The sequence below is a fragment of the Thunnus thynnus genome, chromosome 16, assembly GCF_963924715.1.
Source record: "Thunnus thynnus chromosome 16, fThuThy2.1, whole genome shotgun sequence".
In the NCBI taxonomy this organism is placed as follows: Eukaryota; Metazoa; Chordata; class Actinopteri; order Scombriformes; family Scombridae; genus Thunnus; species Thunnus thynnus.
In genome coordinates this window covers 6,556,824-6,676,776 of record NC_089532.1, presented here as the reverse complement: position 1 = coordinate 6,676,776, position 119,953 = coordinate 6,556,824, and the positions used below count along the sequence as shown (strand labels likewise).

Below are 119,953 nucleotides of genomic sequence, written 5' to 3'. Positions count from 1 at the left end.
CTAACCCTAACCAGTCTCACTCCTCGTGCCTATACCTCACCAACCCAACCAACGAAGGCAATGAGTACTAACCAGTCACAGGCAGAGGAGGACGGGTTATGACTTTGCCATTGTAGGAGCCGGTCTGCTGCTAACATTTGCTCAGCTTGTTTCTCTGACAACTTAAGATCCAGACATCCGATGACTAAAATCCTTCATCCGGTGAAGAGATATAGTTAAAAACAACCAAGATCTAAAAAATATATTGTAAAAATGTGGCTTAAAACTAGATAAAAAGTCAACTCATGACAGTTTATGGTGGACAACCACAACGCTGATACATGCACAAAGGGGATATGACGCCATTGACATGCAACCAAATGAAACGGTCCATTACCTTGATTAAAATCACAGATTTCTCTGGGTTTGAAACTTGTTGGAAACATTTGGGATAATGTAAGTACACAACTCAACAACATATATAACATAGGTCCAGTCATTTTTAGACATTTTAATGCAGAAAAGTTACATATTGATCCTTTAAAAAATTAATTAATAAAATATATATATATTTCATATTATGTCAACTGAGAAAAAATATGTATTTGAAAAACATATGATACAAATGCAGAAATATAAAGAAATATATATATATATATATATACATATATACATATACACACATATATACATATATACATATATATATACACACATATATACATATATACATATATATATATATATATATATATATATATATATATAAAGGATACTGCATTAGGAAGTTAGTCCTGCAGTCAAAACTTTAGTTAAGTAGATATTAATAAGTATTATCAGCAAAAATGTAAATTTACTGTTAAACTTTACTTTTTAAGTCACTGTTGGAGTAAAAAGACCAATATCTGCCTGTGAAATGTAGTGGTGGAGGAGTAGAAATAAACAGAAACATTAAATGATTACTGATTACTTTAGAGTTGGACTACAGTTCAGAGCTGCAACAATCCATCAATTAATCAATTAGTCAATCAACAGAAAACTAATCTGCAACTTTCTTGATAATTGATTAATTGTTTGAGTCAAAATGATAAACAGTCTCTGGTTCCAGCTTCTTCAATGTGAGAATTTGCTGTTTTTCTTTGATATATTTGTATAAAAGACAGTTAAATAACTTTCAGTTCTGGATAAAACAAGCAAATTAAAGGCATCACTGTAGGCTCTAACTAACAAACAAATAAAAAAATGACTCTTTTAATTATTAATTAACATTTCATAGACCAAATGATTAACCAATTAATCAAGAAGACAATCAGCAGATTATTTGATAATGAAAATAATCGTACAGAAGTCATGAATTTGACCATTTTATTCTTCAAATACAATTTAGCTGTACAATAATTTGCAGGACAAACATCAATGCTGCTCACGTTAAAAAGGGAGCGTAGTAGAGCATCAGTCTGCAGACAAACGACCTCATAATTACAGTGCAATTAGAGAGTAAAAAAAAAAAAAAGCACATCGTAGTTTTTTGTAGTTGTAAATTTGCTGGTGAAATTTGTCAATTTGTTGAAATTACAGTGCCCATTCCCGCTATTTCATCACAGTTTCTCTTCTGTATGTTGAAGCTCTGTTACACCGTCACACCTCATTACTCTCTAACGACACCATCATTAGAAGAAAAGCCCACATGTTTGTGAGAGCAGCAGTTACAAAAGGACTAGTAGTATCATGAATGCCAGTCTCATCCAGGAACATTTACACACGCAGAAGAAAAGACATTCAAACCTGTATTTAATAATTGTGCCCGTAAAAATTTGGATTTAGAAGACGTTGAAGAGCCTCTGAGTTGGTGGAGTGATAGTTGAGGAGGGTGCAGCATCCAATATGTTGTCATGGTAACGGGACTAATGAAAACCCAGGTAAAGATTTGGGTCTTTTATGTGAACTCAGGGGTGTAAACTCTCAATCAGCTACAACTTCATCCCAAAGGACACATAAGTGAATAAAGTTTTATCATGAAAATGTGAGATAACAAGACTTTTCTGAATTTAAGACTAAATGAGGTTGAATTTGAAACTTACAAGTGTGATGAAACCACACTGAAGGGTTTGTTTTTCTGCCCAGACAGAAAAAAAACTGTTGATTTCCTACAAATTTCAATTTAATGTGTCTGTTTCTCAAAGTCAAGTACAGGGAAAAAAGCAGCACTGCAGTGGTACAAAGCAAAAAAAAAAACACTTCATGTCTTCATCATTTTGGTGAATTTTTATTTTCAATCACAGCAATATTGTCAGTCCACTAGTTGAAAATAAAAATTCACCAAGATAATCTAAACATGAAGCGTTTTTTTGTTTTTTTTTACAAGTGGAGTCGGTGCTGCCTTGGTTTTTGGGGAAACAAACACATTGCAGTTTGGCTTTTTTTTAGAGCAGGAGAGGTACACCTGTTTATTCTCATAAATTCAGTTTCAGTGAGTGTGTTTACATGTGCACTAGTATCCTGGTTCTGATCGGGTTTTTGGAGAACCTGGCTATGTGTCATGGTCTTGTCACAGTCTGGTCTGTGTTCCTTAGTCTCCTCGGTTCCACCAGAGACTCTCAGCCTTTTCTCCTTTTGTTATGATGAGTCTGGACTCAGTAGGAGGACAGATAGTTTGAATATTAAGATGAACTAACTATAATCCTGCGTTGTGATCTTACATCGTGTTTATTGATCTGTTCTCTATCGATATTCATGGATAGATTGAAGGGGGATCTGTAGGAGGACAGAAGGTGGATGTTTCGTAAATATCCAACATGCTAAAATGATTCGACAGTATCAGTCTGTAAGATTTTGTTGTTCCTTATGCTGGTTTCACTTGTAGGTTTCCCTCCTCACCTGCCCTGCATCAGTCTCGTTAGCCCTGCCCTGCTGCATTTGTCTTCAACCGCCAATCAGCTCCTTTCCTGTTCTCCTGTCGCACCTGCACCTCAATCCCTCGACAGTTTAGTTTCTATTTAAGTCCCAGTTTTCAGTTTACTCTTGTTGGAGCCTTTGTTCTGCTCTATATGGGCTGCTTTGGGTCCACCTGTTCTGCTACTCTTAACATGGTTTTTGGAGTATCCTGGTTACATTTTGCACCTGTAAACACCTTACCCTGGTTTCAGAAACCTGGATAAGGCTTTATAACCTGGATATACTCCAATAGAAACCAGGATACTATTGCATGTAAACACCTTATCCAGGTTTCTGAACATACTTTACTGGTACAAATTACAGAATGTAGTGGCTGAGACGATGAGAAATCAACATACAACTGCAGAGATGATTAGAAACCTGGATAGTGTGAGAATCATGTATACAGAGACACGAATAACCAGGTTTCTTATGTTCCATGTAAACGTCATATCCCGAATATGATCAAAACCAGGATAAGGCTCAAAACCGGGATACGAATGCGCATTTAAACACATTCAGGAGTGAGACTAACATGGATCAAAATTCTGAATAAAAATGTCTTTGCTCGTAACACTTCTCTGGTGCTGAAGAACAGGGATGTAAAAGCATGTTTTACCTTTAAAATGTTTCCACACCTTCACTGAGCTGTGGCTGAGTAAATAAACCACGTATGAAGCAGATGGGATGAAGTAACGTCTTATTATTAGCTGACTGAAAACTTACCGACCAAATATTGACATCCATCTTTTATCTACTCTGCAAATAATTCACACAGTTACTTAGAACTTAGTAGAGACTTTACACACAAACTGATGGATTTACAAACAGCAAACCAGTTCAGGTAGCTAGTAAAGTGGCTGGACGTGACCAAGGTTTTATTAGAGCTATCTGGTACAGAGTGACATGCAAAGAACCAGCAAAATCTCCGTTATGGCAGTGTGCAGTGAGACGCCTTCAGATGGGAGGATGCTGATAGAGGTCATATGTTTAATTTAAGGCCCCTTTACTTAACAGGAATAGATACAGAAACCTCTTTTTCATTATGGTAAGAATATACTGTATGCAACCCTCCACATTACCACTCCACACAACAGGGTCCACAGCCAGGGAGGAGAAAGTACAATCTGATAAAAAAAAATGTTAAAGTAAAAAACAAAAGGATGGACTGCGACACTTTTACCTTCACTGCTTTAACAGGAAACACACTAAAACTTTTGTCTGTGCTTCAATAAATCCACAAACTTACATTCATAATCATCACTCAACAATAGTTTACAAACTGGTTATAAGTCGAAGTTTCAGGGCAGATTTTAAGTTTTTCCTTCTTTCTCTACATGAGCCTCTAGATCTCTAACAGCTGTGATGAACGGGGCAACATGTTGGTCAACTTTGACCTAGAATTGGGCAACAGAGTCCGTGATGATGCATAAATATTGCTGCTTTACTCACACAGAAATATTTTGTTGCCAGTGAGTAATTACAGTATATACAGACGATTACACACCAAGAGGACTTTTAACATCGTCACAAGAAATATTTAAAAAATAAAGACAACTTTAAACAGCAGTTAAATTCCAACATATCAACATATAAATGTTGGTAATTTGACTTGGCTGAAAAACATGTTTTTCTTGTGAATATGAAAGCCCCAAATTGCATCAAAAAAGTACAATTTTATCAAAAAAAGGCACTTTTACTTTGTTGCTAAAGTTGCTGCGTTGCCCAAAATGTTGCCCTGATCATCAAAAACATTAGACATTATTAAGTTATGTGCCTCATTACTCTGTGGAGCTTCTACAGTAAGACAATAAAGACAAAAAAAAAAGAAGCATGAAGCAGGTTGACAAGCAGACTGATCAACAGTCAACAAAAAGCTTCAACACACTCGACTCTGATTTAGTGTGAACAGAGCAGCGATAAAGACAAAAGCAAGAATTTCATTCTAAAATGAGACATTTTTAAAAGAAATTTTGACTAAATCATTAAAGTTGTCAAATCTACTCAGCTTTTATAATTAACATTTTAGGGATGAAGTCATATGTGTTTTTATTTTAAATATGACAACAGCTAACATTCTTTAAAAGAAGAAAAAAGGGACATATAATGTTTTGGAATACATGTCTTCATATTAATGCTCTACGTAGATCCAGACGTCGATTTTAATTTCATTAAATTTACAAATCAGCATCATAAGATGTAAGCGTTTTTCCAAAGAAGTGTAAAGTCAAACACAAGCTTATTGCACACCCCTGCCAAAAAGCATAATGTAATGTCTGCAAGAAACCTAACTTTCCAAAAGAACGCAGAAAATGCAACCAAATCTGATCTGATTATATGAGTAAAAAAACCATCATCACTTCAATCCCTACAGTAAGACGGGAAATGTCTTCCAGTCAGTCTGTTATTTCCAGAGTAAAGTCGTCATGACTGGTTGTTTATTATGAAAGAATTCTCCGAAAACTACACTGACACATTTACAACAAGATTTGGGTTTATCAAAGAATCCAGACATGAGATTATTTTATTTTACATAAAGACACTCTACAGATGTTTTTGGGAAACTCTGAAACTATTTCAAGATGGACAAGGGTAAAACCTGATTAAGGCTGGGTACCAAACCTCAATATTTTTTATTAGTACTGACCGAAATGTGTCAGTAGCTGAATATAAAAAAAACTATAAAGCACCAGAAGCTGGCAAACATCGAATCAGTGATCTTGTTTATTTCTAACTAACTGCTTGTCTGAAGTTCAAACAGTTTAAATGTTTGTCACTTTCAGAAAACCAACAATCTGACAACGGTAGCTATTTCACGCTGCGGCTGGTGTAAAAGTAAGCAAAGTTTTAAAGGACCAGTTTGAAGGATTTAGTGGCATCTAGTGGTGAGGCTGCAGATTGCACCAACCCCCCCCCCCAAAGTATGTAGGAGAACCTACGGTGGTCATGAACATGCGAAAGGTCCTCTCTAGAGCCAGCGTTGCGTTTGTCCTTTCTGGGCTACTGTAGAAACACAGGGCAACATGGCGGCCTCCATGGAAGAGGACCTGCTCCCTCTGTAAATATAAAGGGCTCATTCTGAGGTAACAAAACACAATAATTCCTTTTTTCAGCTGATTACACACTAATTAAGACATACTTATGAATATTATCTTCCATTTCTACCAAGTCCGTTCCGCTAGATGTCACTAAATTCTACACACTGCACCTTTAAAGAAGCTGTTTATTCATTCTTGACACGACTATTTCTGCACTTTAGTCACAACTGTCCAGAGACTGTCCAAAAGTGTTCACCAGTATCTTCAATTTAATGATTCATTGTGTCTCGCCGCTCTATGATGGCAGGTTTTAGTGCAGCCGTTCAAAACAGCAGCAACATGCTGTAACACTTTTGCCTGCCGTGTTTAGAAAAACCGTTGTTCATTTCAAGTATATCCCAGCCTTTAATATTTGATCAGATAGTTTGTGATTTAATTAAAAATATTTAGACTGTTTTAATTTCTCATACTGCTGCTTGTGTTTAGATTCAACTTTTGCTTTTTGATTTAAGAAAAGTAAAAAGATTTTGTAGAAAATGTATATTTTTGTCTCTACGTTAGATATCTTAAACAGCACTGCTCTGGTATCGGTACCGAAACTCAGGTATCATATCGAGTATCAAAAATTTCCAAATGATACCCAGCCTTAAAACTATCTGATAATTTTCATTTCAAACATACAAAACTACCGACAACAACCCCCCCCCCCCCGAGCCAACATTAACACAGCTCAGCACTTCATCCTAAATGTGTGTTAATGGGGCTTTACGTTAAGATTTTTTTTCTCATGTTGTTACAATTCAAGTTCGTCACACATTATCTCGTCCCCCTTTAAGAAAATAGCATGTATGCATAGAGAACTTCATTTAATATAAGGTTAATAAAAGGGCAGTAAAACTAGAAATATTAATAAAAGATCAAATCTTGAAATGACAGTCAGTCATTATAAAACTTTGGTAGGCCTTTTTTTTTTGTTTTTACATAAAGAAGGCTTTTGTATGTAATAAAAGTTTATGATTAATCCTTCAGTATTTAGGCCAAAATTATAGCCAAAATTTGTGTGATACATAATCAACTCTGTTTTCATTCAAAATTCTTTATTATTATTAGTTCAGTGAATGAATTCCAGTTTTAAATAACACTTCAAAGTGAATCGCTGGTATACAGTGTTATATATTTGTTAAAATATATCTAACTAGCTATAGGAGGACTATTCCTTCTTATTTTGGTAATAGCAAATATATATTACAAGCATTTTAACTTCTAAAAATAAAAAAAATGCTCCGTAATAATTCTTGCATGATAATCATTTCATTAAATAATTTATAATTTGTACTTTTTGGTTGGATTTGTTCAAAATAATAGCTATCGACTTTACTCACATGGTAAAGTGTTGTCGTGAATAAACACTAAAACACCTGGAAGTAAACAACGTTGTAACATTTCTCCTGCCATTATTGAAAATGGTACGAACGAGCAAAATCGTGGAGTGATTATAAACTTGTCAGTGTGTGAAACTACAGCCTCGATCCTGAGAATGAGCCGCTCGGCCTTTCATGTGCCAATAAACGCAATCATCTCGCCTTTTTTTTTTTCATTTGTAGCAGCGAACTGGTCAACCTCAGCGCTGCCATTCTCAAGGCTTATTACCGAAAGGTATCAAAAGAAACACTTCAGAGCAGCGCAAGGAGAGAAACAAACAAAACATCATTTACAAAAACCCCAAATGTAAACATAGAACTTCATACAAAGCTAAATCTTCAATCAACACAGGACGGAACATTTTAGGAAGACGATTTGTAGTCCTAAAACCAAGAAGTATTTGAAAGGTGGGTTCCCTCAGCAGGTTTCCAAGGCTTTCGTCTCGCAGGATTTTAATAAATGCAGGAAATAACACATCAAATTGGTTTAAAGTTCAGCTTAATCTGCTTCAAAGCCTTTTTTTTAAAAAAAAGATCAGTTAAAAGCCCAGTGCAGAACCTCCACTGGAAATCTGCAGAGGGAAGGTTGAGCTAAGCTAAGCTAAGCTAAGCTAACGTCCGGGTCGGCCTACAAAAAGACGTCATTGCTGGACAAGTTCTCAGCAGAGGGGCCGGTTTTAGTTGTTAACGCATCTTTCAGAGGCAGAACTGTTCTCATTGGTTGAGTTTAACTTGAGATGCAAATGCGAGTTGCATTTGATTCATTTATGATCGTGTTATTGATGATCTTGGATGCTCTGCAACTGATCAGACTGAAACTGCAACTTTGGAAAGTAAATTTGTCAACTTCTCTTGACAAAATGAATTTTTCCTCATGATGGTCTACAGTAAGGACTGAAATCTTGTCAATAAAATGAGCACAAGTGACTGAATGTGTGGGATTTCTAGTTTCTTCCCAGTCATATTGGAAAATTTCACAAGAATTTCACCAGAGCTATCACAGCTAGTCTTGTTCCAGACCTCGAAAATACAGATTAATGCATCTGATTTGTTCTGTAATTAAAGTAGATCTGGTGTTGTATGTACTAATTTTTATTTAGTATTTGTGTTTTTAGCAATTTTGAACAGTTGTGAGTCAAGCGGCCACAGCTAGTTCAGACATGGCTGAACAACAACAGGTTTTATACACTAACAATTGAATCATTATTTAACTTTGTGAAGTTCACAAAGGTTCCAACTTCTAATTGCAAGTAGTGTAATAGATATAATAGATACACATTTATCTTTATATACTCGACTCCATAAACACGTTTTACTTTTTCAGAACGTTACAGAAGCTAACGGGTTAGCAGTTAGCGGTGAAGTGACGTTAGGACTTTCCTATGCAGTCTGATTATCATGTTAATCTGTAACCACTTTTAGATTTACTCATTTAGTTGTGAGTCAGTTTACTACTTATGAAATACATTTTACATACATTTTTCTTCTATGTTGCATTGCAGCAAACTCTGAAACATTATAATATGTAGTTTTTGGAGTTCAAGTAAAATTCAGAGACGGTTGGACACTTAATTAAATATACTGTTTGTGATTTGTTTAATGTAGAGTTCCTTTTTTAATTACTGTGCTAAAAAGCTGAGCTCTATTTTTATCATTCAAGACTGTCACAGTGAACTTGAGCTCTGTATTTCTTTGGATTCATCCACTACAGTTAAACTCGACCAATGAGACTCATTTTTGTCTCTATGTCAGAAATGTTTGTGAAACTAAAACTCCGCTCTGCATCTGCCTTCATTCAAGCGACAGCGTAGCATTAAATATTAAAAAGTCTTCGAGGGTAATTACTCACATGGGCACTCAACCACAGCACACGCTAACATACAGTACACGCACACACACGTAGACAGAAAAGATTTACACACTTAAACCAAAAACACACAGCAGGCCACTGTATGTTTATATTCTTCCTGTTCCACGATATGTATTGATACAAAAAAAAACCCCACCACAAATCCCCATCTAAGAGCACAAACCTTCAAAAGTGCAATGAAAGATTAAAACCTGTACAGTGGTGTGATGCTGAAGTATAATGTCGGACACATGAAGTTTTTCACAAACAGCTATTTACAGCGAGGAGAGTGTGAAGTTCTGACGGACGATGATGGAAAAGCCTTCGTCCTTCACCTCTTCCGGGGGTCGAAAAAAACCTTCAACGCGCCAAGTCGGTGTGGCTGGCACTCAGGTCGCGACTTTTGCTCAGACGATTATTTCGTTCCTGGAGGAAATGTAGTGAAAGGAAATGAAATTAGAAGCTGACAGATGGACTCATTTCAAAAAAAGTAAACCCCCAAACTTTTTAAAAACTGAAAATGATTGTTTTTAACTTGTCCAATATGATTTTTAGAACTTGCTGGGTTATAAACAAGTTTTCTGAGATCAAGGCTGGTAGAAGTTTTTCAAATAGACAGAAAATACCTGCACAATGATGTCATCTTGCTAATTGATTGTTAGCTAAACCCCTCCGTCAAACAGTGATTGTAGCTTGGTAGCCATAACGCCTCACAACAGGCCTGTCGAACTGTAGATCTTATTTTCTTCACGTTGAAGAATTTAATCTTTCTTTTAGCCTTTCCAAAATTATTAGCATGTCCGAACGTTACTTCCAAGGCCAAGGAACACATCAGTAAGTGTGTGAGCTTATAGCTTACATTATAAAAGTCAAGTTCAACCAAAGTTTAGGCTAATGTTAGCAGCTCTTTCCTGCTCTTTATCGAATTTGTGGAAGTGTTTAACACCAGAGAAACCACACACATCAGTTAGTCCTCATCCTGAAAGCTTTTACTGTTGTTATATTAAAAGTGGGAACATGCTGTTTGAAACATAAAGTCTGTAAGTTAAGCAGCCAAACACAGTTACATTAGAACAACATAAACTGATCATACATTTTTTTTAAATCATACTTAGGAGGCTACGGCTAATTAGCAATACAAACAGTGTTTCTGTGTCTTCTACATGGATCATTTTACTGCAGATTCAGTCTCAGATTGTCATTTACACGGCTATTTAAGACCCTTTTACAAGGTTCTCACTTTTAAAACAAGTAAGTTGTAATAACTAAGAGCTCAGCTGTTTTCAACCGACTGTTGGAGCTTCAGTCAGTTGAGAAGCTGCTTTTTCAACTTCCGTTTGATATCAAGAACTTATATTTGTTTCAAAAATCAATAAGACTCTTGAAAGGAAAATCTGCCTCCGTTATTGTAAACTATATGCTGTTGAGAACGGATAGGGGTTGCAGGTATTTTTTCCTTTTATTGAGCAAATATAACAAAGATATATGAGATATAACAGATATAGCAAAGACTTGTGTGTGCATCTCATTGACTGTATATAAATATAATATATAGTATTTATATACAATCAGTAATGCATCTCCTGATGATTGACACATTTTCTAAATTTATACAGAAACCTTTATTAAAACTTGAAAAATCTAAAAAATCACTAGAAATTTGATTGTCAGAAGAGATCAAAACATCCAGAAGTTACATAAACAATATAGACAAAATTATAATTTAACTATAACTCACACAAGTTGTCAGTATGTGTTGATTATTTAGTCATTACCATCAATAAAGCTGCTTGCATGGCTAAAAACATTCTCTCTGTTAATATAGTCCGTGTTGATTAGTGACGATAACGATGACGTGAAGTTAGTCTGTGAGTCACGCTGATGCTGTTACTCATCATCTGTCTTTAGTGACGAATGTGACGCATCTGCCCGCAGAGACAAATACAGTTCTCTGGTTCGGCCACAAATTCAATTAACAGCCTCTGTTGGAGATGATACAGCTGATAAAGTCATGAGAGAGACGAGAATGAAAGAAAAGTTGGTGTCAGTCAGACCAGGTCAAAAAGTATCTGCAAAAAGCTCTTTAATGGTTTGATTTAAGTGTCCTGTTCAAAGAAAATTTTATATTTTACATTACATATTACATCTGTGAACTCAAGAGCATTTATTTTAAGATTTGTTTTTTGTTGTTTACACCTTTGCTTCCTCATCTACTGTTACCTCAGTCTGATTTCCTAAGTTTTGAACAATGTACAACAACACAACAACACTCAGACGTGTGTGTTGACTTTCAGACTTAATTGCACTTTTCGTTTCACTATTTGAATCACTGAAGAAATCGCAGACGAGTTCGGTGATTCAAGGTCTGAAACCAGGATAATGGATTTGTCTACAGGAGGTTTTGTGGGTATATATATATATATATTAATTTCTCTGCTTCCTCTGTTTCCTGCAGACTTACTCCATTTTAGATGATAATTACGTCAGATATACCTAAAAATTCAATTTACCTCACCAGTGGCTGTTTCTCTCAAGCATTAATGAAGGAGCTCAGATTTATCTATTTCTGGTATTAATGTATTACACCCAAAAATGTAGTTGGTCCGAATTGCAGATGAAGCAGCTGTAAAACATTGTTTTCTTTTTTAGCATCTCTTCTTTGGACAACATGGACACTGAGAAGGAAGAAGGACAGATTTCTGGTCTGTAGAAAGTACTGAAACTACAAAGCTTATACTGTAAACTGAACATGTATTTAGAGATAACATAATGCAGTTTTTCAGTAATCGACTGATTATTTAGTCTACAAAATTTCTGTAAAACCGCCTGTAAATTGTCAGAGTCCAAACTGACGTCTTCAAATGTTCTGTTTTGTGCAACTTCAGCTCCTTAAGATGGAGGAAGTCTGGATTCCCAGCTCGCCACTTTAAGCTTGAGAAGGTTAAATGAGGAATTAGACTTTTAAAGACATTTTTAGTTTGAGTTTATTGGATCAAATTTGTTCTCAAATAAAAAAAAAACATGTTTTTGGGAACATTTGGAAACTTTGTTCATAGATGGATATAATGTGTGCCACATGCAGATGGTTGGGGTTATTCAAACATGGTGTAAATACACTGAAAAGACTGAATAGTGAAACAATAGTTTTATTTGCCTTTTTTTACTCATTGCTGGCTTGAGATGAAAGTAAACATTCTAGGGACTATTGTGAAAAGATGATTGGATTTACAGTCAATAATATTTCACTTATAATGTTTGTGTCGATTAAGATAAATGATATTTTGTATGTAGTAATTTTGAAAAGGGGGTTGATGTTGTCCATAATGTTTTTGTGGTATCAATCAATAACTGTATATACAGGAAACAGAGGCAAGCCTCAGACATCACTCTGATGAAGGTGAGATAGCTGAAAATGTTGGTGGATAAAACACGTTGTACTGGAGAGCAGTTGTGTGACGTGTCTTGTATTAAAACTCGCACTGTTCTGCACTTCGCTGTGTGAATTTCTCAAAGCGGAAACTGTTTTATGTGACCGACAGTCTAAAATCCAAAGGAATCACATTAACTGTTATAAATCCAAGAAAATCAGCAAATCCTCACATTTGAGATGCTGAAATGAGAGAAAACATTGTACTTTTGCATGGATGTCAACTAATTTTCTGCAGATTGATTAATCGATTAACTAAATGAGCAAAAACTTACATCCTGCACTGGTTTTTCAAATTAATAGTCATTCAGTATAGGAGCTCCTAACCCCTCTAACAAAGTTTCTTCTTCCCTTCAGCTGTTAATGCTAAATAAAGTATTGTCTCTGTTAATTAAAATGCAAAAAAAAAAAAAAAAAAAGTGGGATTGCCAACCATCTAACATAAACTGCAACCCAAAATGAACTCCATAATAAAGTTCAATAAAATGATCCCTGACAAAATATTGATTGTTATTGAAATCTTGCATATTTTAAGGTGGATTTGTCCTTAATTAGAAGCACACTGGGAGTTTGTTTTTTTTTCAGGATTGAACTTTGACCTTTTCCTTACAGGACGTTTCTTCAGACAAACTAACAGACTCTCTGCAGATACTTTTGGACTCTCGGTCCCTGACACTCAGGCTCCTTACTTGGTAGTGGTCACTCGCAGCCTTGTCCGCCACGTTAAGAACCCCCAGTGAGCTGGCTCGCTTCATGCTGCACCCAGAGCAGTGACATGCAGGCGGGGAGGCGTCAGTGAGGGGCGAGGGAGGGGTGAGGGGTCAGAGGTCAGGGGTGAAGGGAGTGGAGAGTCAGGTGTGAGGAGTTTAGCTCGGTGGAGATGGAACATGTGTGTGTGTGTGTGTGTGTTGGTTAATCACATACATGATATTTTCACACAAAGGTTAGTTTCACTGTCAGTAGAAAAATACAATATTAAATTCACGTTTTTATCACTTTGTATATGAAATTTAGAACTTTTACAATAAAAAAAAAAGTTTAATTGCATCAAATCTACAATCATAATTTAATCTGCCGGTTATAAGTGGTGTAGCCTGATATTTACAATATAAATTCATGCACACACTTACATCAAACCTGAGTTCAGTAAGGTCACGCTGCAGATCATGTCCATTATAACAAGAAATGTGATCTTTACCTCAATCTTAAAGGAAAAGCTCCACATATTGAGAAGCTTATTTGACTTCTTTCCTCATGTCTGTGTTTTAAGTACAAAGCTGGAGTTAACAGTGTTTAGCTTTAGCTTAGCATAAAGACTGAGAGCAGTGGAAATAGATACACTGGCACCGTCTAAACTATGAAAAAAAATGTTTACCAGCAACTGTAAAGCTCTGTAATTAACATAATGTGTTTGTTTAATCTTATGCTTTTTCTGTCATGTCTCTGCCTCTGGAAGTGAAAAAGTAATTACACGCTGGAAACAATTCTTACTGAACTACAGTTTATCCGTCCGCCCGACACTTCTGTGTAGCATCTCTGCACTCGACTGTTGTTCACCAAGAAATACAGCAAGTAACCAAATACCTTTGAGGCCATAAATGATCATATTTTACATTTCTTTTTAAGTACAAATTAAAAGAAGATAAAAGTGTTAATTAGTGAGCTTTAGAGATGTTGGTAGTAGCAATTTTTAATTACATTTTCAAGGAATTTAACGTCCTGGGGGGCCTACGTTGCATGTCCATCCATATTTTCTGTTTATTTCTACTGTGAATCAAAAAAAAAAATCTTACAAAAAGGAAAAACTCTTTAAAAGTTGGACGTTTAAGTGACTTCCAGTAAAACCTGATCTCTTTCCTGACTGTTTTATGTGTCATGTGTAACTTGTAAACATATAAATACTTGTTAAAATGGACATTCTGCAGTGCTTTAACTTTACTGCTACCTGATAAGTTATGATGATGATGACGACGATGATGGCAGTGACATCATCACGTCATTCATCTTAAGGAGCCACAGAGAAGAGCAGCACGGAAAGGAAAATGGAAACCAGTGAGCACACAGATGAGGCATGCAGGGAGACATTCAAAATGAGAATATTTATTCATAAATAAAAATATTCAACACAGCATAAAACTCTAAACAACAGCAGCCATGCAGACAGGTGTTCCTTTCAAAGTAAAATTCACAAAGAAACAGAAAAGTCATAAAATTCCAAAGCAGAGTCAAACTGAACTATATTTCAAAACAAATTGAAATAAATAGCCCAAAGCCACAAAATGCAATAAATAGATGAAACTATTAGTGGTTAAAACCAAAAAAAAAAAAGGTAAATGAGTTCCACAGGCATAACAAGCATAAAGGCATTTCAAAAGCAGACATTAGTAGTTTGTGTCTTGTTGCAGATGCTTTTACACACATCGCCGTCACAGCATGTGAGTCAAGTAGTTGCTTTATTTTCCCGTTGCAGCGATTCTGTTCTGAACCTGCACTGCTCGTTGAACAGTCACTCATCACTTTGGCTTTCTGTCTTAGTTAATGTTCAGTGTTGCTCACCAAAACTCTGTGGCCTTAATACTCCATAATAATCGGAGATTTTCAAAATAAAGTTGACTTTGTTGACTGAAAATTTAATAACATGAGAAAAAGTCATACTATTTTTTCAAAATAAAGTTGCAATATTGTGAGATTTTAATACTCTGTCGTAGTAAACAGGTGAGAACAGTCAATGACCTGAAGTTACACATGTGGGTTTCACCAGTAATCAACTTATTATCTGAGATATTTTGGGATACTAGATGAAATAAAACCAGTTGATTATGTAAGTCAAACCAACCATCGAGTGGTCACTGAAGCCTCTTCTCTTGTTGAAAAAACAAGACTGAAACTTCTACTGATGAAGCATAATTCTCCTTTTGTGTGTCTTGTTGATCCAAATATTAATGTCCTCACTTCCATTAAAGTGCAGCGTACTGAGCTTTTTAACAGGAAGCATCCTGGACTGTGGGAGACGGTCCTGAACAGGATGTGATCTAATCAACCTAATCTAAAAATAACATATAACATTTTATTCTCAACTTTTCTGTTAAAATGTGATGTGTCTTTACAAATATTTTTCAACATTTTTTTTTACTGTTTTTTCTACTTCATGACACTTTTTTCTCAAAATGCTGTGCAATTTTTTTTCAAAATAATTGTTTTTTCTCTAAATAGTAAAGTTTTTTTCCCCAAAACATTAAAACATTTTTTTCTTTTTCTGTAAATATTACAACTTTTCTTCAAAATATTACATATTTTTTCTCAAAATATTACAACTTTTTTTCCTCAAAATATTACAACTTTTTTCTCTAACTATGACAACTTTTTCTCATAAAATTACAGCTTTATTTTGAAAACATTATGACTTTACAGTGTTCTGAAAATAGTATAACCTTTTCTCGTAATATTAAAGGTTTTTTTCAAAATACTTTTTCTCAAAAAATCTAATTTTTTTGAGTTGTTTGAGTGGGTCTAATACTCTGTTAAAGGTCACGGAGCAGTGAACAGAAAGCAGCATGTTTGGATGTTTCTGTTACTGAAGACAAACGTTCAAATAAACACTGTACAGAGGCAGTGAGAGTAAAGAGAAGTTTCTTACAGGAAAAAAGGGCCAATAAAAGCTCCCACAGTCGTTTCATGTGCAAACACAGCTTTAGAGTTACACCACTTCACCACCAGCAAAGTAGAGCGAATCCCTTCTTTTGTTTTTGGTTAGTACGCCAACCGCCGAGCTGCGGGCTGGAGGCCGGCTCGTTCCTCCAGTGCATTAAGTGAGAGTCACCTTCATTAACTCAGTCAGGTGTTTGATGGGGGGAGGGAGAATGGGGGGGTGGGGGTGTTGGAGGGGGGATAGTTACCCAGGGTTTTTGGGCTCACTGTCTCGTGACGAGCCGCCGCCTTTCAGCTTGCGGACGAGTTTCTCGCTGCTGCGGCGGATCGACGCTCGCAGTTTACTGAAGGAGCCGCTCCTCTTCAGAGTGCCGGAGCCGTCCTGATGGGAGACGTCACACAGTTAGACTCACACTCATACACACACTACTGTAATAACTAAACACACATACACACTGACACAAGTGTATATACTGTATGTACATCAGCATTAGACCAATAAAAACCCATGTTGATGCAGATTCTGGCTTCAATCATCAGACTCAAGACTGTTTCTCAGCTGTAAAATCTGCAATGAACCTTTGAATCGTTTTAACTGTTTGTTTTTTTTTACTATGAATTGAGACATTTAGTATCACATTGCCAAATATATTTTATATTTTATTATAATATTCTACAATTAAATAATATTCAGAAGCTTTTCAGTCCTGTAAAGAGGCTGGGGTTGCTCTATATTTTTCTTTTTGTCAAAAATTCCCATGAAAAGACCAAAACCAACAGTGTGTTAGTCCATTAGTCTCATTACTTCCTGGCGTCTCTTCTCTCCCTGTTGCTTTCAGCTTCAGGCCCACTAGTTCCTATTACAGATGTAATTTTTTAAAAACAGTTCAGAAATATATGGTTTCACTTTTTAAATGGGTTCAGTAATTATTTTAAACAGCAGGCTGCTGTATTTTTTAGCAAACAAACAGGAGGAAATTGTACATCTGTCTGGGACTATTTTCAGCAGTAGGTGAATCCACATTTGGTGCTCTAGTGAGTATTTCTGGCAGCAGGACGGTGTGTGTGTGTGTGTGTGTGTGTGTGTGTGTGTGACTGAGTCAAAATAAACTACAGTGTGTGTGTTCATGGTGATGAAGGAAAATGTCACCCAGTGGAGCTGTGGCATCAGACTTTAGATACAAACATAATAGTTGTTAGTAGATCGATAGATCGATGGATTGGTGTTGGTCTTTTTATGGGACGTGTTGATGATATATATAAATATATAATATTACTAGCCTTGTCCTTTAAGGTCAAAATACAGTAATGCAGTAATGTAATTCATCACCCACACTGGTCACTAATACACAGACACACAAACTCAAAAGTGCAATGTAAACAAAAATAAACAATCTGTCAAAGTCTCATGTTTCCTGTGCAGCGATGCAGACGGACGCTCATTTATAAACCAGTAAACTCACTCAGAAATCTGTTAACTGTACTATATGATGCTTTAAATTCTGTCTCTATTGTGCTGTATTTAATTATAACTTCTATCTTAACTAGCTCTCAAACAAAGTTTGTCCCTGATGAATTTAACATAATCTGTAGTGGAAACAGGCGGCTCAGCCTCATGTGATCAGAGAAAACATACAAACCCTGAGAGAGAAACGTTCACAACATGAAAGACTCACAGACTCAGCTGCAAAAACATTTCTGTAGTTTTGTTTTATGTCAAATGTGGTTACAGTTTGAGCTGTAACACCTCTCTGTCTGTCTGGACACCGAACAAAATGGAGGTGATGACGACATCGTCTCTGACAGTCAGAACTGGGTTATGAGTCTCTGTGCAGCAGATAGATGCAGCAGATTCTTCATTATCTATCTATCTATCAAAATACGTTATGTGGTTTTAGTTATTTAAACATAACCTCAGAGATAATATAAGATTTGTTGATTTAAGCTAGTTTTTATGGCTGAGTAAAGTCAGACTGAAGTCCAGTGAAAGAGTCAAAGAATGAAAGTTCAGGGTTACTTTACTTTGACAGTAAAAACTGTGGTCATATTACGGCAGACAGCTGACCTGGCTGATCTTTTGAGTTCAAATTAAATATATCAGCCTGGAGCTCTCTAGTTAATCCAACTAGTCTGCTGAACTCCCATCATGACTGCCTGGGTCACAATCATCTGTATTTTTATGAGAATTTGGACTATAACCTGACTTTTATGGGATTTTAAGCCCCATACTCTTATTGATATTTGAGTGACCCATTGTTAAACCAATTTTATTCTTCAATTTACACATTTTTTTTGCCTATTCAAGAATTGTGACCAAGTTTATATTTCTCTCTGGTAGACAACACTGTTTACTGCAACTGCAACTCGGATATTTACACAGATAATTATACTGATCTATGTAAGATAAGCTAATATTGACTGATAATACCAAACACTAGGCTGGCAGTTGATTATGTGTCTTGCAACAACTGTGAGTCATTTGGTTCTGCTAAACAGGAGAGTCTCTTTACTTGACTTTTGGAACATGATATCTTTTAATTATCTAATTTCCTCTAAGTGATCAATAAAGCTTGTCAGGGCTGCAACTAAAGATTTTTTATGATTGATTAATATGTCTATAATTTTCTTCATTAATCATTTTGTCTATAAAACATCAGAAAACACTGAAAAATGCTGATCACATTGGGTAAGGTGACATCTTCAAATCCAAAACCCCCAAATATTAAATTCACTTTTCACTAAGACAAGAAGCTGCAGATCCAGTTTGGACAAATTGGGACAATTTTCTGCAAAACTAATTTCTACTTAGTTTGGTAGGTAAAAATTATTTTGAGTGGTTTTGTCATGATTTGGGCTAATTTTTGGGTATTTTCCAAAGTTGGAAAATTCATCTATATTCCAATTAATCAGCCCTTCCTCTCACACACTGAGTTCAGTAGGCTCATGCTGCATTCATGTCCTATCAGTGTTTCTGTAATTATGAGTTTCCAACTTGAAAACATAGTTCACGTCAACACCCAGGTCAGAATTTCTACTGGGAAAACCTATTTTTCTGCAATTTAAATGAAAACTGGGCTACTTTTATGATGATTAGATGGTTTCTAGGCTTTGATTTGGCAACTTTTTATTTGGACATTTTTATGTGAAAATTGACTCACTTGATTATCAGAAGAGTTGGCTATTGGTTTTCTGATGATTGACACATAATTAACTAATTGTTTCATCTCTTAAGTTAATGTTGGCTTTGAAGATAATGACATCAATCCACTCTGCAAGCCATTCATGGTGGTAATGACATGATTTTCATATGAACACATTTATTGTAAATCAAACCAAAACTCCCTTAAATAACTGACAGATTTCCTGACTGCTTTGATTCCAGTCGATCCATTGGAACCTACAGTGCTGCTGCTGAGAGGTATTAAAGTTTAGAGCTCACTCAGTTATGAAAGCGCACACAGAAAAAAAAAAAAAGAGAGGGAACACACACAAAGAGGCGACAGGCACAGGTTCAGGTGAGCAAAGAGTTTAGGTTTTATTAGAAGTTAAGAAAGACAAACTGTAAGATGCACAAACAGGACAGGACACGCAGAAGATTAGTAGTAGGAGCCGAGAAACAGAGACGAGAAGACTATTTTCAATTCCCAGATTTCCAACAGATGCGACATCACTTGTTTAACCCTCTGACCTCCTCCCACCTCCTCCCCTCCCCCACCCTGACATCTATATACACAGATATACAGAAGGTCGACAGGCTGGATGCACGATGCTGAGGCTTCATATCGGCCCGAAAGCGTTACTTAAGATTCGACTGGAAACTTTCTGAACAAACACTCCTCCAGAATTATTCCTGTTAAGATGGTTGAAAAATTTGAATCCATCGTGCATGGAGCCTGTCACCTTTTAATGCGTCCTCTCGGTGACATCACAACATAGTTTAGTCCGATATCGATGCTGACAGATGACACACAGAGCACAGAAGTGACACGCTAAACGACTAAAACTCTATCGGGAGCAGAAGCCACAGATCAGCCGTGCTCCGTGTGAGCGTCACGATCATGCTGACGGGTGTTACGTCGATGTTATTTACAGCGTGTTCAATCACTATGAGCCGAAGATGTTTTAGTCACCACCACTAATGATTTTAGATGTGAATGCTGGAATGAAACTGCATGAACCATAGAGGAAGAGGAGAGAGAGAGGAGGAATGAAGAGGCAGAGTTCAAAACTTTAACTCATTCATAGCTGTATCTAGAGGGTCGTGTTGGAAGTGTATTTATTGTTTGATCACATGACTATAAGCTGTAATCAACATGGTGTCCACATACAGTATATATCTTGTTCTTTGTTGTGTTTGCTGTTTACCTGATGAAATGTTTTTTTTTAGTCCACTAAAGTTTTTGGAGTGCGGATACTTTCCGGTTTTACTTCATTTAACCTCCAACCTCCATTTAAACATGCTTTACAGTTAATAGTTTTCCTATTTAGACACTTTCTGTGCTGTTTTTTTTTTTTTTAAATTTTATACCAGTTTTTCAATTTTAACCAAAATCTTATAAAATGCTCTAATGTTCGTCTGATCTGCTCCTTAAATTTACCCAACAAGAACATCCCAAAACATATGAGTAGCCTATTGTTATGATTCTATATTGTGAATTGATACTCGGGCTACAACTGATGATTATTTTCATTATCGACTAATCTGCTTATTATTTTCTTGTTGACCAATTTATTGTTTTATCTGTAAAGTGCCAGACTACAATGACAAAGGGCTTTATAATAATAATTATTATTATTATAAGAGCCTGAGATGACATCTTCAAATTGCTTCTTTTATCTGATCTGCACTCCAAAACCCAAAGATTTACTATCATATATGACATAGAAAAGCATCAAATCTTCACATCTGAGAAGCTGGAAGCAGAAAATGTTTGGCATTGGCATTCATTTTCTCTTCATCAACTAATCATTTCAGCTCTATATGATACTTCTGTAATTTTGCACATTTCACAAGCACCTGAACTAACCAGGATAGCTTTAAAAAAAACTGCTGGAAATTCGGACTTTGTAGTTTCTTCACATATTTCAACTTGTGTGTTTCTTGCAAAGCAAACTGTTCAAATGTTTTGGTGCTTTGGAGATTTATTAATGTGTGTTTTGGCCATTTGAGAATTTTTTTTTAGAGTTCAGCTCAGAGAAAACAACTTTAAAATGAAGCATCTGGGATTATTATAGTCAGAATTGTTATGATTGAGAGTTCAGAGACCAGGTCAATGTGGAAAGAGTTCTGCTTTAAATAGACAGCTGAAGGAAGGAAGCAGAAAATTGATCGTACAGTCCCGTCTCCACACAATTCCTCCGACAACCTATTAAATGATTCTACAGCCGATATGAAAGTACAGTTTAAAGACACTGGCAAGTGACAGAAAGGGAGAGAAGTAGAGAAGCAGAGGCTAGCGTTAAAGGACAGCAGAAATAACAACTTTAAATGATAAACATCACCCCGGTCCTCTCCCTCCCACAGCAGATAAACACAGTCGAGCAGAGTGCTTCGAGACAAATAGGAAGCTGAAGTTTGGATTGAGACACACAGGCTGTCTCTTTGTTTTCCTCCCAAACTACTTTTTCCACACGCTCTTTGTTCCCAAACACAGAGAAGAGGGTGTAAAAGCAACATTATCGTTCTGGTTCGACCCGGCATGAAGAATCCCAGCAGAACCCAGAGGCGGTGGAGGAGAAAGAGAAGGAGGAGGAGGAGGGGGAGAGAGTCAGAGCTGAAGAAAACTGCAAAGCTGAAGGGGTTGAGGCGAGGTGAGGTGAGGCGAGGCGTCCGTCATGCAGAAGACAAGTTTTTTTTAGAACCATTACAAGGCATCTGGAGTTATGCCTGCCGGTCAGACGAGAGCAGGAAGAGAGAGAGAGATACAAAAAGTGAAAGAGAGGAAAAAGATGTGGACAGACAAGTTGAAAGAGGCAATTAAGGAGCGAGAGAGAAAAGAAATGTGAATTGTCCGATGGAGGGAGAGAAGAAAAAGAGAGAGAGAAAGGGTGAATGATATAAACTGAGACAGACGTTATCAACACGTTATACAGATCAGACACAGTATTTCTCAAACAACTTGTGCGTCGTTTAGCCGCCGGCTGATTTTTGTGTTGTGCTCAAAAAATATGGACGTTTAGGTTAATTAGGGTTGGAAATCAGCCCCTCTGTGACAGATGAAGGTTGTTTCTACTAATGTGGAAGTTATTAAATCTCACTAATGTGAAATTAAAATAAATAAATCAATAAAAAATTGTTGTTTAGCCTCAGGCAGATAACCTGCTACTGATTAAACAGAACCTGCAACTCATAATTTCTTGGCTAAAATGCATCATTTAACAAAAAAATGACACAAAATTGTACAAAAGCGACATTTTCGTCATTAGAGTCTTTAGTGATAAACCGGTTGGTCCTGTGATGGTATGTCGCTCTGGATATAAACATGAGGATGTAATGGAGGTGAGTTAAAGTGACGGCACGGCGCAGTCAGTGTTGTTATGGTGATTTAAAGATGAAAAGACGTCTAGCCATCTACTAAAACTGGACTTACCCTAACCCTAACCCTAACCCCAACCCCCAACCCCTAACCCTAACCCTACTTTATATTATAACCTTTATTATAATGGCATTTTATGACTGTATATTAAACACGTAGGTTCTATAGGATTTCCTGGATTTCTAAAAAAACTAAAAAGTTTAAAAGTGAGATGCGACTGAAGGAATGGGGGCTTGTTTATTTCCACCTTCAACCCAGATTTGTCTAGAAAATATGGAGGCTTTGGCAAAAAGTAAAAAGCATCAACTAACATAACAAATCCACAGACTGAAAACGTTTAAAAAGGAAATAAAAACAAACAAAAACTCCTTAAAACATAAATTATATATGTATATATACATATAAATTATATCTCATCTATAGTGGTCACGTCAGAGTGGATCAAAGGTAGTCTATAGCTGTACATCAGTGGTCTCGCACACTAAGATAATCACTCATAACTTGTTTTTGTGGACCAAAACAGAAGAATTATTCTGTGTCTGTTCTAACCTACTTTAATTTCTGGTTAAAAAAATAGCCAGACTGACGTGTGTGAGGCCCTCAGCTATTTTCCACAGTCCGGTCCAGATGGCCTTGGGTCTTGCCCAACGACTTGTTAAAAGCTCCAAAACCCAGAAAACCAAAACAAACCAAAGAGGAGCTGAGTGCTTTTACAGAATTGAGGACGAGCTGTTATCAGTCCGGTCCAGACACACGTTGGCCTTTTCACACCTCCTGCTTCCTGCTTCACGTGTGACAGTGGAAATAAAAAGCCTCCGCTGACTGAATGAACATCACCATTAACGTCAGAGAGGGACAGTAACACGAGCCACCAGCCGACATGTCTGTAAATGTTCTGTAGTTATTAAGCTGGTTTAAATGTTGAGCCACTTGGACATGAAACTAACTGCTATTCTCACATCTAATTTCAGTCTAGATGTTCATTTTGATGCTAAGATGTAACAGCCTCAATAATCTGTTTAATAGTAAAAGATAATTAACAATATTAAAGTGTTCGGCTACTTATTTACATACAGATGAAAACAGGTTTCAAACACAATAAAGCAGATCAGATGTTGATCCCGTCTATATTTCTTTTCTTCTGTTTTGTTGTTAACATGAAACATTCTTAACAATTTATGGAAATCACGTAGTCCAAATATATCCAACCAGGGTTACTAGTACAGTTCTTCTTCTGCACTTACTGGGGGCGTTGCATGGAAAAAATAGATATGATTGAATTATAAATCAATGTTTGTGTTCAGGAGGCGACAGCACAGAGTATCTTAGTGATCTGAGCCAGCGGTGACATCATGTGCTGCTATTTAGAGGTCGCAAAAACTGGTTATCGAGCGTCACAGATAAACGTCCAACTTCCGCCTCTCCGAGCGAGAGAGAGAGAGAGATTTTGAACTTTTGAACGTCAACGACTCCACGGTCATTGTGATTTGTATTGATTTTCCACAGATGCACCACGTCCACTGTGAAAAACTATCAAAACATTTCTGGAAGCTGACACATCTATTAGAGATGATAAAGGTTTACATCTGACAAAAAAAGGTTGGGAACCACTGATGTAGTGTTTATACTAATGTAATTCACAGACTTTGCCACCGGGTGGCGCTTCTGGGCAGTTTGTTGGAGAGATACTGTGTCTTGAACATTGTTAACACACTTGAGTTTTACAAGATTATTAAACTTTGTTAGACCACAGAAAAATCAACACAGGGGGATGCAGGTAGGAGACACATGAGAGTAGCCAGACAGCAGCATACAGACTTAAATTTTGGGTTATTTTGGGACTGAAACTCATTCTACTATTGCATTCTTCTGGATATATCTAGAAAAGAGAATCAACTCAAAGCCTAAAATATGGGTGTAACGTAAACAGCAAATTAGTGGCTTTAATCCATCATTTGCATTATACATTTAGGCTTTCAAGCAGATGCTCCTTCACATTCTTACTAGAGATCACAGCACTTTGGAGCCTGGTTTACAGGCATTTAACTGAAGCTGACTGTAAAATAATCAGTATTTATTGCGCTCTTTCGGTTTTATGTGTTGACTTTTGTTTCCCTTTTAGCTCGCAGGCTATCCAGATATACGGATTTTTTCCTTCCTGTCTGGCTGCTCACATGCTGACAAGGCAAGCAAAAGTAAAAGCAATAAAAGATCAGAAAAGTTGCACGTTACATTCTCAGGCGGCAGCCCGTAACACACACATGGAAAAGGAGAAGCAAGTACAGTATATATATATACATACAAGATCACAAACGTCAACAAAGAAGAAGAAGAAGGAGTACAGTACAGAGCCCTTGTTGAGTCAAGATGAACACACTGATGAGTCTGTCAGAGGACGTATTTATACTGGAGAGAGGAAATCGGTTTTCACACCTGCCTGTGGAGAGTGTTGAACTGGAAGTGATGGTTTCTTTGACAGGATGAAAAGAAAAATGTAGGTGGACAACTGAAGGAAAAAAAACCCTGTAGGGTAAACATACCTAGAATCTACTGAAACTGTATTTTTGGCCATCAAATGTTAAGTAGTTTAACCCTTTCATACTGTTGATATTCTGACCCTTCACAGTATCTCCTCATAATTAATCTCTATGCAAAACTTCTTAAACAAAAATCAACGTTCTACTCATAAATACTTCATCAGTCATTAATAAATGGGTGATTAATCCTCAATTTAGCTTTCAGAGAGCAGAAATAGTGTATTGTTTAGGTTTTACATTATTTGTTTATGGAGAAAAAACATTCACAATCACAGTATATTATGGTCTCATGTTAACTAAAACAGGAGAACATAACAGACATCATGATTTCAGTGATTTTTGAAAGGTGCTTTTTGAATTTTTTGAATAAATATGGATCAAATTTAAACACCCTCTGTGTACAAAAATGTGTCAGATGCACAAAAAAAAAAAAAAAAAGTTGAAATATTTTCATTTAAGTCATAGATTTAAAAGCCATAAGGAGGTGTTTTGTGTTTTCACTGCTCTCAAATGTAAAAATGATAAAATTTGACCTGAAAAGTATTTAAGGGTTAAGTTAATAATAGTCTGTAATATAACTGTAACTTAAGTATTCTCATTGACTTTATGGAGACATTTCATCCATCACTTTTATTTACTGTTACATCAATGAGAATTGGAGGTCAAAACAAAAAAACCGTAATATTAAAATTTACTTCCAGCCACAGCTCTTTCCAGGAGACAGACTCCTTTCCTCCTTTCCGGTTATAAATATGTCCAGAGATCAGCTGCTGATGTGGGATTCTCGGAGGGAAGCTGTATCTTAATAACTGGCTGACAGGACGAGGTGTACTGACGTCGCTGTGTCTCACACCAAAAACCTCCCAGAGCCACCAGCCGAGGTGTAGCAGGCAGGGGACTCACGGGAGAGATGCTGATTGGTTGTTCAGGGAGCTATGACTACTGTTGCTATGTGAGCGGGCCAGCTTTGGCCGGCGGCAGCAGCCTTTTAGAATATAAGATGGTGAGCCGCCTACAGCGATCCTACATCTACATATTCTGCCACTGCAGTCACTAGAGGCTGAGGAAATACTGCAGATACTCTGAAATGTAGCGGCTCTGTTAGACATGTGGCTCTGCTGCAGAGGGAGTTAGGTGGGTGTTATAAAAATGTGGAACCAGCAGGCTTTATTGCTGTGAAAGCAGTTTTTTTAAGAGTTAGTTAGAATTGCTCTACAGAGAGAGAGTTAGTGGAAAAACAGTGTTTATTACGACAAAAGCGCTACGTAAATGTGAAACACTACGACTGAAGCACAGAGATATGAGATGACTGGTTTCAGATTCAGCCAAGTGAGCGCTTCACTTTTCACTTGCTCTTATTAATCAAACAGTGCAGCAAAAGCAACAGCGACTATACTTCACTACACTACTGATAGCTGCTGTAGGAGAGCAGGTTGACTCTGACAATCAACATTATCAGCACAGTACAAAATGAAATGATCCTTTTACTATCATTTAGCAGGTCTGACAGGATTTACACAAACTGTCTCCATGTTCCTGATTAGAGTAAATTAACGATGGGTGAGGGAACAACCTCAGTGTCTTTCTGAACAGAAGCCAATGATCAACCCTGATATTATATAATTCTAATAGAATATAACAGCTGTTTTTAGGGAAAAAGCTCTAAAAACTGGACTGTACGCTACCTGCTCCGCACCAAACTGTAAACAGACACAGTTAGCTGTAGACTAGCTGGTGAACATAGTGGAGCATTTAGCAGCTAAAGAGCCATGTGTTCCCCTCAGGAGTTGGTAGAGAGCAGAAACAGAGCTAAAAGAGAGTGAATATTGGACTTAAATTCACCAGGTGGAGAGAAACACGACTCCGAATGAATGATAATGTTGCTCCGTAACTGCTGGATGTGTAAATAAGCAACTGTTTACTAACAAGTTCAATATATCAACTTAAAAGGTGTTGATATGTCAGTGTTGTGCTCACTACTTGTTTCTGCTGCCCCCAAGTGGCCAAAAAAAAATCAGTTAATACAGATTTCAGTCAGTCAATGAGTTCTTCTAATTTTACACAAACCCTGATACTGATACTGCATTCCCAGGTGTCTTGCTGTTATTTGGTGCTGCCCAAATTTCAAAAGCTACAGCAAATGAAGCAGTTACTGCACCAGAGTTCAAATAATCTGCTCCAACCAGCTCGGCGTGAGCAACCAGTTAATATCAGTACTTGTAGTGCTGGTTTCTTCTGTGCTTATATCTGTTACAACAAGATTCATGTTGTAAAACCAGATTACTGTTGTAAGTGGCTTCTGTCCAGAAAGATACAGACTTGTGTGGTATAAACATGTCTGTCTCCCTGTTTTTGAGACTCTTGGTAACGTGTTGAGGGCTGTGTACTGTACTTACCCCGTTCCACTCCACGCTCATACTCACTTCCTCGCCACCGTCTGGCCCGCTCTCGTACTTCACCGTGTCAGAGGTCAAACTCTCGCGGCTTCGCTGCTTCTCACGGGCCTCTGGTTCGCTCAGGACCTCAGCCACACGCTGCTTATGCACATTGTCCAGACCCTGATGAACACACACACACACACACACACACACACACACACACACACGTACACAAGACAACAATAAATGCCAATTCAACTAATCCAATTACAGCAGAAGCTGAGCACCTCTGCCACCTGCAGCTTGTCACATACACAGACACATACTTAAAGCTGACAGTAGTAAGAACCAATTCAACCAATCCAATTAATATTAAAGCTATAAACTTCAACCACCTGCTGCACTGAACCCAGGCCCTGGCAGACAATCACATCTTACGTTACACAGCAGGAAGTTACGAAGGTAAAACGGGCAACAGTTTATTTTAATGAAATCATTATGGAAAATAAACCACGCCTGTAAACTCTGTTGCTTCCTTCTGCTGATGTAGATTCCTCAGTGCCACCCTCCTACCTTTTCTAGGGAAGAATTTCATGCATCTAACAGCCAACAGTAAACGAGGGGAGACAGAAATGCAATAAAGGACCCCAGATGGACGCAAAACTGGGACGTTCCAGTTCACAGTCGGCGCCCCATGAAAGGAAAGGAATATTATGATGCACGCACTGTGACCCTACCTGACGAAATAATGTAAGCAAGAAAGGAAAAAATACAGACCAACAAAACAACAGTGATGGTGTGATGAGTGATGATGTCATTTAAAAGGCAAATCTAATTTTCATGGAGGGCATTAGTTGTTTCAAATACAAAAACCTCCTTGTGACATCAGACCTCTTCCTCATACTTAAGTGCAGATATTGCTGCTTATATTTCTACACGATGACCATATATCTCAATTTGCATTTCTGCTTACTATGTATAATATGAGAATTATGTGCAAAAATGACAAAGCTCAACTGCAATTCGTGGCAGTAAAACCTGTTAATATTTTGTGTTTCATATTTCTCAGTAGCAGTAAATCACATGATTCAATACAGATTTAATACAGGTATCAGTACAAGTGTTCAGTTAGATTAATTATGAGACCATCGTTAGTAACTACAGCTGTAAATAAAGTTGCACCACAGGACTCCAGTTTAAATTCTTAGTGCAGTATCATGTGCGTGTTACTGTTACTGAGATACTTGACATTAAAGCTTGGAAGGATTCCTAATTTAGGATAAAAGCTGCAGGGCTTCAACATTTCCACCCACTTCTTCTGTCCACAGGAGACCCCATTAAGTCTCATAACTAACACGCGATCAGAGGCGGTTTTAAAGCTGCACTCCAGGCTCCACAGCATCTTGAGCATAGCATCTCATCCCTGATTTTACTCCAGACTGCAAATTTCTTCCTTTTAATCTGCAGTGAATGCTGAGATCAGCCATTTCATCGGAGGTTTGGGAACCAGCGACAGTCATCTCTTTCTATCCCTGCTGCTTTAACACCAACACTTGACATCTAAAACCCCCAGCTAGGAATCATCACCCAGAGACCACACCTGCTTTCTGGAACGCATGGCAGCTTCCTCCAGAGTCTCAGCTGCCTCAAACTTGCCCTGCCGCCTGTAGAGGGCGCCCAGGTTCTTCAGGGTGGTGGTCACTGTGGGGCTGCAGAAACAAGGAGGAAGAACATCTCATCACAGAGAATCATTTCAGTGAAGGAAAAGTATTTTAACTAATGAGAAGAAACTCATTTGAATGGGCTTGTTTTGTTCTTCAAAGGAGAAACTTTAGAAAAACATGATAAGATCGTGTTCTTCTGGTCCTATTAACCCCATTTTTTTTCTATGTTGATTTGTAAAAGATTCTTGATAACTGAATCTTTTTATCTATTATGAGTGAAGATCAGACCAGCTGAATAAAAGTGGTTTAAACACATGGAGCCTTAAACATGTCAGACACAAATTATTCTAAACTTTAAACAATACTAAGAGTTTACAGCCTTGCTAGCGGCTCTGTGAAGCTGTATTTAGGCTGGTGTACAGCGGTGCGTTGACCTAAATGCAAACATCAAGATGCTAACATGCTGATGTCTAACAGGTATAACGGTTAGCTTACTAAAATTTGATAATTAGCACAAAGTACAGTTGAAGATGATTGGAAGAATTAGTTTTGCAGGTATTTGGTCATAAACCAAAGTATTGGACAAATTAAAACTTTGACCTGATGATGACTCTAGATAAAAAAATAGGAGATCACTGATGTTTCTATAATTTATCCTCTTGTTACCATGGATATCTATCTCAAATTTCATGGCAATGCATCCAATAGTTGTTGAGATACTGTATGTCACTAAAAATCACAAATGTTAACCTCGTAGTGACGCTACAGGAAAAGTCAGAGGATCACTGAAGTCAGTAGGGTTTCTCCTCTGCGGACAATGAATGTTCATGGTAATCCATCCAATAGCAGTTGAGATATTTCAGTCTAGATCAAAGTGGTGGAGCAACCTACTAACATTGCCATCCTTTTTTTAGCCACTAGATATTTAGCTAAAAAAAATAGTTTTAGACACATTTTTTGGAAACTCAGATTAGAAATAGTCCGCTCTGAGTGGCCTCTGCAATTTTCCTTCATTGCTGTAATGAAATATTTGAATAGAGTCGGTTTGTTTTCGAATGTTGGGAGCATGAACACACCGAGTCCAAACAACCAAACTCACCTGTCGACTTTGCAGGCTTTGTACCAGCCTCCATATTCTCCAAATGGTGAACCGTCCTTCTGCTTCCCCTACAAGACAAAACTCAAGTTTCATTAGTTTGCAAAAAAAAAAAAAAAAAAAAAAAAAAACTCTCCAAGGAATCAACAAACAGTCACATGATGCACTTTCCCCTTAAGTCTGGACAAGAAGCATAGATACATGCATGAAAAATGTGAAAAGATGGAAATTAACCCATTTAGAAACTGGAGTCTTTTTAATACCATCAAAGACAACATGAAGGGATATTAGATGGTGGGATTATAGTCGGGTCAGGATTCCTTCTCCTGAACAACTAAACCCTTTAAACTGTGACCAAATACATGTCGTACTCCTAGTTGGGGAAAGTTGGGTACTTAATCACCGCTGGCTGGTTATTACTGAGACTTAATCTGCTAATCCAACTCTTTGTAAAGTCAATCCTTCATATTCATAACACTCTAAGAGAAGTTAAATGCTGCTGTCAGTGTTACTTAATTTAGGAACTATTACATTATCTGGAATTTTGACCTACTTTATGCTACTAGATGTAAAATTTAAACGTCGCTGTTGCAGACACTTGCCTTGCTTTGTTCCTCTCTCTCCTCAGCGTGCATCCATATTGGTTTGTTCTCATCTGCAGAGAAACGCAGAGTCATCAGACACAGAGAGAAGGGAATCAGTGCAGACAAACAGTCACTCAGATAAACTGCAGGGGAGCGGAGGGAGGAGGTTTTTAGGAAGTCACTCTGGTTCTGAAGAAGTTTTTGTTTTTCAGCTGAAAGGTCATTTTTGTTTACAGCTGTGTCTTCGACCAAAATCATAACAGCAGCGTGATAATATTAACCTTTAAGAGAAAGAAGTCTGAATTTGTTGGTGCGTGTTGTTTTTGTTTCAAGTCAGTTTGGATAAGAGGAAACTGGCTGCAATGACCTAAATATGTGTGCGTGTGTGTTTACTTGTGCACATCCTACCATCGACAGAGCCGAACTCCCTCTCGTGAGCGCGGGTGAGGATTTCTTTGTAAAGAGTCTCAGCCTGCTTGAACTTTCCCTGCTTCAAGTAACAGGATGCCTGGAAGAGCACACAAAACAGAAAGTTAATAGTCAGCAAAACGAAAATGAAAATGACAGCAAAGTCCAAGATTGCCCCACAACTATCAGCAGGGTTTCAGCAGGCTTCACCAAGTTAAATTTAAAATGTTTTAAGACATTTTAATGCCACATAGAATACAATTTAATACCTGTTTCAATGCAAGAGTTTGAAAGATATCATTAAAAAACATGATGATAAGGGCAGAATTATTTACTAGGTCCAATATGAAATAGATGTCAATTTATTTTGTCATTACCTTCTGGCAGTTTATAACAATCATTACCAATAATATAAATAATTACTCATTAATCATGACCTGGACGTGCATAGCAGCAGAAAAACACAATGATAGATTAATCTTGACAAATAACTACTTAATTTGAGGTCAGAGGTCTGGAACAATAGAATTGGGGATTTTCCAGTGAGGTTTTGAGGTTTTAAATACCTTAAGGACTTTTTTTTGAGGAAACCTAAATCAATGCTTCAAGACCTGCAGACACCCTGCATCAGGGAATCTACCACCAAAACCACAAATGTACTTTTTATAATATACAGTTTATTATGTATTTCTTTTTGACGCCTAACAACTGAACCATAAAAGGTGTTGATCAATGCATGACTTGTAATAAATCTCTGGGTCGATATATGATGGACATTTTAGCCAGCATATTAATCGATAATAAACTGACAGTTCCTCCCTTCTTGAAATACCGACCCCACCCCGCCTCCGTCCTTCTCACCAGGTTGTTCTTTGTCTTGGCCACGTTGGGGTCATCGGGGCCCAGTTTGGTCTGGTAGATCTCCAGCGCTCTCATGTAGTAGTACTCCACCTCCTCGTACTTGCCCTGGTTCTGGCACAGCAGGGCCAGGTTGTTCAGCTGCTTGGCCACATCTGGGTGGTCCTTCCCCAGCACCTGGGACAGAAGGGGGGGTTAAAACAACACTCATCAAGCTACATCAAACAAAACGAGTGATAGATGACAGTGTGTCTGGCATGTGCCATTTGGTTGGACAGTTCTTAGAGACTTTACTACCAGCCAGTAGCCAGGTGCTGGTAAATCTGCTCCTGTAGCTTCTAGGGTTTCTAAAAAATGTGGTAAAATTGTGCAAGTGGCTGTGCAGCTGGAATTAATTAGCAATGATTCACTATTTCATTTACAGCACTCTGAATTTTTTTCAGTGTCACAGAGTTCAAATGTGTAACCCTGTTTTACAGTTTTGCCTACTTTTGTAATTTTGGTTTTTCCAGGCTAATGGGAATCGATATAAACTAACATGGTTCTTCCAGGAACTGAGGAATGTTTGTCTCATCTTTTGCCAGGTTGCTCTGACCCTTGCTCTGCTTGCTGTAATTTATAATGTTGCTTATCTTAAGGCAGGAGTCTAATATAAATAAACAGAAATTTCTCTCGATAGCAGTGTAGACATAACCTGCATTGCCACTTAAGAAGTATAAAATTGTGCTGCGATATCGGGAATTAAATCTGTAACAGGTGTTAGTGCTCCAATCTGACCTGAACTACATACTGTATGTGTCTCATAAAGGATTTTGACCGGTGCCAGACTGATGGACTATTGATCTGCTTGATTAAATAGAGGACGAGGACAGTAGACAAACATATCTGTGCGCTAAACAGTGTTTATCATAGAAAACTAGATCTTTCACATTAGACACGGCCAAATAGAAAGCTGAAAAGCCATGAAAAAATCTGTGGATGTGTTCGCATTAATCTGGATATGAGAGCGCAGTAAGCTTTCCCTGTGTGCTGAGAAGGCTTAAAGCCATTAGAGTCGAGTGTAGCAGGCGTGAAAGACATGCTGAAGGATCATTAGAGACTTGGTGGCTAGACCTAGAAAACCGCAGCAGCGAGGTTTTATCTGAGTGACTGAGTCTAACCGAGCAGCAAAGAAAGGGAGCTCAGAGAGGGACCGAGTGAATGAAAGCGCCAAATAGAGAGGAAACAGGCTGAGACTTCGGGAAAAGGAAGCACCAGGAAGAAAAAAAAAAAAAAGAGGTTGAGAAGGATGAAGGTAAAAAGACTAAAAAGAGAAAAGGGGATACAGAGAGAGAAAGCCAAAACTCCCTGCAGGCTGATTCAGTGCTTATTCCTTTGAGAGAGATCTAAACATTTCAACTAAGAAGTCAGTGTAAAGAGACAGAGAGCAGCCGGCCGGGATTCAGTGTCTTACCTAAGAATACTTGAGCAGAAAAGAAAACTTTGGCTGTTGTTGTAGTTGTAAGACAGTTTCTTCTCAGGTACAAGACTCTATTAAACCTGCTGTGTGGAACTTTTACATATAAATGAGCGTCCGTTACATGAGTTACATTTGCTAAATGAGTTCACACGATGCTGATTAAGCCTTTTACCGCCAGATAAATCTCTCTGTATCTGACAGTTTACAGAGTTTTTTAAGATTCATGTTGCTGTTTGGCTGTTAAGTGTGATGTAACAACTTTACAGTTTGTTAGAGAGACATCGCAGTGGATCTGTGGGTTTTCATAATTTAGTTTCATTTTAACAATCAGGCTGGAGATATTATGTACTTTTGCTATGGTCTACAAATCTAATGAAAAAAAACGAGCATTAATCCGTCTTTCAGTATTTAATGAGAGTATCTGTGGCACTCAGTCCATTAGTTTCTACTGAAGACATAAATCTTTAAAACAGGTCACAAATATAGGATATCAGTAATTTCCTAAAACAGCTGGGCACTCTCCTTTTTAGCGAGCGTTACTTAATCTCTTAAACTCCCCAAGGACGCTGGCGTCCTCGGCCAACATTACTTTCTTTCAGAGGCTGTAGGGGGCTCAGTTTTCATGTTACAGTGATGATTCTGGTATCATACAATACCGACCATGTCATGCTAGCTTGTCGGGAAAGGGGCTAAATAGCAGTCCAAAGTTAGGCTAAATTTTGGCCTGGCCATTTCCAAAGGGGTCCCTTGACCTCTCAGCTCAAGATATCTGAATGAAAATGTGTTCTATGGTTACCCACAAGTCTCTCCTTTACAGACATGCTCACTTTATGTTAATCCCATGCAGATCTGGATGGGAAAAAACCCTGCAGTTTGGTGCATGCAGTATAAATGTGTTATTTTTGCCTATTCTAAAAATGGTGTATTTGAATATTTTTGCATACCGATGTCCCTTAACAGTCTTGGAATTGCATACATTTGGTATGACTTGAAAAAGCTGAGACTCTTGTGGATTCAATGAGCCCAAGTGTATTCATGTGTGATGATGTTCGTCCCCACAGTAGTCATTTCATTGTAGTGAGACCGTTTTTCGAAACTTGACCTCACATTGTAAAATGACCTATTGTGACCTCTAGGAATCACAGCCTCATGAAACTTTAAAACCACAAACTAGAGACCTAGAGCATTCAGAGGATGTATGGCCTTCCTACGTATATTGACAAAAAAGGGGTTTCTGAGAAAGGTCTTGGGTGTCTTGTCTTGGTGTCTTAACGTGGTGTTTTAGAGGGATTATTGACCATTTTTATCAATTCTTGAGTGGTCAAAAATGGTTAAATTTTGCACCAAATCTGTGTAACAAATGGTCTCAACCCAAAAATTGCTGCAACAACTTGTGAGAGATAACTGAGCCTGGGAATAACCATCATGTACTTCCATCATAATGTTCTAAGCCCTTATACACTCTAGACTTTCAAAATTTGAATAGGCGCCTAACCCGAAACACAGTGTTTATTACAGATTTATGATGCTGAGCTGCATCTCAAATTAATCTTCAGGCTCCCATCCTTTCAGATGATGTAGTCCACTTCCTCGTTGACATTTACTGTTGACCTGCTATCTCCCTCTAAAGATCCCCTGCCCCCGCCCTAAAAAAGACAAAAATGGGTCTATGGTAAAAGGGGAGGGAGTGGAAGACATTAAACAGGAAGGAATAAATAGTGCGTTTGTTGGGGGCTATTTTGAGCAGCGGATTAATCCACATTTGGTGCTCTAGTGAGTATATCTGGCAGCAGGACTGTGTATGTGGGATTCTTTTAAAATAAACTGCAGTGTGTGTTCAGTGTGTGTGTGTGTGTGTGTGTGTGTGTGTGTGTGTGTGTGTGTTGGTAATGAAGGAACATGTCACCCAGTGCAGCAGTGCGGCTCACTGATGTGTTTTTAATAGTTTGCGTAATACAATTTAGCTCTATGGCACAGAGGAATAAGATATATCAGGCTTTGGATAACAGAATCAGTTCATTCATTGTTGGTTTTGTTTTTTTTCCATCAGATTTGTTGACAGTAAATAAAATATCAAATATCACTGGAGTTATAGCTTAATTGAGCTTTTAGTGTACTGTATGTAAACATTAATTTGATTTCCTAAGAGATGAAATTGCACTTATTCAATGCAGACATTTGGAGTTCAGACGTTAATTACAGAAAACATCCGGTCAGTATTCATATCGGCAGATACATAATTTAATCACTTAGTTGGGTATCAGAGAAGGCAGATCTGGACTTTCCTATCAAGAAACAAAGCACAGACTATTTACTATTTATTCAACGTAAAGATGTTTTGATTTGCTCGTTTTTTTGGTTTTAATTTAAAAACATACAAACTGTACAATGAAAAGCCTCAATACTAATTTATCTCCAGTGTCCCTGATTCCCAGCAAACCCAGTTAGAAGCTGAGCTTTTCTGAGCTTCTATAAAAAAGGCAAAACTGCAGGAAAAACAAATCCTTCTGATTCAGCAACTCTGCCACCTTGCACCGCCCCGTTTGTGCAAGAGCATTATCATCTGAGTTTGAGTCGCATAAAAAAAAATTGAAATAGCTCAGCTTAACCAAAGCTGATGTCTCATTCTCGGAGGAGGAAGACGGAGAGCGAGCCAGAGTTTGGTCAAAGAGAAGAACCGAGGACGGAGACAGAATAGTGAAGAAAAAGTGTCGTCTGTACTCTGAGGACTGCTGAACAGTTGCTCCCTGGTTAGAAGGTCGTCCCATGATGCATCTTCTTTTAACAATACATAGAGGGAGAATGAGCAGGAATGACTGAAAGGAGACGATACTAAGGTGAACAAGACTACTAATATATGGCTGGACTGTGTATGGATGTGCAAAATTGTGGCCAGTTTGTTACAGGGATAGTCAGTGGTAGTGTCTATGATGTGGATTCCTAGATATTAAATATTCATCTGGAGGCTGCGGAGGAAATTATAAAAGAAAGTCCTGACAGCATTGGGTGCAGGAGGCTCATCTCCACCCAGTTACTGCAGTTACAGCAAGAACACCTACACTAAGCTGATATAACAGCCTACGTGAGCGCGACTCGTATTTTTATGCTGTTGTTTGCGATGTGAAGATGTCGAAAGAAATAAAAAAAAGTTTGTATCCTGGTATCTAGTTCAGTTATAAAATCCACCACAGAGCGTCTCTCCCGCCGGCTGCTGACAGCGCTGTCGGCCCGGAGAGTCGATCGCACTGGATGTTAGAGGAGGAGACGGCGGAGACGCTGGTACGTGTCCATGTTTAAACAGGAGTTTAGTCGACTTCTCTGCATTTAACACCGGAGCTGAGAGCATCAGAGCTCGGAGCAGGAATCAGTCGCTCTGTTTCCATCACAGTTATGTATTCAGGTCATTTAGAGACAAGACTGTAAAAGTTTGCGGCCTGTCATGTTGTCACGCATATCCAGGGGGATGATGTCGGTAAATTCAAGTAAAATACAGACTTTGCTTATCCCATGTGAATGCACCACACAAGACCACACTTGATGTTTAACTTAAAAACTGAGTTAAGGCTGAAATATGATGCTATAGGCTGCAGAGGGTGTACTGCAGAGACCAACAGTACTGTGCAAAGGTTTTAAGCACTTTAGATGTTTAGATTCTTATCCGTTATGCAACACCATCAGGGAGGCGTCTGATCGCTCCCAAATTTATTCTGCAGCGTGACAACAAACCCAAACATCCAGCCAGAGTCATAAAGAACCGGCAATAAGAAGAATAAGGAGTCCTGCGGCAGATGGTTTGGCCCCCGCAGAGCCCTGATGTCGACATCGTGGAGTCAGTCTGAGATTAAATGAAGCAGCTTCTCCAGGATGCAGGAACAACCAACATTATAAGTCGGAAAAGTTGGGACACACTTTCTCATTCAAACGAGTTTCGGTCTTCCAAATAATTTAAAATACATATTAATCATGAACATTTCACCTCATCTTTTTCTTAGTGGGAGGAAGTGTTTGTCCTTTATTCTCCTGCCTTTAAAACTGACATATGGGAAACATGTTTTGATGCAGTTGTCAATCTTTAGTTCAGTGTTTAGTGTTTGAGTGCTTTGTACCGAAGTAGGACACAGAGTTTGTGTTTGACAGAGAAAGTTTTTAGTCTGGTGAAGAAATAAAAAAAACTGTTGTTTTATTGGATAAACAGCTGCTTGTTAGTATTACTGGGTCTTTTTTTTTTCATGGCGTTTGATGACCTTTGACCCACCTTTTCTCTGATCTCCAGTGCTCTCTTGCACAGCGGCTCTGCTTCCTTGTACTTCCCTCTCTTCCCGTACAGGACAGCCAGGTTGTTGAGGGTGGCGGCGACCTGACAGGGACACAAACACACATTTCAAAATACTTATCGAGCCTCATTCGTCTTCACCCATGTGCGCAGTGTGTGTGAAACTGCCGAGACTCCATCACAGCAGCGTAGTGCCATTGATCTGGTGAGTGAGTAATTGACAAAAAGGAAAAAAGACGTGCGGAAACAGGAAATGATTATGGAGTGTGTGTGTGTGGTAATTTGATCCCAATCAGCTGTGTGATGAAACTCCAACCCCTGCGGTCATGAGGAGGGAGACTACAGAGGCGCCTGGAGGTCCCCCTCTGATCTCTGATTCAGACCAGGCTCTGGTGGCCATGTGGATAGAGTGGGAGGAAAGGAAGGAGGAAGGGCAGAGTGACTGGAGGAGGGGGAACTCATTCAGGAAAATGAGAGGCGGAGAGCAGTGAAAGAAGGAAATATGAGTAAGAGAAAGAGAAAGAGAAAGAGAGGAGGGAAATGAAATCTCGCTTTTCCAGAACTTCATTCCTTGATTTCGATCTAGTTTTTGAATCAAATTGCTCCACAATCTATAAGAAATGACTCCAACAGTTGAATATAGATGATGGTGATGATATTGTTGCGTTCTCAAAGTTACAACCACTACAAAGTAAGTGAGAGCTTTGAACTGAGGTGTATCAGGTGAACTCAGGAGCTACTCTGTGTTTGAACATGGTGTCGTCATGTGACTACTATACAACACTCGGTTTCAGAGAAGACGTTCCAGTCACCCCCACATCTGATTTTCTCTGTCAAACCGCAGCTCATCCAGTAAGTCCCCAGGCAGCGCCCTCAGGACCCCTCTAAGGGAGTGCTGTGCTTTTCGATGAGCTGGCACAAACAACCCTCAGAGCCTTACTGCCTCTGATATGCAGACGCAACCTTTTCATTCTCCAGAGGAAGTTCCAACTCAGCGGTGCTCAGCTGGCGGCTTTTTGTGATTTTCTGTCATTTATACCCTGTTATGATGTTAGATGTCAATGTTGGTCAAAGCTTCAAAAACCTGATGAATGTATGTAAACATGCTCCCTGCACGACAAATGTCTACGTTTCAGCTGCTCTGAACATTTGCATTGTTTGTTCTACTGTCCTGACAATGTCAATAAATGGCCGTCCGTTCCGTAACCTTTGTTGCTAACGTTGTCCAATGGGTTGTTCACGTTGTCAACTCTCATATTTTGGATCTGATTCAGGTTAAAAAATGTACAGATGTGTTTGAGAAGTTGCCATTTCCAGTAAAGAACAAGAAAAAAAAGAAGTGAAAACCTACTACGTTATGTTTAAGTAGCCTCTGCAGCTGGTACAAGTTTGCCAGGAGGCAACTTCCATACTAGCTTCCACTGGTTCCCCACCAGAGAGGCGACATTCCACTTTTCACGTTCTCAAGAGCCAGTTTTCATAGCCAGGAGTCACCGTGTCACAGCCGACACCTTCGCCAACCTCCAAAGTGGCAACGTGCCAGACATGTAAAAGACAATACGTGTGTGTTTCTACATACGAATCCAGTGTTGTAGATGGAAACCTGATTCAGGAACTGATAAACACACTGAAGAGAAAGTTTCTGAATAGCTGCTCTCATAAATTTGGAACAGGTTCCAATTTAAACTGGTTCTCAATACTGAACATTCACAATAAGAGAGAAAGAGAGAAGAAAAAGAACGGTGAGTAGCTGGAATTGAGAGCTGAAAAATGAGAAAGAGACCAAAAGATTTAAAATGAGTAACTGGTGAAAAAAAATGGAAAAATCAGGAGACAGTGGATCATTGTTAAATAACTGGCTATATCGTGGTCAAAACTATGATTTCTTCTGAATGACAAATCACTGACTAATCACTTCCTTGTGGAAAAGAAGGATCAGGGCCCGGTGGCAGGATGAGAGGGTGGAGGTGGGAGTGGGGAGGAGAGTGGAGGGAGGAGGGGGGAGGGGAGGGGAGGGCTGGGCTAACCTCAGTTTCACAAAGTGGAGAGTGATGGAGGTCCAGACAGTGGAGACACAGGCCTGCTGGGGTTAACACAATTAGTCCACCTGCTGTATGTTTACAGTCACACTGACAAACAGAGGTTAATGGATCTGAGGACAGGCCTGCATCAATTATTTATAAAATCCACTGTGTTCGCTCTGATAGTCCTGCACTGCAGACACAGCCTTCCACAAATACATTAGAGGTGTTTGGAGGAGGTGTAATTGAGTTTGGGGGAGGTGTGATTTAAAATGTATAAAGTAGGAAGCCTGAACACAGACACTTGAGTCTTTAGGTTGTCATGCAAACACTTAAACTTTATATCTGCAGCCATGGTTTAGTTCTTGACTGACAAGATCTTAAACTATATCTTAAAATGGCAAAATGCTCCTTAATTTTTCATCCAAGAAGTACCTGAAAATTCAAATTATTATATGGTTGATTCAATATGATGTGAGATGATGGCTATTAGTTATTCAACTCTAGTACCTCACATCTAGAGGTACCGATAAACAACAACAACTCAGAAACTCGCTTAATGGGATTTTTAATAAAGATAAATGCCACAAGACTGTAATTCAAACAGTACTTTTGGCTGCACTTTTATTATGTCTGTCTGTGTTGTTATGTGTGTGCCTGAAGGGAGCTGGGTAAAATATTTTTCAATTAGTTTTATTGATCCCCAAAGGGGGGAACCGGGACACTGCAGCAGCCAAAAATAGACACACACAGTCTAGAGCAAAGAGTAAAAGGTAATGACAGTGTGAGAAAATACATAATAAAATTGATGGTGGATGGCTCAGTCTAACAAGGTAAAGAAGTCTTATTTTCTTTGTCTATTTACTGGCCCAGGTTAAAGCGTTTATTATGGGATAGCCAGGAATCCATCGGTCGGACGACATTTTGGTAAACAGGCTTATTTGCATTCTTGCTGAGAGGTAGATGAGAAGATCCATATCACTCTCACGTCTGGTAAATATGAAGCTAAAGCCACTAGCCTGTTAGCTTAGCTTAAAAGACTGAAAACAGGGGGGAAACAGCTAGCTTAGCACTGTTCAAAATCTGCCTCCCTGCAACTACCAAACTACTACTTGTCATTTTTACATTTTATTTACATTACATTTTAGTTCGAATTAAACAAACAAGATATAAGGTGTTAATTATTGATATTTAGAGGTGTAGGTAGGCAGAGTGTGTTTGTAGGCTGAGTTTCCAGTCTTTATGCTAAGCTAAGCTAATCAGGTGATGGTGCTAGCTTCCATCAATCTTCTCATCTGTCTCTTAGCAAGTTAATGCAGTTGTACAGATGGATTAAGTTATTAAAAAATGATCTGCACATCTTGTGTTAGGTTTAAATTTATTTTTTTTAGCATTAATGTAAGTCTTCCTACATATTTTTCTGCCCCTGACTTAGCATCGTCTTTAGCATCGTCAAGTACAACTGGAGGGATGAATAACTTTGTGTGTAATTTAGAGAAAGATGAACTCACAGCTGGATGGTCCCTGCCGAGAGTTTTCTCCCTGATGGCCAGAGCATCATTCAGTAGGTTGGCTGCCTCCTTATATTTGTTCTGATCCCTGATAGACAGAAGTAAACGGAGTCAAACAGATGCACAAACACTCTGATGGATGGCATAACTGACAGTCACACAAAACATAAAATATGCTAATCATTTCCACCAGCGGCTCATTATTTTCAGGTGACCTGGTCAAAATAGCTTTGCTGGAGTTCCCACACTCAACGCTGCAGTCCTTTGACAACAAGTTGACCCGCCCTTCATTCCCTCAGGGTAACCAAACCAAAAACCTGAGCAGACTATTCATGAGCTAAGATTTGTGGAAGTAAAAAACACAGGACCGACACTGTTAAATACTTTTCCGGCTCTTGTGTGTCATTCTTTTGTTCTGGTGTACTTGGACTGGGAAATTAACACCAGCCAATTCTATTACTGTACTGTAAATCTTTGCTTGTGTCTGCTATGTTTGCTATGCACTGCTGACGTAGAAAGGCATCCAACGATCATTTGGAGGTCCTATAGAGGCCAATGACACAGTGCTTTGTGGGTGGTTACCAAAGGTTTCAAAGTACATGCCACCACGTTGTAAGGGGACATGCTTTACTATTTATCTCTGGTAAAAAGTCAAGTTTTTGTAGGATCTGTAGGATCTGAAGGTATTCAAATTGTAATACAGAAGCAACATGTTAAAAACATTCCTTTCATAGTTATCTATCTCCCAGTATTCATTAACAAGTCTCTAATCCATTCTCAAATGCTGGGAAAGCTTGTAAAATAATCACAGTGGCCGGAGACTTTAAAGATTTACAAGCCTGTGAAGACTTTTGTCTCCCTGCTGCTACTGGTGTGATGTAAGAAACAAAAGAGGTTCCAACAGATAGAATATTAATCTTAACACTGGCTGCAGTTGTAAATGTTCCATATTGTTGTAACTAGAAAAAAAAAAACAATCTCTTATATGTACTTACCTCCATATTGTACTAAATAAATCCCTTGATTCTCAAAAATACATTAGAGCTTGTTTTTGGCAACATATTGTATTTTATCTAATCTTTTCCAAACAGATATACATTAAAACAGCATATTAAACCCCATTTAGTCAATCAGTGTGTGAGAGTCATTTGTTTACATCATTTTACTACACTATTATACTCTAAATTAAAAGGGGAAGGTCAAACCTCTTAAAATGTATTAGGGCTGCAACTAACAATTATGTTCATTATTGATTAATCTACCGTCCATTAATTTACGAGAGCCCAACATTCCAAAACCCAAAGATATTCAGTTTATAATGATTTATAATATAAAAAATCCTCATATTAAAAAGCTGGACCCAGGGGAATTTTGGTATTTCTTGTTGAAAAAGATCACTGACATGATTAATCAATCATTAAAATCGTTGTTTATTTTGCAATGTCTCATTTTGCTGGGAACTCTAGAAGAACAGGATCCTGTCTGAGAGCAGAGCATTCGACAGGACTAACCTGTAAACGAGGGCTAGGATATTGAGCATGGTGGCCACATCCGGGTGGTCGTGTCCAGAGGTCTTCTCCAGGTCCTCCAGGGCCTGTTTGCAGAGGGGCACAGCCACCTCGTACCTGCCCTGGGAGGCGTACTGGATCACCAGGTTGTGGAGGGTCCTCAGTCGGGCCGGGATCTCATAGCCTCCCTGCTGGGCGGCCGCTGCCGCAGCGCTGCCGTGAGCCGGCTGAACTGGAAATGAAAGGAGGAAAATGGAAGAAATAAGGATATACCCATCTTTTGACCATTTCGTTGGAAGTATATTGCACTGAGAACGTTCAATGAAAGGATAAGAAATCACAAGTAGAGTCATCCTCAGTGTAACGACTTTTAATTAGTGTTTTTTTTAAATACCAACAGTTTTTGTTTTGGTTCTATTTATGAACATTGGTCTACATTACTACACTGTAATGTAGGGCTGCAACAACAATTATTTTCTAAATCAATTAATCTGCAGATACTTTTCTTTTTTTATTCTATTAATCCATTTTGCTCTATAAAATGTTAAAAAAAAATACTGTCACACAATTTCCTAAAAGCCCAAAATGATGATTTTAATACACTTATTTTGTCCAAAAAATGGTCCAAAGATATTTAATTTACTATCACAAAGAAAAGCTCATGACTGAACGGTTGGAACTAGATAATGTTGGCATTTTGTGCTTGGAAATGACCTAATTAAAATGTTGTCAATTATTTTTCTGTGAAGTGACTGTTATAATGGATATTTTTACTCTTCTGTTTTATTGTCTTAAGATTATGTCCATTGTCTTCTATTAGGCCTATAATGTCTTATGGCTGAGTGCAGAGTGGGAGAGACTTTGTGAGCATTTTCAACTGCTGGTTCCCAGAACGTTAACGAAGGCGAAGCTGTGATTCCTTCAACCTTAAAACTCAGCAGATAAAGACACAGGTGCAGAAACCCCCGTAGATAGAGATATGAATGGACAAAGGACAACAACATATTGTGTTATGACACATTTAACTTCATGTACAAATAATTACTGAATATTCATTCAGGCATTTCTTCAGCCTTGCAAACTGGGGGATCCACATTTGTAAATGTGAACTGTTTATTGCAATAAAACTCTAAACTTGCTCTCTGTCAATTCATCTTTAAATTTCTATGACACTGTTCAATAAGTTGACTAATAACTCTATTGCAAATTTTTAATTTTGAGTCCTTGTTGGCTTTGCTTAATTTTTCAATTAAATTCTGTTGTAAAAGAAAATGACACTGCAGCAATTTGTCAGATGCTAAAAGGTGTAACAGATCTGTCCGTACTGGTTAAAGATATGCAGGTGACATACTGACTTATTGTAGCGTTTGAATGAATCGACCCAACTGTATTTCAAATACCACAACTTCTCTTCCGCTAGACTCATGTTCTTTCCTATAAATGAGTCTCAACTACAACCACAACAAACAAACACTGTCTATCTGTTAACATATGCCCTACAAACAAGATTATTCACACGTAAACAATGTCCTCATTCTGCTACGACGCACAGCGCAGCAGCAAAATGCGCCGACTTCTCTCTCTGTGTTACGTTTAACGGGGTCAGAGGGACATGTCTGGAATGTCTCTCATGACATGCTGTATGTCTGTCTCTATGTCGGTGTGTGTGTGTGTGTCAGAATGTATGAATGCGTGTGCGAGAGGTCAGGAAACCACATGATTGAGTTTCTTATTAAAAGGCAGGCAGTTCTATATTTACTCTGAAGGAGAGCTGGTGGGGTTTGGAGTGGCAGCGGTAATAACATCGACCGCAGTGAGGAGTCCGCGCAACAAGTGATACCAGGTGTTCAGCGGCCGGTCTCTACTTATGCTCGTGGCACGGGAGCGTGTTGACAGCACAACAGAAACGGATAAAAAAATAGCAGATCCTGAATGAGCGCAGGAGTCCGACAGCGTCTTTGCAACGAGGGAATTCACAGATCCTCAGAAGAAAGTAAATCTATCACCGAGAGCCGACTAGAAATAGCACCTCGTGGTTGTTTGCTTTCGCCGTCCTCATACCCTCATGTGTGTCCAGACTCATAATATTCGTAGTGAAGACTTTGAAGGTATTTAATAAAATGGTGTAAGTGTAAGTTATCACTATATTGACATGTACGATTCCAGTGAGAAACATGTTGTCTTCTATTAGTATAGAGACTATTTTTACAGTAGTCAGGAGTATAGAGGACTGATAGAGCTCTTCGTCACATGATGCAACAGTAATCATCTGAAGGTCAATATCAGTAAAACCAAAGAGCTTGTTGGTAGACTACCACAGGAACAGGAGGCCTCCTGTCCTGGTTGTCATCCAGGAAGAGGAAGTGAAGACTCATACGAGTACCGTGGGAAAGCAAAAAATGCAAAGAAGCTGCAAATTCTGCAAATGGATGCTTCACATACGTCTTCAAACCCGGCAGGAAAGAAGATCTAAACAATCGCTGCGGTTTCAAGGTGTCACCAGTTCAGTATCTGACCAGATGTGAGATATGGTCACAATCTCTCCCTCTGTTCCTGAGTTATGGCGTCACAGTGAAGTTGACCTTTGACCTTTTGGATATAAAACTACATCACTTCATCATTTTACCCTATTAGACATTTGTGTGAAACTTTGTCATAATTAGTGAATCAATTCTTGACTTATGGCTAAAAACATGTTTTGTGAGATCACATTAACATTTTCATTATTGATTAATCTGACAATTATTTTCTCAATTGATTAATGATCTGGTCTGTAAAATGTCTGAAAATAGTGGAAAATGATCATCACAATTTCTTGAAGCCCAGTGTGACATCTTTAAATAGTTTGTTTTGACCTGCAAATCATCCAAAACCCAAAAACATCCAGTTTACTATCATATAAGAGATGAAAAAGCTGCAAATCCTCACAATGGAAACTCTGGAGCCAGTGAATGTTTGGAGAATGACCGAAACAATAAATCAATAATCAAAACAGCTGCCAATTAATTTTCTGTCTATCAACTGATTGATTAAACAGCTGATCATTTAAGCTTTGGATGAAAGATTTCTTGAATTTATGAAAACATAAACAAATCAGACTGAACAAATATTTTCAGCAAATTTTCCTTTTAGGCATCAAAGCTGAGGTCTGAATCAAAATCTTACCATATTTGATACCATTGAAGATTGATTTATAATGAAAATTATCATTATTTGCAGCCCCAATTGGATGATTAATTAATTTAATACGTAAAATTAAAATCCTAAGTTTGATCTGATTGACAAGGGGCAGGTGTTCTTCGTGTTTACATTGCAGGTAAACAGTCTCATGTTGTATTATGTTGCATTATGGAAAGTGTAGGAGCTTCACCTGCCTCTGCTTTTCACCATTTCTATTTTAAAACAGTCTCCTGTGAACTTTTAATAAATACTGCAGGTTCAACTGAAACAGCGGGAGATTTGTCCGATTCATTAACGGAAACACTGGGACGTTTAATCTATACGAGCTCATTCAGTAGCTCGCTGTGGATAACAGAGCTAGCTAAATGACTGAAATGTAAATATTTGTACAGAGAAAAATCACTGTACGTAAGCCTCAGGCCAATTTGAAAAAAAAAAAGGCAGAGATGTCCTCACTATTATCTTCCCCCTTCCACCATTATCTTCTTCCTGCTGACAGCAATTTACCAAAACCCCAAAAGCTTTTCAGGCAGTCTGAATAAGCTTGAGGAGGAAAGACATCTAATCTACTCCACCGTTCACCCAGTCAGTATCCTTCTCACGCACACACACACACAGTTTCAGGCAGCTCTGTTTCACACTGAGAGGATTAATGCCAGAGGAAGTTGCATTCAATGATGAGTTCCTTCTCTGTGCACCGAAGCACATCACATCTCTTTCTGCATACAGTTTTCTCCCAATACTCTCTCTTCCCATCCTCGTTATTCATTCAAAACACACAATAATTAAAGCTTTATAAAATGTCAGAAAAGAGGGGAAACTGTTCTCCTTTCCCAGTAGCAGTGGTAGAACGTTACCAAGTACATTTACTCAAGGACTATAAGTACAATTTACATTTGATGCTACTTCATACTTTCACTCCTCTACATTTATTTGGCAGCTTTAGTTCAATAAATGTTCAAAAGTAATTAGAAACATAAAACCAATGAACAATGAATGAACAATGAATGAGTGAGTCTCTGACTTCCAGGCGACCACACATCTGGTTCTGTTTCAGTTGTTCATGTTTTGTATATACCACCTTCAAATGTAGCCACTTGTATTTACTGTAAGCAGTGATGTGGGTGTGAGTAGGAGTGTGTGTGTGTGTGTGTGTGTGTGTGTGTGTGTGTAACAATAATTTTATGTGTGAATGGCTGCGGGTGTAGAGTCAATGTATTACTGTTTGCACTCTGTCCTATTTCCTTTGACAACGACATGAATTTTTAAAATTGTGTTAATCCCAAACTTCACTTATAATCACCAGCAGTTTGTTTCCAAACTGAATTGTTAACAAGACTCCGATTCATGTTTTAATCTTGGAAACAGCTGATCTGACCTACTTCAGCAGCCAAACGCTGACGATAACTACTGTTATTTTTTAATAATGTTGAAAAGGATATTGAGACGTGTGTTTATTAGAAGCAGATGTTCATTACCAAATATAATGACTGTATCCTTTGGTGTAAACTGCCACTAAACAGATGCAACTAGAGGTGAAATGAAAAGTAGATTCATCGATCGACTGAAAAAGAATCATCAAAAACAAATCAATCATTTAAGGAAAATTGCAAAACTGCGTCTGGTTCCATCTTGTCAAAAGATGATTTGCTGCTTTTCTCTGTTCTATATTATTCTAAATTGACAATCTTTGGGGTTTGGACTGTTAGTTGAACAAAAGTAATCCAAAGACTATTTGAAGACGCCACTCTGGGCTTTTGAGTTTTGAAAATAATCATTTGTTGCAGCCCCAAACACAACAGAAAAAAATCTTTGTAAATAACTTTCTGATGTCATGTCATTTTATCTTCTTAATCATTGTCCTTTTATTGAGATTTATGCTGTTGAAAGTCAATCTTCTGCCTCTCACAGCTGCAGTATATGCTCTTAAACTCCCGTCTCTCCTGTCTGGTCATAATTCATTCATGTGATGCCTCTACTAGTACTGCTGGGGAAAAATGCTGAAACAGAATATTGAAGCCAGTTTTCCATTTTAAAAACATGAAAAAATGTATTCCTATAATGCGGCAGATTTTCTTTTGGGACAGAGTATCCCAGAAAACAACCTGCTCTACTTCCTCTGTACCACAACCTGCACTGCAATGAGGCCAAAACATGGAGACGTCTGGTTTCAAACTTAAAATTACACCCACGACGCTGTGTAAGAGAGGCGAATTACAACCGGCCACGTTCAGGGACAAAAACAGTGGAAAAGTCGGTTTCCTTAAGAGCAGAAACACATAGAAGATGAGCTGTTCAATGACAGAGAAATGTGTGATTTAGTTTCTTCAGTTAGTGGAAGAGCGTCAGGCTTGAACTCCAACTGTGAAGCCTCTTAGGTGCTTATATTGTGTGTCATAATTGAGCAAATTAAATTGCACTGAACGGCTTTTACTACCCACTATACCAAGTTATATAAAGACCTATATAAAGATATTGTTGACTTCATTTAATATTAAGTTTAAACATTTATTACTTTCATCAAACATGTTCTGCAAGCTTCATTTCCATTTTGACCGAACATCCTGCTGGTGGGTGAAATGAAACGGTTTGACAAAGAAGAAACAAAGAGGACGAGAGAGTCCGGAGCTGCAGTCTGGATCAGACAGTCATCTGCAGCGATTACAGCCTCAAACTGTTTGTTGTCTGTTATGTCGGCGATCCAAACTGGCTGACAAACTGGTGCCAGGAGCCAAATAAGAATCACCTTGATGCAAAGGTTTAAAAACATATCCATGCCAAGTTTGGTGGCTTTTGTGGAAAAACGCAAAGCTAGCAAACTTTTCTAGTGAGACACTGGACTTCAGTTAAATTTAGGGCTGCGACTCGATTATTTTCTCAACTAATCATTTTGTAAAATGTCAGAAAATGGTGTGAAAATGCCTGTTATAATAATGTCTTGTTTTATCAACAGTCCAACATCTACAGATATTCAGTTTACTATCATGTCTGACACAGAAAAGCTTCAAACCCTCACATCTGAGAAGTTGATATCAGCAAATATTTAGCGTTTTAGCGGCTAAAACGATTATTTGATTATATACAGCTGCTGATTAATTTTCTGTCGATCAATTAATTGTTGCAGCTCTACTTACATTTCAATCCTGTTTTGGAAATTGAGGCTTTTGTAGCTGTTTTAACAGAAGCAAACAGGTTGTAGCTTAAAAGATTTATGTGCTTTCCTTTTCTTTTTGCCACAGTACCCATTTTTTTTGGTGTGTGTGTGTCAAAGTCAAAAAATTCATCCACGATGAAAGAACACACTGTGAAAATCCTGGAACTGTATAACACCGATCTAGTGGGAAACTTCTCCCTGCGTTTGGCCTCCCTCCAGGCTGAACTAGGTCCTGACTAATGGCTCCCTACAGCCAACACATCTTTACTGTCTGAGCTACTGAGCTATTGAAAGCCCGTGTCATCAAACACTCAGGGGACGGGGCTGGACATGAAGAGAAAAATCGGGGCGTGCGTGTGCGGGAGAGTACAAAGAGATGAAGAAACGAGATTTATAAGGCTGAAGAACAATGTGGAAAGGCGATAAACGACAGGAAAAAAAACTCACCGCTATAAGTTACATGATATACTCTGACTCTGGAGACAAACGCTGACTAGACTTTGGTACATTACACGAGTGTCATCGCTGCAGAGATTAAAGTTTTGTTCCCGAAGGAGGTATCAATTTTACAGCTGTGACATTTTCCAAATTACCTCTAACATCAGATAAAATAAACACATTTTGGAAAAAACAAACATGCACATCATTAGCCGCAGCCTTCAACTGCCTGATACTAAAAACGCAGGGTGTGAGGAGTAAATTGTAAAAGAAAGAGTGACTGTTTGATTAAAGATCCCCTCCAATCACATATAAAGACATTTAAAAATACTCTGCTTGGAACTATAATGTGAGTTTGATATGGTTTTACCTCAAAAAAATATAATTATCATGTTAAAAAAAAACATGGAAATTGAATCTACCTGAAAGGGAACGATCTCTGTGCCCAAATGAAATGTGGAATTGTGGTAAAAGAGGTATTAAACCTCTTTGTTTTTGTAGATGCAAAAACATTTACGGACTCGATCTGGACCTGCTTCAGGTTTGCACCTACATTACAAGAGCAGCCCCTTCTATAAAACCTACATCTCACAGTCTAGAAACTACACTTCACATTTAGGTTCAGGGCTGAATAAATCTTCCGAAAAAAAAAAGTTGAAGGTGGAACACTTACTGCCTGGGGCTTGGTCGTCCTGGTCATCTGGGAAGAGATCATCCAGAGTCTCTTTACTGGAGTCAGAGTCCTTCTCCTCCTGTCAGAGAGAGGGGGAGGGTAGAAGAGGAGGAGGGAGAGAGAGAGAGACAAAGATAGAGGACAAAACCAAAAGGAGAGGAGGAGGGGAGGAGGGGGAGGTTAGGAATGAGATGATTGAATGTTTTTGTAACTCATTCTATATATGTGCTGATGCAGTCCTTCTGAAGCTAAGAATATTTCAAAGTACTTAAACTACATGAGATTGTTTCTGTTGATAACTTTCGGTCGTCTCTGCTGCTGATAAGAACGTTCGTTATTTAAAAGCCAAACAAGCAGAAATGAGCGGCGGGGAAGACAAGGCAGGAAATAAAACTCTTTCACTGGTATGAAGGCTCTTCCTCAGGCAGCAATGGCAGCTACATATTAAAACAATGCTGAGAATCCTGGAGAATAAAAAAAAAAGCAGAGCACCTAGCGACTAGAGCATTTAGAGCTCACGCAGACACAAATAAACTGAAAAAAAATGAATGTTCATCAATGTCTGATGAAGCCTAGCTAGAGTCCGTTAACCACAGACACATTTTTTTTCCATTTTTTGACTTATGGGTGGTTCGGATCCAGGATTTTTTCAAAGGATTTTTAACGTTACAAATCAGGTCAAGACTGTTGCCAATTTCTGAAGAACTGCCGCACTTCTTGAATAAAAACAAAACAAACCTTTTGACATAAAGTATTCTATTATCAACTTTATTATCGTGTAGCCTTTGTACAGGTGTGTACTCTCCAAATACTTTCTTGTTTGCAAATGTGACGGGAGAGTGAGCAGATTACTACTCCAAACAAAAGCTTCACCAGCTGATTTTAATGCTTATCAGTAGACTCCACCGAGTGTTGGAATAATAACATACTTTCACCAGTGACACGTGGCCATTGCTGCAGACAGTAATGCTATTCTAACAAGTTGAATGGATACATCATTCTCGCAAAGAATCATGGGATTCCCATTCATTCGTGCAGATTACACATCAAATACTCTACTTTCTGAATGTCACGAAGGGTTTTTCATTTGTCTCCTGTTCCTGGAGTTTCTTTTCTTTTGAATCTCACTTCATAAGATGTTTGAGATAACAGATTCTAAAGAAGACCTGAGGACTCACAGAGGGGGACAGGTCTTCATCGTACTTCTTCAGCTGGTTCATGAACTCCAGGTGCTTCTTCTCCTCCTCCAGCTGGGCCACGCTTTGTTCGCTCTTCTGCAGTTTCTGCTGTGTCCCGGCCAGCTCGTCCCTCAGCCACTGGTTCTCCTGGCACAGCCGGCGTACCTGAGCCCGCAGCTTCTGCTTCTCCGACTCCACCGAGCTCAGGTGGCTCGACAGCGCCATCATCACCTGGACGAGGAACAAGTTTGAAAATACAAATCAGATCGCAGTCATTGGAGTGAATGTTTAGGATAAATTCAGGCATCTCGAACTACTACTCTTGATCCGTAATGTGAACACAAATCAGGATAGATAGCAATCATACTCCTTTGTATCTACAGTTCAGTCTAATTCCTGGACATTTTATCTGTTTCAACAACCTTGAGCTAAGTGGAAGACTGACTGGGCTCTTCTGAAAATACATTTATAACAAAACATTTCAATTCCTGTGATATTCAAGAGTATCTGAATATTTTTAAATAGCATAATAGCAGAATGTATGATACATGACGGACTGTATTGTTACAAATTTCTCCAGCATTTTAATACTAATGGATATAGTCACAGATTCAGCGGCAGCATCATTTGTAGAATAGTGTACTAAAGTACTCCAACAATGTGCACACTAATGATGCTCTGAGGCACTTTGGGTAAAAGCATGAAAGGCTGGGAGGGTGTAATTGAACAAAAAGTTGAAGGCACAGAGACATTAGTGATGTCGGAGGAGGGAAATCATGCAGAAAAATATGAATCACACTGTACTTTACCACAACTGCAAACTATCCAAAAAGCTGGAGGTGGATATTAGAGTCTGAATGGTGTACGTGAAGTGTATTTTAATTTGTTAGACAAAGTCTGCTGCAAGGAGACGAGGATGAAGATGAGGAGCTTACGCACCAACGATGACTCATCGGTGACTCACAGGCTGATGTTTGCCTTAACTGAACAATGACACAATCAATTTTAGTTTTGGGACTTTCTCTGCAAATCTGCATTTTTTAAAAAAGTTTTGTTTCTGAGCTTCTTTCTTAGTTTTTGTTCTCTTTGTTTGGGAGAAAGTATTCGGAGCATATAGATTTCAGAAGACTGTATGTGTTGAAGGTGAAAATTATGAATTGAGAAAGAGACAAGAAAGGCAACACGGTGTATAAACTTACAAAGATAATAATCTTCTCCACTTTGTAATTTGTCTTTATGCTTTGTTGTTCTGTTAATATGTTGATAACAATGAGAAAAATGGCCGTCAAGTAAAGCGCAATCTACACCAGCAGCATTTTTTGAAGTCTGTCACTCGTCGGTCTCACAGAACAGATTCTGCTTTTGCTTTCACATATGAATCCAAACCTGTGACCCTCCTCATGGAGCCCACTTGGCAACTATCTCTGTCTATTGAACGTCTGATATGAGTCAGCCGAGTGAAAGCTGTTGGTCTGCCAGCTGACGTATCTCATCTGCTGTGAATGTGGGTTAATAGTCTGTGATAAAACGGTGAGCTGTACCAGGATATACGACAGATACAACCTGTTTTCTGGCCATGTAGAAAAGTAAAGTTTTCCTCCACATCATTTTTACTGGATGAGTCACAAATGCTTAAAACTAAACATCTCTCTAACATCCTGGGATTGTCAGCGGTGAAAATCAAAATAAATGCATGCAGGAAAATACACATCTTTAGACAAGGAAAAGTGGTTCAATTCTGTGCTGAAACTCTTCCTAACAACTTCCTGCTCTCATAATATATGAGAACATTCAGGCTGCATCACCGACACAAACGCCAGATATTTCTGTTGGTAATGATTCACCATCGGTCGACAGACGTACCTGCGCTTCGCTGAGCCCGAGCTCCAGCATCTCCAGGGACTTGCGGATCATGTGGGACTTCTCCTCCACCAGGACGCCCTCCTCGTCCTGCTTCAGGCAGCGCAGCGTGCCCAGCAGGCCCTCCAGGATGGAGTGGTGCTCCTGCTTCAGGGCCTCCAGCCCCTGGATCACCTGTTTGGTCCGGGAGATGATCTCATCCTGGGACAGCTTCTCCCCGGGATCCTCCTCCTCCTTCACGCACACCATGGTGGACATGTCCTCACGCATCCTGCGGGTTTTAAGACCGTGGGAGGGAAAAGTTAAACATCATGAAGACGCATTAATCATTTTAACAGCGGCTTCGGTTGTTTTATGCAGCATGTCCCCTGATGTCCTGGAGATCAGACAAATCAAACTGAGAAAATTAAATGTCAAAACATTGTATGAATTTATATAACGCAGTAGAGAGGCTGGATGAAATCAATCTGACTTGGACGTCCTCATAAAACATTAAACTCTGATTAAAGCAGGACAGAAAATAATAACTTTCTAAATCGTTATAACAACAAGGAAACTAAAAGCAGCTTGTTTTCTGACTGAACTGAGTCCTGTAACTTCTAGACTTTTCATCATAACAGAACGATCGATAACATTAAATCCAAAAAGGTTGTGAAATTAACACTTTCTACTGTAAAACTACAAAAGTTCAGAGCCAGGAGACTGAGGTTCACCAGAAACATGCGACGTATTGATCGATGATCATTACCGGGGCGACCACATAACCTTCAGATGCTTCATTGGAAGTTGAATCATTCTGACCTTTTCTGGTCTCGCGGCAGCTACAGAGCTTTTTACAGCCCTGCCAGGGTTTCATCTCCCTTTACAATCAATACTCAGCTCAGAGGGAGAAACAACATTGGCTTAAACAAAAGGTTAGACAGTCGGTGTGTGTGACTGGTTCAGGTGTTTGGGGGGGGGGGGGGTTCAGGTTGGGAGAGAATTAATAAGAAATGTTCGTGCCTCCTCTCCCCCGACTACACTCGAGGTGCCTTTGAGCGAGTTGAACGAAGCACCTGCTCTTCTGGGAAAAACTCAGCACCAAGAAAAAGCTGCATAAACAAAGGCTATAAGCGTATCGTACCGTTTCTGTTTGAAGTGTGCTAAAAAAAAAAAACTGAGGAGTCATCTTTTAAGATGTTTAGAAAAAAAAAAAAAGCTGTGAAGAAAAGTTAAACCGCGGACGTTAAACCTGCCGCCTGCTGACAGTTCAAATCCAGATTTGAGGTTTGTGGGCCGCGTGTGGTTTACAGATAACGACGAGAGGAAAACTGTGAAAGGAGAAGCTACAAAGTAAACACACACACACATTTTAGATTACATGATGAGTGGCTGACACTATTCTGCCTTAATATGATCTTTATAAGCAAAATATCATTGTGTTGCATCTTTCATATGAATTTAAAAGTCAGGATTGAACAGCTTTACCTGTATTTAGTCGGTGTTACACAACAAATATTACCTATTAAGGACATTTTTTAAAAGTCTGGTATAAACTAGAGCATTGGTGTAATGCTAGCAGTACAATTTTAGCATTTATGCAAATTTATCAATTCACCACTGCAGTTATTGAATACAGTCAAGTAATAATGCCCCTTACAGCGTCTCCCATAATAATCAGCTTCTTAGTGCTGCCATAATGCAGTCGTAGCACATAATCACATCCTGAATCAGCTTTGTTAAGAAAGTCTCCTGTTAGCTGCAGCAGGTAAAACAGATGCCATTATCACATATTAGCACGACTCTGTGAGTTACCATCTGTACTTATGACATTGGCCCTCGACACGCTCCCCACGCGCTCCTCTCTGCTCTGTCCCCACTTTCTTTGCTTTGTATTCCTCACACACACACACACACACACACACACACACACACACACGCTCACACTTAAGAGGATTATGATTGAGCGCTTCGGCAGCACTTGTAGCGAGCTGCCTAATAAATCTCTGCAAGCACACCGAGCTGAACCTGCAAACGCTGTCGACTGAGCAGAAGACACTGAGGTTACTGTATGTTTTACTGCATGTTTCTGTGATAAATACAGAAATCAAACCACTCTTAGATGTGGCTGATCTGACATTAATCTTATCATTGATGTTTTAATGATACAACCTCGAATCAGTTTGCCTACTTTAGTGTAAAAGCTGCTGTGGTATCAGCTGAACTGCCTCAGATTTCACATTTCAGTTCAAGTGTAAAAGAGAAAAAAAAAAAACAATAGCTGAAGATGGCCTTGAGCAGGCGAGGCAGACGGAGGAAGGGCTATAGCCCTGATCGCTCCATGTGACTCAGCAACCGGCCTGCAGCCTATCAGCTGACAGCAGAGCAGGAAGCTGACGCTGCTGCGTGCAGGAGATGGAAAACAGCAGCTCCAGGTGAGCTGAGCTGAGCAGCCAAGAGGAATTTAGAATGACATGAACTTTGACTGATCTGCAAACTGCATTTTCTCAAAAGGATTTCAAAATGTATTTTAGGCAAACTGATAAAGCAAAAATGATTCATTTTTCTTCTAAAAATGTTTTGATTTTTTTCATTATAAATTACCCGGCTGATTATGTTCTCACTTTAACTGATTAATCTTTTGGTCTACAAAACAGAAAATAGTGAAAAATGCCCACCGCAATGTCCTGAAGCCCAAGATGCAGTCTTTATATTGCTGCTGGTAAAGTAAAGATGTTCAGTTTGTTATTAAATAAGACAAAGAAAAGCAGCAAATCCTCCCAACTGAGAATCTGGAACTACAATACATACCTTTATACATCTATTGATCAACTGACTAATCATTTAAGGTCTAAAAAGAACACTTATTTAGACAATACATATTATTAAGTAGCTAACAGTAATACTACAAGAGTTAACAACAAATCATGTCATCTGAAAATTTCAACAGGCATCACTTAAATACCTTTAAATGTCACATTTAGCAGGTGATCATCAATGAGAGCTTTTAATTATGTCGTAGAGAAAAGATGAGTTGCATCAGTAGTAAAAGAGGCTGTGGCCAGTTATCGGTCAGTCAAGGAAAATGCACATCAGGTGAGTTTACACCTGTGTTTCCTTTACAATCCATTCATCCACCAGTCAATACGTGACAGCTCGATCAGGTGAACGACTTTTCCTTCAAGCTTGAAATAAAAGCCGTTCTTACACCGCGGAACCTGAAACGGATCCTTGAAGGACCCGAGTATCAATCTAAAAAATCCCCATTTCATACCGCAACAAAGCAGAACAAGGTCAAACATCAGCGAACTGCAGAGAACAAGACAACAACTATCACTGCGGGCTGTGTGATACTGAAGTGAAAGTAATAGCACGAGACTTTTTTCCTGTGCTGATCTAACGGTCTTTTATTTCTGGCATCAGATGAGTCTCAGAGCACTAAGCACCACGGGGAGAAGCAGTGAAAACTATTTCTGATGTTAACTTTTTGAAATGTAAATAGTTGGCTTGAAGCTGAGCGTCTGGGGACACTGCAGCTCTTTATATAAGCGGGTCATGGTTGTCGTATAAGGCCATGGGGAGACTGGAGACAAACGTGGTGGTGTTGGGTATATGGGTGGGGGTGAGGCGGAGGGGATTTTTTGGGGGTGGTTGGGACAAGTGAGGAAGAGGAGGAGGAACAGTAAGTACTTGCTCTGGGCTTCATGCGTGAGGATGAAGCCGGCAGCAGGAAGAGCAGCGCTGCGAAGAACAATCTTAGTGATGTGTGGGCTGATAGTGTAGTCGCTGGTGATAAGAACTATGATTCATATTTAAAGAGAAAGAGACAAGTGGCGCAATACTACGAGTTTAATCTGCTGGACAGATTTTAATCTTAAATCATTTGTTTGGTTTGTTCTGTCATGAAACAATGAAACAAACCTCTGCTAACAAGAAAGTGAAGCTAGTTTTTCTGGCATGAATAGATCATGAACTGAGTAGGATAGTTCAAGGTGATTTTCTATATATTTTTCTTATTGTCAACAATTCTCATGTGCAGAGCCAAACTAAGCACTGTTACTAACAACCAGGGTGGGAAATTAGCACCAGCCACCAGCCAAATGCTCGTAAAATATGAAAAATAATGATTTACTACTGAGTGTCTGCTGAATTTGAACATTTATGTGTCAGTAGCTGATGTTCACATTTTAAAAAGTTCATCCTAAGCCTGATCTATCTTATTCCTCTGTGTTGTAGAGCTCCACTGTTGTCCAAGAACTATTAAAAACACATCAATGAGCCACACTGCTGCACTGGGTGACATGTTTTTCCATCCCTGAAGACAGTGGTTACCGTAGTTTGTTTACCAGGAATAAAGATAAAAACGTGTTTACTTTAAAAAAGTTTAACACTGTGAAATGATGAGAGAAGTGTATTGTTGATTGATAATGTTGATTTTAAATGCTGCCGGTCCCTGACTGTGTGATTCCCACAAAACAGTCAGTCTTACTCAACCATCAAGCCGTTACTTATGTGTCATCATGTGATGACATCAGCTGTTAGCTTCAGAGACCAAGACAAAGGTTAATACATCAAGCAGTCATGAGCCATCACATTATACGGCTGAAACACAGGAAGTGACGAGTATGATTGGTATTACTATTGAACAGATTTGGTTCTGTGTATCTGGTTGACAGCGGGACCTACAGACAGCTGAACACTGAAAACATCTTAAATGAACCCAGGAAACCAGCACAGCTGTGGAACTTTGTGTTAATTCATTTGCTGCATCCTGCCGTGTTAAACGACGTGTCATCTCATGAAATGAGTCGCAGGCTCACTTCTGTTAAGACCTCACATGACAAGGGCACCAATGATCTTTTATTTCCATGAGCGGGCCTTGGGCGAGAGATTAAATTTATCATTTGAATCGCTGAAGTAGTTTAAGATCCACACAGACAGCAGCGGTGGCTCTGCTCCTGACTGCAGCATCCCCAAGGCTGAAAGATACCAAAGTTATTTCTTATACAGACACTGACTTTGATACAGAACTTAGTAAAGGCTTTAAGACTACGTTACCAAACTTAGAGATGGCAGACTGTACGACAGGGGTCAGTATATTCATCATTGTTCAATGGGGGGGGGCACTGTTTCACTGTTTTATTTCTAGTAATTAATTTATAACTGATAGATGAAACTGTTTCTTTTAGGACTGTATCCAACAGCAAATTTCACTTTTTTCCTTTAGTAAGTGAGGATGACTCGTATGTGAAACTGTTTCCTCTGTGTTGCTCTAACAGACTACAGATGTGATAGTAGTATCTACTCATAGTTTAATTGTGAAAAATAACAAAAGTTTTCATGTAAACTATGAAAGTGAAAAGTCCAGCTTTTCTTCAGGGGCCAAATGTTTTTGCTGGAGGGCTAGATTTGACCCACAGACCGTTGTTTGCCCACCACTGCTGTATGAGATCCTACTGACTTTCACATTAGGCTGCTTAGTATTTCTTTGCCTCTCTATCAGACAGTCCTCATAACTGTCTAGATAGATATAGATAAATCAATAGGTTGAACAACAGAGAATTAATTGGCAACTATTTTGGTGATCAATTAGATATTACAGTCACTTTTCACGCAAGAAAGCCAAACATTCTCTGATTTTAACCTCTCGAATGTTAGGATTTGCTGCTTTTCTGTCTGGTAAACTGAATTTTGCTTCTGGAGTAACGGTCTGATAAAACAAGGATGCCACCTTGGGATTAATCAAGAAATTAATCAGCAGTGGCAGCTCCAGCATCATTTCACACTGTTCAGCATAACCCAGAACCGGTGATTAAATATGTGTCATCACCGCCGTCTCAACCATGAGTCACGATGAACATAAATTCAGAAAATATGTTTAAAAAAATGTGCCAATTTTCACAAACTGGAGCAAGAATAGTAACCTACAGGCGACGGTGCTCCGATGTGTTGCTTATTTTACTAACACCCCCCCAAAAAACCCCAGATAATTGGACAGCAGCTCGGCAACAGTCACTTAGGATTGAAAGTGAAAAAATTGCACGTCAATGCCATCTTCTAGTCTAAATTTCTCATATTCAGAGCGGCATGCAGATCTTGTGCAGTTACAGTTCATGAATATATAATAGAGTCCACCGTTTATAGCATGTTTTGCACTAAATGTAAAGCTCTTATCCCTACATCAGCGTTTATATTCTGATGCTACAACTCTTATAAATTATTGAGAATGTGCACTCAGTTGCCAGGTATTTAAGTCTAATACAATTAAATACAATATCCATGTAATAACACCTATAATCAAGAGGGTTATAATGTTTGTATAATGTTGTACAGGCCTTTTGGCAACAGTTTGCTACTCATGTTTTCAGCTTCAATGAGGAGCAAGAACAGTTCCTTTCATTGTAAGTTTTTATGTTTTACATCCACAAATGCAAATGTTCTGAATCCCTGCCTAGTTTGCTGCCTTTCCTTGCAGAAATTAAAAGCCTCTTATAGTCTTTAAGCCATATGAAGAACCACAAAAGTGCCTCATTACTGTCTCAACACTCACTTATGTAAACATGTAATCTTTATTTGCTTATTGTCTTCATTTCTCTTGTTGTTGTTTTTATTCCTGTGCCTTTTACGTTGTTCTATGTCCTTTATATGGATTTGTTCGACTGTTTGTTTTGTGTGATGGGTTTCCTGTATTCATGTGTTATTTGCATGTGTTGTGTTTTGTTTATTATAATGTTAGCATGCATCGTGGTTTACTTGCATGCTGGTTTTAAATGCCTCACCTGCAAAAGCATATCTTGGTGCTTCTAAATCTTTAACCTGCAGCATTATACAATAAAAATCTGCTGCTACAGCATAACACCATACTAAGCATTTCCCACTAGCAGAAAGAGCTCTATCAGGTTGACACACAAACCCTCCGGGATGTCAGAGCCAACAACAGGCTGTCCCAGGGGGAGCAGAGGGGTGTTAGCCTGGAGGAGGAGCCCTGCAGGTTGTCATGAGCACTCCTTAGGGTGGATTAAATATTAAAAGACTGCAGGGCAGGGCAAACAAAACTCCCAGGAATACTTGTGTGTGTGCATTCTTGAGATTTCTGTCAAGCAGTGCAGACGCAGGGATTTGAGTATTTGCATGTCTCATAAATCTCATATGTTCATACTTAAAACACCTCTCGGTCCTTTTTTGGGGGGGGGTGGTGGTGGGGGGGTTCAAATCCCAGCTGTGAGTCCCCACACTGGGATCCACTGTCCCTCTGAAGCTGTCTGCTTAACACAGGCAGCTTTCACAGCCTTCTCACCCCGCTTTGAATATTAATGAAAAGGACACACAACACAACTAACCATCACATGACAAATTTCAAGATCAGGGCTTCATCGTGCTGCAGTGGCCAGACAAGTGCATCTTTCCACCGGTTCACGAACATGTTTTCAGTCCCTTATAGTTCCTGGTGCTTTGTCCAAGCTATCTCGCTTTACAAACGGATTAACCTGAAGAACCGGTTAGCCAGTACTTTCCTGTCACACGAACTAACCGTTGCGCTAACTCCGAGCTAGCAGACAGTGACAGTTAATGTGCTTATTACGGCGTCTAATTCCTGCTATCAACGTAAACACCAACCACACAAGGCGGTAATTGTTTGTTTTTTTTAAAAAACATGGGTGTACAAATAATTCAACATTAATGATTCAAAGATTTTCAATTTGATAAAATGACATTTGAGTATGACATGATACAACGTGATAATGTCTAAAAAAAGTGGTTAACAAGCTAATGAGACCATTCCAAGAAATACACGGAGCCGCTCTTACCGTTCTCTAGGACATCCGTTGCCGATGTATCGCTCGGTTTTCTCGCCTCTTTACTCTCTAAATCACGTTTTTATGAGATGGATGTGTTCCTCCTTTAAGCGACAACGTGTGCCGATAACCGTAAAAATGCAGCAGTTACGTGGGCGCTGATAAAAAAAAAAAAATAAAATTTCCAAACTGTCCCCCCCGGGTAGTTAGTTAGATAGTTAGGACGCTGGGCTTCACCGCATCAACCGCCGTTAATGATGACCAGCTAGCTCCATAGCTTAACTGTCAAAACACTGGCTTTAGTCGGAGCCGTTTAGGAAAAGCCTGCTCTCCTTCGCTTCCATGGCGGGAGCAGCGTCCGTGAAACTAACTCGAAAGCGGCTTCATGAGGCTGGAGAGAAAATAAGTTGACTAGTAGCCCATGAAGATGACAGCTCCCCCCGGTCCGCTGGCTCGCTGGCTGGCTGGCTGGCTGGCTGACTGGCCGACTGCGCGGTGCGTGAAAATGGCGTTACCCGGCGCCCTCCACCTCTCCCCCGGTAATGATGTCATCCCTGCCCGGATTAAAGGGGAAGCTGCGGGGCGAGCTGAGCACTGAGCAGCCTGATTTATTTAATGCAACGCTGCTTGAAGACAGAAAACAAGAAGTACTGGCAATGCTTGTGTACATTTCTGATTAAAGGATTGCTTCACAATTTTTCAAGTCTGTCTATAAATAACAGTCAGGAGCCCAAATGAACATTAAAATAGGTTTTCTTGCCATAATAATTCCTCCAGTTGACCATTAGAGGATCCCTTCATTATGTACTTACAATGTAAGTGATGGGGGACAAAATCCACAGTGTATAAATCTGTGTAAAAATGTATTTAAAAGTTTATCTGAAGCTAATATGAAGCTTCAGCGTCCAAATGAGTCAAATCAAGTAGATATCTTTCAACTTTACAGTATTTTTAGTGCCCAAGTGCCTCTTTTTGTTACTATACTTCCACTGCAGCTCAACAGGGAAACACAAAGAGGGAATTTGATGCTATAAAGACTGTAAATGATATGACTAACTGAGACAACTGAAGCCTCATATAAGCTTCACATCAACAATTAAATGTATTTTTGCACTAAATGACTGTGTGGACACACTGTGGATTTTGGCCTCTATCACTTACATTGATAGGTTAACAGTTTTCAAGTCTGTCTTTAAAAGTTTATATGAAGCTTATATGAGGCTTCAGCAGTCTGAGTTGATCATATCAAGTGTATATCTGCCACATTTACAGTCCTTTTTAGTACCTTTGCGTCTTTTGTGCTTCCCTGTTGAGCTGAAAGAAGTGTTCAGATTCTTTACTAAAGTAAAAGTACCAACACAGCAATGTTAAAGTCCTGCATGAAAAATGCTACAGTATAAGTACATAAGTATTATGAGCTTGATGTAGTTAAAGTATTGCAGTAAAAGTAGTGGTTTGGTCCCTCTGACTGATATATTATTATATATGACATGATTAATGGGAGAGGAAAGAAGAAAAAACAAAGTTCTGATACACAAATCTGTTTTCAGTTTGTGGACTTTTTCCTCTCATCTGAAACCATGTGAGAAGTTTAGAGGGAAAAATCACTATTTGGTGGAGCTGTTAACAACTCATAGACATGTGAAATGTGACCCCGACTACACATTGCTTTTTGTAAGACGTCAAAAGCCAAAAAGGTTGGAAACCACTGGTTTAATCTTTAACAATGTGTTGTATTTTAAAAGCTTGTTATATTATCCATTGTGTCAAATCTTCATCTGAAAAGTAACTAAAGCTGTTAAATAAATGTAGTGGAGTAGAAAGTATAATATTTCCCTCTGAAATGTAATGGAGTGGAAGTATAAAGTAGCATCAAATAGAAATACTCAAGTAAAGTACAAGTACCTCAAAATTGTATTTAAGTACAGTACTTAAGTACATGCATTTAGTTACTTTCCACCACTGAACAAATCTCAATGAACTGATCTGCTAACAAGTATTGTGTGTGTGTATCAAAGTCTTGACTTTATAACTACATGGTACATTGTAAATAGCCCCAGAGCAGTTGCCTGTTTTGCCTGGTTAGTAATACTTCAATATAAAAGAGCTGAAAAGCAATTTGGGTGCCGCTTTCTAATAAAGCACCCTTCACAAAGGCTTTATAAGTTGTGACTAATGGCTTTAATGATGGTTAATAAATCAAAACCAGAGACAGGTTTATTGCCAAGTAGGTTTGCACCAACAAGAAATCAGCCTCAGTGTTGCATCACAGTCAAAAAATAGAAAGTAAGAGAAACTTCAACAGACAGTTGATCATAAATAAAACAAATACAATTTTACAATAAACATATTTAGTAAAACATATATTTTAAGTGAGTGAAAATAGCTGTTAGAGTTTAAAAACATACTGTACAAGATATTGGCTGAGAATTTGCTAATGTATTAACAGTATAAACAGTAGATGTAATGTATAAATGTAATGATACAAAGAATTACATTAGTGTAATGCAACATGTTGGATGTGATGGTTCACAGATGTGCACATGATGACATTCTTACGTTACTATAACATGTGGTGTGTCTGGGTGTCAGTGGGGGTCCTGAGCCTTGTTGAGCTGCAGCTGGGGAAATCATCAACTTCATGCTTTATTGATTAATTATAAGCCAAACCTAAGAACAACTTTTGGTTAGACTGACAACCCAACATTTGTTCTTATTAATGGGTTATTATAATGAATCTACACTATATTAGTAAATGATTTATAAACCAGAAATAAAGCCAGTACTTACAGCCTATTAGTTCTTCATAAAGGGTATTATTAGACAGTAGTACCACATTTTATTTGTGGTGCTCAAAGCAAACACAAGTACATTACAAAACTGAACAGCAATGTCAGTGTTGCTGTTTCTGATTAACCACAGAACTCACTGAGAGCAGATTTCACTAAGAACTAAAGTATCCTCTGAAAAATTATGAATCTGAACTGGACTAAGTTCAAATTTATTTATTGGTGACTTAACTGACTTAACTTTTCAACAGTGAAGAAAGTATTTTGGTGTTTTTTCTCTTTTGTGTTGCATAGCAACTGAGCAACACTCGCGTTGGGAGAGATTTGTCACCAATGTGGCAGACATGTTGGTTTCTCCATCGTTAATTGCCTCAACAGGCGAGAATGAAATGCAGAACCAAGACGTTTTTTGAGAAGTTATACTTCTGCAAAGTTTTGGTGGTTGTTGTAGCTGAAGGGGTTTTGTCATCCCCAGCTGCCTTGCTTTTATAAGGGACCCTAGAGTCCTCACATCCCCTTCACCCAATGTGTCACAGTGCATGAATTTGCAGAGAATCACACAAGAAAACATTTGTTCAAAAACATCCAAAATATTAACTGAATCAGTTTTCCAGTCCATCAAGCAAATGTGGATAACTCAGTAGAAGAAAAAGTCATCCAGAAAGATGTGATGAAGCAGTCACAGCTAGAAAAAATAACATTTTCACTGAGAGGGAATATTTATAGATTCTATTAGATTTGACAACCTTTCATAGACTATTTTAATAAGACAAACTCACTATTATTATCTGATAACACAGGAGGGTTTTCAGTGATATCTGCAACATCCTTTTTTTGTCTTTTGTTCTGTTTGTTTTTTCTCCTGTTTTCTTTTGCACAAGTAAATATACCAACATATACTTATATATGTAATTGTATTTACATATTTACCACAATCCCTACTAAACAGAAGTTACACAACAAATGACATCTTCCTCTGGGCGTCTTCACAACTCATTCTTAAAAATGTAGTAACATGTCCGCCTGAGCAATATTGGGTTTTATAGTAAAGTGCAGGCAGGTGTGAACAGATTTAATAAATCAATTTATCTAATAGATGCTTCTATTGAAAACTGTGCTGATGGGAAACTCCTTAAGATTTCCGAATATTTTTCTCCATAATTACAAGAAAGCAGAGACCAAATAATTCAAAACAACAGCTCATTAAGGAGAGATAAAGCAGACAAATCTTCATCAGATACGAGTCATAGTTTTCCAATTCCTGCAATTAAATGCTTCTAAATAATGGATCAAAAATAGAGCCAAACACTTGATGGGAGGTTAGGAAGGTAGGGTTTATTTATCATTAGGTTGTAGGAGTGCTGTTTTTCTTGCTGTTGTGTTTATGAGAAACAGTCCTCCAGATGTTGTGAAGGGCGACTCGGGCCATGAGAAAAGTGATGGTGAAGTTACGTCGATACCATTCCCTGTGAATAAAAAGAAGAGAATAAAGAAGAATGAATCCACTGACATGACTTAACAGCTTTAACAAGTATGCTGACCTGTAATACACAACAATATATTCTATTATAGAAAAAAAATACATCTTTACAAAAGAAGTTAAACGGTTGTACTTCATAAAAGTTTCTCTGGATAAACCGTCAGCTCAATATCTTAAATATTAACAGGAAATACTGGACGGGAAAAAGAACAGTGACACCTTAAAATGAGGGCAGTTAACTTGTGTTGTTAGTGAATACATAAATGATAACTTAGATACTTCAATTTAAGATATAAAAGTTACATATGTACTGTATTTACATTACATGGAGCCGAGGTTTGAACGTCTCTCTCTAGCGCTCCTTTTTTCACTGATGACACTATTGTTTATGTCACGTTTCATGTGAACAGCTGAGCGTAACACTATGACTTCACTATGCCTTCCAGAAGAACCGTTATCCCCGTACTGAAATGATATCGCGTCTCCCCATCGCCTTCCCCTTCTGTGACAGCCAGCTTTAAATCGGCCTTTGAGTGAAACCGTTCAGAACAAATATAAACACATTTGATTTCAGACGTGGTCCCACACACATTGCAAGAACCAGTTCTGAGAGACCATAAATCAAACTTTAGGACTATGTTTCTCAAGCTTAGATGATAGTAATCAGGGTGCAAAATTGACTTTTTTGTCCACCGGCCAATTGGCTGGTGAATATTCTAATTTTACCAGCCCCTCAACAGATTACCACTGTATTTTAGGCTGGTGAGTGAAGTAAATCTACCGGCCACTTGCATATTTTACCAGCATTTGATTGGTGGCTGCTGCTAATTTTGTGCCCTGGTAAGAATTATTTGCCCTTTAATGTCATCCCATCTAAACTACTTTACCTCCTTTTCACCTGTCTTAGCAAAAAAACCTCTGCATTGTTTACAAGTGGCCTGAAATGTTGCTGCAAAGCTTTTGAACAAGTCCTTGATACGGTCAAATGCGACAGAGATCTTAATCTCTTTACACTCGGCTCCCCTTCAAATTCAGAGAACAATTCATAGAGAATTTAAAAAGCAACCTGTTCAGATTATTTTATGTCTTTCTTTTATCCTTTGAAGTCGGCCGCCTTCAGATCGATATCATACAAGACTGTACTTACATCATACAGTGAGCTTTTCACATGTACAATAACATTCTTAGAGATTTTTCTATACTAGATGATGATTATCTTTCCGTTTATCTTTCAAAAATGCATGTAACAATACTGAAAACATGTAAACTTAGAGAAAGCAATAATACTTTGGGGAACAAAGGGGCGGTGACAGCTGTTATTTTTTGATTTACCACAACCTGAAACAATAAGAATATCAAGGAGACAGTCATGTAATCAAACTCAGATTATTTTATAACCCACATGCAGAGAAAAACTAAAAGCAGTTGCAGAGGTGACATGTGTGGGCAGAAAACTTCTCTTCTTTTCCAGAAGATTCACTTACAGAAAAATACCACTTTGCAATGCTAATTCATGTTTGTTGTTCTCTACACACAAGCTACAGTATGCAACATTCTGGGAGGGAGACGTACCCAAACACCCACCCACCCACCCACCCACCGGCATCATGGGAGAGACGCTCTGCTGCGAAACAACTCACTTGTTGTAATTTGCATGTCGTGTTCTGTTTTTGTCCAGGAAGTTTTTGTAAAACACGGCCATTTCTTCGCTGTTCAGGGACTGACGTCGTCCTGAGGGGGAGAAAAAGCACAACGGACAACGTTATACTCTCATTAAGATTCAGTTCCTTATTTTTAAATCAGCAGCTGTTACATAAAGAGATTCATATTCACTGTCTGTCAAAGCTTCTACTGAGCAAACTCATCTAAAAGCAGAGCGTACAAGAGAATCTTGTTTTTGTCATATTAACCTGTAAGCAGTGTGTTTGTTGTGCTAATGTGTGTGAACCTGTGAGTAAGACACCAACAGTGTGTAGAAGAGCTGCATCTCCTCACCTTGCTCATCACGCATAGGCAAGCCTTTGGCCTTCAGTTGTGAGATGATGAAAGCATCTTTTTGCTGCAGAAAGCAAATTGAAAAAAAAAGAGAGACGGTGAAGATCTGTGTTAAACAGCTGAAACCTCCAGAAAAAAATAATACAGTAAGTGGACCTTGAGTTGGGATTGTTTTGTCAAACTACTATTTGCATTGTGATGAGCTGAACTTTGATGCTTTATGCAAATAAGAAGTCCAAAAAGTGGTATGGATGAAAATATAACAGCTACAGAGCTCAGATCCATCTCCATGACAACTGAGCGAACTGTGTGTTGAAAGCTCCAGAAAAAGCTAGTAAGTGGATCTTGAGTTGGGATTGTTTTGTCAGATGTATCTTTGTTGTTAAATTCTAGAATTAAGTGAATAAGAAAGAGAATCGATAAACTTCACTCCTCCTGAGAGCAGAAAGCTGTTGTTGTGCGATGCTGCTCTCTGCTGGTGAACATAAGGACTTACACACAGAAGAGCTCAACATGCAGAGGACAGGAACATCTGCTGACATTACAGACCTGATAAATAATGATGACAATGATTGATCATGTAGGAAAGCTCAGAGGTCAACTGCAGGCCGGTAGCTCCGGAGCTACAGTCACAAATCAGCCTGTTTGCTGACGCAGGATCGGCTCCAGTTCATCTGCTTAATGTGATTTCTCGTCGCTTTGCCTCCAGACTCCACTAACCCCGATATTAACACAGGAAACCTGGTACTTCTTGACGTATAATGTAGGTAGTTCCATTAATTTTCTGTTTAATTTCAGTGATACAATACTTTTCTTGTATGTATGTAGTGTAAGGTAACAGGTTGATACCTTAAACTTAAAACCTGCCTCTTAAGCCTGAGAATGATTTATAGACATTAATTCATTTTATTTTTATTCACTTTATTGTATTCATGTTGTAAAACTGTATTTTATCTTTTATTTTATTATTAATATTTATTTTAATCTTTTTTTTAAATCTATTTTATCTATTTTTTAAATCAAAGTTTTATTTAACTCATTATTATTATTATTATTATAATCATAGCTTTTAAATCCATACATGAATCACTTTGATTGCACTAACCTGTATGAAAGGTGCTATACAAATAAAGTTTGATTGATTGATTGATTGATTGATTGATTGGGATTTGTACTACCTGGCAAGCACTACAGCACGAGCGCTGTTCTTCACTTATCAATTTTTTTTAAAATCAAAGTATTTCCATTAAACAATTGATCAGTATATATACACTGTATACACACACACACCCTGTAAAGCAAATTATTTTCCTGTTTTTGAATTTTTTTGACGCCTTTTTGCTCTTATTCAGGACAGTATACAATGTTTTTGAATGTGTTATGAAGGCTTAATTAACCAGGTGCTACACCGGACTACATCAGTCTTCTACTATTGATCACCATGCAGCACTAGTGAACAGTCATCCTCACATGCTGCCTTCTTTTCACACCACCAACACCTTCAGAGGTTGAATTAACTGCTCTCTACGCTGCTGAGTCAGATTTCTTTTCTACTGGAGGAAATATTTGACTCGTACCTTTCTGAAGGTGATGTTCTGCTTAGTCCAGAACTCGTGGTTCCAGTCCTCCGTCTCCTGCCTCAGGTGTCTCAGACGTTTCTCCAGCTCTGATTCGTTCTCAGGGATGTGATAAACGATGGGCCGCAGGTTTGACAGCGGGTTCGGCGGACCGATCCAGTCATGTGTGGAGCTGGCTGGTGGTCTGGAGGTAGATCTCTACAGAACAAGATAAATAAGACATGTTGGATAAGGTAAGATGCTGCTGATAAGTTCAGGATCCGTCTTGAAGAGAAAACATTTCTTCGATAGAGGAGATCAAAGGAAAGTCTTGCACCAGCCGCTCTGATCAGCAGGAGCAGAAACTCCACTGTACTGAGACTTTCTTCTGTACATGGTCCTTTATAGTGATCAATTATTTACAGTGCTGCTTTATATCAGAAAAAAGCAGCAGTTGTGGTTATTAGGGACGAACTTAGATTCATATTTTGAAAAGTGTACAGTAAAAACAGCACATCTCTTGTTGTTATCCCACATTTTCTCCCTCCCAGCTGTGAAATCCCCACATGACCTATATCTTCCTACGGTGGCCCTGAGAGCTCAAAACACTGCAAGAAAATAAAACACATGCAAATCCAACCCGATACAGAAAACATGTTTCTCAGTTTGCCCATGTTTTTATTTCTTCTTTCTTCATTTGCTTGTGTTTTACATGTTTTCACAAGCTGCAGCGTGTTGAGCTCTCAGGGCCACCGTACCTTTCCCCTTCATATACGCATCAAAGAAATGATGTCACCTCTGTGTAACAATCTGTGTGTAAAAACAATGTCGACAACGTGACATAACGAGAGTTTGAGTTCACACGTTCAACAGCTGTCAGGAGCTGGAGTTTCATCTACTGATAGAATAAATAATACGACTGAATGAAGATGACATGAATATTTAAACAGATCACAGAGGACCAGAAAACACATTACACCTATTATAAAGTCCTTACACTGGTTTCCAGTCAGTTTCCGTGTCGATTTTAAGATTCTTTTACTGGTTTTTAAAGCATTTCATGGTCTTGCAGCAGCGTATTTATCTGATGTGCAGCAGTTCGACCCTTCAGGCCTTTCTGAGTCTTTTAGTTGTTAAAACTCCTCACACTGGCTCTTGATTGTTTATTTTATTTAATCATTTATTTTATTGTATTCATGTTTTTAAATATTTTATTCCATCTTCTATTTTTTGTATTGTTTCTATCAAATTCTTAACTAATTTTAGATCTGTTTTACTTGTTTTTAGAAAACGTTAGAAAACTGAGTTGTTGCACAGAATTTATTAAAACACTGTAAATATTAAAGTGACGATCTAAAGACAAAAGGGAGGTTGCCGCTCGGCAGGGAAAGACCAATTTAATTTAAATAGCTGCGTCGGTACAACTTTGTACCCAAACTGATGTCACGTGGGGTTTGATAAGGAGCTGACACACCGGAGCCTCCTTATCATTTCTGACCAGACCGCACGATGGGAAAAGCAGCGAAGAAGAGCAGAGCTGGTTCCAGGACCGGAGCGTCGGGCAGAAGGTAGATTCAACGGTAAACACGCTCATTCAGAGTCACTGAACTCCCGTTAATATTAAACACAGCATGTTCAGAGTTATTAGTCTAGAATGTAGGTCATATTTGTGGGAAAACTAATGATGATGATGATGATGATGTTAGTACACAGTACAACTTTGAAGTATTTAGCGCACATTTTATGCTACTTTGTTCTTTGTACTTTATTACAATTTCAGAGACCAATATTTTACTTTTTACTCCACTATTTGACAAGTTAGTAATTAGTTTACTAATTAATATTCTACATACTTACAAATTAAACTACCCAACTGTACATAAAGTAGTTAAAAAGAGTTAAATCGATTAGTTGACTGACAGAAAATGAATCAACTGTTTTGATAATTGATTCATAATATGCTCTGCAAATCCAACTCCATACAGAAAACATGTTGCTCAAAACGATTAAGGGAAAATGTTGTTGATCGATACTTTTAAGCAACATTCAGATTGAAGGAGTTTTTACTCAATATTTCTGCCTCTTCTGCATGTAGGGCTGCAACTTACAACGATTTTCATTATTGGATTAATCTGTCGATTATTTTCTCTATCCATCGATTGTTGTTTAGTCTGTTAAATGTCAGAAAATGGTGAAAAATGTCGATCGCTGTTTCCCAAAAGCCCAAGATCACGTCCTGAAATGTCTTGTTTTGCCCACAACTCAAAAATATTCAGTTTACAGGAAAATATTCACATTTGAGAAGCTGGAATCAGAGAATTTGGACTCAAAACGATTCAATTGATTATCTAAATAGTTAGCGATCAATTTAATAGATGGCAACTAATCGATTAATCGAGCTAGCTGCATGTTTACCCCCAAAGGTAAACGGTAAATGAAGTATGAAATGAGAAGAAGACTTGAAGCAGAAGAGTCCCTCTAATCACACACATATATTTATTACTATTTCTCTTCTATTTAAACTATTTTAATGCACAAATTGAAGGAACATGTGACAAACTTGATTGATTGATTGTAAAACGAAGAGATGGCAACACACACATGCTGGTGAAAGAGGAGCTGGCGTTACTTAACGCTGCTTCTGAAAGTCAAATCTTCAACCTGGAAATGTCATGTTGCTGATAATATTCATGTTATGAAGGATTATCGTTCAACTGTCCGAACCTGCGGTGTTTTGTCCCGCTGTGCCGCCTGACTGGAGCTGCACTGCCGGCTGCTGCTCGCTGCTCGGAGGCCGAAAGGACTGAAAAGCCTCCGAGTTAAACATCCCGCCGCTGCTTTACACGCCATTTATATCAACTGACACTAACCGTCGTTTTTAACGGCGGTTTGTAATCGTTATAACCGAGACATTAACGTGTCAGTCAACATTGCAGCTAATGTCGGTGCCCTTCTGTGTTCCTTACGAGCCGTCCGGTCACGTGAGTCCAACCATGAAAGGGTACGCTCCAAAAAGTCACCGACACAGCCCTGTTTGAGCCGACCGGGAGCGATTTCCGCTATTTTTTATTCTATTCAGCAGTGTTGGAAGAAATATTCAGATTTTTTACTGAAAGGACCAGTGTTTAAGATTTGAGGGGATCTGTTGGCACAAATAGTGGCAGAAATGGAGTATATATATGTAGTTTAATTGGTGTATAATCACCTGGACAAGCCCTGATCTAGGACTTCCTGGTTTCACTCAGGTGGGTCATCTGACGCAGGTTGTACCGTTTATTGTTGCCTTGCTGGGAAATTCTGAAAGGGGTGGGATTTTCTTTTTTTTTTTTTTGCTTAAAGCCTATGAAGAGAGATTGATCAAAGCTCCAAACAAAACAAGCCCTGATCTACAACATAGGAGGTAGCAGCTGGTTGGTAAGTGTTTTTGAAAGTTTGTTGTTGATTCGTATTTAAGCTGTTGTCAGGTTTTGTTGGGGCAGAGTAGCTCTTGGTTTCACTCTCTGAATTTCGACAGGTGAGTCTGCTGATGCGCCCTTTACTTGAGTATTTTCATTTGATGCTACTTTATACTTCCACTTCACTACATTTCAGAGGGAAATATTATACTTTTTACTCCACTACATTTAGTTGACAACTTTAGTTACTTTTCAGATGAAGTATATAAAGTAGTTGAAACTAGCTCCACCTCCAGCAGCTACAACAGTAACACTGATGCTTAAGTATTAATAATCTAATGATGTCATATATAATAATATATCAGTCAGAGGGACCAAACCACTACTTTTACTACAATCAAGCTCATAATACTTATGTATTTTTACTGCAATACTTTAACTACATCAAGCTGATAATAGTGTATACTTTTACTGTAGTAGGATTTTTCACGCAGGACTTTTACTTGTAATGGAGTATTTTTACATTGCTGTATTAGTACTTTTACTGAAGTAAAGGATCTGAATACTTCCTCCACCACTGAAAGACTTAAAATAAATTAAGTTGATCGCAGCACCTCCACCTCCTGCCGCCTGCACTCCACTTAGTTTCCCCGCCCTTGCAGCTAGAGAACAACCGGCACTCCCGTATGATTAAATGGAGCGCCGCTAATGTTGGACAAACAAAACGTACACTCTGTTAAAAAACTGTCAAGCCGTCCACTCGCAAGATAACAACTTTGTGTGTTTTCACCTACTTGTATATTAATTTATTACACGTTAAATAAGTATTTACTCACATTTTTCATCAGCTGAGTCCAACAAACTTCGATGTGAAAGCTTTTATTTAATCCTGTTAAGCAAAGAAAAACTCCGTGTTAGCTCATAACTTACTGGTGAGCCACCGGAAAGTAACTACGAGAAGGTAGCTAGGTAGGCTAATGTTTAGCTTTAAACAGAGGAGGTGCGCACTTTCCCGCAAAACTTCAGATGGCTGTACGCTGGCTATGCAGGTAAGGACGAAATTATTTACGTGGCCAAGTGTTTGGTGGCATGTTTAGACCCGAAAAGCTGAAGGTATTTGGCCAAGGTGGGGCTGAGTCAGGTGATCATCTGTAGCCTAGCATGACAGACAATGGCATTCACAGAGCAGTAGCGGAGGCAAACAGGGTTCAAATGCTTCTGTTTGGGATTTAAAACGACTATTTAAGTGTTTTTAAATGCTTCAAGAACATTTCTGAGTGTATAGTAAGTTGTTTTAAAGCGAGACTCAGTGGAGGAAACCCTTCTGGTAGCCTGTGGGAGGGGCGACACCAGCCCGACCGCAGTCAGTCAGTCGTCGGGTGCTGAAGCTGACCGGAGCATCATCGCTCCCATCCCGATATTTTTTACGGGGGGAATTATCCGTTTGGATGCCACTTTCCCGCACGAACCGCCCTGCTTTTAGCTGATGGAAACAGACATCCGCAAAAATGTGCGCGAATGTGTTCGGAGTTTTGAAAAGGTGAGAAATAACGATGGTTTAAGACACGTCTGCTGCTGCTGCTGCTGCTGTTGCTGCTGTTGTATGTGTATGTGTGTGCGTGCGTGTGCGTGTTTGCAGCTGACAGCTTCTGGAGATGCATTGAGGTGTTTGAGATATATGGAGATGTGGTATGTGGTCATCTGCATGCACTCACAGATATAGATACCTTCACAGCCAATTGACCAAACTGGATTTTCCAGGGTGACATAATGCGCAAAGCCGTGCAGGACCCGGTGCATGCAGGCAGCCTGGAGCTGGGGAAGGTGCCTGAACGGTTTTGGGCAAAGATTTAAGCAGCAGGAGGGGTGCTCGATGCATGTTACCTCCAGCTCAGTTAGCTTTAGTGCATCATGCTGTGTGACTCATGGGAAGGAAGACTGATTCCTACTAGCAAGCCTATTCTTAGCATTGAGACATCAGTCCTTTCTCTTGTCTCTCTCTTGGATCAAACTAAGGGGATGAGGTGTTCGCCAGGCTGGAGTGGATTTCGTTGAGATTATCCTAATATAAAGGCTCAGATTTATAAGCTCTGGCCTGGCATGCGTTCATCCACTATTCTGGAAATGCCCGTCCCCCCCTCGCCCTCTTACATAAAAGTACTTTAGGGAGCATCTGATACATAATCCAGTCTATTCTAATAAGTCTTATTTATTCTGTGAATAACAAAACATCATATTGTTGGGGCTGCAGCATTCATATGCAACAATCACATCATGCTTTCAGGCTCCTCTGCTGTTAATGACAGGCTGTCTCATGATGTAACCGCTCCCCTGAGCCATGTTCTGTTGCAAAAACTAAAATCCGCTCCTTTTCTTAATCCTGTACCATTCATCCTGTAGATATTTAAAAAAAAAAAAAAAAAAGTTCACTTTGATGTCGACTTGGCGTTTTTTTGGGGGGGGTATGATGGAAAGAATTCCCTATCATTAACAGTTTTCCTGATCTCTCTTTCTTTTTCTCTCTTTGTTTTCTAAATCCAAAGTAGATGTTTGTAACGCTGGATATTTGTTTTATCCCACAATCTATCAGACCTAAGAGCCCGATCTTTATAGGAGCCACAAAAGTAACCCTGAGGATGAAAAAATACCTTTTCGGCAGGTGAAATTTCAGGATGCACGCTGTCACGACCTCCTCGTGACACACGTCATCTCTTTAAAACTACAAAGACCGACCTGTATGCTGTGGCTTAATTATCTTAATCAACTTAGAGAAGAGCACAGAGCTATCACGACCTCCAGGTACTAACATCAGTTTTAAATGTCACTTAAATAAATCAATGCTATTGTTTTCATAAGAATACCTACAAATAACCAAACTAGGGCTTCATTATTGAGTAATCTGACCAATTATTTGGTCAATAAAATTCAGAAAATAGTGAAACATGCCCATCACAAGCTTGATAATTGTTTTGAGTCATTTTCTTAGTGTCATTTATTTGGCAAAAATGCCAAACATGTGAAGGTTTGAAGCTTTTCTGTGTCTTACATGATAATAAACTGAATTTCTTTTGGATTTTTGACTGTCGATCAAACAAAACGAGACATTTTAAAGCTCTGAGAAACCATGATAACGGGCATTTTATTCTATTTTCTGGCATTTTTAGAGCATTTTATGTCTTTTTATTAGATAGCAACGGCGGAGAGATGACAGGAAACAAGAGGAGAGAGAGACGAATGTGACATGAAACAAAGATCCGCCACCGGAATCAAACCATGGACGTTGCAGTTATGTGACGTGTGTCTTTTAGCAGCAGACTACAGGAATGCTCCGACACTGTTTTATTACATTTTAGAGATAAAACAGTCGATCAATAACGAATATAATTGTAGTTACAGCCCTAACTGATTGTTTTGGCTCTAATGAAAGAAAAGCCTTAAATCGTCACATTAGAGAAGCTGGAACCTGCAAATATTTCGCATTTTTGCTTAAAAAAACGACTAAATCGATTATCGAAATAATTGCAGATTAGTTTTCTGTCAATTGACTAAAAATTGCAGCTCTCCTCTAAGAGAACCCACTAACATTTGACTACTGGCATGTTTTTTTAAGTTGTGTTGAATTGGGAATACGTCTCACATTTCGAGGCACCTGTGACACAGTTTATGAGGCAGTTTGACCGAATCCTCCCACGTTTATGTGGAGATTCACTGAAACCGTTTTTTTGGCTCTTGATCACCTGTGTTCATTTCCTCCTCCAGTATTTAAAGCTTGACGGACAGGCAGCATCCTTTTTTTTTTTTTTTTTTTTTAAATGTGGATTAGAGAGCTATCATCTTCCCGTCAGCGACGAGCCGGATAGAAACGCACAGCGATACTCAGAACGGTTGTCATGTGGGTGTTCTTGTCGAGACGAAATGTAGGTTAACCTCATTCATTTCCTTGCACGGTTGTAAGGACACAGAATTTTACATGAATGTGTTATGTGGGCATTTGTTCTTGTGCTGTCTTTAGCTGGTTCTCCTGATCTGGAGTCGTGTTTTAACAAGATATAACAGAAGACTAAAGAGGTCAAGGTCGAGAAAAGACCACAGTGTTCGCTCATATCACCATTTCCTCCTGTTGAGTGCATTTATAGGAACATAATTACAGTCTTTAACAGCCTATACATTTATTATCATCTGTAGTTAATTAAAATCATTGACCTGTTGGTTAAAACTCTGTTGCACCTGTAAAATAGGATGCAACTATGATTATTTTCATTATTTGTCTCAGAGAATAGAGAAAAACACCACAAAACCCAAAATGACATCTTCACATATCTTTTTTTTGTCTCACCAACAGTCTAAAACCCAAATATATCCAGTTTATAATGATATGAAACAGAGAAAAGTAGAAAATCATCACATTTGAGGTGCTGGAAACAGAGAACATTTGGCATTTGTGCTTGAAACCAGAGCTGCAACGATTAGTCCGTTGACAAAAAAATAATTCTCACCTCTTTTGATAATCTAATAATGGTTTTAGTCATTTTTTACACAAAGATGCTCAACATTTGCTGGTTTCAGCTTCTCATAAGTGATTATTTAGTGCTTGTCTGTGTCAAAGTGAATATCTTCAGTTTTGGATTGTTGGTAGAATAAGACAAGACATATGAAGACGTCACCTCTACCACTGTAACGTGCATTTTTCACTATTTTCTGACATTATTATCTGGTGTAAAAGTGTAACGTGTAAAATCTCTGGTAAATGATTTCATTGTTAATCGTCTCTGTTCTTAATGAGCTTTTAGAAAATATTTATGCCGTCATCTTGGACAGGTCTCCCCTACATTAATGGGACTTAGCTTGTTAAATAAATCTGAAATTAAAACATAATTGAAGGTTTGGTTGTGCTGGTTTGTAGCCTGTAGTCTAGCCAATACTGAATATTTGAGGCTGATGTTGATATTTTGGGAAGTTTTTTATTTGTTTGATTGGCTTTTTCACATAAACACATGACAATCAATGCTATTTTTATTTAATTATTTAAAACTGTGATAGTACAAACTGAAAAACACACTGAGCCCAACATTTTACAGTTAAAAAATGAGCGTGTCAGCGCTTTCTGGTGAGAAAACCTAGTTTGGCATTTTCAGTAATTTCTTATAATTTATCAGCCAAAGTTTACACCAGTACTGATAAATCTGCTCTAAGCTACTATCACCCAGTTTATCTGTCTAGCTCTACTGGTCAGGTACTGGTTTTTGGTGTTAAAACACTGTAGGTCACCTCTGACATGACGGTTATCATCCAGTCACATAAATAAAGCTTTTCTTCTCTTTCTCAGAAGTAATCTCATGTGGATTATTTAAATGTATTTATTTAGTTTAATGACTTCATCTTTCAGGCTGGATTTTTGACACGTTAAGCATGACATTCTTCTCTCCAACGTAACAAGTCTTCATGGCTGAGGTCAAAAGGTCACATGACTCTGAACGACGTGTGTGCTTCACCCAGGAATGCTGATGCTTTTGTTCCCACTGGAACTGTGCAGAAACTGTACTTTTGTTCTCGCACGCCAACGCAGGAATGCCGCAGCATTTACATGTAATTACACGTTACGTGCGACAATGTGGCTTCATTAATAGCCTTTATGTCCGACCGCATTGTTGTAAATTCCTCTGGACCTGATTTAAATGTTTGGCTGAGGTTACTGAGCCCGTCTTCTCTGCCAGCCGCTTTGGCGCATATCCAGACATTAGTGGGAGGTCCTATTCAAGCGTTGTTGGCTGTGAGAATGTGAAAAGAAACTTCTGAAGTAATCCAGTCATTCTGGCCGGTGGACAGTGATGTAAGCTCCACTGACGCTCCGTTTCTCTCCGCTCTGAATTGTTGCTTATTGTTCTGACTTCCGTTCATGCCATCTTTTTTTTTTTTTCCAGCCTGTTTGGGAAGCCCTTTGATGGAGGGAAGAGGATGGACCATGGCGGCTCGCAGCAGCAGCAACAACATCCAATGGAGCAGCAGCAGCAGCCGTATCATCCGCAGCATCCGGCCATGATGCGTCTGTACGAGGTGCAGAAGGAGGTGGCCTCTCTGGGGCCGCAGGTCTGCACCTTCAGCGGCCTGCAGAACGACCGCGAGTACAAGCGTCTGGAGCGCGACCTGACCCGGCTGCTGCTGGAGGTGGACCAGGTGGACACGGAGGGCAAACTGGAGCTGCAGGGGGGACGAAAGCGAGCGGCACAAGAGGTGGAGGGCCTGCTACGCTACCTGGAGGAGAACGCCACCCACCCGTCCCGTCTGGCCATCGAGCAGCTGAGCAACGAGGCGCGGCGGCTGGTGGACGAGCGCGTGGTGGCGCCGCAGCGTTCCGGCGGGGTGGCCGAGATCAACGACGAGCTGGTGGACGCGCTGCAGCAGCTGGTGCTGAGGCTCACCCAGGTCAAGACCGAAGGGAGGGTGCCGCTCCGCAAAGCACGCTACCGGGCGCTGACACGCCTGTGCGCCGTGCAGGACGTGATCGAAGGGCGCACGCAGCAGCAGACCCTCTCCCTGCCGCTGTCGGGGGACACCCACGAGGCCGTGCACTGCATCAACCAGGTGATGGTGAAGGTGAGCGTGGCGCGCAGTCAGCTGGTGGCTCTGCTGATGGGCCTGAGCGGGAGGGACAGCTGCGCCCACCTGTCACGCATCCTGACGGAGATGCAGGTAGAGCTGGACGCTCTGGATGTTTCCGGGAACGCGGCGATCAGAAATTACCGGAAACAGGTTGTGGAGGAGATTAACGGGCTGCTGAAACATCTGGACCTGGAGGGGGAGGGAGACGACACGCGCAGGTGAGCGTCACTCAGGGCTGCAGCTAACAGATATTTTCATTACCAAAATAGTTACCAATTAATTTTCTCTTGATTTATTAATTGATTAATTAAATTTCTGTAGCTGCACGAGAGCAACTAGAGCAGATGTCGACTCTGCATCAGAACATGTTTCTCAGCAGGAAGAACCACATCACTACAGAAGCTACCAAGTAGTTTAATCTTTTATTTCATGCAGCCTAGTTCGTTGGCTTTAATTACAGTAAAAAAAAAATAAAAGGTTTACAGATGAAGTTTGTTTGATAAAGTGTGAACTGAAAATCACACTAATAGAATTCAATGAAATATAAAATGTTAATGCTTTAACGCATTCAGGACGACGTCTCAACATTTTCATGTTTATTTGCTTGTAACTGTCAGATGTTGTTGCAGATTAACACAAACTACCTCCCTGAAATAAAACATCTCAGAGAGACCTCCCTGCATATTTATACTGACATTAAAAGTTACTCCCGTTCATACTGTACTCTGGAAGCGTACTTAGCTTTCTTGTAGTAATTGTGATTTTTCTGGCTGCCGTGACGGAGCTGCTTCGCCTCCTCTGCTCCTCGCCTCAGCCCGGCACAGCTGGCACTTTGAATCACCACACCGCAGACATTTTCCCTCCCGACACACACAATCATTTTACTGCAGCTCACTCAGGTATCAGGAAGTTATATTTCACAGTCCAGGTACCTATCACCATGATAATGATTTAAACTGCATCACTCAGCCCTTTAAGTTCTGATATTTGGTGCTGATTCTGATATTGATGCTTGTTACGGGTTTGATCATCCTTTTTCTGAATCTACATTATATGTTTAAAGTTTCAAAGCAGTGATCCAGTGTTTGTTTCTTCAGGTACGACTTGGCTCAGAACAACTCCATCCGCGAGATAGAGGCGGTGCGAGCTCACGTCTCCCACCTGCGAGAAGGCGTCCTGCGGCACTGCGCGATGGGCGACCTCGGCTTCAGACCCAAAGCCGAGCTGCAGAGCCTCCTCACGCACCTGGACCAGGTGGACACGGCTAAGAACCCGTGTATCAGAGAGGCCCGCCGCCGCGCCGTGGTGGAGGTCCAGGCCATCATCACCTTCCTGGACCTCCGCGAGGCCCTGGCCCGCCGTCAGCCGGGCCCCAGCGAGCACCCATCGCACCGGGCCGTGTGGCTGGTCCTGGGGAGCCTGTCGGACCTCCAGGCCCAGGTTCTGGGCTTCGACGGCAAACGGGTCGACAAGAGCTACATGATGCTGGAGGAGCTGTTGACCAAACAGCTGCTGGCGCTAGACGCCGTGGACCCGCAGGGCGACGAGATGACCAAGATGGCGCGGAAGCAGGCGGTGAAGTTCGCCCAGAACATTCTCAACTATCTGGACATGAAGACGGACGAGTGGGAGTATTGATTGACTCATTGATTGATTGATTGATTAAAAAACCCAAACAATCACAGTGGTAGCCGTGTTGCTAGGTGAGTGGACATCGCTGCAGGAATGAAAGGAGCTGATAATGTGTATAAATAAAAAATAAAAAAACTGGTGCGTTATCGTTCCACAGGCTGAACTCTGTAAATATTGACTCAAATCCCCAGAATGCACTGCAGCAGCGCTTTTCTTTTGTCTCTTTGTGGTAGTTGTGGCCGAAACCTGCTGAGAAGTCAACAACAAAGAACTCCTTTTGTGAAACACACTTTGAAATTTTTTTTTGTGTGTGTGCTTTTTTGAAGATTTTCTTTTTGAATCTCCCGTATGTATGTGTGTGTGTGTGTGTGTGTGTGTATGTGTGTGTGTGCGAGTTGTCGTCTGTTGTCGCCGTGTTAGTGTTTGGTTGATGAAGCTTGCTGCCAAAGCACTAAATAATGCCTGTTAGAGTTGTCGTATCCTCCAGACTGCACTTGATATTGATAAATTACCCGAGTGTGATGGATTACTTAGCAGGGGCTTCCCCCCTTCTGGCCTGATTAAGTTGAGTGTCAGTTGTTAGTGGAGACAGCTAATGTATGTGTTAAATACAGTGACCTAATTTGGGAGAGTCGTCCACTGATTGTTATACCTGTCGGCCGATTTTTAGGGTGTTAACATGTCAAGAAGTATCAAAAAACACCAAATTATAAGCGTTTTTTCCTTTTATTTTGCTGCAGTTTGTATCGAAAGAATCAAATTCGCTCCGATTCTGTTTAGCAAAGCAGATGGTGTGAACAAATATAAAACAGGAAGTTAATTTAATCTGCTGTAAAATGTGCTTTTATACAATTTAGAACGTTTCGGGGGGAAAAGTGAGATTTTTAGAAAGGTGAAATATTGGAAGCGGAGGCAAAAAAAACATGGCCTGCTTAGTGAAGCCAGGCAATCTGTGTTTAAACAGAGCTGTAATTAGAGGGAGAACAGTGGGAGTTTGCATTAGTGATGTAAGGTCACTCTCCACCCCTGCGTGACCCTGTTTATCCCCTCAACATTTGGTACGTGTCTCTGGTAACGCTCCAATCCACACGACTGTGGCAAGCTCCCTAAACTCTGGAAACCGCAGCTGTCACGGGCAGCCGGTGAGATGACAAGACAAAAAAACAAAAAGAAAAGGCGAGCCGTGTTTACAGCTTCTCCCCTCCCCTGCAAACAGCCGCGCAGAAGCATCGGTAAAGTTAAAATCTGTGTGCAGATGTTGTCTGCTGAGGCGGGATGCTCAGCCCAGAGAGCAGGATGTTTGAAAAGATAAAAGTACCTTTCTCCCTCTGCTGCTTGTGTAGCTGTTAGTCTGTAATATGTTAATGTTCGTTGTGACTGTGTATAGTCGCGCTAGGCTATAAATGGATCAGGTTTGAATTCAGAGATGGAGGAGAGGAGGTGAAGTTTTCGCTGTTGCTGCTGCTTTAGGTTTTTTTGTTTCTACCCCCACTGCTTTCTACTGATGGAGGAGTGCGACTGTTAGTGGTCCCCTGGGGAGGAGGTAGAGGAAGAGGAGAGGAGGCTGCGGCGGCGGCGATATCCACTGGATTGACACATCAAGGCTGAAGCTCGCAGGGCCGACAGTCGGGTCCTGTGCGGTAGAGAGTACTGACGGTGATCGCAGTCGACGGAGCCTTCTAGAAACTTGTCAGAGCTGCTGCTTGAGACGGTGGGAGGGAGGGAGGGGAAAGGACTAGTAGAGAAGTCCAAATCTCTGTGCCTTTATTTTCACCCTTCCCTTTGACTAGTTTTTTGTAAAAGCAGCCTTGTAGTGCAGCGCCGGAAGATAAAGAGCAAGCAGCTGCCCGTTTTGATACGTATCAATGCACAAGAATGAGGAACACTGAATGTGTTTACAGAGAGCACCTTGGCCATTATCAGCCACGAGAAAGTTGCACTACTTAACAGAAATTGAGGCTCTTTCAAAATCATTTCAAATTTATTCTCTGATAATCATCTAAAGGTGGTGGTATCGTGGTCAATAATTTGTGGTAACACAGACTGAAAACGCTCCGTGCAGCAGGCAACAACAATATCATTCGCTTTGTGCTTTCACACTGCAAACAACCTCGCTGAGGAAGCTGCTCCTTTGCTCTGAAGTCAATTAGACATCAGTAACTGAAAATCAACCGACAAAACAGAGTAATTACTGGCTCTCCTTCAGCAGCCGCTTTGGCGACATGAATTCCTGCAGCCTTTTTAAATAAAAGTGGAAGCAGCAGCAAACCAAACAATAACACTTCGTTTTTATTAGCTTTTCTGGAGCTTTCGACCATATCTCATGATCTTTATTGGCAGATGGAGTTTGCCCAGTTGTCAAGACAATGTGTATTTATTTATTAATTTATTATATTAATTAACTTCAATATGATGTAAATGTGTCATCTGCAGGTTGATGTTACACATTAAAAGAAACACAAAAGACAAACAAAAATCAGACAAAATAACAACAAAGTATGTAAATGTTGTTTAAATTTCTATTTTTCTGAGCACTATGAGGAATTTAAAGCTGCTTTAATCAATATTTTTCATTAACAATAGATCAAATTAAGCATCACAGATAAATAGCGCGCAACTCTACAGTTCTCCTCGGCTCTACGGAGCGTTTTAACATCTTTCAGCTCATTGTTTTGGTTTTACGGCCCACAAATTTACTGTTTTGGTTCAGTCTCACTGCTCTTATCAGCGCCATTTGCAGCAACAGGGAGCAGTTTTCAGCAAAAAGCTCTAATAATATATAATATATATATATATATATATAAATCTACTGTCACTACACTGTCACTAAAGCAACTAGCTGGTGGAAACCAAAACGGAGCTAAAAGGAGAGTGAATATTGGATTCATTCATCAAGTCCAAATGAATCTTACTCCATGTTGGACGTGTAAATAAACAACTGTTTGCAAACAAGTATCATATCAAATTTATAAGATGATTATACACCGAGCACTTTATTAGGAACACCTGTGCAATCTAATGTAATCCAATACAACAGCTCTGCCATAAATTCAACTTCTACATTTTCAGTTTTTGTTGACGTCAGAAATGTGATGATTCTACTTTATGTTTATTATTGAGGTCGTAGTGGGTGGTGGTGATGTACTGGAGTGCGTTATATTGAAAAGTGTTTCTAATATTTTGTCCACTCCATTTACATACATGTGGAGGGCAAAATTTCAGGAACGCTTTATGTAAAAGTGGAATTTATGGCAGAGCTGTTGTATTGGATTGCAGCAGATTGCGCAGGTGTTTCTAATAAAGTGCTCGTTAGTGTAGGTGAATGTTGTGTTAACAGCTTGTTTTGCTGCCCCCAAGTGGCCAAAAACAGATAATGCAAGTTTAAGAATGGGAGACAATTTCAAGAGCGAGATTTGAAACTTTACTTTTAAGCAAACATGGACGAGAAATCCTTAAAGTGCTCAGAAAAAAAACATGGAAATTTGATCATCTACATTTCCATGACAACTGTGCAAACCTGATGAGGATCATGTGAGATGATAGAAAGCACTAGAACAGCTGTCAAATGGACCATGAGGTGAGACTGTTTAGCCATGAAACGAAAGGTTCGTTTGGCCGTTATCAGTTTCTCATTTGGTTTACACTTGCCAACTGAACCATCGCTCATGAAATAACAATACTTCTGTAAGGAAATCAGTCTTGGCCGACGTTTCTTGGCTGATGAGATGAAGCGTCCATACATCAGCCGAGTGTCTCTGTGGGAATGGTTTTCCACTGGCTCGTTGATGCCGGTTGCTTGCAGTGTGAACGCACACTAAAGGGTCAAATGTCTTGATAGTTTCTCAGCAACAAGACACTGAAATGTGATTAAAGCAACAACACAAAGCGAAGCAAATCTTTATCCCTCATCACAGCTGCCCAGCAAGTTGAGTCCTGTGTATCTCTACTTTTTTGAAAACACAAAAACATATTTCAATGAGCTCCCACAGCCCCTTTTTATCTTCATTAAACTGCTATTGGAAACATTTTCTGGCACAAAGCCTGCAGCTCATCCTCCTGGGTATGACGCTGACTCATACGGGAGATGAATTAGATTAAAGTGTTCATTAAACATCGTCAGTCTGCCCGGCTGGCAGTCGTTGCAACAGATGTTTTTTCTCACAGTGAACCTTATGATCTCTCAGACCAAACCAACCCGAACACACCTTAAGTTCACATGCTCTTTTTTGTATGCAGTAATATATAAAGATGTACAGTTGGCTGCATTTCTATACATTTACATTCTTTTAAACAATTTATCAAACGTTTTACACTGTATAAAGAAATGTTATTTTCATTTTTTTTTTGTCTTCGCTCTGGCGTCAGAGTGTGTCGATGCTTCTTTTTATTTAAAATTCAGTATTAGTGGCGCCTCCGTGTGTGGGCGTTCTGGCAAGAAAGCAAACTGGCTCATCAGTGCAAACATAATAAGGAGGATGAGGATGAGGAGGTGAGGTGAAGCAACATTTTCTAAATGTTTTACTGAAGGTTTTTGTTCGAATCAACGCCAGACCTTTAAAAATGATCCCTGTTGGTGTTCTGGTCCCAAATACCACCACTGCACCTGTAATACTGTGCTGTTTGTATGCGGACGCTGGTCCCCAGGAGATTTAGATCTTACAAACCAGTTTCACTTCAGAAATAATGGGGACTGGATCAGATAACAGTATTGTAAAATCCACTTTGTTGGATTTTTGTGGCTTTACGCCCCGGATATTTTTATGTGTTTAAACTAGAAAGGAAAGCGCGTTTTATAGGTTTGAAAGAAAGGCCGCCACAGGGGCACATGTATTTTTAACTGCCATGTTCTTGCATGAGTGAGATGATTTTGTCAGATTTGTACAGAAGCCAGGTGTAGAAAAAGTCAAGAGGGAAACATTTTAAAGGACAAAGCTGGTGATAATCTATATTTTTTGTTACTGTAAAACAAATCCCATGAAAAGAAACAAAACCAACAATAAGTTAGTGACTTCTCTAACCTGTCTGTAGCTCTGTAAAAACTTCCTAAAACAGCTGGGAACTGTAGTTTTTAAGCAAACGTTTCTCAAACAGGAGGAAACGCTGCGTTTGTTGGGGACTATTTTCAAGAGCGGATTAATCCACATTTGGTGCTTTAGTGAGTATCTCTGGCAGCTGTAGGATTGAGTCAAATAAAACTACAGTGTGTGTGTTCATGGTAATGAAGGATCCAGTGCAACGGTGTGACTCACTAACGTGTTTTTGATAGTTTTTGGTCAAAAATGGAGGTTAATGGTACAGAGGAGTAAGATAAAGACGAATCGGATGGCTGATTTATGTGTTGACTGCAGTGGAACTGAACACATTCACACTAACAGTGGACACAGAGATGTTTGGGTTAATCATGATCAGCAGTCGCCCTCTCTGACAGATGACTGTGTGAATGTGGAAGTTATTTAGTCTATAAACACGAGTCCCAAATTAATCATGACGCAGGTTTTCACACAAAATCACAAGAACGTAGCGCATCTGTCCGACCTTTAAACCTATGACTTAATCCATCAAATTCCATGATTACTTTAATTTTAATCAATGTAAAAGCACAATTTAAGCTACTAAGAACTCTGAAACATGTGATTGTTTAAGTGGAATTTGGGCTACGAAACGTACTAACGTTATAGTACCAAGCTAACAAGAGAACTGCGGGGCGGCAGCTCATCATCAGCCCCGTGTAGGCAGCTCGCTCGGTCTTTAGCGGAAAAATGAGGATTTAATGGAGATTTATTGAAGTAAAATTGATTTCATGGAGCAGAAGTTTGTCCCATTTTTCCAAAGTCTGATAACATCTCACATCACAGTAAAGAGACGTCTGTAGAAACTGGACTAGCAGTTCAATTCTTCTAAAAAATGAAGTTTAGTAGATTTAACCTGTATTTTAATGGTATGTTCAGACTATATTTCAAACATATAACTCCTTTTACTGGATTGCTGGGACTTTTAGCGGCAAAAACATCCAAACTGAGATTATTTTAAAAGCACTTTCAGTGTTACATGCAACTTTACAAACGAGGCGCCACCCAGTAATGGCGCCTCGGCTACTTCCAACCCGGATTCTTCTATATCAGACAATACTTGTTAGTAGATCAATCCATTGTTGGTTTTGGTTTTTTCATGAGATTTATTGACAATAAGAAAAACAGAATATCACCAGACTTGTCCCTTTTAAAAACTGAGCTAATTCTTAAATTTCCATGTGCTCTTGAACAATTTTGGACCTGTTTTTAAAAACCAGTTGTTGAATGAAATAGACGTGGGCATGTTGGCTGTGAAACATTTCACTTCTTCCGAAAAAAAAAAAAAAAAGGACATCAAATATTGATTAGAAACTAAACTGATAGGTGGTTTGGATTTGATCTCTTTGAACCAGTATTCAAAGTGAATACTAAAATAACGTTTGATATTCAGCTCCTCCCGCATGTATTCCCAGTCCTCTCTACACACTGCCGGGCCGCTAAAAGCAGCTCAGGGTCGTCTAGAGGATCTGAACTTGGTGGCACTTCAGTCCATTAGTCAAGAGTTTAAAAGATTCAGACCCAGTGGGTATTTGAAGGCGGCTGTCTGACTTTTATCAGCCCTTTACGGGGCGATGCATTTCCTGTACGATGCAACACAAAATAGGTTGAGTGACTTGCAGATTCAGAGAGGATGAAAAGTTTAAAGATTTTCCTGCCATAGAGGTTGAATGTAGTCATCGAGGAATGTTTTGTCTTTGTATTTCATTGTACCAAAGTTTATTTCAATAAGGAGAGATCTGGTGGACATAAGAAGTGAGACGGCAAAAGAAAGATTTCAGTGATGATAATGTGATGATTAATGTGGTGAAAGCGGGCGTTGGAGGGTTGTACTAATGTCAAAAACTGACTGACAAACTCTATATTTAAAGAGTAACTTTGTTTTTGAGGTGCAACAAACATTTAACCAGAAGAGGTCAGTGAAACGCTTTTGATGTTGGTGTTCAAGATCAGCAGCCAGTTGCACCAGCTGAACATAAGTTCAAGTGTTAAGTCAACACTAACAGTGATGGAATGTAAGCAAGTACATTTACTAAAGTACTGCACTTAAGTATTTCCATCTGATGTTACTTTATACTTCCACTCCACTACATTTCAGAGGGAAATATTGTACTTTCTACTCCACTACATTTATTTGACAGCTTTAGTTACTTTTCAGATGAAGATTTGACACAAAGGATAATATAACAAGCTTTTAAAATACAACACATAGTTAAAGATGAAACCAGTGGTTTCCAACCTTTTTGGCTTTTGACGTCTTACAAAAAGCAGTGTGTAGTCGGGGTCACATTTCACATGTCTATGAGTTGTTAACAGCTCCACCAAAAAGTGATTTTTCCCTCTAAACTTCTCACATGCTTTCATTTCAATAAATGTTCAAATGATCCAATATTTCAGCAAAAATCAAAGATTAGAGAAAAAGTCCAAAAACTGAAAACAGATTTGTGTATCAGAACTTTGTTTTTTCTTCTTTCCTCTCCCATTAATCATCTCATGACCCCTCAGATTTATCTGCTGACCCTTTGGAGGGGCCCGACCCCTAGGTTGGGAACCACTGGACTAAACTAGCTACCTGTATATAAAGTAGTTGAAACTAGCTCCACCTCCAGCAGCTACAACTTACACACTGAAGAACATTTTTCTTTGGCCCTTCCATTGTAACCTTTCACCAGTTCAACAGTTAATAAGGAACAACTCAACACTAAATGTTGTGTCTTAAGTTTATGTTAACTTGTATTAATGAAACCTGTTTTTACTAAGGTGTAGCGACTCTAAGCTACGTTTGAACTTACACACAGCTGGTGCAACCGATCACACAAAGCGTGACCGATCACTCAGAAATGGTGAAATATGAAAGAAAGAACGATTAAGAAAAGAACTTCCTTATTGAGCTTTAGCAAAAAGTTTAGCGCACTTTTTTTATGTTATTAAGTCACTCTTTGTTATTAATCCTTGGCCTTTTTTTCTGTAAATGACAGGAATGTGTTCTGGGAATGGAAAAAGGTGTTGCATTTCTTTTTCTTTCCAAAATCAAGTATGTTTTTCTTAAGTCGTCTTTAACTGCATTGATGGTGACAGGCTTTTGCTGTTTTCTCCTCCGAGACGCGCTTGTACAAAAAAGCACACTGAGACTGAAAAAAAAAAAAAAGTTGTGTGAATGCTCCTTGGATGGTTGTGTTTTGAATTTGTATTCCCACTGCAAAATAAAGACGGTGTGTCTTGATCAGTGTTATGTTAATGTGTTTTTTATTCCTGAGTCTGGCAGCTCTCTGTGACGACCTGACAAGAAGCTTTAAAGGCGATCACAAGCCGTACAAACTTTAGAAATGCCTACTCAGGGTTATTTTAGGAAAACATACAGTATCACCAAGGGAGGTTGGATAAAAGACATTTCATGCGCCACAAACTCACTCCCTGCTGCGGATGTGCATTAAAATTTTAGCTGACGTTCTCATCCAGAGCGAGCGAGGGGGATCAGTGTCTCTCGCTCAAGGGCGTTTTGACAGGACACATGGCTGCTTCAGGGATAGAGAAGTTAGAATAAGTTTGCAGCATGTTTTGTTGACCCCAAATGGTCAAATTAATCAGTTATAATGCAGATTTAAAGGACCAGTGTGTAGGATTTAGTGGTATCTAGCCTTGAGGTTGCAGATCCCCCTCACCCTCATCCTGCAAGCGTGTAGGAGAACCGGTGGCCGTGAAACTTGAGAAAAACACAAAAAGCCCTCTCTAGAGCCAGTGTTTGGTTTGTCCATTCTGGGCTACTGTAGAAACATGGCGGCCTCCATGAAAGAGGACCTGTTCCCTCTGTAGATATAAAGGGCTGATTCTAAGGTAACAAAAACACAACAATTCTTATTTTCAGGTGATTATACACTAATTAAAACATACTTATATTCAGTTTCTGCCAAGTTTGTTCTGCTAGATGCCACTAAATTCTACACATTGGTTCTTTAAAACAACAGTCAGGTGTCCAAGTGACCACTGACGCATGCTTTTCTTGCTGTAATCATTCCTCCTGTTCATACTGACCATTAGAAGATCCCTTCATAATGTTCTTACAATGTAAAGTGATGGGGGATGGTGTGCAAAAATGTATTTAAAAGTTGATCTGAGGTTAATATGAGGCTCATATATAAAGGAAATTGCTTCTATACAGTCTCATATCTGACCATAAAGCCTAAGAGCTGGTTGCAAATCCTCCAAGTTGCTAACAGACGTCAATAAAGGTCGTAAGTTCATGACACGCCTTAAAGCGTCCAGTTTTCTCAAACATGTATATACATCCCCATGCTGATGATTGGACACAATTTAGGGTTTTTCCAGTGATGATGACACCAGGGAGAAAACCGGACCGAGACAAGACCATGGTCACGTTTTCCAGTCTCTGACCGCCCGGCCGCCCCCACAGAGAGACTCCATGTGTGGGATCAGGTGACCTTTCACACTGTGAGTCACTCTCAGCTGGAGCTCACGTCCGCCCTCCATCACCATCACCATTATCATCATCATCACCAGCAGCAGCAGCAGACTGAGGTATCCTGAGGTCAGGTGCATTTACATTTTGTGGATTTAGCTGTTGTTTTTCATTCACGGTGGCTGAGAATCACTGAAACGGAAAAGACTGAACAAATTCCTAGACTGCCGAGTTTCTTCCCTGTTGAGAATTTGTGCCAGATGCCACATTGGTTTCTTTTCTTTGATGCAGAGCCAAACTGATTGCTGCAGGGATGCATATTTAGTGCGCTTCATAACACTTAAAGAAGGGATTAAATCACTGAAACTAATGCAAAGACTTGTACATTTATAAAGGCAAAAATCTATCCAACAATGAAAATATGTGAATATTTGTATATATAAGTACAGTTAGTTGTTTGTCTTTATTCATATTTATCACTACATCACTAATCACATTAACGTAACAATAATAATAAACTTGAGATGCAGCTCAAAGTATTTTACAAAAATTGCAAAAACAAAAAACATTTAAAAGAGAATAAAACCAGTAAAAAGGAAAACTATAATAAAAATATTCCAGCCAGATTCAATAAACTAGGAAAGGCAGTAAAAAAATTAAGTGCTTTACTTAAAAGCAGTATTGTAAAAGTATATCTTCAGATGTTTCTTAAAGGAATATGATAATAATATAGAATAATATGATCCGTAATAATCTTTGTTTAGCGCTGTAGCGTGATGCTGCAACTGACGATTATTTTCATTACCAATTAATCTGTCAGTTATTTTCTTGTCTTTATTTGAACTAACTTTAATATAACTATTTAATCGAATGGTTGTTTGGTGTATAAAATGTCAGAAAATGGTAAAAAAAAATGTTGATTAGTGTTCCACAAACCTCACAGTGACACCCTCAAATGTCTTGTTTAGTCCCAAAAATATTCTGTTTATTATCATAGAGGACTAAAAGAAACAGAAATATTCACATTTGAGAACCTGGAGCCATGCAACTTTTATTTTTTTAATTGCTCAAAATGATTAATCGATTATGAAAATAGTCGTCAATCTGTCAGTGGACTCATTGGTGCAGCTCTACTGTAGTGGTCACTGACTAACATAGCGGCTCGGTGTATAGAGAGAAAGACAATCAGGGTATTAAACTGCTAAAACATTCAGGGATTTGTAATCTAGTAATAAAAATCGATTCTTGAAGAGACAGTGAGTCAGTGTGAAGAGGCTGAAGTGACTGTGATGTTTTCTCTTTGGCTTGTTTTGGTTTGTTTATCGATTTCTTGGGAAGTCCAGCATGTTTATACTGTAAACATTTGCACATTCCTTTCTCTTCATTTTAAACTCTGTATAGCTCTCCTCAATTATTCTCTTCATTAACTAATTAGCTGTTTGGTCCATGAAATGTCAGAAAATGGGGGGAAAAAAATGTCCATCAGTGTTTTCCAAAGCCCAAGGTGATGTCCTCAAATGTCTTTATCATAAAAGACTAAAGAAACCAGAACATATTCACATTTAAGAAGCTGGAACCAGAGAATTTAGACTTTTTTCTTAAAAAAATTACTCAAAACGATCAATTAATTATCAAGATAGTTGGCAACTAACTAACTAACTAACTAACTAACTAACTAACTAACTAACTAATCGTTGCAGCTCTACAGTAAACCTGTTCCACCTGACTCAGATTAAAAGATCTTTGCAACAGTCAAGACGAGACGAGACGAGACGAGGACGTGACTCATCGTGCAGGATTCAGTCTGAGCTTTAGCTGCATTTCATGGGTGGAAAAATGAAGTCTTCAGTTGTACAATCACTGTTTCTTTCCTAAAACTTACATCACGATCTATGTTGACGCCCAGACTGTTGTTTCAAGTTTTAAGACCAAATATAATTCAGTTGCTTTAACTTCTGTTTTATCCTCATTTAATGTGAAACAGCTGTTAGTCATTCAAATTATAATAATACTGTTTATTTACAGTATACTGTTTGGGTCACTGGGGACTAGGGATTAATACAACTGTGTGTCATGAACATAATGATGAAATTTCGCACCATGTTGTTGTGTTGTCAAACCTCGGCCATATTGGTATCTAGATATTTGTGTGGCGGAGAGATAGAAACAGTCTTTTAGTAAAGTTTATTTGACATTGTGAGAAGGAAGACGACACCTACGCTCCCAAGATAATGTGACCTTCTGCCAAGAGATGTCTTTCATGCAGAGTAGGAATTTCTGGCACATTTCTGGCACAACTTCACCCACTTCAACGGCGCATGGAGGAGGAAACGAGTCTGCAGAAGTCAAAACTCCAGCGACCGGTGTTGTATAAAGAACAACTTTATTGTCTGCTTGAAGCAAAACACTAGATGTCTTATATTTCTGCTGCTTTTCTATCAACATTCTGTCATAAAATCTTGAAATTAAAGGATAAAGCTGTAATTTTCTTACCGTCAACAAATCTCATGTGCAGAGTCAAACCAATAATTAATCTACTAACAAGTATTGTGTGTGTATCCAAAGCCTCTCTGTTGTTTTCCAGAAACTATTAAAAACCGCTGCACCGGGTGACATGTTTCCTTCGTCCCTGAAGAGTGTGGTTACTTTTAGTTTGTTTAGAAGAGGCCCCCATGCATGCACGAGGACACGGGTCTGTTAACATGGCTCTGCTAGTTTTGTAGTTTCTTTGAGACATTTACAAGTGTGATCAATACGAGCGTGAAAAAATGGCGGTTGTTTACTGTAAAGATTTTATGACAGAATGTATTTTTCAGCTTAAATTACTGCAAGCAAACTACACTCTACAAACATTACACCGAGTTAAGATTAATCCTACAGTTAGCCTTTATACATGCTATCAAAATACACTCTTGATATAACATTAAGTGTATTATAATGAGTAATAATAAAAGCATTCAACCGACAGTATTATTTAATCCATTTCAGCTGCTGCCTTGAAATGTATTTTGGGCAGAGCAGCTTGTTTGTTGTCTGAGGATGTTGTTTGTTTTCCTGCATCAAAGCTGCAACTGAGGAGATAATAAAGAAGCTTATTTTGTTCGCCAGAGGATCAGATGGTGGAGCAAACGTCATTTTTAAGGTGTTAAAGACTATGATGGCCTACGGGTTAGAGAAGCGAGCATGTGACTGGAAGGTCGTCAGTTCAATCCCCAGATTGGCAGATTAAATCTTGGTGGGGAAAGCCAGCACCGCTGAGGTGCCTCTGAGCAAAGCCTTTAACCCCAGCTGCTCCAGTGGAGCTGCTCAGTGACCAGCAGGTCAGACTGTGGTCATACTGGGCAGCCGGACAGCTTGTTCTTTCACTGACCTTTGACCTCCCTGAACAGCTACAGGGGAAAAAGGAAGGAAAATGCATCAGCAGTGTCTTATCAGCGTTACATGGGACGTCCCTGTTTCACTTATATCCACCAGAGGGCGCCGCACCCTCAGCTCTGCAGGCAGCCTGAGAGGCAGCAGGGGTGTGTGTGTGTGTGTGTGTGTGTGTGTGCACGCGTGTGTGTGTGTGTGTGTGGGTGGGTGCGTGGACAGAGCTGCTCTGGGCGAGGCTCTAGTCACACACACACACACACACACACACACACACACAAATAGAGTCATGTTTTCATCACTTCAGAGGACATTACATTGACTTACATTCATTTCCTGGAAACTTATTCTAACCTCAACCATAACCACTACATGCCTATCCCTAACCCTAACCTTAATATAACCCTAAACTAACCTTCATTTCAAACCAAGTCTTCACCCTAAAGGTAATGATTTACGTTAAGCAGACTTGCTTTTTGTCCCCATAAGGAAGGCGACCCATAACATGAGGAATACCTGGTCCACACACACACACACACACATACACACACAGTGTTATTGATAACAGCAGAGAGTGGCATGTTAAAGCTCTGCGAGGCTGTGCTGATTGCATAAGCTGCAACACGGAGGTGATAAACACTCAGGACATTTCACTTTATCGACAGCATGGACCACAGTGACGCCAACAACATCGAGGCTGCAAGGACATGCAGGCCACAAAGCTTTTAATGAGACTCTCAGAGAGAATTCAGTGTTGTTTTCATTTTTTGAGGGTGACACATGACATAAAAATCTCCATAAAACACTGAGCAGAAACGCAGTCTGACTAAATGCTTTTGTGGTGGCAACCAAGAATCAAGCACTGTTGGTATTTTTATTTGAGTCGTTCCATTTCCTGCTACTCTGCTGCATTTTGGAGACAAATGTTATATTTCTCACTCCACCATATTTATTTAACAGCTTTAATTATGAGTCACTGTGACAATTCAGATTATTAATACAAAATACACTCACAGAGCACTTTATTAGGAACACTTGTGCAATCTAATGCAATCCAATACAACAGCTCTGCCATAACTTCTATTTTTACAAAGACGTTTTCAGAAAGGTGATAATTCTGCTTTATAGAATATTAGGAACACTTTTCAATATAATGCACTCCAGTCCACCACCACCCACTATGACCTCAATAATAAACATAAAGTAGCTTGAAAAGTTCCTGGTACAATTGTTCCTGTTGGTCAACTAATCAATTTATTGACTTATTTGTCAGCTCAGTTTCAATCATGAAAGTCTGCAAAAGAATTCATGGGAATCCATCCAATAGCTGTTGAGAAATTTCAGATGTTACACAGTAACATCCATCTAAAGGAAGCTAACATGGCCACCAATTAGCTTTAGCTTTAGCTTTGCCAATGTTGTTAGCTTTAAGGCTTAAAGTACGGTGGCCCTGAAGTGCAAAACAAAACAACATTTCACAAAAGTGTTTTTGCGTTTTCCTAAATTTTGAGCGGTTGTGGCTCAGGAGGTAGAGCAGGTCGTCCACTAATCAGAGGGTTGGTGGTTCGATCCCCGACTCCTCCAAACTGCATATCGAAGCATCCTCTGGCAAGATACTGAACCCCAAATTGCTCCTGATGGTTGCACAAGCACCTTGCATGGTAGGTAGCTTGCCGCCATCAGTGTGTGTGTGAGTGAGCAGCAGAAACATTGTAAAAGGCTTTGAATAAAAGCACTATATAAGCAGACATTTACCATTTTGTTAAATGTGTTTTGCACCTCAGGGCCACCGCACTAAAGGTCTTTCCCAGATAAAACCCTGTAAGTTATTTGATGTGTTGCAGAAAATAAACCAAACAACAGTAATAGCATATAAAAACATATAGAGAACAAAGACAATGTCAAAAAAATAATAACTTTTTTTTGACATTGTCTTTATTCTTAAAAAGCAAGGAACTAGCTTACGTAGCATTAAACCAAGACACGTCAGTTTCAATATCAACCTCAAACACTACAATGCTTTATTTATATTTCCTGGCTGTGTAAAGCTGATATGTCAACTTATCACAGCGCTGGAAGTGAGAGAGAGTCAAACAGAGAGGCTAGAGAGCATCAGGAAGAGGAAAAGAGATAAAAGGAGGACAATGTGTTGACTGTGTGGTGACGGTTATGTCATGAGGAACATAACATTCAGAAAGGACCAGGACCAATAAAAGGGTGAGTCACAAGAAGCATGATAAGTGCATGAAGGTGCCCAAGGATGGATATTAAATTCATATTAATAAACTGTAGAGCGTATGTCTGCTTTTTTTTTTGGTGTAAAAATAGTCACACGGAAGAATTGCTTTGAACAGAGAGGGAGGCAGATGAGCGCTGCAGAGAGCGCCCGAGGGGGGGTAAAAGAGAGAGAGGAAAACATACAGAGATGAAGGGAGGACAGTTAGATGTGTGGAGGGTTATGTCATGCAGTATGCAGCAGGGTCCCTGGCGCTGTCAGCTGTGCAGCGGTGCAGAAACAGAGGAGGAGGGGTGTTATGTAATAGTCACAGAGCCTCTTTACTGGGTGAGAAAAGCTTGCATCGATTAGCGTAAGCTGCTCAAACTGCAGGACCGAGGGGGTTAAAATACAATGATTTCTAATCTGTTTGACCTATGTGGCCGATACAAGTAGCCAGGCAGGCGGAAAACTTGATTTGAGATCGGTTTGGGTTCTCTTCCTGTGAGGAGACACAAACCCTGTTATTAAATTCACTTGAATTGAGCTTCTGTGTTATTGTACTAAGCATATTTTAGGATAAAGTACTGAAGCAGACCACATGATCGTCAGCCAAATCATGTACTTTTAGGAGGCTGTCCTCACGAAGAAAAACAACAAAACAGGATTTGTTGTTTTTCTTTGATGGTAATCTGAATATTTTTGGGGTTTGGGAGTGTTGGTCGGACAAAACAAGACATTTAAAGAGCTCACTTTTGGATGTGGGAACAGTATAATTATCTTCTGATACTTAGAAAAAACAATCGATTAAGTTAGTTTGTACAAGTGCCCAGCCCAAATGGATTTACAAGACACCAAAAGTTACAGCTGCAGCAGTGAAACGCTTGTCAAACATAGACAAGAATGAACCTTCTTACACTACAAACAAAGAACAAAGAACTCTGTCTTCTGTACCAGAGTCTACAAGTAAAATCAGCCACACAAAAGGTTCCCTTCATGAAACACAGCTCAGGTTTTTTATAACCGTTCATCCAGAAAAAAACTCGTCAGTAATTGAGGACATTTTACGAAAGAGTGAAGCCCTTAATTCATTATATAATGAGCAATAAAATGTAAAATGGACTTCGTCTTCAGTCTCAGCTAAATCACACAGCAAACAGAGTCTTTTCTCCTCAGAGAGAGCAGTAAACCTGCCTGTTTCTATAGTTAATGTACCCGAACGTAACTGTGCACACAGATCTTTGACTTCTGGATAAATTCTGCTTCACATTTTGGCTCCATGCTGTAGTTGTTTTTCATCAGACTGTCAACTGTTCTTGATTTAGATTTGTACCAAACATCAACAGAGAATCTTTCTTTGTACATCATGAATATTACAGTGAAATCTGTTTTAGAAAATAAGAAAAAGACTCAATCACACAGGGGTCTTTGTGCAAAATGTCCCCATTAAAAATCTTTCTAGTGAGCTGGTGTTCAGGCATATTCACAAATCTGTTCCAAAGTCATGTCAAAGGCATGTTGGCATGCTAACGTTAGCATTTAGCTCAAAGCACAGAGCCGTTAGCCTGGTTGTAAAGTCTTGTTGTGTCTATAATTTACCAAACCTGAACCATAGGAGTGTCCACTAAAAAAACAATGATATGTATCACTCTGGAATGGAAGAACAAACAACATGGTTTGTCATTTAGTTTGGAAGATTTACAAAATTATTTTCTGTTTTCAAAGATTTTTAAAGCCTTTGACAGTTTGAAAGTGGTAGATGGAAGACGCATTCAGATCCTTTACTTCAGTAAAAGTACCAGTAGAGCAATATAAAAATACTCCATTACAAGTAAAAGTCCTGCATGATAAATCCTACTTAAGTACGTAAGTATTATCAGCTTGATGTAAAGTATTGCAGTAAAAGTAGTGAAATGAAACCATGTGAGAAGTTTAGAGGGAAAAATCACTATTTGGTGGAGCTGTTAACAACTCATAGACATCTGAAATGTGACCCCGACTACACACTGCTTTATGTAAGATGTCAAAAGCCAAAAAGGTTGGAAACCACTGGTTTCATCTTTAACAATGTGTTGTATTTTAAAAGCTTGTTATATTATCCATTGTGTCAAATCTTCATCTGAAAAGTAACTAAAGCTGTCAAATAAATGTAGTGGAGTAGAAAGTACAATATTTCCCTCTGAAATGTAGTGGAGTGGAAGTATAAAGTCGCATCAAAGATAGATAGATAGATAGATAGATAGATAGATAGATATAATAATTACAATTAAATAATCTTACAGTATAGCACAAATCCTATTTTTTCTTCTCTCTTTTGTTCCGCCTCTTGCTTGCTCACAGTTGACCTCTGACCTCTGTCTTTTTCTTTCTTCGCTCCCCACCATGTCAGCAGGGTTACATGCTGTTCAGAGCGTCTTGTATCTATGAACTTGTTGTCATGGCAGAACAAACACAGCTGTAGCCTGAACTGAACGTCCACGCTCAGAAAAATCTGAAGCTTTTCTACATCAAAAGTAATCAATCAGGAATCTTTAATTTCACCTGAATTCACCTAAAAACACTGTGTCATCTGATCTTTATAAATGTAAAATCCATCTTCAAATGATTAAGATTCTGTAATTAAGACTAACGAGAGAGGATTGATTCATGTTCAATCATAAATTTGAATCTTGCTCTGCATCTCTTGCAGCTGCATCTGAATACATCCGTGAGCCCTGAGGAGAATTTGTGTTCATAATCAAAAAGATCAAATGCTCATTTATTGGTTTAATTACACAACAGTTCCTCCAGGAAGCACAAAAAAGGAGAAAATTTTAATTCTGTGAAGCAACGAGCAGTTATGAAGAGCATGAAGGGCATCCTGTTGTATTGTGTATGATAAATTTTTTTAAAATTGGCATTGCAAATGTTTTATGAGGAAGGAAATGCACTCGACATGGTTGTCTTACCTCCAGGATACACAGTGTTTGATGAGTAACACTGAACGTAAACATACACAAGAAAACTCCACATGACACCTATAAGGAGTCAAATCTTTGTCACAAACGGAGCTTTAGTGAAAGTTCAGTCAAGAAGACCATCTTTTGCCTGCTTAGCTCTGCCGCTTTATTTCTCAAACCATCCTGTCATTCACATCTCTGACAAGCTCATAATTTCCTAGCTGTCATTGCCTGGTCGTCAATTGAGAATTCAGCTGGTTGGGATGTGCAGAGAGCCCAGTATTTGTATTTATATCTGTATTTGTTGAGGGAGCAAAATTATTTGTATTTGTATGCAAATAAAAGTGAAAAGAGGCTTAAAAATCCTGTTTTTGTTTTCATTATGCTTTTAATTTTAGAAACTCAAAGTGTTACAATAAGTGTTCATGAATAAACTACCTTACGAAGGAGGTCCCCACACCGGGTCTCGAACTGGAGTTCCCCAGATCATAGATGACTGTGCTGATTACTGAGCTGAAACTTTACTCATCGCCTCATTACAGACAGACTTCTACCTATTTATACACCCATAACACAGAGACAGCACACCGTGTAACATGTAGGGAAGAACTTCAAAGGTGATTCTTGCTTTGCACTTTTCATTTGTTGCCTATTTTTTACAACCTAACTTTGTGGAGAGGAGAAGGGGAACAACAGGTTATGGAGAGTCCATTGAAAGCACTTTGCATGTGTCAGTAGATCAGCTTTATCTCTGGGAGTGATGTCCAAATCAGGAAATGTGCGTCATGTAGCAGGTGGATGTGACTCTCCTTGTTGAGATCTGCTGATAGACACAGGAGAGACACTGAGATAGCGATGTAACTGCGCTGGTATTTGACATGTTTTTTTTTTCTTCCCAAATATTTGTATGAAACAAATATTCATTAAAAAAACAACACTATTTCTGCTTTGCCGAATAACATATCTGTTCGAGCACACCCCTATCAGCTGGTCACATCTGTCCAATAGCGCAGCAACACAGCTCCATTGTTAGCTTAACGTCTTGCTGCTGTCTTTTTAAATATGTTTCTCTCTCTCTGCTTTAGTGTGTTCATGCTGCTGTTATGCACGCCCCTCCACCTCCCCATCGCCACCTGGTCTTCACAGATTCATCAGCTTCATCAGCCTCATCAGTGTCAGCAGAGTCATCAGCCACCAACACCACCAGTGTTTGGACTCTGCGGGGGATTTATCTTGCAGCTGCTCCTCGATTACAAAATCTGCCTGTAGAGTCTAAAGCGCCAAAGACTTTCTTGACAAGACGTGTTATCATTTTATAATCTGTTATAATAAACAATAATCTTACATCATTCATTTGTCTCTCCTGATTGAAATATCAGGTTTATATTACGTGTTTGTATTGTGCTATGAATATATCAGTATCAGATTGTTTTAATCTCAAATATTGATCCTGTAAATCTGCTTTAACGTCATTTAGCCGGTAACTACAGTAGCCATCTTATCATGAGTGCTCCTTCAGTTAAACACCCAGGAGAACAGTTTTTATTTTCCTGTCAGTTCAGCGTCGTCCTCCCACATTCTTCCTTAAACAGATACGAGGGATTCAAACTGGCCACCCTCCAGTAACAAACTGACCTCGCTGTCTTTTAGGTTGCTGCGACATGACAGCCTGAGGAAGTGAGACATTTGGAGAGAAGACATCATGCCCCAGTTGAGACAGAATTTACATAACCTCATTCAGTTAACTACTTTAGAAAGAACAAAGATATTTTGGAGGATTACAATTCAGAGAGAAAGAGTAATAAAATAATTTATGTTGGCTGGTTAGCTGGCTAAAATGCTAAAATGCTAAACAACAACAACAACGCAACAAATGAAAAAAACAATAGCAAAAACAAGCAACAAATGAAAATGAAGGAACTGAAAAATAAAATATAAAAAAAATATATTTTCTCTTTGTTTATTAACTGATTGGAAGTTAAAGGAGTATAAAAGTATAAACATTATATTTATTCTTATTCATTTATTGATGTAATCAGTTACATTTCTGACATCTTTTGTTAGTTTTGGGTCAAAATTGGATCAGTCGATTGCAGTTTAAAGGTGTAATGCATCTCTGAGTTTCTTGAACACTAATATTATTTCATTCATTTAAATGGAGACTTTAAGTTTCCCATGTTGCTTCAAATGCTACTTCAGAGGCTTTTTTCTGACCATGATAAGGATAAAATCTTGGATAAATGTAGCATGTAAGTTAAATATTTGCATAAAATATCAGATTCAGTCCAAAAATGTTGGTGTAAGCACTTAAATTATAAAAACAATCAGTCTATCTATAGTTGCTGTGATGTGTACTGGTTCTATGGTTTTCTCTGTGGCTGTTACACTGGTACCTGACAGTGATGGGGATGGTGCCATATTTGGCCGGTTGCCACAGCAACAGCAGGATTTACTCACTCCTCCGCGGCAGCTGCCCTCTGTTCGGCCCGCAGATATTATTGTGTGTCTCCAATCCCACGTATTACATCTGCAATTCACTCTGAGTCTGTGGTGCAATCCGAGGAAGAGGCAAAGTGCACCAGTGGCAGCAGAAAGACATGTATGTATGTTAAGGTTAATACTCCTGTCAGTGCTCCTGACCAAGGCTCTTAGTGTGTATGTATAGGATGGGTCAAGAGCAGAGGATCATTTTCCCCACAGGGATCAATAAAGCACTTCTTGGAAAGAGCAAAGGAGTTACCTAACGTGGTTGTGATTTGCAGAAAAGGAGAGTATTAGTGTCATAAAAGTCTCAGAAAATCCTAAAATATGAACACGTCAATTTATCCTTCACCCCAAACAAAAATGCATGTCTTTTGCTTCTCTGCAGGGCTTTTTCTGCTCCAAAAAAGGTATTTTTAGGTGTACGAAGAGCACTTGCACGACATTTTCTATGCATTCTGACATATACACAGGAGTAGCGTGAGTGCCTAAACACTGAAGCCTGCATACAGTAGGCGAGAGCTTGAGTGTCATATTTTATTCACATCCATAAGCTGTACTGTAAAGTGCTGCAATGGAGTGGTGGAAAAACAGTCCATTTAGGCCCTGACATCTCAATTTTAAGGCCAATATAATACTGTATGGTGTTGGCTGATACACCACCTTCCGAGCTGCAGGGGGCAGCCGATCATCGTTCCACATCCAAGTACTTCTCACCTTGAGTAAGACGTGTGCTATGTTTGGGTTTTTAGGACAAGGGGAAGCTGTTGTTCCCTTTCCTCTCCCTGTGGGAATATTCTTAACCTGTGACACAAATGTTTCAGTGCAGCCAAAAAGGAAGAAGAGGTGAAGTGCTTGAAGGAGAATGAGCCTTTTCTAATCACACTTGTGCTGTAATTACAGTAAGATGAGTTTGGGAATCCTACAGGGGATTGAAGGCTGAAAGTCTGGTCAAGTGTGTGTGCAGAAGCCAATAAGGAAGTGAAACAGAAGACAGAGTTATAACATCCTCTTTTTGGCTAATGATTGTAGGAAAAATGAATCAGTTGTCTTTAAAAAGCCGTAAAAATGGGACCAATCCCTGCACAGTATCTGCACCATGAATGCAACTTATGATCTTTCTGTTGCCAGGGGAGGTGTAAAGTCTGATGACAGTCTTATGACTGAATTGTCACAGTAAAGCTCCTCTACTAAACATTTTCTTCAAAGGAATCAAATGACTACGTGTAAAGTGAAATGGGGTCACTTGGAGTTTGGAGCTTTTTTTCTTGCCTCTTTTAGCTCATAGTTTTTTGTTGTTTTTTTTTTACTGCACATCTTCATTGCTCATCAACCTGGCTTAAAAGCTCTGATAAACCTGGTGTACGCTACCTGCTCAGCACCAAACTGGTAAAGAAAGTGCATTTAGCAGCTATAGGGAGATATATTCACCAGGAAGTGGTGGGGACCAAACCAGAGCTAAAAGAGACTGAATATTGGACTTAAATCCATGAAGTGGCCAGAAACACTACTCCAAATGAATATTATGTCTACTGGATGTGTACATAAGCGGTTGTTTGCTAACATGTGGTCTCGATATGGATCTCTTCCGCCCCTTAGTGGTTTAAAAATATCTAATAATGCATTTAAAACTACATATGAGCCTTGTACAGTCTTTCTCTTTATCTGTGCATGAAAATAAGGCATTTAATAGATTTATGAACATCTCTAAACTGACTGAGTCAACTTTAGGAAGAGCCTGGAAATGGTTCAAACCGGTTCAGTTACTTTTGTTTTTGTTTACAAAGACTCACAAAAGGTTCCAGCTATCAACTTGATCAGTAGAGATTTATAATCAAACTGTATGAGGCTGATGGAGTTTAAAAAAGTCTGTGTTGCTTCCTGGTGTTGCTGCTGAGCTGCTGCTGAGCTTCTGCAGTGCTGCACCCTTTTGGCCAAAGTCCAACCTGCGACTGTACGTCTGCCTTCCTGCCTCGCTGCACGTTCACTCAGCTCAGTACAAACACTCTTCACCTCGCAATACCACCAGGAATGTGACACACCTTCTTCTTACTATAAACATAAGTTATACATGAAGACACAAAGGCTTCACCCATGAACCAGTGTTTTAAATTCTTGTTTTGTTTTCTCAATATTTTAGCAGATTTTCAGTCATTCTAGCAGTGTCGCTCTAAGGAGGGAAATGTCAGGAACACTTTTGTAGGTGTTCAAAAGATCCTGTGCTTCATATATTTTGTACAATACCAATGAGCCAACTTCACCAGGTGCTGAAATATCTGTCGCTCATAATCACATTTACTACCTTTCTCTTTATCTGTGTGTGAAAATAAGGCAAATAATAGATTCATGAACATACAGCAGTGACTCTTTCTCTCTCTAAACTGACTGAGTCAACTTTAGGAAGAGCTTGGAAATGGTTCAAACCGGTTCAATTACTGATTTTTGTTTACAAAGACTAACAAAAAGCTCCAAACCGTATGAGGCTGATGAATAAAAAGTCTGCGTTGCTTCCTGGCGTTGCTGCTGAGATGCTGCAGTGCTGCACCTCTCTGGCCAATGTCCAACCTGCGACTGCTGGTCTTCCTTCCTGCCTCGCTGCACATCCACCCAGCTCAGAACAAACACTCTTCACCTCTCAATACCACCAGGAATGTGACACACCTTCTTCTCACCACAAACCCAAGTCATACATGAAGACACAAAGGCTACACCCTTGAACCAATGTTGACCAACTCAAACACTAACAGGATTTTAAATTCTTGTTTAATCATCTTATTATTTTAACAGTCATGCTAGCAGTGTGGTTCGAAGGAGGGCAATGTCAGTCTGTCATTCGAACGCTTCTAATTGTTAAAATGGATTGCTATAATATTTCAGGAGCCAGAAAATCCCATTCATTTTTATCATAGAAAACGTTATGTGACTCACAGTTTGAGCTCTTCTACGAAAGATGAACTCCTGAACTCCTGTTCAGTGCTAATTAGCAAATATTAGCATGCTAACTTAGTGCTGCACTAAGGTGGTGAACATGTAGTCAAGTCAATTTTATTTATATAGTGCCAAATCACAATAGAAGTTATCTCAGGGCACTTTTCACATAAAGCATCTCTAGACCGTATTCTTTAGTTTACAGAGACCCAACATTCTTCCATGAGCAAGCAAAAACTCCCCTTTAACAGGAAGAAACCTCGAGCAGAACCGGGCTCTGGGTGGGCGGCCATCTGCCTTGACCTGTTGGGTTGAACATGGTAAACGTTATTCCTGCTTAGCATCAGCCTCACAGAGCTGCTAGCATGTAGGCTCTTTTTGCTTGACAAATGACTGAAATGATCAATCAACTATCAAAATTGTTGTCAGTTAACTTTTATTGGTGTCAATAGAGTGCTTAACTAAGATAGTGAACAAGGTATCTGCTACAGCTAAACATTTCAGGTTAGTATGAACATGTGTAAACACGCCATCAGCATCACTCTTTTTCCACTGTTTCATTGTAAATAAATTTATTTATTGTTAATAAATACATTTATTATTGTTCATATTTGTATTTTAGCTGCTGTCTTAGCCAAAAATTACAGTGAATGCAAGAACAGATAAAGGTTCACTTTCAGGATTAGAAGTATTACAAGCAGCAATTAGTAAAGAGTTTGACAGTCGAAGCCTTTATGAGCTAATAAAAGAAGATTTCTTTTGAGGTGTCCTGAGTTTTACTTGAATTGGACTCAGATTATTCGATAAAACAGCCTTTTAAAAGCTATTTAAAGCCCCATTAAACAGTCTAAATATCACGGTGGTGAAGCTAAAATTAAAACAGCTTTTTCTTGATTATGAAAGAGGACTTTGTTAAAGATTTCAGCCAACATTAACAAATACATAAGCATAGCAATCATTGCTCAGAGGTCTTTGTCTATAAAATGTGCCAGTATTTAATTATTCTTTCTGTCAATTACTCTGTAAGTGTAGGTGTCATTTTTTTCCAGCCAGGAAAGATCTCACGTAGGGATGAAATTCTTCTTTCTATTGTTAACCAGATGTCAGCTGTTTCTCCATGCTGTCCCGTCCCCATGTTTCCATTTTCTGAGAATAAGCACAATGGTCTGGATGCTTCTTGCTGCGTCCCATGACACAGTGACTCATGTATAGGCTCGGGCACATGGAAAACATAGATCTGATTTAACTCTTGGCTCAGCAGCATCCGCCTGAATGTTCAAATGGTTATGAATCAGATTAAATGTTGTTTGTCATTATTTTAAGGAATGATTTTTTTTTCAGCGGCAAAAAGGTCTGCATGTTTTACTGTTTTTGGTGCATTAAAAATTAGGATGGGTTTTGAACTCTTTAAAGGGGACATATCGTGCACCTTTCCAGGTCTATATTTTTAATCAGGGGCTGTACTGGAATATCTTTGCATTATTTACAGTTAAAAAAAACCTCCTTATTTATCTTATACTGGCCCTGTATGCAGCCCCTCAGTTCAGCCTCTGTCTGAAACAGGCCGTTTTAGCTCCTGTCTCTTTAAGGCCCGCCTCCTGGTGAGCCCACTCTGTTCTGATTCAGCTTCAGGAAGTTCCATCAGACTGCGTCTAGTAGCTCTAGTAGCAGGATTTCACTTCTTTATCTCGTTCTTTACTCAAAATGTCAACTTCTCAAATACACCCGTACATGTTCAAGCCGAAATCCAATCTGAAATATGAGAATGGACAACTCAGACAATACATAGAAAAACCTTAGCAACCTTAGGACTAGTCGTCGGCACAATAGAAAAAAACGTTGCAAATGAAGCTGTCAAGCAGGTTGAAGCCCTGACTTTTGACTTGCAGGGAGCATTTCTATATACCTCAAGTTTTGGAACTCTGACCATGTTTAACATCCAACATCAGAAAAGTATATAAATCAGTGAAAACCAGAAAACCAGAAAAAACATATGTCCCCTTAATGGTGGAACTGACTATTTTTTACTGTCAAAGGTATCATCTGACTAACTCCATAACTGAAAGCTGCCGCTGAAAACTATTCATTTTTATCCCGGTAACCAAAAACAGGACAAAGTCACCAAACTGAGACCTCCTGGTTTTTTTTATACGTAAATGTCTCAAATTCCCTCTGGGTGTCTTTCTTCAGAAAATTGATTCCCATGACTACTTGTGTGTGAAAGTGTGTAGTGATTTCACAGAGAATTATCACCCAACTGCAGTTTTCCTACATCTAAGTATCTTCAGTGAGACGGATAAGTGGAGACTAATATTGAAATTAGCTGTTTCCCTTTGCTTCCAATCTTTATGCTAAACTAAGCTAATCAGCTCCTGGCTATATAATACCTTCATATGTACAGTAACACGAAGATATCAAGTTTTTCATCTAACTCTCCTCCGACTCATGAAACTTTCTGTATCAAGATTAATGTGAAACTTGCGTGGAAAAAGTTAGTATTTCATGTCGTTATTAGATCAAAGTTAATACTTAAACCTGCAATAACAGATTTTGTTTGGCCGCATGTTTTCAGCAGAAACAAGTTGTGAACACAACACTGACATATCATCATCTTTTAAGTTGATATGTTGAACACAGTTGCTTATTTCCACATCCAGCAGTTACAGAGCGACATTATCATTCATTTGGAGTCGTGTTTCTGTCCACCTGGGGAATGTAAGTCCAGTATTCACTCTCTATTACTTTTAAAGCATGTTTGGGTTTGGCCCCTGATTATATCAATGACTTAATAACCCCTTATCAGCCTGAATGCAGCCTAAGATCCTCCGGCAGAGGTCTGTTAATAATTCCTTGGTGCAGGCTAAAAACCAGAAGAGACGGAGCCTTTGAAGTCAAGTACAACCTGCCGGAGGAGATCAGGCAGCTCTGTTTCTTCTTTTAAATCTCTCTTAAAAATGTACTTTTTCAGAATCGCTTTCTTCTGAATTGGTTCTTTTTCCAATTTTTACTTTACTTGTTTTTACCAAGCAACAACCTCCAGGGCTGAAAAATGAAGCCAATGCAGAAGTGCCAAAAACTGCAGTTCCTCTAATGGCCACTTGAGGCTCCAAAAGCGAGGCAATCCCCATAGACACCCATGTTAAAATACCTAACTTTACAGCAGAAATAAACATGTTTACAGCCTGGTACAAAAAATGGTCTCTATAGCTAATTTCCCCTTTCATGACAACTGTACGGGGTGTGAATTTTTTATAACTCACCCGTTTAAATTTTATTAAGCGGTAAAGTTATGCATAATTAAGGATGTGGCTGCTTTGAGTGACAGGTCGCTAGCCGCTAGGTGGCTTGTTTCAACAACTAGGCTTCATTTGGACGCCTCAGCTTCGATCTTTGCTGATTTTGGATTAGCTGGGAGTTAGGCAGAGTCAGGTGCTGCCAAGATGGCGACAAAGATGGCCGCCCACTTTGAGCTTCAAAACTGCTCTTCAGAAACCAATGGGTGACGTCACTGTGGCTACATGGCTGGTAAGAAAAGATCTCCATGGAGAAATGCCATACTGGTCAGAATGGAAAAAAGAGTGTCGAAAACCTGAACGCAGGTGGCGAAAAACAAATCTCAAAGTTCATTATGACATTTATAATTTGGAACTGAGAAATGCAAGGCGGTCCTTCTTCTCTGACATCATTACCAAAAATAATAATAATGCACGTACCTTATTTGCTACTGTCGACGGGCTAACAAACCCTCCTGTGTCAGTAGCCCCTGAACTTCTATCCACCAAGGCTTGCAATGAATTTACCTCCTTCTTCACTGACAAAATTCAGAAAATCCGATCAACCATAAAAACCTGGAGGACATTATACAACATCTGAAATCCTCCTGCTGCCTTGATATTCTGCCTACAGGCTTTTTCAAAATTGTTTCAAACTGTATGGCCTCAGATCTTCTACAGATTGTCAACACGTCTCTTCTCTCAGGTGTCTTCCCACAGGCCCTGAAAACTGCCGTCATCAAGCCACTCTTAAAAAAGAACAATCTAGACACATCACTAATGAGCAACTATAGGCCCACAGCACTGAGACTGCTCTTGTTAAGGTCTTCAGTAACATACATTTAAAAATCAACAGTGGCAAAATTACAGTATTAGTATTACTGGATCTCAGTGCTGTTTTTGACATGGTCGACCACAACATATTTCTAGACAGACTGTAAAACTGGTTGGGACTTTCTGGCACAGTACTAAACTAGTTTGAATCCTACTTAAAGGGCAGGGATTACTTTGTGTCTATAGGTAATAACATATCTGAGCGGACAAAAATGACATGCGGAGTTCCCCAAGGCTCCATTCTGGGGCCTCTTCTGTTCAACATCTACATGCTCCCACTAGCTCAGATTATGAAAAACAACAAAATATGCTACCACAGTTATGCAGATAACACACAAATTTACATAAACGTATCACCAGGGGACTATGGTCCAATACAAGCACTGAGTAAGTGCATTGCACAAATCAGTGATTGGATGTGCCAGAATGTTAAACAATTAAACAAAGACAAAACTGAAGTAATTGTTTTTGGAGCCAAGGAAGAACATTTAAAAGTCAGCGCTCAGCTTCAATCGATAATGTTAAAAACTACAAACCAAGCCAGAAATCTTAGTGTGGTCATGGACTGAATTTCAACAGCCACATTAAGACAATTACAACATCAGCCTACTATCACCTGAAGAATATATCAAGAATTAAAGGACTTATGTCTCAGCAGGATTTGGAAAAACTTGTCCATGCATTTATCTTCAGTAGACTCGACTACTGTAACGGTGTCTTCACAGGTCTCCCTAAAAAATCGATCAGACAGCTGCAGCTGATTCAGAACACTGCTGCGCAAGTCCTCACTAAGACCAAGAAAGTGGATCATATCACTCCAGTTCTCAGATCTTTACACTGGCTTCCTGTCTATCAAAGAATTGATTGTAAAATACTGCTGTTGGTTTATAAAGCACCGAATGGTTTAGGGCCGAAATACATTTCTGATCTGCTGCTACGTTATGAACCATCCAGACCTTTCAGGTCGTCTGGGACAGGTCTGCTTTCTGTCCCCAGAGTAAAAACTAAACATGGAGGAGCAGCGTTCAGTTTTTATGCTCCACATATCTGGAACAATCTCCCAGAAAACTGCAGGTCTGCCGCAACTCTCAGTTCTTTTAAATCACAGCTGAAGACTGAAGACTGTAACTTTTATTCTCTTGTTTTATCAGTCTTATTCCCCTTTAGCTTCTTTTTATTTCCAAATTTAATACTTTTTAATTGTTTTTATATGTCTTTTATGCCTTTTATGCTCTATGTAAAGCACTTTGAATTGCCTTGTTGTTGAAATGTGCTGTACAAATAAACTTGGCTTGCTTTACGTCCATATTTTTTTCCAGTCTATGGTTTTTTACTGTGTTTTAGTCATTCATACCTCGCTTGTCATTGTTACAGTAACAATTCTACTTTTATTTGTTATTTATCTAGTAATTTCTCTTATTTTTTATGTTAAGCACTTTGTGTTTGAAAAGTGCTATATAAATAAAGTTATTATTATTATTATTATTATTATTATTATTATTATTAAGGTGTTTTTAAATTAAGTTTGTCTATTTGTTTTCTGGAATGAAGCTTCAGTTATTATGAGCACAGCAAAGCCAAGACTGACATTGTTACATATGAGTCTGTTGCCCTTTAAAACGGCGTCATTGTCCTGTTTTGTTATCACAAGGTTGAACTCAGACTAACCAGTTCTCACTGTCAGTATGTACAGTGCAGCAGGCAGCGATTAGATGGCACTGGGCCAACATGCAGGTCAGCTGGTCTTCATGTTTTATCGGCTGTTTATGACATTTCACTTCTTCAATGACAAGCATTTAAACGTGTGACATCACCAGGAGCCAATCAGCAAGTCTGTAACGCCGCTCTCACAGCTTTTTACATCTTCCTGATAAACCGCTGGTTAGGCAAATTGGACATGTTGTAAAACTGTCACCAAATTAGAAGGAATAAAGTTGATACTGATACTGTGCATGTGTTTCTATTCGCCCCAGGTTGTATCTCTCATGTATTAACATACATTCATGTCACACAGGTAAGCATCGGTTTCTCTGAAAAACCCAGAAGGTTTTTTAAAAACACTTACTGCTGTTCTGAAGGTATTTCCAGAATCCCCAAAGACTCGTTTAAATATCTGGATGAAGAAATAGTTTGTCTGCTGCACAATAAAAAAGATTTTTAACCCATTTCCCAAGTTGCCCCTCTCTATCTGAATCAAAACAAAGATGGCTACCTGGATAGGAAGCAGATTGTAGTCTGGTTTGTCTGGATGTCTCCATGTTCTGTCCCTTCTACCACTGTCGCACTGCAGTAATAATTAAAAAAAAGAAAAAAGTTGCAAGAATTGCAACTTGTTCGTTCAGCAGATGGAATATTTTTTCATCCAGATGGTTAGAAAAGTCTTTGGAGAGCAGAAGAGCTGTAAGTGTTTTTAAACGACCTTCTGGGTTTTTCAAACATTGCCAGTTAATTTTTAATAATTTTTAGAGAAACCATTGTTTACCTCTGTGACCAGAATATATGCTAATACAAGACTGTCCTGCCAAGAAAAACACAATAGGTTGTAGCAGCAACTACCACGACTTGAGGCTGAAGTACCTTAAAGCGCCACCATCAGCTGCTTGATGCTCCAACTGACTCCCATTCAGAAAGCCTCAACTTCTCTCTAGAAAGTGAATTATTTTTTTCAATGACATTTCAACATCATTATGGTCTCAAATGTTAAATTCAGGCTGATGGTCATTTTGGAAATTACTGCTCCTTTAATAAGATTTGAAGACTTTGATGTCTGCCGTGTGGGCGTTGATTCAGTTGGTTCATCTGCTGCTCTCCCCGGCTGCGGGACTCACACTGAGTTGGACTCACTAAGTTTAATGTTTCTCGATTATGATACCTGTCCTGTTAGCACTGATCGATGTTCCCAGTAAGCTAGCGTTAGCTTTGGTCTGAGGTAGCAGGGCGTGTTTCCAGAGCATGACAGGCAACACACCACACTTCTTATTTCAAAGGTCCTGGATCCAAACAGAAGAGATGGTGCCAACTCTGGGCTTCAAACTGGCTCCACTGCAAACAAACGACAGACGTCACACCTCACTGCATCCATCTTTATATACAAGCTATGTTCCACACTTGCTTCAGTCTCCAGCTGTGGAAGCTGTCACTTAGTTCAGAATAAACATAGAGGAAACTAAGAAGTGATGCAAATGTGCACAAAGTCAATGAGAAAGTGCTCAGAGACACAGATTCATGCTAACAAGTGTCTTCATATTGTTTTCATTCCTTCAGTTTTTTGCTCCAGAGTATGATGTCATTTTATAATCACCTTCTCAGGCTTCACACAGTCACCTCTGTAGAGGACTTACAGAAAACATAAAGATAAGAGCCTGCGCTCATGACGCATATCTGCTCTTATATGTACTCTGTTTGTCTGCAGGCGCAGAACAGGCTTCACATTTACACTTTGTCCAGATAAGATATTGACGGCCGCTGTTCGTTCCCTGCAGCTGATACAAGTACAGTATGTCAGCTCAGTGACAAACAGAAATATAAATAGTTTTTGTCTATATTTGTTAAAGTATGAATGCATTTTCTTTTAAGAGCTACTGAAACGTTTTGGAACAGAAATACCTGCTTGTCCTGTGCATCAAATCACACATTGTGGTCCTTCATTTTTCTGTAACTTCACTTCCGTTTTTGATTTTTTTGGTTATGTTTTCTGAGTTTTTGTCTTTTATAATTTGTTGTATTTTCTAAAATGTTGTTGTTTTTTCTAATTTTTTGTTGTGTTTTCTGATATGTGTTGTGTTTTGCACATCAGGGCCTCCGTATAAAAGTGTTTTGACCTGATAATCATCAAGTCAGTGCTTACTTTAGCTCTAACACTTCTCCCTAAAGCATTTAAAGAACAAAAAGAAAGCAGAACCAGTGATGCATGGCTTCACATTATGTTACTTAAAAAAAAAAACCTGCAGGGGAAAATAGATATTTTGTGAATTAGGCTGAGAAGATGGGTGCATTATTATATAAAAATGTTGCACTCTGAAGGACAGGGCATTTATCGCCGAGTTTACAAGCATGTTACTAAAAATGTATTAGAGATATTTAATCTCTTGCCCTCTATAAATCCTCTCAGAGCTCTCAGTGGTTTGCAGCAGAACACAGGAGCCATTTTCAGAGCTGCAGATACTGTAACAAAGACTCAGCTGACGGGTCGATGACGTCAGAGCGAGGCAGAACAAAGCCTCGCCTCTGACCTCTGAGAAATCACCACTGATAACACACATTGACCACATGCAGCCAGAGATACAAAGACTTACAGTGCAGCACACACTCGCTCAGCCTCGTCTTCAGGCGTGGACACTTCCTGTCTACAGTTTTAGATTTCTTACAAGAGGATCTGCAACGGGGAAGGTGATTCATAACTACCAAGTACTGAGATAATCATTGTTGTTTCAACAATCAGGAGGAGATATGTTGTAACATGTTGTGCATCCATAAAAGTCGGTGACAGATTTATGCGGATAACATGTTTTTGCATGTTTGTACACACACTTTCTGATTTCCAGTGCTGGGAGAAGAATTGAGATCTTTTACTTAAGTAAAAGTTGAGATACCACAATACAAGTAAAAGTCTTGCATTCAAATCTTACTTAAAGCCGCTATAATCAACATATTTTATAATATCAATGAGCTGATTGTGTGTAATATGTGTGTATAGTAGCAGGATTTCACTACTTTTTCTCGTTCTTTATGCAAAATGTCCACTTCTTAAATACATCTGTACATGTTTCAGCCAGAATCTGAAATATGAGAGTGGACGATGCAAGCAATACATGGAAAAACCTTAGCAACAACCTTAGCAACAGACGGCCGTTTATAGGCATGCGTGATGATCTGACGTCAGCTCGTCGGCAAGGTAGAAAAAAACGTCGCAAACAAAGTGTTCAAAGCAGGTTGAAGCCCTGATTTTTGACTTGCAGGGATAACTTCCACAAATGTTAGCCTCAAGTTTTGGAATCTGTCATTATAAGAGTATATAAATAACAGAAAACCAGAAAAAGTGTAATATGTCCCCTTTAAAGAAAACAAAGTTGTCAAATTTTAAATTTTGTTTAAAAACAAGCAGCAGAACATGAATTCTGCCTGCATAAAACGCCTCAAATTGGCAAAATGAAGATGAAACTGCTTTTGGAATTTGTCATTTTTTTTTATTTAAGTATCAAAATATCTTCAATTATCTCAACACTTTATGTTCCTCTATAACACTTAATGATACTCTGTCCTACTTGTAACCAAGAGTTGTTTTATCAGATTAATACAAATCTGGATAAATTTGTAAATGTTTGTGTAGTTTGAGTTTAGAAAGTTATGTCATGCCACTTTTCTAACTCTGGATTTGAGGTTTTCTAGGGTGCTCCTGGTCTTAGCAGACACACATACAACAGCCCTCTTTTCCGGGGACAATAATGGTCCCCAGTGTCCCCACTGCTGAGAGCCCATTTACAGTGTTGGATTCCTGCCAACCAGTTCTTCCATTAAATGAAGACGAGCACAGCGGCCCTGCTCTCTCTCTCTCTCTGAGCGACTGTAGCGTAACGCTGATTAACCCGCCATTGTCGTCTTGCTCAGAGTCTGACCCCACACCTCGGCGTTCAAAACAATTGGCTGCTGTCCAAACTGTGTCGCAGGAATGTCGGTGGAGGGTCGCAGCAAGACGAGAGTGGTGGCGTGTTCTAATGAGCCGAGTTCCCAGGGTACAAATAACTCAGTGGATGGTTGAAAAGCAGTGAAACTATCCTGTAATTCCATTTTTTTTAATCTTTTTGTTTATTTTTCTTTCATGTTGACCCAGTTACATCATGAACCAGGCTCATATGGCCTCAATTTTATCTCTCAGGTCTCCTTTTGTCATCCTGTTTTTTTTTTTATGTTTTCATTGTTATCTCGTCTATTCTGTACTAACAACAGCTATCGCATGTCTGTTCGTGCTGGGAGAGGGATCCCTCCTCTGTTGCTCTTCATGAGGTTTCTTCCAGTTTTTCTTTCCCAGTTAAAAGGCTTTTTTTCAGTGGAGTTTTTCCTTATTTGAACTGAGGGTCTGAGGATAGATTATACTGTGTTGCTGTACAGACTGTAAAGCCCCCTGAGGCAAATGTGTGATATGTGATACTGGGCTATATAAATAAAAAATGACTTTAGATATCGTGACCCAGAAAACACTTAAATTTGGAGATCATGTGCCTCTTTTGACCTTAATATTTTAAACACATTATTCCTGACAAAAAATGGCAAAAGTTCTGAAAATCAATCAATCATTTCAGTCATTTATCAGGCATCAAGAGTCTATATGTCAGCGTCATACTAACATACCTGGAAAAAGATATTAATTTCATTCACAGTGGAATCTTTTGCGTTTCCCTGGCAGGACAAACAAGCATCGGTTTTCCATCCAGATCAATTGTAATTCAGGAGACGACTGGAACAGGTTCAAAACAAGCTTATCAATATTTTATATATTAATTAGACCACAGAGGAGGCCGGTGGCTTTTTAATGCCCTGCAGAATGGAAACAGTTGCCCCTCACAGACAATGACTGCATGTGAAACTGGGTCACAGACATATTTTTTGGAGTATCTATAATAACAGGCTCAACAGCCTGTTTGATGGCTATCAGTTTGATTTATTTTGTGTGTCTAAGGAACTCAGAGCAACACACCTCCTGTTAACACACTGTAAAGAGGAATGTGACTCACCAGATAACAGCAAGTACATTGAAATATTTCTAGCTCAGAAGAGTTGTCTGCTAAACACATCTGATCTTCATCATCAGGAACATTCCTTCAAATTCAACATGATTGCACCATGATGTTTACATTCTTACAGTCTTACCTGTTGTGAGGATAAAAATGCAAATTTTGCACTGTTTTTCAGAGGAAAAGCAACAGAAATATTAAATATTATTATTATTAAAAAAAAAAGAAAATAATGAAAATCGATGCAGCAGGACCTCAGATATCCATGAGATTCCACACATTCCTGGTCAAAACATGGTGCCTACATTACCCACAATGCAAAGCAAACTTGTAGTCTTCAACCCCAACATCACTTGTGGCAATTTATCAGATTTTACACAGTTCCCTCTGGAGTCACAAAAGGCTTTATACTGTTTATGCTGTCAAAGTGCATTAAGTGCAAATACAGTATATAAACATATGCATACAGTATATACAGTGTATATGCATGTGTGTGTGTGTGTAATTATGTAAAAGTCTAAACAACCTTAAAGGATATATCTGGTTCAGTCAGTTTTATATATTTTTCTTATTGTCAAATCTTGTGCAGAGCCAAACCAGCAATGAACTCATCGTACTAACAAGTATTATGTGTGTATCCAAAGCCTGATATATCTCATTCCTCTGTGCCGTCGACCTCCGTTGTTGTTCCAAAAACTATTAAAAACACATCAGTGAGCCACACCGCTGCACTGGGTGACAATGTTCCTCTGTGTCATGTTGGTTTGTTTAGAAACGGCTACAAAGACTAATAACAGCAATCACGTTTTCAGTCTCTGGAGAGTAGTTCTGTGTAAGGCCACTGAGCATGTGCGTGACGCTTGTTGAAAACCTCTTGACTTTGTGCTGAAGTTCTTTGAGAAATTTACAATGTAGAACAAAGTCAAGAGGCTGAAAATGCGGTCGCTGTTATTAGTCAATCTCAACAAAACTCATTAGATTTGTTGACAATAAGAAAAATGCAGAAAATTGCCGGATAAATCATTAAAAGTTGACAACCAGGGTTCAAACTGTGCGTGAACTCCTTCTCTACTTAAGTGTCCATGAGCAGGAGAAACCAGGGCAGCTCCACGGCTGTCACTGTGGAGTCAAGACAGAAGAGAATTCATATTTTTATCTCCTGATGATATCATTACTGGAAGCACTTCTTACAAACATGACTCCATCAGAATCGCCAGGCTCACTTTCACTCTGATAGACGCCGTTATTGATCTGATTCAATCTATTTTTAAACCTCATAAAACTGCCATTTTGACAGAGACAAGAGAGATAAAGTGAAGCTTGTGTAAGAGGTTTATTAGAAACCTACGAGCACCAACACAGCTTTGCTCTCTGCGTCTCTTTTCAGCTCGTAATCTCATCATCGCTACTTTCCTGCCCCCCCTCCCCTCTCCTCTCTCGTGCTCTTTTAGTCCCACCGGGATTAAAGGGTTAAAAGAAAACTGCAGAGCTGAGGCAGCGCCCCGTGAACTCGCAGAGTCTCTCCCTGTCATGATACTGGGCTTTTGATGGCATACAGTCAGATAAACACAGATCCGCAGCAGCAGGGAGGTGGCACATGTGAACTCCTGACAGCGTTCTTCATTATAAAAGAATGAGAAAATGAAATAGGAATATTGCTTATTTTGCAGAAAAAAAACAATAGAAAATCATCTTACACTGCTGCGAGAGTTTTTTTTTTCACTTTAGCCCCTTTAATCCAATTAGAAACTAGTTTTAACTGAAAAATATTAGTTTAATGGTGAATTAAAACGTCCTCCCACACATAAAACCATCTAACTTCACTTCCGTCTCTTCTCTTTTTAAACTATTTTAGTCTTAAACGATGAATCCAATTTCTTGTGTCCTATTTTGATGTCCCTCCAAATCTCTTTATCTCCTTTAATCCAATGAGAAACTAGTTTTAACTGAAAAATATTAGTGTAAACTTGAATTAAAGCCTCCTCTCAAACATGAAACTCTGACCTCACTTCCGTCTCCTCTCTGGCTCAATTACCAACAAAATCTCAGCTGTTAGTCTGAAAAAACATGGCTCTTGTCTTACGTTGATGTATATTTTCTCCTTCCAAGTTAATATCTGCTTCAATTTAATTAGAAACTACATTTAACTGAGAAATATGAGTGTGAATTTAGATGAACGCCTCCTCTTTCCACCGTAAAACAAACTATCATCACTGTCTTCTCCTCTCTGTGAAATATTAGCTCAGTTACCAACAAAACCTGAACTATTTTAAGCTCTTAAATCACTCACTCAAAGTCAACTTCTTGTGTCCAGGTCATCCCTGACCTCACTTAGCACAAACAGAGCTGTGGAGGCTCGACACGCCCCCCCTCACCTCGCCCTGAGCTCTGTGTCGACGTCGCGTGCCGCCCCGGCCCGTGCACGCTCTCTTCGCTCTTTGGCAGCGTGGTGGTTTCAATTCTGGACTTTTGCCGGGTATCAGCGCTCGGCTCAGGAGGGCAGAAAACAAGCTGATTAAGCAGAAGGATTTCCAGCAGCTCAGAGCTGCTATTCCCAGCCTCGGCCCGGCAGATTAGACCCTCCGGAGCAGCCTGCTGCTTCTGGTCTTCACTGACTGCTGAGGAATTATTTCAGCTTTCACTCAATTACACGCCTCAGTTTTCTTAAAGCTGACCATTTAAATAATTATATTTTAAAATAAGCAGCTATTATGTAAAGTCTACAGTCATGTAAAAAGTGACTCCATCCCTGCGATTTTATTTAGGGTCATACGCATGGATGTGAGAGCTTGATATGACACAGTGTTAGTATGATTTTATCTGACCCTATGTATTTTACTGATTTTGGATGTTGGACGTGTGACAGAAACATTCCCTAGTCTGCATGACACCTTGGTATAGCCCTTCTGGGGGTCCATGGTCAAGTTTGGAACTGTTCCAGATGTGGGCATGTTGTGACACATAATATGTTGTGAGATAGCTGTCAATCACTTGATGGACGGCTCCCAACTGAGGTAGTGCCCCTGGAAAACATGTTATTCATATGATAAGATACAGATGTGTAACCCTATATAAGCTGTGCATCGACAGTGGTACATTGCCCAGACCATCTTTGTATATGGAATGGACCCGATGGCCATCGTCTAATAAACGTCTACAAAACAAGAACTTCGCCAGCTCTTCCTTTGAACGATATCATCACACATCCTTCCTTTCACACAGCGAGTCATTCCTGATGCCAATTTGGGGGATTTCAAACCTATAGTTTTATAGTTTCTTTTCACACAGAAAAAAAAATCCAAGCAAACCAAAATGCATCTCTAAAAGCCAGAAAGTTCTCTCCTCTCATTGGTCACATGTGTCTGGGGCAGGAGCAACAACGTAAACACAGGAAGAAGGTGCTAAAGAAGCTCCTCACTGCCAAATATCCAGAAGGCACAAAAGCATCCAGATCGAGCCTCCATTCATTCTCCGAGCAACTGGACAACTGCTCCAGGTTCCTGCCTAACACTTAGTTTTAATCTGATTACTCGCTAATTTGTTGGGGAACCGGTGCTACTAAAATACAATGTCAGCTGAGGCAGATCCTGAATTTTTATATATTGTGTGGTTATGTCTGGTGTGTCAAAATCACACTTAAAGAACTTCATTCTACATTATATTGTGTTCTAATGGTACATATTCCAAACTAACACAATTAAGTGTCATTGCAGCAGCACTGGTTGCACTGGACCAAATGGGAACTTGGAGGCATCCGGCTGCACATGATGGCTCAAATATCATATAATTTCCTGTTAAACCTGCAATAACTAATTTTTTTGCCACTTGAGGGCAGCGGAAACAAGTAGTGAACAGAACACTAACATATCATCACCTTTTAAGTTGATATGTTGAACTTGTTATCAATCAGCTGTTTATTTCCACATCCGTCAGTTATGGAGCAACATTATCATTCATTTGGAGTCGTGTTTCTGTCCACTTGGTGAATATAAGTCCAATATTCACTCTCTTTTAGCTCTGTTTTTGTTCTCCACCAACACCTAAGGGAAATATCTGGCCCTTTAGCTGCTAAATGCTCCACTATGTTCACCAGCTAGTCTACAGCTAACTGTGTCTGTTTGCTGTTTGGTGCTGAGCAGGTAGCGTACAGTGGCTTTTTAGAGCTTTTTCTCTGAAAACAGCTGCCTGCTTCGGCCGAAAACAACACCATGAGAGCGCAGAAAGTGAACCAAAACAGTAAAGTTACAGCCATCATCTCCGCATAATGTGCGGACATATGAGCAATAAAATGCATATATATATATATGTGTAATATATGCTGTAAACTGTCATTTACTGTATTTTCAATTTCTTTCAGTCTACGTTAACCTTCACAACAAACTGAATCAGCTGTACGATTCATCATGTAGTTGTGAACATTTTCTTCCTCTTTCTCTCAAGATGAAGTAGAAAACACCAGGTTTGACCACAGCAACACCCACCTCTTTAGCAGAGAGCATTACTCACTTCCTCTACCCACACAGTCCCTGCAGAAAAACTCAAAGACACCCAAACAGTCATTATTCTAGTTCAACGACTTCCCGGTTTCCACTGTTGAACGGTACCAGGAGAAGGCTTATTTATGATCCGTGACTCCCAACCTCACTCCAAAATAATTCCCAGTCGGTCTGGTCTTACATTGTTACCAGGTTTCTTTTGATTTTGTGCCATGTTTCCAATGAATTACAGCTGAGATATTGATAGTGAAACTGCATATTTTCCAGTGGCAGAGTGTGACTGGAGCTGGTCTTTGGCCTAGCCCAGAAATGGAAAATTGGCTGTTCTCACTCAGCCACTCGGTCATGCACGCTCACATGCAACAACC

General features: G+C 39.2%; 3 protein-coding genes across 12 annotated transcripts; 1 reads left to right on the top strand and 2 right to left on the bottom strand.

The window, feature by feature from the left end:
• Positions 1 to 3,765: 3,765 nt before the first annotated feature.
• On the bottom strand, positions 3,766 to 61,941 carry klc1a (kinesin light chain 1a). Of its 4 annotated transcripts, none has more exons than XM_067615305.1 (16): positions 61,400 to 61,941; positions 53,616 to 53,883; positions 51,753 to 51,983; positions 50,575 to 50,653; positions 43,133 to 43,361; positions 41,622 to 41,709; positions 38,072 to 38,173; positions 32,361 to 32,534; positions 31,500 to 31,599; positions 31,110 to 31,162; positions 30,511 to 30,578; positions 29,348 to 29,456; positions 27,793 to 27,927; positions 16,545 to 16,678; positions 13,338 to 13,404; positions 3,766 to 9,647 (listed from the first exon to the last, which is right to left on the bottom strand). In XM_067615305.1, exons 2-16 carry the CDS (start codon positions 53,880 to 53,882, stop codon positions 9,582 to 9,584), a joined length of 1,902 nt encoding a protein of 633 aa, XP_067471406.1. In that variant the 5' UTR covers position 53,883; positions 61,400 to 61,941; the 3' UTR covers positions 3,766 to 9,581. The 4 variants fall into 4 exon arrangements, with proteins under 4 accessions (XP_067471406.1, XP_067471405.1, XP_067471407.1 ...); XM_067615304.1 differs by having other exon boundaries at positions 27,766 to 27,927; positions 61,400 to 61,940; XM_067615306.1 differs by lacking the exon at positions 13,338 to 13,404 and having other exon boundaries at positions 27,766 to 27,927; positions 61,400 to 61,939.
• A 3,548-nt stretch (positions 61,942 to 65,489) lies between these two features.
• On the bottom strand, positions 65,490 to 72,201 carry coa8 (cytochrome c oxidase assembly factor 8). Its single transcript, XM_067615316.1, has 5 exons — positions 71,932 to 72,201; positions 69,229 to 69,426; positions 67,652 to 67,715; positions 67,297 to 67,387; positions 65,490 to 65,642 (listed from the first exon to the last, which is right to left on the bottom strand). The coding sequence occupies exons 1-5, from the start codon at positions 72,055 to 72,057 to the stop codon at positions 65,522 to 65,524; spliced, it is 600 nt and encodes a 199-aa protein (XP_067471417.1). The 5' UTR covers positions 72,058 to 72,201; the 3' UTR covers positions 65,490 to 65,521.
• Positions 70,652 to 89,129, top strand: bag5 (BCL2 associated athanogene 5). Of its 7 annotated transcripts, none has more exons than XM_067615312.1 (4): positions 70,720 to 70,775; positions 72,547 to 72,621; positions 78,524 to 79,420; positions 80,300 to 89,129. In XM_067615312.1, the coding sequence occupies exons 3-4, from the start codon at positions 78,558 to 78,560 to the stop codon at positions 80,838 to 80,840; spliced, it is 1,404 nt and encodes a 467-aa protein (XP_067471413.1). In that variant the 5' UTR covers positions 70,720 to 70,775; positions 72,547 to 72,621; positions 78,524 to 78,557; the 3' UTR covers positions 80,841 to 89,129. The 7 variants fall into 7 exon arrangements, with proteins under 7 accessions (XP_067471410.1, XP_067471416.1, XP_067471413.1 ...); XM_067615314.1 differs by having other exon boundaries at positions 70,745 to 70,787; XM_067615309.1 differs by lacking the exon at positions 72,547 to 72,621 and having other exon boundaries at positions 70,652 to 70,775.
• The last annotated feature ends 30,824 nt before the right edge of the window (positions 89,130 to 119,953 follow it).

Bases quoted from the DNA above. Each gene is read 5' to 3' on its own strand.
- coa8 (XM_067615316.1), bottom strand. From the start codon at position 72,057: ATGGCGTGTAAAGCAGCGGCGGGATGTTTAACTCGGAGGCTTTTCAGT. The intron at 69,427-71,931 runs GTTCGGACAGTT...CTTGTTCTGTAG, and splicing joins AGCGGGACAAAACACCGCAG to AGATCTACCTCCAGACCACC. The intron at 67,388-67,651 runs GTGAGGAGATGC...TCTCCCCCTCAG, and splicing joins GCCTATGCGTGATGAGCAAG to GACGACGTCAGTCCCTGAAC.
- bag5 (XM_067615309.1), top strand. From the start codon at position 70,717: ATGGGAAAAGCAGCGAAGAAGAGCAGAGCTGGTTCCAGGACCGGAGCG. The intron at 70,776-78,523 runs GTAGATTCAACG...TTTTTTTTCCAG, and splicing joins ACCGGAGCGTCGGGCAGAAG to CCTGTTTGGGAAGCCCTTTG. The intron at 79,421-80,299 runs GTGAGCGTCACT...TTGTTTCTTCAG, and splicing joins GAGGGAGACGACACGCGCAG to GTACGACTTGGCTCAGAACA.
- klc1a (XM_067615304.1), bottom strand. From the start codon at position 53,882: ATGCGTGAGGACATGTCCACCATGGTGTGCGTGAAGGAGGAGGAGGAT. The intron at 43,362-50,574 runs GTAAGTGTTCCA...TTTCATTTCCAG, and splicing joins GGACGACCAAGCCCCAGGCA to TTCAGCCGGCTCACGGCAGC. The intron at 9,648-13,337 runs GTAAGGAGCCTG...CATTTCCTCCAG, and splicing joins CTGCGAGTGACCACTACCAA to GAACGAAATAATCGTCTGAG.